Consider the following 144,179-nt stretch of genomic DNA (forward strand, 5'->3'; position numbering starts at 1 on the left):
TAAGATCAGCGTTACAGGCCCCCAGGTGTGTCTCTAACGCCACCCTGTGATTGGAGACAGGCTTCGTTAAAGTGGAGGCCAGAATATGGATAGCCATTCTCAACTACTGGCTACGCCTATCCTTCTCTCCATGTGGTCTTGCCCTAACTATGAGGGACAACTTCCAGTCCGCATGGATTAAAACATCATCAGTAAAGATTGCAATGTTAGGCTTCTCCCAAGGACAATTGCTAAGCATGGGGTGGGAACAAGCCAAGGATCTCATTAAGCAACGGATCCTGGACATAGAGCGCCAATTGGACTTAGTCTGCACCCCAGCCTTTAGTGTTAGTGAAGCTAACAGATACCTCACAAACCTAGAGGTGCCCAAACACCAAATGTCTTTCGCCCTGGCAAGATACTATGCCCTCCTATCAGCTGTATTGGAGGGGAGGTATCAGAAGACTCCCTTCAAGGAGAGATTATGCCCATGTGAGTCCGGACACCCAGAAACAACCGAACATGTGCTCCTTCAATGTATGTTCTACAGAGACATTAGAACTAATTTCATTACTCCATGGCTTTTTAAATACCCAGGGCACACCAGAAAATTTTATACCACCCTTCTGCTCTTGGAGTCTAGCACTACAATAACTTACAGTGTTGCTAGGTTCTGCACTGCAGCACATAAAATTCAACAGACTATGATCGACCCCACAGGGCAACACTCTGAAGGGAGTGCGACTGGAACAACCTGTTGCAGCTCAAGTGTTGTTGGACTTGAAATGTACCCCTCCCTCTCCCTCTAGTGCTCCCCTAGTGTTTTGAACTCTATCAGACTTCCCCCCACTCAGTCCCATAACTGCTTTGTTAACCATGTTTTTAAACAGTACTTAAAAAACTATTTTCTAATCTTTTTTATGACTGCCTCCCTAGGGAACTGTGTTTCCCCATCCCAGAGTGTTTGTGTCCCTCTCTGTGCTGGTCATGGACCATAATAAAGTCTTGATTGGGAGGATGTAAGTTAAAGGAGAAGGAGGGAGAATGAAGTAGGATCAGAGAAGCACGTTATGAGAGGTCAAGTTAAAACAAAGGATGGAACAGGAGGGAAGAGAAAGTGAATAGCTTGAGAATTGTTTGAGAGATCAATATGGCATTTTTCCTATCTCAGAGTATTCCCAGAACACTCCCTGCATTACCAAGGACTTTTCATTTCACTCCCCAGGTCAGTTTAAATTAATCCAGTATTTCCCAAAATGAAATGAATCTCTCCATGGCTGTCTGTGTTATATCTGCCTACTGCCCCAAAACTCAGCAATTGTTTCCAGGACCCAGATTTAGTAGAGATCAAGCATGAGAAAGAGGAATAAAAGAAAACGATCCTCATGCTTAACTAGTGTAACATTGCTAAGGGACTTTAGCCATTTGACTATAACTCCTGAATAATAATTTTAAAAGTGGAAATGGGTGAAAGTCAATTTCTGAAATATGGCTGAAATCTAGATATGACACATAATCAGAGGGAGAGGAGGATAAACACAAAAGACAAGGGGTGAGAGAAACCTGGGCTATTTGAAGAAAAAGTTTGGATGTGAAACTATGAATATGCAAGTGAAATCAAAACAAAAGAACTAAAAATCTCAACATTTCTAGAGAGTTTTTTCCTTTCCAGATAAGTCCTGAAGGGTGCATCCTGAGAAAGCAAGAAAAGGCAATTGAAGAAATTGTGTTACATCGCCACATTAGTGCAAAGAGCTGTTTCTATTGACTATAGCAATTGTAGCTTTGGAAGGGATTCCCTTGACACTTGCACATATTTGTTTAATCAAATAGTCATTGTTGTGCCTTTGTTGTGCTTGTTGTACTTTTTAAAGCCAGTAGAGAAGAGTGAGATGGACTGCTGATATAGGAAATAATGCTCGGCTGCTCACTGGAAGGAAGAATATTAGAGGCAAAGATGAAGTATTTTGGTCACATCATGAGAAGACAGGAAAGCTTGGAAAAGATCATGATGCTGGGGGAAAAGGAAGAGAGGCCGATTAAGGGTAAGATGGATGGACAGTATCTTTGAAGTGATTGGCATGAACTTGAAGGAACTGGGGGTAGCGACAGCCGACAGGGAGCTCTGGTGTGGACTGGTCCATGAGGTCACGAAGAGTTGGAAACGACTGTGTGAATGAAGAAGTAGTAGTATTTTGTGTAAAACTGAACACTTTCAGGCATAATTCAATTCAGCCTGTCCAGACAAAATATGCACCTTAGCCCTGAACATTTTGAAACATTTAATATCCTTCTTAACCTTAAGTAACATATTCGAAAGACTGAATATACAAAATTACATGAATCTGTAAAACAAAGGAAAACAAAAATGAGTTGGGTTCTATTCCACTTCTTTTTCCTCAAGCTCAACCATGCTTCCATGTGGCTTTCAAACTGGCTTCACTTCAACCTAACAGAGGGTGATTATCACGAGGGTCTCTGCCCAGGGTCCAAGCCTGTGCCATGTATGTTCAGCAAACAATCAGCAGAAATGTCAGCAAGTGTTGGGTGGGTGGTGGAGCTGGCTATGCACTTCTAAAATATAGTTCTCGCCACCTGCCTGCCATCTTGCCACCTGTTTCGTAAATAGATGGGGTTTGGAAAATTGGCCCTGGGAAGTGCCCACATCATAATTCAATTCTTCTGCAGTTCCAGGAGAATCTGACAGCAGTGGAGAATATTCCTTCTTTGGGAATCTACCTGCAAAGATGAGAATGAGAGGCTCTGTGGGACCCAAACTGGGAAAAGCCCCTCATCCTGCTCAGGTTAAGCCTAGAAGAGCCTTCAAGGAAAAATCCACATAGAAGAGCCTGGGGAAGGAATCACTGCATTTGGAGGGACAGTGACAGAGCTTCAGGGGGTTCTGCTACAAAGGGGCCGAGGGGCCCCAGAGAGTTTGCAGCCAGCTGCACCTCCTCTGTCGCCAGTGGCTCCAGCCAGAAAGACACAACAAGGCTGAGATGCTGGACCTAGTGATGGTGGTGGAGCAGTTCTTGACCGTCCTTCCTGCAGAGATGGAGCCCTGAGTGAGGGAGTGTGGGGTAGAGAGCAGCTCCCAGGCCATGGCCCTGGCAGAAGGATTCCTCTTCAGCCAAGGAGAGGAATGCAGCCAGAGCAAGGACCAGCAGGATTTATTTGTGGAAGAAATGACCAAGGCAACAAAGTGAGACCAAGGAGATGATGCTTGAGAATAGAAAGGTTTCCTTTTCAACGAGCACACAACCCCGATTTTCAAGTTTATCTCTTCATTATGGTGCAGCTTCAAGTGGGGCGGGATCAGGTGGCCTTTGAAACCCGACAGAACAATAATACAATGCGAGGAGTTAAAAGATATATGTGGACATGGAAATTGGCTACTATGGAAAGGGTTATCTAAAAATAATAAATAAAAAAGGTAACAGAATTGAAAAGTAAAGAAATCCCAGAAACAGATCTCGACAAAATAATAAAATGCAAAGTAGACAAGGAGAAAGGAATCATGGGATTCATATACAAAATAATAACAGGAAAACAATACAATATTAAAAAAATACCTTGACAGAAATCTGGAAGGAGGAATTAAGTTGCAGCGAGAGAGAAATAAACAATTGGATAAATTGGATAACTTCAATTAATAAAATAAAACATTTAAAGATTATGGAAATGCGATGGAAAATCTGGACAAAAATGTATAGAACTCCTGTGCAATTGGCTTACATAACTGGAACTTCCCCAAAACAATGTTAGCACTTCTGTGGGAAAACATTGTGGTGACTACCTCCTCCAAGATTATTTTAGTGAAAGTTACTAAAGGAAGGGCCAAATTAGAAAGACATGGGAGGCAAAATGGAAAAGTTTAATTTCTAGAATAAAGGGGAAAGATATCCGTTGCCTGGCGTGACTCCATTATAAGTTGATGGAGGCTTTTTCAGCTCAAAAAAGGCTGAAAAACTTGGCTTACCTTCAAGTATCTTATAAAGGGGTCAAGCCAGGCAACGGAGTCTGGAGGCCATTGCTTGCAATTTGTATTTCTTTTTTAAAAGTTTGTATTGAGTGATTTACTAACATCTTATAAACATGTTTTTAATATATGCATATTCCACATTCCTTTTCAATTTTGAGGGTGTATTTTCCTTATTACAGTCTAATTCCCACACTTCTTTAAGATGAGCCTGATTCGTGTACTTCTTCTAACAGTAGTTTGTAAATATCACTTGTTATGCCTTTTGTTCTTTCTTTCTCTTCCCTGCTCCACCCTTAGACTAATCTTTTCCAATTTTGTGAGTTCGCTATCTCCCTTATATTTCTTTCTTATTTTCTTTAACCATCTTTCCAACTGTAGAACTTTATACCACCTAATACTCCCTCCTAATAGTTATCCCTTATCTTCCCTGCATTTTTAATCTTTGTTATTTCATTATTCCTTTCTTTAAAATAGCTTTCTAACTCCTTTTTGAGATTTATAGGGAATTGTTTTGTAATTAACACTGGTGTTAATGGAGAGATCTGTGGAATTAGATTTTCTTCATACTTAGTCCAAATTTGCAAAATATTTCAAAAGGGGCTCTCTATTTTGATATACCATTTCTTCTCCAGATTTCTGGTTTTCCATATGAATAAAATATATCCTTATTTCATATCTATGTCTTCACTCTCTTCTAACCATTCTAATATCATCATCATCATCATCATCATCAAATTTATTTATTTATTTATTTCCAGCATTTATACCCCGCCCTTCTCACCCGGGGGACTCAGGGCAGCTTACAACAGTTGGCAACATTTAATGTCAAGAACATAATAAAACAAAAACAATACATATCATCAATTAAAACTATAAAAATATATCATTAAAATACATTATAACATTTAAAACATAAGTAAATTAGATCCATTTGTCTAAAAACCTCATGCTTCAGCCTTAAATCGGACCATGTCGACATTATCTTATTACTCATTAAAAGCTTGTGCACTCAGCCATGTTTTCACGGCCTTTCTGAAACCCAGAAGGGTTGGGGCTTGGCGGATATTTGTGAGGAGGGTGTTCCACAGCCGGGGAGCCACCACCGAGAAGGCCCTGTCCCTCATTCCCACCAGATGTACCTGCGAGGCAGGTGGGACCGAGAGCAGGGCCTCTCCAGATGATCTTAGGGATCTAGCTGGCTCATATGAGGAAATACATTCGAATAAGTAAATTGGGCCAGAACCGTTTAGGGCTTTATAGGTTAAGACCAGCACTTTGAATTGGGCTCGGTAGCATATCGGCAGCCAGTGGAACTGGCTTAGCAAGGGTGTAGTACGCTCCCTGTATGCCGCCCCAGTTATTAATCTGGCTGCTGCCCATTGTACTAGTTGGAGCTTCCGGACCATCTTCAAAGGCAACCCTACGTAGAGAGCATTGCAGTAGTCCAAACAGGATGTAACCAGAGCGTGGACCACTGTGGCCAAGTCAGACTTCCCAAGTTATGGGCGCAGCTGGCGCACAAGTCTTAGTTGTGCAAATGTGTGATGCCTCATGGGCCTTGTAGTCCTGTTCCTAGTGCCATCGAGGCAGATGAAGACGAAAACATGGGGGTTTCGCCGGTTCAACAAGAGCCGGAGTCTTTTCACCTTCAGGATGTTGATGTTTGTCCTCAAGAATTCAGTAAAACAGACCTTGGACATTCCTCGCCTCCGTTCCCTAGGAGAGAATCCTATTGTGCTGACAGAGGAGTCAGGGAACAGAATCGCAGGAGTTTACAGATTGCAGCCAAACAACAGGCTGATTAGACCTGCTTCCCTTGGGAAATTCTAAGGAGTCTTGCATCTGGACAAAGTTGGGTTTCGCTTCCCGTTCTCTAGGGAAAGAGGTTGTTGGCGGGAAAACGAGACCCAATATAGGTGCCTGACGCGGGAGAATCTTTGCGGAGTCAACAGAGCTGCTTCAGGAGTGAGATCGTGTGTGGACTTCGTAACCCCAGTTCCTTGCTTCCCAGATCAAGAATTCAAGTACTGTCTTGCCTTGCTGTTATCCACAGACCTTGTTCCAAGATTCACTGTTTGCCTTGTTTCTAGTCACGGACCTTGTTAAATAACCAAGACTATTTCCAGCCTTGTTGTCAAGCTTCCTTGGACTTCTAAGACTCTGGCATTTCCCCACACTATTGCTTGGCAATAGTGTGTGTTTCGGTATTGGATTAAAACTTTGAACTCTAATATCATTTATTGGACAATACATTTTTGGACTATATTTGACCTCATTTGAAAGGTCTGCTTCTGAACTATATTCTTCACTTGTTTTTATTACTATTATATATTTCCTTAATAAAGATATTAGATAGAGATTGGCCTCCGTGTATGGTTCTTGGTGCCTTGCTGCCTGGGGTCCGACAAAATGCTCCCCTGGCCACCGCTGAAACCTGGGGATCCAGGCTCAGTGATAAGTCCAGGATAACACCCAGACTGCAAACCTGTGTCTTCAGGGGGAGTGCGACCCCGTCCAACACAGGCTGTAACCCTATATCCTGTTCGGCCCTACGACTGACCAGGAGAACCTCTGTCTTGTCTGAATTCAATTTCAATTTGTTCGCCCTCACCCAGTCCGACACAGCAGCCAGACACCGGTTCAGGACCTGATCAGCCTCCTTAGTAGCAGGTGGGAAGGAATGACAGAGCTGGACATCATCTGCGTACAGATAACACCACATGCCGAAACTCCAGATGATCTCTCCCAGCAGCTTCATGTATATTTTAAACAACATGGGGGACAATACAGAGCCCTGCGGGACCCCACAAGACAAAGGTTGTGGGGACGAGAAGGTGTCCCCCAGTGACACCATCTGGGAATGACCCTCCAGGAAGGACCAGAGCCACTGCAGAACAGTACCTCCGAGCCCCATCCAGCAAGACGACCCAGAAGGATACCATGGTCAATGGTATCGAAGGCCACTGAGAGGTCCAGCAGAACCAACAGGGACACACTCCCCCTGTCCAGTTCCCGGAGTAGATCATCGACTAAGGCGACCAAGGCTGTCTCGGTACCATGCCCCAGCGTGAAACCAGACTGCACCGGATCTAGAAAATCAGTGTCTACCAAGAATGCCTGGAGTTGTGTGGCCACCACATGTTCCACGACCTTGCCCAAAAAGGGGAGATTGGAAATAGGCTGATAGCTGTCCATTTGAGTGGGATCCAGTGGTTTGATCACAATTTAAGGCTCGCTGGAACAATGCCTTCCCGAAGAGAGGCGTTCATCACTACCTTCACCCACTCAGCCAATCCCCCTCTGGCTTCTTTCACCAGCCAGGATGGGCAGGGGTCTAGGATGCATGTGGTAGCCCTCACCTCTCCAAGCACCTTGTCCACATCCTCAGGCTGAACCAATTGAAAAGAATCCATCAAAATAGGACAAGCAGGTGCTTGTGCTACATCCTCGGAGACTGCCATTAATATGGTGTCAAAGCTAGAGCGGATCAAAGCGACTTTGTCCACAAAGAACCAAGCAAATGCTTCACAGCGGGCTGCCGAGTTGTCAGGGATCCCATCTTGGGAGAAGGGATATAACAAACCTCTCGGGATATAACAAACCAACTTTGAACAGCTCCGCTGGATGGTACTTTGCGGACACAATATTAGCTGCATAGAAAGAATTATTTGCAGCATCTATTGCCGCAGCATATGCCCTGAGCTAGGAACATAGCTGTGTTCGGTTTGACTCGTTCAGCTTTGAACGCCACACGCTCTCTAGTTCCCTCTTCTTTTGCTTCATTGCTGCCAGCTCCTCAGTAAACCAAGGAGATGGTTCAGCTTGGGCACTCGAGAGGGGATGTTCCGGAGCAATCGTACCTATTGCCCTAGTCACCTCCTTGTTCCAGAGGGTGACCAGAGCATCAACAGGATCACAAGCCGCGGTGGCAGGAAATTCCCCAAGAGCCATCAGGAATCCATCTGGATCCATAAGTCTCCTGGGGCGGACCATTTTAATTGGTTCTCCAGCCCTGCAGAGGGTAGGGGGAGCAGCCAGCCTAAACCTGATCAGGTGATGGTCGGTCCATGGCAATGGAGCGATGGTGAGCTCCTCCACACTGCCACCTTCCTCCCATCCCTGACAGAAAACCAAGTTAAGTGTGTGGGTGGGACCAGATACTAGTTGGGACAGCCCCATGATTGCCATGGTGGCCATGAAGTCCTGAGCTGCCCCGGAGAGAGTGGTCCCAGCATGGACATTGAAGTCTCCCAGCACAATGAGCTGTTGGGACTCCAATGCCAGGCCTGAGACCACACCAGCCAGCTCAGGCAGGGAGACTGTAGTGCAGCAGGGTGGTCGGTACACTAACAGAATCCCTAATCTGTCCCGGTCCCCCACCCTCTGATGGGCACATTCAAACAAGATTGGCTGTGGGACGGGACACCTGGTCAGGGGGATGGACTCCTTATAGACTACTTGCAACCCCTCCTCCCCTTCCTCCAGTTCTTGGCTGGTGCTGCACTGTATAACCTAGCGGACAAAGCTGGGTGAGGTTGGCTCACCCAGCCTCATCCAGCCAGGTCTCCTTTATCCACGCCAGGTCTGCCCGCTTATCGAGGATAAGATCCTGGATGATTGCTGCTTTTCTGTTGACAGACCTGGTGTTCAACAGTACCACCCTCAAACTGGAGGGACAGCCAACCTGGGCACCCAAATTTACTATATCATATATTCATATCCTGCTTTTCTCTCTCACGGGACCCAAAGCGGCTTACAACATAGTAAAATCACATAAACAACAATCAGTCTGGCTTCTCAAGGTACGGGCGCAGCTGGCGCACAAGTTTTAATTGTGCAAAGGCCCTACTGGCTACCACCTACACCTGGCCTCCAGGCTTAGCGATGAATCCAGAAGAACCCCCAGATAGCGAATGTGTTTTCAGGGGGAGTGTGACCCTTTCCAACAAAGGTTGCCACCCTATACCCTGATTGGCCTTATGACTGTCTTGTTTCGATTCAATTTCAATTTCAATTTCAATTGATCCAGTCAATTTCAGCTGCCAGGCACTGGTTTAGAGTCTGAGGGGCTTCCTTGGCTTTCGGTGGAAATGAGTAATAGAGTTGGTGTCATCTGCGTACAGATGGCACCGTATTTCAAAACTCCGGATGATCTCTTCCAGCGGCTTCATTTAGATGTTAAATAACATGGGAGGAAGTACGGAACCCTGCAGGACCCCACAGGTCAATGGCCATGGGGTCAAGCAGGAATCCCCCAATACCACCTTCTGGGTCTGTCCTTGCAGGAAGGACTGGAGCCACTGTAGAACAATGCCTCCAAGGCCCATCCCAGCTAGGCAACCCGGAAGGATACCATGTTGATGGTATCGAAGGCCACTGAGAGGTCCAGGAGAACTAGCAGGGACATACTCCCCCTGTGTAGTTCTCTACATAGATCAACCACCATGGCGACCAAAGCCGTCTCAGTCCCATGACCGGGCCGGAAGCCAGACTGAAATGGATCTAGATAATCAGTTAATTCCAGGAATCCCTGGAGTTGCAAAGCCACTACATGCTCTAGGACCTTGCTCAAGAAGGGGAGGTTGGAGATTGGGCGATAATTATTATTTTTAGATGGATCTAGTAATTATTACTTTAGCAGTGGTCTGACTACTGCTGTTTTTAGGCTATTGGGGAATTTGCCTTGGTTGAGGGAAGCATTAGCTACACTCACCACCCAGTCAACCAATCCTCCTCTGGCTTGTTTGATTAGCCAGGAAGGGCAAGGATTCAAGACACATGTGGTGGGTCTTGCTTCTCCAAGGATCCTGTCAACATCCTCGGACTTTACCAAATGAAATGAATCCATTAAAACTTGACAAGCAGATCCCTAGGTTACATCCATAGAGACTGTATCAATAGAGGTGTCTAGATCGGAAGAGATTTGAGCAACTTTATCTGCAAAGAACCTTGTAAATTCTTCACAATGTGCTGCTGAGTGGCTAGGGATCTCTGCCCGAGAATCAAACTGAAGGACCACCCGGAACGGCTCCGATGGACGGTTCTTTGCAGATGCAATGTTGGTGACCATGAAAGAATTTTCGGCCGCCTTCATTGCTGTGGAGTAGGCTTTCCAACACACTATGCTCTGTGTTCGATCAGATTCGGTTCGAGTTAGGCACCAATGTTGTTCTAGTCTCCTGCACATTTGCTCCATTGCCACTAGCTCTGCGTATTATACCACAGAGCTGATTTGGCTCGCCTCTGTACAAGGGGACGTTTAAGGAGCAATTGTGTCAATGGCCCTGGCAGCCTCAGTGTTCCAGAGGTCTGCCAGGGCTTCAACAGAATCACCTTCCATGGTGGTAGGAAAATTCCCAAGAGCTATCAGTAATCCATTTGGATCCATAAGCCTCCTGGGGCAGACCATTTTAATTGGTCCCCCGCCCCTGCAGAGGTTTAGAGTTACAGTTAGTCTAAACCTGATAAGATAATTGTCGGTCCATGACAATGGAACTATGGATAGTTCCACCACTCCACCACCATCTTCATCCCGTCCTGAGCAGAAGACCAAGTCCAATGTGTGTCCAGCAACATGAGTGGGGCCTGATATCATTTGGGACAGCCCAACAGTTGTCATGGCAGCTATGAAGTCCTGAGCCACTCTTGACAGGCTAGCCTCCGCATGGACATTGAAGTCCACCAGCATAATTAGCCAGTGGGGCTCCAACACCAGATTGGAGACCAGCCCGGCTAGCTCAGGTAGGGGAGACTGTTGAGCAGTGAGGTGGGTGGTACACTAACAGAATCACTATTTTGTCCCGGCTACCCACTTTTAAATAGACACACTTGAACTCGATTGACTGCGGGATGGGGCCTCTGCTCAGGGGGATGGAATTCCAATAGACCACTGTGATGACTCCTCCCCACCCTCCGGGCCTAGCCTGCTGCTGCACAGAGAATCTTGGTGGGTAAAGACGGGAGAGATTAACCCCTCAACCTCATCCAACCAGGTCTCGTTAATACATACCAGGTCAGCTTGTTCCTCCAAGATCAAATCTTGGGTAATAGATGTTTCACCATTGACTGACCTGGAGTTCAGCAGCAGCAGTTTTAGGCCAGAAGGATTGCCACCATAGATACCCAAGTTATAAATCCTTTTGACCTATGATCCCTTCAATAATATACCTTAATTAGTTTGTTATATCGTATAAATTTAAGTTTGATATTCACAGACTTCTTTTCTTTTGTATTTTATACCATTTTCTTTCTTTATTCTAGCTTTTTTTTTTAAATTCCCATTACAGAAGGTGTTTATCATATTCTGCCAATTTGTAATTTCTCCTGAGATTTTAATAGGAAGCATCCTAAACAAAAAACATTTTTTGGGTAATATTTTTATTTTTATTAATGCTATTCTTCCGAACCATGACAATTTGAGCTTGGCAAATTTAGCCAGAGTATCCTTAATGTTTTTCCTTAATATGAATACATTATCTCCTTCAAGACTGCCAATTTCCTTAGCTATTTTGATTTCTAAATATTTTATTGACTTCTTTATTTTTATTCTAAACAATCTCCCTTCTATTAATCTCTCTTCCTCTTCTTCAGTATAATTAAATAATAAGATTTCTGATTTATTGCAATTAATTTGAAGGTTTGTAATTTCCCCAAATTCTTTTAGAACAGTTAAAATGAATAGAGACACACCTATCAGATTTTCAAAGGTTAGTAGTGTGTCATCTGTGAGTAAATGTATCTTATATCTTCCCTCCTTCCCTATTCCTTTTTATATTTATATCCTTTTATATCATATTTACTAACATTTCTATATGATGTATTTCTCTCTCCTCTTCCCCCCTCCTTTTTTTCGTGTCAGGAGTGACTTGAAAACTGATTAACAGTGTGTTTTCCTTTCTTTTCCAGTCAAAAGGGAGGAAAGGAGGGAAAGGAGATATATTTCATTTCCTCCTTGTTTGTATGGCTCTCTTTCAAACCCACCCATTTTCCTGGCTTTTTTTGGTGTACTTAAATGTATTAACTTTATGTATGCATTTTTGTTCACTGGCCTTTGCAAGCCCTATAGATCTATAAATATGTTTCTATATATGCATGTTTCTCCTGAAGTCTTTGCAAACCACACACACACACACATTCATTAATCTTATAAAAGCATTTTCCCCTGAAATATTTGTTAATCTCTCCTACAGATATATAGGCATTTTCCTCTGCAAGCCTTTGCAATCCCTATGTACCTATACATCTGTATCTATCTATATACATTAATTTTATATATGAATTTCTCCTCATATCTTTGCAGGTCTTTGTAAATTCTATATACATATAGATATCTAGAGATTTTCATGTACCTGTATATCTGTATCTATATGTATACATTATTTTTATATATAAATTTCCTTCTCAATGTTTGCAAGTCTCTGCAAATCCTATATAGATATAATTATCTATATATAGAGATGTCTAGATAGATAGATATGAATATAGGTATATAGGGCTTACAAATATTACAGGGGAAATGCGTGCACGCGCGCACACACACACAGATGTCTAGATAGATATAAACATAGATATATAGGGCTTCCCAATACTGCAAGAGGGAAATACACACATAGAGTGAAAGGATTTGCAAACATTTCGGGGAAATGCATGTGTGAAATTAGTATATATAATTATAGATCTATGTTTATCTCTTCATTGTTTATATAGGCATTGAATGTTTGCCTGTTACTATGTTGGAAGCCGGCCTGCGTTCCCATAGGGAGATAGGGCAGGATAGAAATGAAGTTTTACTATGATCATTATTATAAGGTTATTGTTGATAGCATATTGTTTTCTTTGACCCTACTTTTCCACTTACAGAACTAGTATACTGTTTTTCTTTGAAATACGGTAAATATTCAAAAACATTTACCCTACTGATGCCTCAATTAATATAATTTTATTGGGGGTTTTTAAGGCTCAAAAATATTTTTTCTTTTAATTTTTTTGGATTTTTAAAATAATATTTATTAAAATTTTGTTATACATTTTTTTATATAGCAGACCGATAGTATTCACTATTCAGTTTTCAATATTCAATACAATATTCCATATTCAATATTCAATACAATTCTACAATACATTTTTCCATATATATATATATATATATATATATATATATATATATAATCCCATACCATGGTATCTATTTTTATTTTGAAATTTACCAGTAGCTGCTGCATTTCCCACCCTTGGCTTATACTCGAGTCAATAATTTTTCCCAGTTTTTTGTGGTAAACTTAGGTGCCTTGGCTTATATTTGGGTTGGTTTGTACTCAAGTATATGCGGTATGAGGAATTAAACAAGATTATCCTCATGATCGAATAATCATAATAAGTACAACAAAATCTGTAAACTGTTCCTGGGGAGGGAGAAAGAGGGGAAATGATGTAATGGAAAATGTTTTGAATTCTTGTATAATTTTGGGTAGCACTATATGCAATTAATAAAAATATTTTAAAACCTGTAGGAGTGGGTTTTGCACAGCCCCCAAGCTGCACTAAATCCTTAGCCCTCCCCCAGAAACCATCACCCCACACCTAAACATTTCTCCAAATTTGGGATCAGCTTTTGCTCCATAACAATACCTGAGCCTCTCCACCCTCAAATAGAAAAAGGAGGTATACAAAAGCAGCCATGAGTGAAAGAGTGCCAGTTTTGCTTATTCAAAATGGGAGCCATAGTTGTATCACTTGCCATTCTCTCAAAGGAAAAAAAAAGTCAATCCCTGGTCTAAACTGTCAGGGGATGATGGGGTGCAGAGTGGATTCCAAAATTCATCATCCCGGTCTCACCTCCTTCTCCAGACTGTATTCCCATGAGGAGAATCAGCACTGGTCAAGAAATACTCCAGCAGTTGATTAACTTTATTTACATGTCTATTTACAGTTTGCATTTCTCGGCTTCAGAGCATAGCATTCATAGTCCATCTTCAGAGAATGCTCAAGCCGAACACCACAGATAAGATAAACAACACATTCCTCTGTCCAGAGGAAGTTCCGACCCCCAAAGGCCGGAAGTCATGCCTGATAGGTCATAGCAACCACAACAGGCTGTCAGTCAAAACTAGCCTGCTGTTTCATTACTGAAAAAATACACACTCTTGCTCATCAGCAGTAAACACTTGATTTACATTTCATACACATACAACCATACTCCAACATAAACTACAAAATATTGTGTTCCTATCTCTGAACAGAAGTGTCCTTGTTCCACATGTCTGCCACCCTTCCCTAGGATCCTACATTTCATTCTCCTTAACTCTTCCAGTTTTCCTTTTTTTCTACCAGAAACTTAACATGTTTTGGCTACTGAACATGCTTAGTCCTCCTTGAGATAAGTGGCTTAAATAAATACAGCCTGGTGTATGTAAAGAATATTTTCTTATTTTCTCAGTCTCAATAAATAAGGGTACTTGCAAAGTGCAAACATAAATGCATCCCTTGGGGAAAAAGTTGATTTTTCATATTATGGCATGTTTTTTTTCTAGAAAAAATGGCACAAATAACATTTTTTGTGCAAAACCCTGCAGAGAATGCAGAGAAGTAATCCCAGAGTATCTCACAAGCAGAATAATTAGTACAGTAGAGTCTCACTTATCCAACGTAAACGGGCCGGCTAAACGTTGGATAAGCGAATATGTTGGATAATAAGGAGAGATTAAGGAAAAGCCTATTAAACATCAAATTAGGTTATGATTCCACAAATTAAGCACCAAAACATCATGTTATACAACAAATTTGACAGAAAAAGTAGTTCAATACGCAGTAATACTATGTAGTAATTACTGTATTTACGAATTTAGCACCAAAATATCACGATGTATTGAAAACATTGACTACAAAAATGCGTTGGATAATCCAGAATGTTGGATAAGCGAGTGTTGGATAAGTGAGACTCTACTGTATGTGCAAGCAAAAAGCACTGCAGTTATCTATCTCCACTTAACACAGTTCAGTAAATAAAACAGGCTTAATCTTCTTTCTAAAAACATTTGAAACAGGTTTCTTGCTAATGCTAAGGACTATTTAACTTCCCATAGTTTTAATTCTGTAACATAGAGGGAGAAAGAACACATAACAGCAGAGGAGATGAGCATACTAACTAATGCAGGAAGAAAGTGGGCGTATTTAAAGCCTACCAATGGGAAATGAGAGGCTTGGTGCCTAAACTCTTAAAGAGACATGCAGACTAAGAACTACAGGACTGAGTAAAGGTATGCTAAGTTTGCTATCTAACAAAACCTCTCCATCACATGGGCCGAATCCAGCCCGAGACGTCATCTTATATGTCCCACAAGGCTTTCAATGCCAGGACAACATAGTCACATTTATAAAGTCTTACAGTTACAACTGGCCCTTTGAAGGCAGCTATGAGGTTGATTTGGTGAAAATGGTTTTGGCAATCCTGATAATCCTTTTCCTCCTTTTTTCTACAAAAAAGGTTGTCCCATGCAAAAAAAAAATCGTTGCAAACTGTGCAGAAACTCTTCATCTTATCCAGTGGGAAAAAAACCTCCTAAAAATCTTTGTTCTGCTGCAGGAACGCATAATGATACAAACATTTGTACTCCATTTATAAGTACAGTAGAGTCTCACTTATCCAACACTCACTTATCCAAGCCTCTGGATTATCCAACGCATTTTTGTAATCAATGTTTTCAATATATTATGATATTTTGGTGCTAAATTCGTAAATACAGTAATTACTACATTGCATTACTGCGTATTGAACTACTTTTTCTGTCAAATTTGTTGTTAAGCATGATGTTTTGGTGCTTAATTTGTAAAATCATAACCTAATTTGATGTTTAATAGGCTTTTACTCAATCCCTCCTTATTATCCAACATATTCACTTATCCAACATTCTGCCGGCCCGTTTATGTTGGATAAGTGAGACTCTACTGTACAAGGTCAAATGTTCATTCAAACACAGGGTCCCTGTTTTAGTGCCACTGTTGTTGATGGTCACCATCTGAGTTTACTGAAACCGATTAAACAAGGTCAAAATATTTCAGTATCTAGGCTTCACAGGTTTTGTTTTCGTGTCAGAATTGACTTGAGAAACTGCAAGTCACTTCTGGTGTGAGAGAATTGGCTACACAGAGATAGCAGTTTGAGATCACTTAATCGTCATGGTTATATCTTAAGGGATCATGGGATTTGCAGTTTATTGAGGTACAAAGAATTCTCCACTAGAAAGCTCTAGTGCCGTGGTTCTCAACTTTCCTAATGCTGCGTCCCCTTAATATAGTTCTTCATGTTATGGTGACCCCCAACCATAAAATTATTTTCATTGTGATTTCATAACTGTAATTTTGCTACTGTTGTTACTCATATTGTAAATATCTGATATGCAGGATGTATTTTCATTAACTGGACCAAATTTGGCACAAATACCCAATACGCCCCAATTTGAATATTGTTGGGGTTGGGGGGGTTGATTTGTCATTTGGGAGTTATAGTTGCTGGGATTTATAGTTCACCTACAATCAAAGAGCTTTCTGAATGGAACTGAACCAATCTTGGCACACAGAACTGCCATGACCAGCAGTAAATACTGGAAGAGTTTGGTGGGCATTGAAAATACTGAAGGGATTTGGGTTCCTAAGACCACCAGAAATATATGTTTTCTGATGGCCTTTGATGGGCACTCTGAAATCCCCCTCATGACCCCCCCCCCCCCAGTGGTCCGGACCCCAGGTTGAGAAACGCTGCTCTAGTGCTTTTCAATAAAAAGATCTCCACTGCACTGCCAGACTACAAACTCCGTTCCATAAGATGGAGCCAGGGCAGTAAACATGGTATCAAAGTGCTATAATTCTGTAGTGTGGATACATTCTTATTTGTAAGCTGGACACACATCTTGCCATTCTTGTTATTTTAAAAACATTAGAACTATATACTTCCTCAAATTAAGTCCACAAGTCAGCTTGTATGGGAAAGGAAGTCCCATTCAACAGAGGAGAAACCACTGTTCCATAAAATATGATTTTATCACTAAGCTCTGGCTTTTTTTCACTGCTCTGATGGAGAAAATATTGGCTTCTGCTGAAGGGTGGCATTTATGGCTGCCAGGCCCTTGATGGTTATTAGGAGAAGGGAAGATTGTAACTGGACACATCAAGCTCAAATTGTTAGAGGAGAAAGCTGAAGTGTAGTTTGAGGCAGTGGGTTTGGACAATCATGTTGCCAATGGACTAGAGAAAAATAGTTTGCGTAAATCTGCTGATGCTATTTCCCTTAGTAGTCATCCCCTTGTAATATTTAAACATCAAGCTGCCGTTAATGGCAGCGTGTAAGCAGCTGCTGGAAGGAAATATCAAACTGGGAGAATTGGAGTAAAAAGTGTGAGGCTAAATAGAAGATTGTTTTAAAAAAACTATTTTAAAGAACCTTTGATGCACTTAACAAGGCAGTGGAATAACTCCTTTCTGCTGTTAAACCAGTTAATACTTGACCAAAGCTACCAAGGGAATGGTGAAGGTACAGAAGAATATATCAAGGGGAAAGTGGATTTTCAGACATGCTTTCTAATGCTGTCCAGTGTCTACTCAGAAGTAAGCCTCATTGAAATCAGAGTAGAGGGAAATCTGATACCCAGGCCCCATCCACACAGCTGAATAAAATCCAATTCTGCTGGAGCAATACCTATTGATCTACCCACATTTGCATGTTTTCGAACTGCTAGGTTGGCAGAAGCTGGGGCTAATAATAATAATAATAATAATAATAATAATAATAATAATAATAATAATAATACAAATAAATGAAATAATAATAAAGAGCATTTATGCCTCTTCGAATTCAATTCAAGCATTGTCAGACTGCTTTAATTCCACTATGTAGAGGCACCGTAAGGGCCCTTCCACACAGCCCTATATGCCAGAATATCCATGCAGAAAATCCCACATTATCTGAGTGTAGGCTCAGATAACCCAGTTCAAAGCAGATATTGTGGGATTTCCTGCCTTGATATTCCCTAAGTCCCCTCCTACACTGCCATATAAACCAGATTATCAAAGCAGATAATCCACATTATTTGCTTTGAATTGGATTATATGAGTCTATACTGCCAGCTAATGCAGTTCAAAGCAGTGTCTGAAGCAGGAACAAGGTCTGAACTGTAGACTTGCTAAGTGGGGACTTGCTGTACCATAGATTGGCCTCCTCTGGCAATAGATTTGTAGTAACATGAAAAGGCAGCAAATTCTTATTTATTTTGTGGTTATTGTAACTTTACATTCAGCAACGAGAAGACGTGTCTGTGGGATTTTCTTCTTCACATCACATATTAGCTTGGCTAGCTTTGACTCCATTGCCTCTGGACATAGGTGGTCAAGCAACATATTGCTGCCCCATGTCAAGCAGCAAACTGTCTTGGGATGGTCCTTTGTTCAGCTTGCAATAAGAGTTTTTTTGTTCAACACCTGTGCTACCTTCACACTTTGAATGGCCTAAGGCAGGTACGATCAATGCAATCTCTCTGGAGCCTTCAACCTCAGAGTCATTATATACTTAGCAAACCTGTAAGTCAACACAGGGCAGCTGTATGTGAGGAGCAAAAGAGGCCTTGTTAGTGGCCCACATAGAAAATGACAACCAGCCAAATGCTAAGAGTCTTGCTTTCTTTCTAATCTTAGAAAATAATTATTGTCAGAGTGCAGACCTCTTCAGCTAACTTCCTAGAGTCCACCATGTTATTCAGTTAACTCAAGGCTGCTGGATCAATTGGAGCTCCTTCTGCACCCCTACTTTCAGATGCAATTATTTACTTGCCTCAAAACTATAGATGATGTGGAAGACATAGTTGGAGCTGCTTCCTTTGACCCTATTTTCATGTGATGCCAGAGAGGGCCTCCATGGAGCTATGGCTCACACTCACTTGCCTTGATTTCATTGTGTGTGGCTGTATGACTATCTGGGACTTAATTTATTTTTGCCTCTTCAGAAACTATGGGTTGAGTTCTCAAATGAAAGAGGAAGAGATACTACAGCTAATCCTAGGTTTTATATGCTCTCTTGTGATTTCGCCCCAATCAATATATACATTAGGTATGTCGGCTGATAAAGGATTTTTAACAGCTGTGTAAACACTTGTCCTTCACCAATGAATTAGTCAATTTTAACATTTTGTCCAAATCTCTGTGTGATACTGACACAAGTCAGTTACAAATAGCTTATGATTTAATGATCGAAACGCAACCAACTCTTGTTAGCATGAAAAGTCACCAATCCCATTTTTAAAAAGAAAGCATTGCATCACTATAAAAACACTCCCCTAATATAAACAGAAATCTTCAGTCTGTCTTCGGATTACAGGCTGCCAATTAGTTTTTTCTTTCATGGATAGAATTGTCACCCTCTTGCTCAAAATATTAGGCTATAGCTACAGACCTCATCTTCTCTAACTACAGATCCCATCTTCTCAGTTGCAGATAATGCAACTGTAGTCTAGAGCAGTGGTTCTCAACCTTCTTAATGCCACAACCCCTTAATACAGTTCCTCATGTTGTAGTGACCCCAAACCATCTTCGTTGCTACTTCATAACTGTCATTTAGCTACTGTTATGAAACGTAATGTAAATATTGGATATGCAAGATATATTTTCATTGACTAGACCAAATATGGCACAAATACCCAATATGCCAAAAATTGAATATTGGTGGGGTTGGGGGGGGATTGATTTTGTCATTTGGCAGTTATAGTTGCTGGGATTTATAGTTCACCTACAATCAAAGAGCATTTGGAACTCCACCAACGATGGAATTGAACCAATCTTGGCACACAGAACTCCCATGACCAACAGGAAATACTGGAAAGGTTTGGTGGGCATTGACCTTGAGTTTTGGAGTTGTAGTTCACCTACCTCCAGCGAGCACTGTGGACTCAAACAATGATGGATCTGGACCAAACTTGGCACGAATACTCAATATGCCCAAATGTGAACACTGGTGGAGTTTGGGGGGGGGGGGGGGGGAAATAGACCTTGACATTTTGGAGTTGGAGTTGCTGGGATTTATAGTTCACCTAAATCAAATAGCGTCTTGAACCCCACCAACGATAGAATTGGGCCAAACTTCCCACACAGAACCCCCATGACCAACAGAAAATACTGGTTTTTGGAGAACCTTCTGAACCCCTCTCACCACCGCTCCAGGGGTCCCAATCCCCAGATTGAGAAATGCTGGTCTAGAGGGACCTAGGATCCTTCCAGACAGCCATATAACCCAGAATATCAAGGCAAAAAAATCCCACAATAACTGGGTTTTCTGAGTCCACACTGCCATATATTCCAGTTCAAAGCAGAAAATGTGGGATTTTATTCAACTGTGTAGAAGGGGCCCTTGATTTAGGAAGGTTGTTGCTTAGCTTGGAATGTCATAATTATTTCAAACAATCCCTAAGGCATTAATGTTAGGCTCCTTCTACACTGCCATATAAAATCCAGATTATTTGCTTTCAACTGGATTATATGACAGTGTAGATTCATATAATCCAGTTATCTGCTGTGATAATCTGGGTTTTATAACAGTGCAAAAGGGGCCACAGTCATTACTTTGAGGTTAAGTGGGGGAGACTGGTGAGTGATGAAATTAAGTTAACAAATGCATCTAATGCACACTAACCTATAGTAGGAGTGTGCATCACTATAGTGCTATTAGATAGTGGTGCATCACTCTAGAGCTATAGTGATACATTCAGGGCCGGCCCCACTATGGAGGCACCTGACGCCGCCGCCTCGGGCGCAGGCCCGGGGGGGCGCCGTCAGGCTGGGCGGGAGGCGGGGCACCGCCCTGACGGTGCCCCGCCTCCCGCCCAGTGCGCCCTGGCCCGTCTGGCCTTTTCTAGCTGGCCAGAATGCAGCGGAGGTCCCTGCAGGCCACAATCGCGGCCTACAGGGACCTCCGCTGCAGTCTGGCCTGCTAGGAAAGGCCAGACGGGCGAGCGGGAGTAGCGGAGGCGGAGCCAGCTCTGACGCCGCTCCCCCCCCCCGCCCAGCGTGCCTTGGCCCCGCCTCCCACGCAGCGTGGGAGGCGGGGCCAGGGCACGCTGGGCGGGGGGGCGGCGCCAGAGCTGGCCCCGCTTTCACGCTACTCCCGCTCGCCCGTCTGGCCTTTCCTAGCAGGCCAGAAAGCAGCGGAGGTCCCTCCAGGCCGCAATCGCGGCCTGGAGGGACCTCCGCTGCTTTCTGGCCTGCTAGGAAAGGCCAGACGGGCGAGCGGGAGTAGCGGAGGCGGAGCCAGCTCTGACGCCGCTCCCCCCGCCCAGCGTGCCCTGGCCCCGCCTCCCACGCTGCGTGGGAGGCGGGGCCAAGGCACGCTGGGCGGGGGGGGGGAGCGGCGTCAGAGCTGGCTCCGCCTCCGCTACTCCCGCTCGCCCGTCTGGCCTTTCCTAGCAGGCCAGACGGGCAAGCGGGAGTAGCGTGGGAGGCGGGGCCAACTCTGGCCCCGCCCCCCCGCCCAGCGTGCCCTGGCCCCGCCTCCCACGCTGCGTGGGAGGCGGGGCCAGGGCACGCTGGGCGGGGGGGCGGGGCCAACTGTGGCCCCGCCCCCCTCACTAATCGCCCTGGCCCCGCCTCCCACGCAGTGTGGGAGGCGGGGCCAGGGCGCGGGAGGCGGGGCCGGTGGCGGGGGCGCTTTTCAGCACCCCCGCTTCCCATTAAAAAATCTCTCCGGCCGGCCCTGGATACATTACTCTTCTAGTGATTCAGCCTTACAATACAAAATAATATCTGTTCAGACATTGTTGCAGAAACCGTGGTGTGTTTTTCCTCCTGTAGAAATAAACCACAAATGACCTCTTTTCCCACAACAAATCCATAACCAGTTTGAGTGTGGATGTCTCATAGTGCTTTCTTCTGTAAATAAGCCATTACAGGGTGCATTAGTACATGTGGCCAGGTTATCCCTCCCTCATTCAGAAGTAAATCTTTGGCCAAGAAGCCCTAGGCTTCTTCTAATGCTTAGGCAGGGAAGTTGCCTTTTCTAGTATGTTTAAACCCCTCTTAACACCCCCCTCTCCTGATTTTTTTTTCTTGCTATTATATCAACATAACACTATAGAATAAATACCACTGATATTGTATTACAGCTAATTTAAAAAATAGATGAAACAATGAAGTGAAGGGCGGGGTACACAAATAGTAATAATGTCATTAATACAGACAAAAAAAACCCTGTGCAAATGACATTTAAGGATTAGATAGCATCAGCAATCAGCTATCCTCATGAGAGTTGCTGGAACAGATTTCAAACGGAATAGCACAATATAAATGCATGGTGAGATAAGGCCCCTAATTGTTGCATCTATTCAGCATAACATAATACTTCAAAAGAACAATTCCACCAGGTTTGTTCTGACCCTGTGGAGGAAGGTAACATCGTCCATGTGAGTGCAATGCCATGGCTGTTTAGTGGACAGGGAATGACTCAAATAAAGGGCATTCTAGTCTTTCTACAGTCTTGACAGATTCACTCAAATTTAGTGGAGAGTAGAGGTGTGTGAAACAGCAGAAATCTATTCTGTTTTCATTTCAAATTTTGGGTAAGCCCTGTTCTGTTTTTGGAAAATTTCCGGGAGATTAGAAGCGGAGTTGTTCGGATTCGTAATTATGTATCTGGAGTTCTGTTTCTATTTCGGGAAGAATCTTCCCGAAAACAGAACCGGTGGGGGTGGGGACACCTGAAATTCAAAATGAAAAGAATATGGATTTCTGCATTTCACACACTCCTAGTGGAGACAGGGCCGGCCCCACCATGGAGGCCACGTGAGGCCGCCGCCTCGGGCGCAGGTCCCTGATGGTGCCCCGCCTCCCGCCCAGTGTGCCCTGGCCTGGCTGGCCTTGCCTGGCCGGCTGCCGGCTGGGTAAGGCCAGCCAGGGCACAAGGCTTGCCTGGCCAGCTGCCACAAGGCCAGGGCACGCTGGGTGGGAGGCGGGGCACCGTCAGGGCAGTGCCCCGCCTCCCGCCCAGCATGCCCTGGCCCTGCCTCCCACGCAGCATGGGAGGCGGGGTCAGGGCGAATAGCACAGGAGGCGGGGCCAGGATTGGCCCTGCCTCTTGCGCTACTCACCCTCGCCCATCTGGCCTTTTCCAGCTGGCCAGACTGCAGCAGAGGAGGGACCCTCCTCCTGCTGCGTGGGAGGCGGGGCCAGGGCACGCTGGGCGGGAGGCGGCGCCGGCGGGGGGGGGGGCGCTTTTCATCACCCCCATTTAACATTTAAATTTATCTCCAGCCAGCCCTGAGTGGAGAGCAATGTTTTTTCTCATTGTCCAGCTGCACAACTGCACCTGGCCACAACTTGTGTGCTTTGCCCTCCCCTGACCACTTAATCGGAATGCACATTCTTTGAATTTTCTAGAGGCAGTTTGCAGAAGTAGGTAATGGATACCTACCTTGCATCCCTCAATTGGCATTTTTTTTATTAAGTGCTGTCAAGTGAACTTCAACATATGAATGAGAAACCTGCAAGTTACCCTATCATCAACAGTAGCATTATACTGGAATAATCCCAGAAGTATTGTTAAGAGGAACACAGTTCTTTCCTCTGCTCCTTAAAAATCACATATACAGTATAGGTGACCTCTGTAGAAGCTAATAGCATTCCTAGGCCACTTCCACACAGCTGAACAAAACCCTACATTATCTGCTTTGAACTGGAATTTATGGCAGTGTGGACTCAGATGACCCAGTATAAAGTAGATATTGTGGGATTTTCTGCCTTGATATACCCATGTGGAAGGGCCTCTAGAAGCCTTCTGGGAGTGCCAGCAGTATGTTACCAAAGAGCATAGGGCATCTGTGCACTTTGCTTCTGTTGCTTGGGCAATCCATGCTACTTGGCTGTCCAGACATTAGTCAGATTCAAAATCCCATCACCCCAAATCAGGGAAGATGGGAATTGCTGCCTCATAACTTGTGGTCACAGGTTCCAGATCATTTGAGATGTTGATTTCCTGTTGGTCACACACTTTTTGGACATGCATCATTTTGTGAGATAGTAATTCAGTTTTACTAACAAATTGGAGGTTAAACCAACCCTTTAGAAGAGATATGGATATATGCATAAGTTGTAATAATGAAATGTATGGGGTCACAACATACATTACTAACATTTTTATTTATATATTTTTAAATATATGATTTACTGCTGATTTTACATAGATTTGGATGTTTCTCTTTACATTCACATGACATACTTACATACTGTCATGCTTTGCAAAGGCACTGTGCTGTGTATGTAAACTGGAAAATGAAGTGCATGAAGCCGATTGGCTGAGTCTGCAAAGAACTGGAGATTGATTTGATAGTGTTTCTGTTCTGCTGCTGCAGAACCACTTTGGAGAAGTTTTCGGTGCTGACTGAGTACTACTGATAAAGAGAGCAGTACTCAGAGAGGCCTTGATATTTTGAGGCCTGTTTGTTGCTGAGAAAAGACGGAGAAGAACCAGGACTGTATTCTTCTCTCATGAGGATTTGTGGACTGAGAAAGGACCATTTATAACTGTGGACTTCTGTAAGTGATCAGAGGGACCATTGTAAATATTACTTTTTTATCTCTTGGAATCAGTAAAGTTCCTGTATTTTTGTTCTGCAAACCTGAGTGGCATGTTATTGTTCTGTGGGTGACTCTGGATCGCGGGCACACGTAAGAGCTTCCATTTATCATCATCAATCCGTAACACATACAACAAACGAAACAATAGCATGTCGCGACACAGTTTGGAAAGCTCTGACAGAGGAAATGCCAAAAGGCATGACCCTGATCACATGTTTCTATATGGAAAAATATTTTTGCATTTTGTTCAAATCAATAGAACAATCAAATACCAACTCGAACTGATTTCACAGAATCTAGAAATGATTAAGTCTCACTGGATTAGAGCCAGACCATATATCTCATCTCTCAAAAATTATGTTCTTTTAGCATTTCCTGACTAGTTAGGACACTAATGTGTGTCTTCATCTATTAAAATAGCATATCTTCACTCTGTCCCATGTGTGTGATTTATGAATCGATGGATATGCTCAAACATGTGTATATTTGCTTGAAAACCAAGGCATTAAACCTTCCTGATTGCCTGGAGTGAAATACAAACAAGTGGAGGAAGTTTAGGATGTATTTTAAACACTGTTCAAGTTTCTTTCCACCTGCTGCCGTGTCCTATAAATAGATTTATGGCTTTCCATTTATTCTCAAAGCATCTGAAAGACACTTTCTTGTTAAGGCAGAATCTTCTCTCTCGCTCTAATAAGAGCTTTTTGTCTGTTGGATGTTAGTTTTCTGAATAAAAATTATCAATGAAAAAGAGCACCACACAAACATTTTTGAAGGGTGAGTGAATATAATCAGCCCTCTGTATTCACAGATTCAACCATATATTGAAGGAAAAAAAACTCCAAACAACAAATCTTGCTTTTTCCATATTATGTAAGGGACACAATTTTACTATGCCACTGTAGTATATAATAGGACTTGAACATTCATAAATTGTGGTTTCTAAAAGGTTCCTGAAATCAAACCCCAGTTGATACCAAGAGACCACTGAACCTGTATGTGGTCTGAATTTTAGAGGCAGGTATGTGTACTATTATTGTTATTATTTATTTATTTCTGCCCCACTTTTCTCTCAGATTGGGATTCAAAGCAGCAACAACATGTAAACAAAAACATAACATAGCATAAAACATAATGATCAAACCACAACATATCTAAGAAAAAAATATAAAACATGTGACACATGTAATAAATAACTAGCAAATACACAGTTTAAACATTCAAAAGGTTAAACCCCCATCAAATATTCATTCCTTAGGCCATGGTCAAAAATCCATTGCCAGAAGTCAACTACAGTAGAGTCTCACTTATCCAACACTCGCTTATCCAACGTTCTGGATTATCCAATGCATTTTTGTAGTCAAGATATTTTGGTGCTAAATTCGTAAATACAGTAATTACTACATAGCATTATTGTGTATTGAACTACTTTTTCTTTAAAATTTGTTGCATAACATGATGTTTTGGTGCTTAATTTGTAAAATCATAACCTAATTTGATGTTTAATAGGCTTTTCCTTAATCTCTCCTTATTATCCAACATATTCGCTTATCCAACATTCTGCTGGCCCGTTTACGTTGGATAAGTGAGACTCTACTGTATATAATTCTCACATTGCACACATAGATCTGATGTTTGCCATGCTACTATTCTCCTTTAGGGAATGCCCACCTCCACAGGAAGGTTTAACTTGGTTCCTAAATGAAAGCAAGGAGGGAGCCCTTCTAACCTCTTTAGGAAGGACGCTCCAGAGCTGTGGGACAACCACCAAAAAGGCCTTTTCTTTCGTTCCCGCCAATCGCACTTGAGACAATGTTAGGACTGAGAGTAGGGCCTCTCCTGAAGACCTCAGGGCTCATATGGGTTCATAGAAGGAGATGTGTTCAGCTTACTAGGCTGGGCCCAAACTGTTTTGTTTAGGCCTTTATAGGCTAAAGCCATCACGTTGAATTGTGCCCGGAAACAAACTAGTAGCCAGTGCAGTTGTTTTAACAGCTCCTGTAAGCAATCTGGCAGCTGATCTTTGAACCAGTTGAAGTTTCTGAACACTCTTTTGGGGCAGCCTCACATAGAGCACACATAGAGCACATTACCATAGTTTAATCTGGATGTGACCAAGGCATGCACCGTCATGGCCAAATGCACTAGTTACAACAAGAGGTAGTGTGGTATAATAACTGAGAGAAGCCCTCCCCCCCTCTGGCTTTTAAACATTCTGTCTCAAGCCACCCTCTGAAGCATGAGGAAACAACCTACTTTATAAGGCTCTTACAAAGAATGTTTCAGGTTAAAAAAAACCTGGTTTACTCATGAATTTTAACTGGTTAACCAATTTATGAGTAAACCAGTTTTTTTTTAACCTGACACATTTCAGGGGGGTTGAACTTTTAACACCACACTACACCACCCCCCCGGCTACGGCCCTGGGTGTGGGATTATGGACCTCTTCACATGTGCTGCCAGAATTGCTATGGATAGTGGCAAATCTGGAAGTGCCCGTCCAGGGGTGTGGGGAATCCGTCATCACACGCCCTGCATCACCGGACTTACTGGCATCCCCATCCCACTGGGGAAGCATCCACTCCATGCCTTTTCCCCGTTGATCCCAGGCAACACGGGCTGCCCCCCCCCAAACTGATCCAAGGCTGCAGCAGCATACACTGATTTTCTTTTTAAGATAGAACCCCTCCAGAAGTTGCAGTGCATTGTTTAATGGGAGCTGGTGGATTCCATCGTAAAGGAGAAGGCGAACCAGCGTATGCTACAGATTTTTGCCCTCGTTTGATTGAGGAGGTCGTAAATCCAGCAGATGTCCTAACTACCTTGAACTGAGTCCAGAATTGGGTTTGCCATATACCCAATTTTTTTGAGTTTTATACAGATTATATGCTGTGTTTCCCCGAAAATAAGACAGTGTCTTATATTAATTTTTGCTCCCAAAGATGTGCTAGGTTTTATTTTCAAGGGATGTCTTATTTTTCAATGAGGAAGAATTCACATTTGTTGTTGAACAAAAAAAAAGAACATTTATTATATACTGTACAGTAGTTGTCATCACAAACCAGCATAACCAGACAAACTGTGAATCCTCTCAAGAATTTCTTGTTACTGCCATTATTTCCATGTACAACAATCTATGGTACGTACATTTACTGATCCTGCATGCTCAGGTGCAGGGCCGTAGCCAGAAAAAAAATTCGGGAGGGGTTTTGAAAATTTCGGGGGGGGTTTAACCCCTAGCACACACCCCTCCCCGCTATAAACCTGTCAATATCTGCTTGAAATAGTGCCTGGAGGGACTCTTAATATTTTGTGTCTCATAGACTTAGCATGGGGATTTGGTTAACCAGTTAAAATTCATGAGTAAACCAGGTTTTTTTATAACCTGAAAAATTTGGGGGGGGGGGGTTGAACCCCTAACCCCCCCCCCCCTCGCTACAGGCCTGCTCAGGTGTTCTGTTTGGCAGGCATGCTTCCAAACACAAACTTAACTAGGTCTTACTTTCGGGGGAGGCCTTATATTAGGAATTCAGAAAACCCTCTACTAGGTCTTATTTTCAGGGGATGTCTTATTTTCAGGGAAACAGGGTAGGCATGCCACATAGTGCTTGTTTAGACCATGAGAAGCCACAATTAAAAAGAAGTGCAAAAATATGAAGAGAGTATATAGCAAAGTATAAAATGAGGGCAACAGAAAAGCAGGAGAGAAGAGAATATGTGTGATATAAGCAGTACATTTGAAGAAGTAAGGGAGGAATGTATTACAAGGGCATGAGGTGAAGTGAGGAATGGAGAATGAGCAGTGTGAACTTTGGATTGGAAGTTGTATCCTTTGCAAACATACTGGTAGCAAATACAAATGTGTCCCTTGGAATGGCATACCAGCAGACTTTATATCTCCCTCTGAGTTCTCAAGCACAAGAAAAGACTGAAGATAGTGTGGGATTCTTTCAGTCAATTAAGTGGATTTACTGGAACTGTTGAGTCCAATATATCGGGGTTTTTTTTTACTAGCTTATCCTAACCATGAAGGGTGCTTGAAATAATTTCCATGGCTTTTAGCTGTATGTTTTCATATCTGCTCTTTCTTGGACTATTATGCTCAAGCACCAAGCCATGTCTTACTTACTTTCAGTGGTGTAAATTGTGACATGTTAAGAGCTCAGAATGACAGCACTCCTAAACACACAACAAGAATTCAAGAATTTGGGTAGTAAATGTTTTCATATCCAGGAGGTTCATTGTTTATACCTTGGACAATTACTCTCCGAATTTAGCAAATGTAACAAAGCTGTCGTATTGTAGACCGGACCCATTGTTCATATTCCCCATACTTATAACTCTAAGAAACCTGGTCCAAAAGATGATATTATTGGTCATTAGGCATGTCCGATCGATGAAAAAAATGTTTCAATTCTCGTTTCTAAAGTAGGGGGTGCTGGCACTTCGATATAGAAAGTATTTCCAAATTTTTCACCCAAAAATTTCTGATATTTCTGAAAATTCGTAATGATTCTATATGTTTCTAAAATGGCGGACGCGCATACGCAATCACAAAAAAAAAAAAGGACCCTGGGGGGGACTTTTACAGGGCTCTCCTGCCCTCATTTCTTGAGCTATCCTCATCAAATTTGCAATGCCCTTGCAAGTTGTGCAAAGATACTTTGAAAACTAGAAATTCCCTTGCTATATTTGTAAGCAAGAAGGACACTGGAAATCAATGTTGTCTCTGGCTATGTGATCCCACAAGCCTCAACTCAATGCCTTCAATTAGAAATGGACCAGTGACCACCAGGCCAAGCAATGCCCTGGCAAGGAGTGCAAAGATACTTTGAAAACTAGAAATTCCCTTGCTAAGAGAAGGAACCAGCAACAAAACCCTAACCCTCTCTTCAAACCCCTCTGTGGGAACAGCCAGACCGGGCCCCTTCACCCTCTCTCTCCCTCAAGAGGCTTGCTTGCTCTCTGTTTGCAGACCACCACCCTCTCCGCGCAAAGCCCAGCCCAGAATGGCTCGCCCGGGCTACACAACGGCTTTTATGCCAATCTTCCACGTGGATGCAGAGGACCCTAGCCCCCACCTTTGCGTCCATCGTGGAAGCTTCTGATTGGTTGGGGAGCGGCAGCCATGTTAGGCTGCGCTAAGCTCCCATTCAAGATAGGTTGCAGAAACAAAGCAATTTTTAAAAATATATCACAAAAAAAATTGGGGGGGGGGATAACAAAACATTAACAGACAATTAGAGAATGGGCCAACGATGGTTCAAAATACATTGTCGGTTGCGCCGTGAGACAACGTATCGGAATGTGTCTCAAAAAGCGAGAACAATCCGATATCAATCCGATATAAGATTCAAAACGATTTTTTGGACATACCTATTGGTCATCCATGCAAAAAAAAAATCAAAATCTTTGCCCTCTACAGCACTGTCCACATAATAATTTTCTCAAGTAGTAAATATAGGCACCGCATACCTGGTGGCAAAATAAGTTTTGAGAGGGAGTCAGCTGCATGTACCCACAAACAATGGAGAAAGCAATGATTCACTCTCCATAGGTTGAGCAGCTGACAGATGGTCAAGGATTTTAATTTCACTACTGTTATTTGTGCTGCAGCCAGGTTTGGTTTGGAATAACTAATTTACCATGCATCCTCTTATCACGCCTCTCCTCCCATTTCAAAATATTCTTTTTTTAAAGACCAGAAATGAGTTGGTATAATAATGAATGGAATAAATAAGACTTCAAGTAACAAAGCAAGAATTGTTACATGCTTATGAGGATTCTGGAGAGAAAGCTTGGCGAACATGGACCAGTGGAGAGAATTGTAAAAAGAATAGAGGAACTTATCGCAAGCTATTACGAACACTTTGTTCTTTCCCTCGCATTCATGTTCATGGCCAAACTCACAAACTAAGGTGGCTTGTATTGAGTCAAATGATTAGCCCACCTGGCTTAATATTTACACTGACTAATAGTGATTCTGCAAGGTTCCCCATATCGTTGTTCATTGAGCAGCTGGGGACCTTTCCCATGCAACATATTTTACTCTATTGCTGAGTTATGGGTCTTCCTATATATTGCTGCAATTGCCAAACAGGCAGAAATAATGTACATACAGCGTTTCCTGTCAATACAGTGGGACATCCACATTTGCTGGGGTTAAGAATTTCTCTCACTTCCTGTTGTCTCACCCCAGTTCTTAACTATGAGTCATTAGTAAATCAGATTTTTGTAACTCAATGACTGTCTCCCAGAGTTGGAGACCAGACATCCTACAAATGAAAGTCTTACTTAGTGTCAAAGTAAAGGGCTCCGGTACCCTAAAGATGCAAGATCATGTCTGATCTTAAAAACTAAGCAGATTAGCCTGAATTAGTACTTGGATGGGAAATGACAATGTACTATAGCAGTGGTTCTCAACCTGGGGTCCCCAGATGTTTTTGGCCTTCAACTCCTAGAAAATCCTAATAGCTGGTAAACTGGCTGGGATTTCTGGGAGTTATAGGCCAAAAATATCTGGGGACCCCAGGCTGAGAACCACTGTACTATAGGATATATTTCAGAGGAAGGAACTGAGAAATACCTCTGAGTATTCCTTGCTTAAGAAAACCCAATGAAATTCTTGGGTCACCATAAGCTAAGATTGCTAAGCAGGGCATACACACTCATAAGTTTGATGACAAACTGAGTTGGCGTGGCTTGATTTCAGATATCACTGAGCCTAGTCTTGTCTTTTGTTGCTGATGAATCTCCATTGCTTTTCTCTATGTAGAAGCACACCATGGGATGAATCTATGCTTTCATCTGAGCCATGACTCAATATGGTATACGTATCCCTTAAATTTCTATTTGTCTGAATTAACATCTGCAACCATTGTAAAAAAGAAAACTACTACATCAAAGTGTTAGCCATCTTTTAATAAGTTTAGAGCTGAATATGGGGGGAAGCAATTTGGGTGGTTTTCAATTCTCTCCTGGGACTCTCTGAGTGAACTTGGACCAGCCATTGTCTTCCATACTTACCTCACTGGGTTGTTGTGAGAACAAGGTGAGAAGGAGAAATCCTGTACCTTGCTTTGACTTCATTGGAGGAAAGACATAATATATGTAGATAATACGTAAATAATTTCTAAATAAAGCCAGTAAGCATTGCTTCCAGATATGTTGAGTTAAAGTTGCCAGTTCTCAGGATACTACTCTAAGAACCCAACTCCCCGAAATCCTAACAGCTAGTAAACTGATGTAGAGCTTGAAATAAAGACCAGCCTGTGACACGTTGTTGCCTAAAACATAACAACAAACAGTACTCTTTCTTTATCAGATAGTCAAGGCACATATTTTGGCAGTCAAGATATTTGGTACCTAAGGCAGGAACTGCCATAAATGCCTTTCTTTCTTTTGAAAAGTAAATACACAGTTGTAATAAATTAAATAGCTAACAATTTGTTCCCTATCATGCTTTGACAGTTTAGTGATATCTTCCCGTTCACCCTCTGAGATGCATATACAGTAGAGTCACTTATCACTTATCCAAGTTTCTGGATTATCCAAGCCATTTTTGTAGTCAATGTTTTCAATATATCGTAATATTTTGGTGCTAAATTCGTAAATACAGTAATTACAACATAACATTACTGCATATTGAACTACTTTTTCTGTCAAATTTGTTGTATAACATGATGTTTTGGTGCTTAATTTGTAAAATCATAACTTAATTTGATGTTTAATAGGCTTTTCCTTAATCCCTCCTTATTATCCAATATATTCGCTTATCCAAGCTTCTGCCGGCCCGTTTAGCTTGGATAAGTGAGACTCTATTGTACCACCCAAAATCTATCATTTAATCACCTAAGTTGGCTACTTCACTGCACCTAATAGCAGGAATTGCCATTTGTGAAGGGCAAGGGACATTGTTTGAGAAAGGCTCATTTTAACTGGGTTGTGTTTTTGTGTGACTTAAAGTAATTTCCAAGCTATTTCAACCCTAAAGCGAACCTATCATAGGATTTTCTTAGCAAGATTTGCTAAGAAAATCATCTGAGATTGCTATCTGCCCAATGGGTTTCCATGAGTGGAAATTTGAACCATCATCTGCCTGAATCCTATTGCGCCAAAATGCTAATGTGTATGTGTGTGTGTGTAAAAGAAATCCCTTGAAAGAGTCTTGCAAAGAAAGAGCTCTGCAAAAAGGGAGCTGACTTTTTGCAGAGAGAGAAGCTACGCCTAAAACAATGTATCGGTTTGATGGCAGGTGGCTGAGTTTGTCAGTTGGAAATCTGGGCTTCAAGAGAGAGCACAGAAAAAGGCAGTCTCTCTCTAGCTACGATCAAGTAGTAGTTTTGAATATGCTATGCTGTATATATTGATGCTGATTGATTAGTTATTGATCTTATGCAACTACATGGACATTGTACGATTGCAGAACTGTTTTGTATTTCAACTCAACAAGCAAGAGTAAAGTTCCTTTGTTCATTTTCAATTCCTCTGCCTGGTCTGAGTCTTTTGCACATGGTGTTAACTGGATGCTACTGATTTCGCTATACTCTCACCTGGTAACAAATCCTAGTCAAACACTCAAACTATACATGACATTGGCTCTCTAAATCAGAAGGGTGTTGGCCTCTTGCAACCTCTTTCCACTTTCCCATTGAAGTGTCATACAATGCTTCCACTCCAATTGAAGGATGGATGGACACGCCACTCACCACAAGACATCATGAAACTTCCGTTGGAGACCCCTCCTCCAACTGTGTTCTGGCTACTTGGGCAATTCTTCCCTTACGTGGTGGGGGAAGCGCTGCCGTGAGGGAATAGTACATAGAGGTGACAGATTCTCCCCATTGCCCCTCTGTTTGGGGGAGAAGCAGGGCGCTTCACTTGGTTAATGTGATAAGGTCCTTTGATAAGCCATCCATTCAGACCAGAGTTTTATAAGGCTAGCAATGTGACAATGTTCTCTGCCACATTAGTTAGTTTTCCCAATCCTGGGGAATCCACCTGCCACACAAAACTTTCTTCTCTTATATCTCATTGTTTCTCCTCTCACCATCTAATACCTAAAGCAGGTGTCTCTTTTTGACTTATGGTGATATTTATCTTATAGTATGAATACTTCAATCAGGTACAACTTAAATGCCTAGGGAAATTAGCACTGCCATTCTTCACACTTATAAACACAGTGGTGCTCCTGTATGTTTGCTAAACCCCAGGCTTTATGCTATTCTTGCATTTTTAAAATGTATATGCTGAAGAGAGATTTGTCCCAGATTTCTGTATAGTAATCTATATGCATGGTTAGATCTTTAGAAATAATTACCAACATATAAATAGAAATATATTACATTCTACTATGGCGATGAAGGGTGGGACGAAGTAAGGAATGTGTGCCTTTTTCAGTCTTCACTCTCTGGGAGTTAAATGTTGGTAATTAAATCCAAGACTCAGGTTCAGTCTGGATGACCCCTGAAATCTGAAACTGTCTGTAGCTGGCGGTGAGCTGGTTTGCCCACTTACTTTGAGTAAAGTCCATTGTATCTATTTGTATATCCTTCTGAGTCGATATGCTTAGGATTGAAAGGAAGGATCAGGATCATGCTATGATTGTAATGTATTTGTTTTCTGCCAAACATTTGGAACTCAATCTTCAACTATTAAAATGCCTGCTGGGAGACAGACAAGCTGCCTTTGGCTCTGTGGGTAGCTTTTGAGCGTCTCTAATTATTAATTTCCTTTCCGATTGAAAAACACACGGCAAGTGACCACACTTTTTTCCATCAAGGGACAGCAACATATTGCTATTAGGTCCATTAATGATTGGCAATTGTGTCAGGTTACATAGAAGAAGACTTGCTGTGCCCTTCAAATTGTTCACTTCCAGTAAGGATACTTGTCAATGATTGCTATATGAGATTAATGTATCTAGAATGAAAACACATTGGGGTGTTTTTTAAGAGGAAGAGGGTAGATATTAAGATGGGTATGTCCCAATAGTCTTTAATCCAATTGTACAGATCTATATATATAAAAGGGTAATGGCGTTTTGGCCTAGGACAAAACAACAAAACTACACATCCCAGAAACACTAAACCTGGCAGCATAACCCCTCATCCATGCCTCTACATTCATACATCAAAAAGCTCCAGCTACTCCAGAAAATGGCCAGGCTTTGAGGCTGCAAGGCTATTCACTGCTATTCCACCTGGCCAACAAAGGATTCCCATAAGCCACGGCAACGCATGGCCGGGCAAAGCTAGTTCTTTCTAGTATTGAAACAAAATGTGGAGCAGGTTTGATATCCCAGCCATAACCATGGTGGTGTACAATCTGGAATTTGTATCTTGAAAAACCCAAAAGTTTGTATTTAACTCAAGTTTGTTTAAATCACATTTACAACTCTTATGGAAAACCTGAACTATGGTCAGTGTCTAGCTAAACACCAGAAACTGGGGTCCCTTCCACATAGCTGAATAAAATTCCACATTTTCTGCTTTGAAATGAAATACATAACAGTGTGGACGCAGATAACCCAGTTCAAAGTAGATATTGTGGGATTTTTTACCTTGATATTCTGGGTTATATGGCTGTATGGAAAGGCCCTTGGTGAATGTATTGTGTGAGATTTTTAGCTGGCTAGGGACAGAAGATTAGACTTTCTGGTTCTGTCAGTCATTTACAGAAGTTGTACACATAATGCACATTGATTGAATCTGCTCAATGTAGTGTTGTTGTTATTTTTGAAATGTATATTTTTAATTCATAATGTATTTTAATAGTTTTGACTGTTTTATGTGCTGTTTTTTTATTAGTTTGTATGGGCATCTAATTGTTGTTGCCACTGTTGTAAGCCACCCTGAGTCCCTTCGGGTGAGAAGGGCGGGATATAAATGTGAGAAATAAATAAATAATAAATAAATATTCATTTGTTCAGTTGCTTCCGACTGTGACCTCATGAACCAGCCCATGCCAGAGCTCCCTATCGGCCATCTCCATCCCCAACTCCTTCAAGGACAAGCCAGTCACTTCAAGGATAGCATCCATCTTGCCCTTGGTTGGCCCCTCTTCCTTTTTCCTTCCATTTTCTCCAACATCATTATCTTCTCCAAGCTTTCCTGTCTTCTCTTTATGTGGCCAAAGTACTTCATCTTTGCCTCTAATATCCTTCCTTCCAGTGAGCAGTCAGGCATTATTTCTTGGACTGGTTAGATCTTCTTGCGGTCCAAGGCACTCTCAGAATTTTCCTCCAACACTACTGTTCAAAAGCATCTATCTTTGAAAGCATCTATCAGCCTTCCTTATGGTACAGCTCTCGTATCCATAGGTTACTATGGGGAATACTATTGCCTTAACTATGTGGATCTTTGTTGCCAGCGTGATGTCTCTACTCTTCACTTTTTCATTGATGTAGTAGGTCCCCCATAACCACAGGGGATACATTCCTGGACTTACTATGGAAATGCAAAACTAAAGATCCTAGCAAACCCTATTGAAATGAATCATATCTAGTGGAAGCATACCATAGAATCACACTGGATGACCTAGAAAATGCCTAAAGAATATCTCTTTAGTATTTCTAGGTCCTCCATCGTATCTGTAAGGTCAAGTTCTGGTGGAATCATACCATAAAATCACACTGGAAGACCTAATGAATGAGAAAACATGTTTTCAGACATGGGGAAGTGTAACCATGGATATTGGGCCCATGAATACAGACCATTCTTTTTTAAAAAAAAAAAATGAGAAAGCACAATTAAGCATTGTATTGAAGTAAGATTTACCATGGAAGAAAATTGCAGAGGAGTGAGATTCCTTTCAGAGTACATAATTTTCACTTTAACTGCTTTTTTGTGGAGCGGGGTCACCTAGTGCCTACCAAACTACAAAGCCCAGAATCCTATAGGATAATGCCATGGCAGATAAAATGGAATCAAAGTGCTATGTTTGTACAGTGCCAAACTGGGGCAGCTGTTCAATATTCGCTAGTAAAAACAACTGTCTTGTGAAGTGAGGAGAATTGTGTTCTAGTCCATGAGAGATTAAGTCTAATGAAATGTTATCCAGATCAACAAGATTCTTTGTTGTTGTTTTTCAGCTGAGAGATTATGATGATCATGAGGTTTGACAAGAACCCCAACTGGGAAAAGCCAACTATGTTTGAGGAACTGTGATCATTCAGCAGTTGCCCTTGATGAAACAGAGTTGCCTATAGAATGCCAAATAAATGTGATAGTAATGAAAGATACTATCATCACAGGAGTCTGTTGTGTTTTTACCTTCAGGAATTAAATCTTATCAAACCACCAGAAAACCGGAGGAAAAAAAACTCCCAACAGACTCTTTAAAAAGTGTTAGTAGGACAAGAATGCTGTGAGAAGCATAGAGAAGCAAAACAAAAGAAGCCTAGAGGCAAATGATATAATTAAATATCACAATTTATGCAATATACAATGCAAACCCTGTATCCAAGACCTCATTTATCCACATCCAACAAAATATGAGCTCTGCAGGCATTTTCTACATCCTCTATGGTATTCTTGGACCGGACATCTATCATTTCAATAGGGTTCATTATTCTCCTTTTAATATACACATGAGGTTTGGAAACATATTGCCCAAGGGTACAGGGATCGTGCTGCACAAACAAATAATGATATTGACAATGTGTGGCTCTTGTAAAAATATATGCAGCTAGATAGCAATCATAAAAGAAGAGCAGCTTCAGCACTGATAAGAAGTCCTAAAACCAAGAATGTATATGAAAGTTTGTTGTCGAAGGCTTTCATGGCCGGGATCACAGGGTTGTTGTATGTCTTTTGGGCTGTGTAGCCATGTTCCAGAAGTATTCTCTCCTGACGTTTCGCCCACATCTGTGGCAGGCATCCTCAGAGGTTGTAAGGCATGGAGAAACTAGGCAAGGAAAAGAATATATATATATATATATATATATATATATATATATATATATATATGAAAGTTGATAATTATCCAAGTCTCTTCAAACATCTATGTGAATAGGGCAAATGGATAAAATATAGTCCAAGAACTATATTCCACTGAAAAGTTGAAATGAAGAGTTAAAATACAACTGCTGCCAAGAGTGTGGAGCCATTTCAATGAGTTTTCATCACTGACTTGGAAATTAAGTTTTCCATAACAGCCCCATTGATAACAGACAATATACTGGACTCCAAGAATACACCTCACAAACTAAGCATCAAAGTCAACCCATGATTAACACGGGTCTTTCCTTGCTTGCTGTTGTTTGAATTAAATTTGTATATCAATTTTACACCTGTTTTAACTATCATGGCTTATCCCTCTCAAAAGCCTGCTGATTTATGAGTATTTAAAATCCTGCTGTGAACAGTGGTGTAGTGGAACAGGAATGTGAAGAAATGTGTCCTGCTTTGGGGTTTTTTTTCACAGCAGAAACAAACACATCAGCTGCCATAGTGGATATTTGCCAGAACTTTGAAAGGCAGGTCTGGCTGGTTATAGGATCCCCTATATTAGGTAGGCTAAGCTCAAACAGTGACTGGTCCAAGAACACCAAGTAAACATTGAACTTCTCGTATTATCAAGGCAGTGATGAGCAACACTGGCACCTTTATTCAAGTTGATGCATTCATGTGTTTTGGATGACAACTTCTAGAATTCTTCAGCCAGGATAGACACAGGTAGGAGTTTGCTCTGTAGCTATTTCCAAGCTCTTCTTTCATAAATTGATCATTTTGAAATGCCAAAGGTGGATGAAGGTGCAGTGAAGAAGAGATGAGATTGTCCAATTTTTTGGCAAAAGGATCAATAAAACTGTAAGACCGCTGTTGTAAGAGAGGTCCTCACAACAGGGTGAATTGAAGAAATGGTGGAAAAGGATGGCAACAAACACAATGTCGACAGAATGAAGTAGAAAAGTAAGAGCCTTAATTCTTAATTTTTGTCAACTTTACACGCATTCTGTGCTGTTGTTAAAAGCAGGAGACTAACAATCTCATCAGACAGACTTAAAATCAGCTGATACAGAGGTTCCTCTTCATTTGCTCCACGGAGCCACTGACTTCCATGCCATGATATAGAGCTACTTCCAACTTCCCGTGTTGCACAGGGATCAACAAGCGGCAGACGCTTCTCCCCGTGAGATGGGGTTTGAAGTAAGTCAGGCGTTGCGGGATATGGGGTGATGCCTCCCACTGGGCACTGATGGATTTGCCACAATATGTGAAAATTCTGGCTGCCAATGTGATAATGCCATGAGTGTGTACCCTCCAACTGTCCTGCATTGACAGAGATGTGCCAACTAATCCTCTGTCATCCCACTTTTTAAGTTTTGTTGTAGAATTTTCCAGCTTCTCTCTGCCCCTCTCCTCTGATGCTCCCCTGTTGTCCTCAGATTTCTTTAATTGTTGCAAACGGAGCACTACCCTGTTTTCCCCAAAATAAGACAGGGTCTTATAGTAATTTTTGCTTCAAGATGCTTGAGATGGAGGTGGGACTGAGAGCAGGGCGTCTCCTGAAGATCTCAGGGCTTAAGCAGGTTTGTACAAGGGGATGTAATCAGCCAAATAGCCTGGATCTGAACCATCTAAGGCTTTAAAGGTCATAATTAGCACTTTGAATTGTGCTTGGTAACAGACTAGCAGCCAGTGGAGCTGCTGCAACTTGGGGGTTGTCCGCTCCCTCTAACTAGCCCCGATGAGCAGCCTGGCTTCAGCTCTTTAGACCAGTTGGAGTTTTTGAACACTCTTCAGAGGCAGCCCCACGTAGAGCGCATTACAGTAATCTAGACAGGAGTAACTAAGGTGTGTATCTCCATGGCCAAATCTGACTTTTCAAGGAACAGGCACAGTTGGAACACAAGTTTTAATTGTACAAAGGCTCTTCTGGCCACTGCCGATACCTGGGTCTCCAGGTTCAGTTCTGCGTCTAGGATGACCCCCAAACTGTGGACCTGTGTCTTCAGGGGGAATGTAACCCCATCCAGCATAGGCTGGATCCCTGTTCCTTGGTCTGCCTTACAAATGACCAGGAGTATCTTTGTCTTGTCTGGATTCAGTTTCAATTTGTTTGCCTCATCCAGTCCATTACTGATGACAGACACTGGTTTAAGGTCAGGAAAACTTCCTTGGCTTTAGGTGGAAAGGAGTAGTAGAGTTGGGTGTCATCTGCATATAGGTGGCACTGAACTCCAAAACTCTGGATAACCTCTCCCAGCAGTTTCATGTATATGTTAAACAGCATGGAGGACAGCACAGAAGCATAAGGAACCCCACAGGTCAACGGCCAGGTATTCGAACAGGAATCCCCAGCACCACCTTCTGGGTATGACCCTCCAGGAAGGACTGGAGACACTGTAAAACAGTGCCTCCCAGTCCCATCTCAGTGAGACAATCCAGGAGGATATCATGGTCAATTGTATCAAAAGCCATGGAGAGGTCCAGGAGAACCAACAGGGACACACACTCCCTGTCTAGCTCTCTGCTTGGGTCATCCACCAAGGCGACCAAAGCTGTCTCTGTTCCATAGCCAGGCCTGAAACCAAATTGAATTGGATCTTAGCTCAGCAGAAGGAAGGGAAAAGGAGGAAGCAAAAGCAATCTCCTAACTTGTCTGTTCTCCATTAATAATTTTGCCATCTTGACCACATTCTGGTGTTGCCTGGCTGTACATGTGTCCTAGTTTGTATTTGTGAAATGTTTGAGGTGTGTTAGCAGTGTAGCAGAGCTAAAGCTCACAGGGTCAGAGTGCTGGTGTGTTTTTTTTAATCTGCAGAGATAATGACATCATTTGACACCTTACCCTGGGTATCCCTGTTTTGTTTTTTCCCCTGAGTCTACAGAGTTGCCAAAGGAACAAAAAATTGCTGTGAAATGTCACTGGTGGAATGTCAAGGGTTTTTTTAAGGTTGCTTGGTTTTAAAATATAATTAATCCCCATTCATTTTACAAAAGTCTTCATCCTGGTCAAAACTATAGCAGCTAGAAGGGGTTTGCTGAAATGGATCAACACATCTGGCTTTTTGGACTCTCCTTTGCCACTTGCCACTACACCACTGAGAGTTATGATATTACAAGCTATATTTAAGGAGGGAGCAGAGAACAGTGAGAAGAAAAGGCATGCAATCAAAAGACTGTTGCATCCCATATGAATTTTCTAAGTCAAGATTGAGATGATTGACTATGAACACTGAGGTAAAGTGTAGAAAAGAACATGAACATAACATTTGGTGCTAGGATCCAAATTGGCTGGTGGATGCCATGAAGAACAGCCAGCCTTGGGCTTATTTGAAAATCTGTTGTCCAATAATATTCTCAAGCAGGATCGCAACATGCGTTTCCATGAGAAAATCTGCAATTAAAATTGAACAAAATTGGACAACATTTCTCAGTGAATGACTCCATTGATTGCACCTTGAATCCCCTTGAACAAAAGAAAATCTCTTTCCACATCAAATTGCTGAGCCTGGATGAAAGATATGTTTGAGAAGAACTGGGAAAGCTAGGATACGTTTCAGAAGGAAAGGAAATATTATCTCTTGGCTATGAATCTGAAGACTGCTCATTGTTTTCCAGAGATTCCCTGTGGAAGATGAGGAGGTTAATAGGGGTGCAGAAAGTAGCTAAATGGATCCTTGAACAATACTTCCACCTTGTGGCTGATACCGGGAAAGATGCTATTTATTTATTATTAATTTGCTAAATTTTGCTCAAGCTTGAGATTTAAGTGTTTTAGGGGTATAGATTAAAAAAATTTGTAAAGCTGGCATTCCCATCTTAAGGATTGTGGTATGCTGTTAGTGGCCTTAGAAACCAAGTGGGAAAAGATATAAATATAATATTTAGCTATGACACCAACATGTATGTACTCAATGAGCTAAAAACCTTGTACCTCAGAAGAAGAGCTTTACTTTCAACAGAGAATATGCCAATTCTAATGAAGGTGGCTTATTGCAACATTCACACTTGCCTCAAACAAACAAGAGTTCTTTCTCCCACTCTGGACATTCCACAGATATATAAACCTCACTTGCCTAGTTTCCAACAGACCTCACAACCTCTGGGGATGCCGGCCATAGATGTGAGTGAAATGTTAGGAGAGAATGCTTCTGGAACATGGCCATACAGCCCGGAAACCTCACAGCAACCCACTTGTTACATGTGTAGTAGTATGAGGGATTTTGGACTTATTTATCAATTGCCTTTCAGAGCTGGGCAAACTATGAGGATCCAGGTGACATTGTCTTCTGATAATCCCCATCCTAACCCTGAAAAAAATATTTCATCCCTCAAATTTTAATATCCTTATATATTCTTTATTTTCCTGCGTTTTTCTTGAGGTTTTTTGTTTGTTTGTCTTAAAATGGTAGTACAGTACTATTTTTGAAAAACATGAGGATGTTTCAAAAATGTATAACCACCTTCTGGGTAATATGTTAAAGCGATTCTGTTAACTGGGGATCTTCTATTGATGAATCTGTAACCAGACCCCAAACTTCTCATAGTTTTATGGAGTCCAGAAGTGTTACCTTTAGAACTATAATTCTTAGGATCTCTCTGGGAGTTCAAAAATTCTGGGTCAGCTCTGGTTTGTGAAACAGCAAGACAACATTACATAGTAGGCTTGTGCGTAGATACGTTTTAGCCATTTACTTTGGCCAATCCAGCTTGTTTGGCTGAATGGCCATAATGGCAAGGTCCCAGCCATCACGTTTTCTCATCTGTAATGGAACCATGCGGCAGCCGATCATGGGCTCCTCCCCCCCCCCTTTGGCATCACAGTTGCGTCCTCTCTTCCGTGTATTTTTTGGCTTGGCTTCTGGCTTACCCTCTCTCTTGGATCATTTTGATTTTCCTTTTTTATTCTTTTTTATTTAGTGCGATTGACTGGAAGTTGGGAACTTGCGAGATGGGTGGGTGGGGTGCTCACGTGTTTGGGGCATTGGGAAGTCACCATTTTAGCTTCTTTTTTCCCCCTCCCCTCCTCTCCTCAAGAAAATATTTCTAAAAGATAATAATTATTAATAATAGTAATCCCAGCAAATAAAAAGAAAAGCCTAATTCTCAGAAAACTACTACCGCCTAGTTACCTCTCCTCTAGAATAGAAAGTAGAAACAGCTTTAAGGAAGCATTAAACCCACAGCAGAAAGGCGTAAGGGGGGGGGGAGAGACACCACTCCAGGCAGGGTCTGCAGTGCAAATTAAAAGAAAAGAGAGGACCTTTTAAAGGAAGACCAGGGTAGGATAGCTCTAGGTCATCACTCTTTCTTCCCTGGGAATTGGGAAGCCTCCTTAAAATGTCTTGGAAAACTGCATGCAGGGAAAGGAGAGAGTGTGTGTGCCTAAGGCACCTGTAGCACCTAGAAACAGCTTTAACAAAGCATTAAACCCAGGTCTTCTCCACAGAGCAAAGGAAAAGGATTGCAGAAAGAGTGGTATCTTAAGCCCTTTCTTTAAACCCAGGTGTCCTCTACAGACCGAAGGGAAAAGGGTTACTGAAAGAGTGGTATCTTAACTCTGATGTTTTTCAATCCAGGTCTTAATGAAGGATATAAGGACAAATGATGATTGCCTAAAATCATCATTTTAGCTGAAACCCCCACTGCCGCCAATGGGCCAGATCTAGATGTGTTTTCCAGCTGCGGTACAAAAACGACTATCCAGCTACCCACCCATTTTCTGGAAGCACACGAAAATGGGTATTTTTTTTTGGGGGGGGGGGTCTACCGGTATCCAGCCAGCAGAAATGAATCGAGGTTCAGCCGAAATGCACAAGCCTACTATATAGCATGGTGTGTCAGTATCATAGGTTAAAGAAAAACTGACCTTGTAAAATCTAACTTTATGTGGCCAAAGAATGGAAAAATGCCTCCTAGTGATGCAAGGGAACACCTTTGGTAGGCAGGCTAAAGTGCAGTGGTCAAACTAGCTAAATGAGCAGAGGAAAAATTCTTCACTTACTTTTCTCAGAAACAGGATGATTTGGAAACAATTGCCTGAAAAATTGGTGGGGTCTCCTTTATCTGGACAGTTTCAGAAAGAGAATGGGCACCTACCTGTTGAGAATGATTTAGCTGGAGATCCTGCATTGATCGAAGGACTGGATTTGATGGCCCTTGAAAGTATGTGATGATTGCCCGAACTTTGGTAGCTATTAAATTAACTTACAAGGGAATCTTGGAAATTTCTTTAATGCTAGGTTACTACTATATAGCAAAGTTATGAATGAAGAAAACATGGGCAACTTCTCAATTTCAATCCCCCAAACCCCACCCCCTCAACTCCCAAAAGTCCCTCCATTCAGCCCCCAGGCCTTCCAGTCTGAGCCAGTTCATATAATCTGGCTCCTTCCTGCTCAGGGCTTCTGGATGTTTTTCTTCCTTTACCTTGGCTATGAAACTCATGGCATTGAGGTGTTCTGGTGTCTTAAACACACCAGATATGTATCCATGACATTACAATTTTGTATGATTCTAGGATTTGTGTCGTAATTCTATACAAGTTGTATTGCTTTAATAAGTAACACCAAACTCTGAATTCCTGGACTTACTGAATGCAGAGAAATAGTCACATTAGGATGTTTTGGTACTAAATAGTAAATACAGTAATTACTACATAATGTTACCATATATTGAACTGCTTTTACTGTCAATTTCTTGTAAAACATGTTTTGATGCTTAATTTGTAAAACAATAACATAATTTGACATTTAATAGGCTTTTCCTTAATCCTTATTATCCAACATTTTTGCTTATCCAACATTCTGCCGGCCCATTTATGTTGGATAAGCGAGACTCTGCTGTACTTGGAAGAGAATCTACAAGGGAATATCAAGTATGCAAATGAAGTAAATTGTTTTTTTTAGACCATTCAAAGATTTGGAGCAGAGTATCACTAGGATGCTGTCCATTTAGGCTTATTGAGCTATGGCAGATAGTAGAAATATTGAATTTTCTGAGATCAGTAATAGTGTGGATGAGAACCAAAAATATGAAAATCCAGATGTAATAGTATGTTTGATGGAAGATGAGTTGCAATTCCCTGAAGGATCAGATTCATGGTTGTGGAAAGATCCAGGTTTGTCACTGGAGACCTGAGTAGCATAGAGTGTCTTCTACCAACAATGTCTGGTGGATCACCTATATTAGTGGTTCTCAACCTGTGGGTCCCCAAATGTTTTGGCCTTCAACTCCCAGAATTCTTAATAACTGCTAAACTGGCTGGGATTTCTGGAAGTTGTAGGCCAAAACACCTGGGGATACACAGGTTGAGAACCACTGACCTTTAACATCTTGTGGCTATTAATAGCCTGTCTCAGAAAGCGTCCAGATTAAATTACAGCCACAATGTGTTGTTGCTGCATTCCAGAACTGCTCAGAAACTGGAGTTCAAAATAAAGCCGATAGACTTCTATTAGTATCTGTCTGATGGGAACTACCTCACTTATTCTTAATCACCTTCACTGGTTCCTAGGCAATTTCCAATCACAATTTAAAGTTCTGTTGCTTCTCTTTGAAGCCCTACATGCTTTGTGACCTGAAGGCTCACTCCACCAATGTGAATCTGACCCAAGCTTGTCAAAGTTTTTTTTCCAGCTGTAACTCCCAGAATCACCCAACCTAAGAATTGTAAATAGATATTCTTGCAATTGTTTCTAAACTCTGATATGGCTATACATTGCAACAGTCTTTGAGATGTAATTCCTACATAACATTACCATGTATTGAACTGCTTTTTCTATTGATTTGTTGTAAAACATGATGTTTTGGTGCTTAATTTTTAAAATCATAATGTAATTTGATGTTTTATAGGCTTTTCCTTTATACTTCCTTATTATCCAACATTTTCGCTTATCCAACGCTTTTATTTTTCAGTGATTGGTTTGGGGGGGGGGGCGCCAAAATTCTGTTCGCCTACACTTGAAAAATACCTAGGGCCGGCTCTGGCGGGCATAGACCTTATTTACACAATTTTACAATCCTGACTGAGCTGATTTTACTTTTCTGCTCTGGTTTTTATTATGTTTTTTTTAAAGCTCTGTTTTATTTGATTTGTTTACTGCCCTAGGAGGAGTAACATGAAAGCTGAGATACTTATTTTTAAATTAAGCAAATACAAATTCTACCATCCTATGTGCACATACTTTTGTGTGCATCTGACTTGGGTTTATGAACTAAAATGCACAGGCAATTGTGGATCATGAAGTTCATTTATGGTTATTGACCCTCTGATTGAAAATGTGTTCTATTAGCAATAACCATTTATTTTAAAGCAAGTAAACTAAATTCAACCATGCTGAATATAGTGTTTCATGAAATAAAATGTTCTGCTTTGAGCAAGAGTAAAGCCCGCTTAAATATCTTTAAATTATATATCATTTATTGAAATATAAAGATCTCAATTTACATGTTTTTTAAAAGACAAAAATAAGAATGGGGGCATTTGCATTACATTTTGTACCTATGGCAACTCATTCTAGCTTGTTCTCATATATTTCACAATATCGTCAACCTTGGTCTCTCTTACTCGCTTTTCTCATTCTAAAATATAAATTTTGGACATTTAAAAGTGCAACAGCGTGCCTGTGGAGTATATCACAGTTTAAAAAAAATTACAATGGCAGTGATACAGCTTGTTATAAATGTTCGGCAGTACTTCTCAAAATTGATATAAAAATACATATATACATATTGATGTATAACATCACCTCATCTTATGTCCCTCATTATATCATAGGACTGTTTTATACATTTGCAGACCACATTTATAGGATTAAAGTTGACCATTCAAAATGGGAAAGTCATATTTCACAGGCAAAATTCGATTGTCATCATATGAATGTGGAACAGACGAGTTGGGTGGTCCCCTCAAAACTGAGTCACAACACAGAAAATAGTAGGAAGATTAACATCAAATAGTCACTAAAGTAATAAAATCCAGGATTGTTGTGGTTTTCCAGATTAGTATTGAACAACTAAGTGTGCAGTCCTATACACCCACTGAAGAGAAAGTGGATGTGGGATGCAGACTTAGTTCAAGAGGTACCTCCTGCATTGATTTCTTGTCTTTGTGAAGTTTTTCAAAGTGCAGTCCATTGCAGTATTGCAAGAAATGTAATTCCCTTAAGACAAGAAATCTAAGAATTATTTTGGTCCATACCTACAGTTTGGTCCCAATCCACAATAGTTACATTCCAAAAGATGTTGGGCCTGAGTGGCATGAGAGAGCAGATAGTGATACACAATTCTTTCCCTACTGGGATGCAGACACGAAAGACATGTGTATTCATTTGATGGCATATAGAACGAAGAGATGGGTATTGTAAAGTTGGCAGTGTGATCTATGCATACAGAAAGCAAGTTCTGGATTAGCACAAGCACAGGATGAAGACAATAACATGAAGAACAATGCAAGAATATCATAGCTAGCTTAGTGGCCTGTAAAATATCAATGTCGATTAAACAATCTAAACCATGTGCAGGAAGGCATGAGAAACTACTTGATAAATACAAATGCAAGGAAGGTTTTTATATGTCCTTTCGAGCCACTGCAGTAACACATTTGCAGTGAATGGGACTTGGTTTAGTAGAGATACTGCCAGTGCTAGGTATATAGAAGGGATGGACATGGCAGCCCTTGCAAATAGCCTCATGTGCAGAAATCAGATGTACAGATGTACATTTAAATCCCATTGATTTCAGTGGAATATGATTAAACACCTCTCTAAATATCTTCCCCTAAAATTAGATAGACTTTCAGAACTTAAGGCTAGCAGGATCATGCCTGATACTTCCATGAACACACCAAAGCATCACTTCATAGGTTCAGGTTAACTTGTAATTGATTATTCGCTAATTCAACACTGGCCCAGTCCAAACTATTGTTTTCAACTGCATTATTTAGTCCTCTCAGGGGCTCTATCACATGCTATATTGATATGTTAGTCCTTAACCATCATGTTAGTAAATTATTGAGTCACAACTACAATAATTGGTGAGTGAGTTTGTTACATAAAACATCATATTCTTCCAAGTGGTTGCTCACCCTGGCCAACTGATCACATATGCTATACGAAAGGAATAACTAGGAACCACAGATCTCACAGGAAATCCAGCAGACCTATACACAGAGCCAGATTTAGGCAAGATTAAGTGAATGCAAGGCTTTATATTTGTCACAGGATTTCAGTAACTGGTTTGCATCTTGTGTATAGTGCTACGAAAAACATGCCTCTGAGAATGAGCCAGGTTTCTCTATAGTGATGCAACTACACATTTAAAAATAAGGAATATGGTTGGGTGGTAATGAGACAGCTCCTAAGCAGGCTTGCACTCTGACACGCTTTTGTAATAATTAAGTAATGAGCTTATGTTAAACAACATACATTCTGCTATCTCTTTTTGAGAATCATACTGTCCAGGTCTTCCTTTTTTCACAATCTGGTTCAAAAACTCTGTAATGAAATCACAGCCTGTGGTTGCAATGGGAATAAAACAATTGGAAATAAGTCCCATTCACCTAGATGAAACTTCTGAGTAAACATGACCAGTATTGTACAAGAAAGCATAAACAACTTTGTCAAAGTTACACTATCATACATAATGCTGGTTAAGCGAAGGCAGCTAACAAATTCTTGCTTGAAAATGGATAAAAAGATTGAAATTAGTTCAAATGGTGCGAAGGACCATTCTCCATATTACAGTGAGAGATTTTTGCCACATACAGGAGATAGATGCAGTTAATCCTATGGCTTAATTGTGTATATAGTCCTCCCCGCGCCAAAGCGTAATGTGTGGGGAGGCCTTTAGAATTGCTTTACTCCTGAGTCAATGCCCAATGCAGCCGCTGAAAAGACTTCTCCCTTTGGACAGTTAGGGGAACTTGACAAAGACCGCAGGATCCAGTTACATTTCTGTTGAAACTCAATGCTAAAACTAGAGCTTTTGTATGTGCAAGCACACATACACACCAAATAGCTACATACATAATGAGAAATCACAGGCTCAGAAAGAAGCGTTTTCAGAAAGACTATTTGGTGTATCAAATCCATTTGCCACATGTAAACCCAAAACAAACTTTCAGATGTGCAGTGTATTTCTTAAATGCTTCAAGCAGCCTTGCTACTGATTGATTAGCCACACGCATGTATTATACAATAACTTGAAAAACCTGGTTGCAAATGAAAGTCTAAAAATAAACTTTAGATTTCTAAGAGTTCTGCTGAATCCAAGGAGGAATCACTAGCATATCAATCCATTGTATTCAGAAAGCCATTCCACTAAAGGACAGAAAACTACATCTGGATTCCTTAGAATGAGTTAGTTTTTCCTATTTCCTAATCTACTTTTAATTTACCAAAACCATTAACAGTCAAATAGAAGAGTTCTGTTTTGTAAATCCTTAAATCAAAAATACTTTAGTTTGTTAGTAAAGTTTTTATGTACTGTGTTTTTAATGTATGACAATGAGTAGTTATAAACTATACTTAGTGATACTGAGAACAGTAGTAACAGGTAACAGTTATTCCTCTATGGTTACGAAGAATCTCACTTCATTTACTAAGCTATTGTATTAAGTTTTGTAAATTCCTCTTATTTCCCTTGTTTGCATTAGCTGTGAAAGGTAAAATATTGTATAGTACCGATCCCTTTGAGTTTCAAAAGTGGTTTCTTTTTTAACAGGTACTTCATCTCATGTGATAGTTCAACAGCAGCTTATAATGAGACTGAAGAAAGCAAAAATCAAAGACGTCTTGAGTGGTCTTTTAAAAAACGCATATTCCACAAAATATCCAGATAAAAATGGAGTATTTACATTGTTTCATTGGTGGTGTTTCTCCATAGTAGAAATAATATCCTTTGTGAATGCCCCTGAAACACAAACGGGATTGTCTGTGGCCTTTTCCTTTATCCACCTATCTATTGAAACTACTGAGATGCTACTGACATACTTCAAGAGCAATTTCCAAATTCTTGGTCTTGTTCCACAAACCAGCGAGACCTCTGTGTCCCCAGCGAGGCCACCTGGTATTTATTTTAAAGTGGTTTTCCTTACGGAGTCAATTGTCCATGAGTCGCTGAGCTTTCGTTTCCCACTTCACGTAGCTCAAAGGATGTCCACTCCTTCCTTCAGGATTACAGGAAGCTGTCCTCAACCAATTCGGAGGAATCCATGCCAATGTCGTCAATAATGTCGATGTCATCAATGGTTTCATCCTCTCGCTTGACAAAGGTCGAACTGCTGGATCCGGTTTCAATGGCACTTTCTTCAGAGGTCTGGGAACTGTAAAAGAAGACCATCAAGGAAATTAGGATGCTAAAAGTACACTCCAATATATCCAACAGGATTTGGTTTCAGGCCCCTCTTTGATATCAAAATCCATGGATGCTCATGCCATTAAATCATAGACTTCTAAAGTTGGAAGAAACCACCAGGGCATTCAGTCAAACCCCCTGCCATGCAGGAACACATAATCAAAGTACTCCTGACAGATGGCCATTCAGTTTCTGCTTAAAAACCTCCAGATATACAGTGATATATGATATATGATATACAGTGGCACAGTAAAATGGCATCTCTTACATAAAATGCCAAACAATTCACACAAGTACCAGAGAGAGCTTCAAGATCTGTAAAATTGCAAGATATATCAGATTACTTCTATACAGCTGAACATGGCAAAATATAGCTTTGATTTTCTTTAGATGTTTTATCCAAATATTCTTTGAGCCATGGATGCAGAACCCATGGATATGATGGTCAATTGTGTTACGGGTTTGTGGAAAAACAAACTGTGTGCAGTCCTGTCCAGACTTACCCAGCCCTTTTGTGCATCCACAATGAGCAAATACAAGCCAAGAAAATGGAAAAATCAAAGTTTACTCTTAAGTAGCAGAGTCAAGGAGAAAATTAAGCAGCTCCAAAAACACAAAACCTCCAGCTTCAAAATAACTCAGTACATCTGGAGTAACAAACTCACATAAAGTTCTTTGCATTAAATTCATGCATTTTCCTTGGAGATTTCTTCTTCAATGGTGCAAGGAGACAAGCATAGTAGGCTATCAGCCAGGAACTTACTCCGAATAAGGTCTGAAGCAAGTGATTCAGTAAGTCCCAAAAAGCATTACAAATATTCCCCAAGTTATACCCCATTCAGGGAGTGGTTCAAGCTTGTTATCCTTGATTGTTCTAATTACCCAACTTTGAATTGTGATTGACCAGGTGTTTTTCCCTTAACACACATACACACAAGTGGCAGTCCCACAAAAACTTAGCCAAATACATGCACATGCAGCAATAAATTGCATTCAACTGTAGAGTCAACAGAACCCCATCTTAAGAGTTCGTTAAAAAATATATTTGGATAATCTGTGCAAAAAGAGCTTACTGAAATGCCAGGCTGCAGCACACCTGGTTAATCGCCAGCTGCAATAGATCACTGCCGACTGAAGATTGGAAAGGACAAAGCCCGAGTCAGATTGAGCTCCCAACTGTTAGCCTAGCTTACTGCCCATCTAAGCAGTTCAGAAACAGCTGAGCTGCGAGTAGAGAAATTAGCCACGCTTATAACGCGGAGGTATTTTACAAATCATAAAAATTCCAGTGATCAAAGAACAAAGGAGTGAAAATTCTGCAGTCAAAAAGGGCTCGTCGTCATAGTGTCACAGCGGATAGAGCGACAGCACTCCCCTGTGGCCGAAATCGAGCATAACCTCCAGGTGCAGATGTGGAAAAATGCCTAAATACCTCTATTTGTCTGTTCTGTCTTGTATGTCTAAAAAAACTCAGCATTGAATGTTTGCCATGTTTGTGTGCATTGCAATCCTCCCTGGGTCCCCTTCGGGGCAAGAAGGACAGAATATAAATACTGTAAATCAATAAATACATACATAAACATCCCTCACTACTAGCCAGATGGAATTGTAATTCCCGTTATACGTAAAGGGCCACAAGTTACATTGCAGACTTTCTCACACACTCCTTAATCTACTTCCTAGCAAGCTAGCAATGAATCCCTTGCTATTTGCCAGGTAACTTGTGTATATCACAGAAAATTCTTGTGCAGTGGTGGATTATTCCAAGGCTCTATTCTAAGCTGCATGATCATTTCATGCAGGGCACAGCCCAGGACTAACAGGAATTCTAACACACTTCTAGTCTTAATAAGAAATCAAGGAAACCATGGGGTGAACAAAGCACACACATATAAGAAATCCAGGAAGTGGCAAATCTTGAAAAGGCCCTCATCACTTGCTGAATATTATAGATGACCAGTTGGTTCTATGCATATTGTGCATATAATTATAAATGACAACAATAAACACTTTCCAATATTTAACATTGATCAAGAATTAGTGACTGAACTCCATTAAAATGCCTATTCCAGATCTGCTTCTTTGTGTGAATTATGACATCAAAATTAAAATTGAAGTGATGTTCTTTTCAGTGTTTACCTATGCCTGTTCCTTTTGCCAAGTTCATCTTCTGAGACAGGGTCAATATCCGGCAGAGGAATGATGTATCCACTGTCAGCACTTAGTCTTTGTTCATCAAAGCCGCTCTCCCTATCTTTCAGTTTGTCTTCATTTTTGTAAGTAACACCAATGTAAGTGTTGTCACAGTCTGCTCGCATGCGTGTGACAGCAGGATGGTCACTCTTCAGGAAGTCCAAGTGAATTCTCTCATAGCTCTGAAAAAACATATATTTTGTAAAATTGGTCATACACCATCCCATTAACCTATATCTCTGTTCTTTATAAAACTTAAAAATATAAAGTATAAAGTTTGTTTGAGGTGTAGAAAATGTGACTAACGACCTCATCACATGAGGCTTTTGTCCTTTCCTATGATGCTTCCAGGATGGAGCCAGGTCAGAGCCTGCCAGAGCTCATTGTATGACGCAGGGCTACTTCCGGTGGGGCTCAGTCCTGTCTCCGTCCTGGAAGCATTATAGGACAGAGTCCTGAGAACACAGGTAGCTTCCTCTCTTCTAAGTACCTAAGATGGGGACAAGTATGGGGGAAGCTAGGCAGCGACAGGATTATTTTCCCCACTGCCCGATTGATTTTCCCTGTTGCATGATGGATTCTCCCACTGTCCCCTAGCTTAAAGACCTCCATGTGATGAGGTCCTTAAACTTAATATCTTGTTACTATCACCTGTAAGGAAGGAAGTGGCCAAGTGTTGAGTAAAAAGAAGAAGAGAGTGAGTAATTAATTTCAGTTTTGGTTCTATAATAATTTACACAACCCCATATATATCTGCCTAGCTGGAACAGAGAAAGAGGATTTATCTCTTCAAAATCCTGCATTTTCAGCTATGGTATTTCTGATTTCTACATAAACTTCCAGGTGGTGCTAGAAATTACTTACCTGAGAAAGAGATTGTGGGAAAGAGGAGAAATTTCATCACCTTGTCTACATGGTTCTCACTCTTTATTTCACATCCAGGCTAGGAAATGTACAACCTATGGATCACATGAGATCCTCCAACCCAAATTTGATATTTTGACACCCCTAAATACCCCTAGAAGCACCCAAAATGGGGTATGCCTTTTAATACTCACAACAACCAGACTGGAAAAATGCCTCCAAGTCAGCTGAATTTTCAGCCAATTTTTGGTCAATTGTCAGACACAATCATGAAGACTGCAAAAACTACGGGTAGAAGTTGCTCATACCTGTCTAATGTGACTATGGGATTTCCATTTTGAACCGTTGTCATATCTAATTTGGCCCTCAGCAATGTCCTTTTTTGTTACACATAGTTTGGTAGCTGAAGTCCCTACAGATTTCTCACGCACTGATTCTTCAGTTGTGGACTAGTCTGTATTAATCTATAATGAGCATCTCACATGGATTGGTAGACTTCCATCATATTGTACCTTTCTATGGACATTCTCACTCCCTACCAATGCTCTTCTACAAGTTGCAGGGTTGCCATCATATCAAATGAAACTGATGTAATATCAATATTGTGTCCAATTTTCAGCAGAAAAAGTATTTTTTTTTCAATTCAGCAGAATGCCCCTCCAAAATGCCAATTAGGGCATTTGGAGATGCATATTTTCTCTGTAATATTGAACAATTTAAAATGTTAGGGGCCTTTGTAAGTCTCTTAGCAGGTTTCTGGATCTGCAAAACAAGGGTCTACGAATTGTATGTGGTACACAGGCTGTACTTTCCCCACCCCTGTTTTAAAACAACTTTAATTTGCCAATTGGTTGTTGACGTGTGTTTTCAAGTTGTTTCTGACTTAAAACAACCTTTGCCTTCCTTTGAAGCTGAGAAAATGTGATAAGATCACATGGATTTCTGGATAAGGGGGGATTAAACCCTACTCTCCAGAGTTGTAGTCCAACACGCAAACTATGCTGGCTCCTTCAGTCCTATTTAGGGCCCATGAATCATAACTATAAATGAGTAAACTCTTCTGAGATTTTAAAAAGCTTAATTGCTTTGGACAAACCTTCTTGTATTCTCCAGGCAAAAGATTCTCAACTATTTCACTCAAGTGGTAAAAAGAGGGTCTCTTCTCAGGTTCGCTGTTCCAGCATTTTACCATGATGTCATACCTGTGAACAATATGGAAGAAAATAATTTAATCGTCTGGGAATTTCAAAGATGAACTAACAACATAATACTGGCTGAAAAGATAGAAGCAAATGACAAGTTCACCTTTGCAATTCCAAAAACCAAATTCCATTGAACTGAACACTGACTCTTCTATTCCATATGGTCTAAATATAACACCCACCCTTTTTAAGTCTCAGAAGAGCTATATGAATTTGTTCATTTGTCATCTTACTCCTTTGTTTAAAAGCATTTTTTCTTAAAGTGAAAAACTGAAATGTTTGTGATGGGAAGTCAATCACATCATCCACAGCTGAGTTCTGGGAACCCGCCCCACCCCCAAAAAAAACCTTCCGTTCTGGAGAAGTTGAGATAAGATATGCTTCAAATGGTTTTAGATGGGATTGGCTGAGTCCAATGTTCCAAATATATTATGTCCCATCTTTCTTTGAAACAATGACAGTACTGTACAAGGAATAGGCAAGAATAACACATACACTTCACTGGTAGCATGGTCAGGTTTTGTCATTCGATATCCACTCTTGATTTTGTTATAGAATGTAGAATCAACCATCATGCCAGGATATGGGGTGCCACCTGAAAGCCAAGCAAAATAAAATGTTATTAAATATTCAAGAAGCCATGACAAAACTTTATTTTATACATTGTGAAGTTTGTCTTTTTTACACTGTCAATAGTTCTGTCAATTGATTTTTAAAAATAAAATATAATTGTATAAATATATATTTTATATAAATATAAATATATAAAATATATACAGTATATTTAAAAATAAAACATAATTGTTTACAAAACAAATCACTAGAACAATGGGCTTATACCTTGCCACATACCTCAAGTTCCAAAGGGCTAGAGACTTGCTTTCTTTTCTTTTTTTAAAAAAAAGCCAAGATAATTTCAGAATTATGTTTTATTGGGGGAAAGAAGAGCACATGTTCTTTTCTGGACTCTACAATACAGTAGAGTCTCGCTTATCCGACATAAACAGGCCGGCAAAACGTCAGATAAATGAAAATGTCAGATAATACAGAGGGATTAAGAAAAGCCTATTAAGCGTCCAGTTATGATTTTACAAATTAAACACCTAAACATCATGTTTACAACAAATCGACAGAAAAAGCAGTTCAATACACGGTAACATTATGTAGTAATTATTTACAAATTCAGCACCAAAACATTGCAATGTATTGAAAATGTATAGAAGTTGTATTTAAGTTAACATTAAAAATTGACTACAAATAAATATAGAATTGCATACAGTAACTTACAGTAACAACACTGTCAAAAGTTAAGTCTGTAAAAATACATGAGTTATAGGCTACACATGTGTGCTTGCTGGACCTGTTATAATCATTTTTTGTGTTGTGGTGCCTCACCGTTAGGAGCAACAAAAATTAGTACAGTCATGCTCCCAAGCAAGCAGCAGACTTTTATCATCACCGATTTATGCGTGTTTTTTGTTTTTGTTTTGGGGCACTAGACAAAACAGAATGTTGGATAAGTGAAGGTTGGTTAATCGAGACTCTACTGTATAAGCTATCATCTCTTAATAGGTTAAGGTAAAGGTAAAGGTTTTCCCCTGACATTATGACCGACTCTGGGGGTTGGTGCTCATCTCCATTTCTAAGCCGAAGAGCCGGCGTTGTCTGTAGACACCTCCAAGGTCATGTGGCCGGCATGACTGCATGGAGCCTTGAACAAAAACATAAACCTTACCTAAGTAAGATCTTGATATTGGTATAGTTTTATGGCAAAAGACTTGTTTGTTATGGTCTCCAAGTTTTCTTTACTGTAATAAATTCATTTCTTAATAGGGGAATTTATTACAGTAAAGAAAACTTGGAGACCATAACAAACAAGTCTTTTGTCATAAAACAATACCAATATCAATATCTTACGTAGGTGAGGTTTATGTTATTGTTCAAGGAGAGTTGCATATTTAGTTTTGGAAAATTTACTAAAGTAGCATTATTGCATCAGAGCAAACAGCATCCTTTGAACTGTCTTCTTGTCTCTCCTCTAAATCAGTGCAGAGAGTCCTAAAATCTGATACCTAGAACATCAGGGTGAATAGTCTTAACAAACACTCTAAATCTCTTGCTGGATGTGAATCTCTGTTCATTACAGTAAGAACATAAATTTAGGATTTCAGGTGAGAACAGGTTGGTTTGGCTCCCAGCACCCATGGCCCCAGCCAAAATGACTACTTCTCTGAGACAATGGAAACTGGAGTCCAATGACAACTGGAAGCCCATACAACTCTCCATCCCGGGTCAAGATTCCTATCTACATAGCCACATAGTTTCCTGTTTATTCAGGAACAGGAAACTGTTTTTCTTTTGACTCAATATGAGTAAAAATAATCGAGTACCTACCAAGAGAAAATATTTCCCAGAGCAGAATGCCATAAGACCAAACATCACTTAATGTTGTATATAGGTTGTCAAAAATGCTCTCAGGTGCCATCCACTTCACTGGAAGGAAGGTCTGAAAGAATTCCAAAAGATAGTAAGAAGTGATTAAATGCAATTAAAACGCAGATTATCACCATCAAACTATTTAAAAATAAGTATTTATAGGAGGAGGAGGAAACAAAAAATAGCCAGAGATATTAAATCTCCATCCACATACCCAAAGACAACTGAAGATTTCAAAGGCGCACAGCAGATCAATAGTATCAGGAGCAATGGCACGCCCTTTCTAGTTTGCTCAGGTAATTTGCCAGCATGTATTTTGCACTGAGATTGTTGCATGGTTATAAGGTTTGAATATTGTTTTGTCACATGGAAACCAATGGAAATGTAGTAATTGTTCCCCATTGAAAGATATTCAAACATTATCTACACTAAAATTCATTTATCAACCAGATGTTTATGAATCAACACAAAAGCAAATTCAGAAAAATCTGATTGATAAATGAATGTACAACAACTTTAAAAAATCATACAGAGGCTTTGAAAAAAAAAGCTTGGACAAACAATTGAATCAAAATCAGTTTTTACATTCTAGTATATCAGAAGAAATGTTCTTAGATTGTTAAAACCTGCAGCAATCTTGTTCACTGTTAATTGCAACCTGAGAAATGTCATATATTAGCAGAATCTTCTAAAGCCGAGATAGGATAGCCTCACAAAGAAAAATAAAACTTCACTATAATGTGTGAAGTGAGTGTTTTATGCCAGTTGGAGTGGTTGGGAAGAAAGTACTTGGAATTGATATGGTGATCAGAAAACTCTTGTTAAATACATACATATATATATTATCCAGTGTTCCATTTATTTCATCCAAAATTCCTCAGTAAAAATAAATACACAATCCTTGCACCAACAGATTTGTATCTGTATGCTACAAAATATCTGTGCTGTAACACTATAAAAGGTAAAGATTTCCCCTGATGTTAAATCTAGTCGTGTCTGACTCTGAGGGTTGGTGTTCATCTCCATTTCTAAGCCAAAGAGCCAGCGTTGTCCATAGACACCTCCTAGGTCATGTGGCCGGCATGACTGCATGGAGCGCCATTACCTTCCTGCCAAAGCAGTACCTCTTGATCTACTCACATTTGGATGTTTTCAAACTACTAGGTTGGCAGAAATGGAGACTAGCAACAGGAGCTCACGCCGTCTCATGGATTTGAACTGCCACCCTTCCTGTCAGTAAGTTCTGCAGCTTAGTGGTTTAACCCGCTGTACCACTGCAGCCCCTTATAACACAATGGTACATGGGAAAATATCCCAAGCTATAGAGTTTTTTGGATAGCTATTCCTGAGAATGGGGATACTGGATGTTAAAAGTCTAAAATTTAAGACAGGAGAAATGAGAAAGAGGCTACAGATGTACAAGATGCAGAGCTTCCCCACTACCCTGTCATATCTGTGGAATAGATTTGAGATACACCAGTTCTGGGGTTTTGTTCCTTATTTCCCCACCTTTTCACTTTGGAAACTGACTTGCTTCCTTTTAACAAGTTCTCAAAACAATGCTAACAGTGCTGGCAAAGGAACACAGCTACCGCTCCCTTTGGTTTTACAAGGGGAAAGATGCTTTGCCTCTGATTTTTCCTTTTCTGCCCCTTCTAGCAAAGAAAAGAAGAAGAAAAAATACATACGCTGCCTTTGGAGACATAGTTTGAATCATGCATAATATCTCTAGCCAGACCAAAGTCACAGATCTTCACAATTTTTCCTTGAGCCAGGAGGACATTCCTTGCTGCCAAATCACGGTGTACACACTGCAGAACAAATTGACTACATTAATAGGAGTTACAGTAATGAAATGTTTACAATGTTTATGTCCTTTAACAGTTTAATAAGCAAACAAGAATGATCTTTATATAAAGGGTTTGCAGTCATAATTTGAAAATAGAAAAATCATCCAAAAAAGGGGGAAGGACATTTCTAGATATTTTCAGTATGGAATATTCACTTCAGCTGGAGATTCATTTCATCTTGAAGATATGCTTCTGAGAAAACACATCACATTCTTGCAGGCATATTGTCCAAACTTTGCTTTTCTAACTCTATTGAGCTATGGAGTTGTCCGGAAGTGGTCCCTATACAACAGTGGTTCTCAACCTGTGGGCTGCAACCCAGCAGTGGGCCACGAGATCAAAAATCATGTCTGTGAACCTCCTTCCTCTTAATTAATTTATTTTATTTTATTTATTTTATTTCCACCTCTTTCCGCAGAGCTGACCATTGCATTGGATAGACCACATCAGGTCTAAATTATTAAATATGGTTTTCTGTGGGCGAGCAGATGGTGACTACTGGATGACATATGTTCTGTTTCAGAAACTAGACCTGATGTTGTCTATGCAGTTTTCAGAATCAGCACCCCAAATAACCAAACCAAATCTAAAGTTGACCAAAAACTGACTCGTAACCCTTTTGGTACTAATGTTGGAGAGTGGGCACTGGTCTAAGTGGGGCATGGTCAAATAAAGGTTGGGAACCACTGCCATACAGCATGGCATGCTATGGTGGATAAAGTGGCATGTGCTGCATCTTCTGATCTATATCTTGGCCATCTGATCCATTCAGATAGGAGCTGCTATTTACTAGTGTTTGGGAGTGAATGGAGGAATATTTTTCCATTCTGCATTCTTTCCCCTACACCAAAATTATGGATTTTTTCAAAGACTGATATAAAAATGTATTAACTGATATTTCAAAAAAGAATTTCACCCATATAATAGAAATGCACTGAATGTCTGTGTTTTGCTTTCCTAAGAACTATTAGTGAGATGTGTAGTACTTTTCATCTTGTCAAGGCTTTGAATAAGAACATATGTGATTTTTATTTCATTTGCGTTTTGCAAAGTTGAAATGCACCTAGCATTACATGCAGGGCCGTAGCCAGAAAAAAATTTCGGGAGGGGTTTTGAAAATTTCGGGGGGGGGGGGTTTGAACCCCTAGCACATACCCCTCCTCGCTACAAACCTGTCAATATCTGCTTGAGATAGTGCCTGGTGGGACTCTTAATGTTTTGCATCTCATAGACTTAGCATGGGGATTTGGTTAACCAGTTAAAATTCATGAGTAAGCGAGAGAAAAATTTCGGGGGGGGGGTTGAACCCCTAAACCCCCCCACTCACTACAGGCCTGATTACATGATATAAAAAGAGGCAATTGCAACATTTTTAGTAACATGAATTGATTGTATCTCATGGGCAACTGATTGCCCAACAGCTTGTCCAATTGCTTTGCAGAACTGCCTGTGCAAAGATATAATCCAATGTAACTGCACTAGTGGAGATTTTCACTTCTCTAGTGTGAAATTGGATTTAGACCAACGTCAAGACAAAAAGCAGGGTACATTATTATTTGTCCATGAAATAAGCAGATGTAAAAAAATGCATGTTAAAATAACTTGTACATTTGGTACATTAAGACTGTTGGAGAATGACCCTGAAATGTTGCCTGTTCCAACCTTGTGTTCTCCATCCAACCAACCAACCACTTTATTTATATGCTGCCTTTTTCCTAAGAATGTGACTCAATGCAGCTTTTGGAACACACAGAATACAGCTAAACCACATAATGAAAATTTTAAAAACCACCTGCTTTCCAAATGTGTTGTGGTGTCCATAGCACATGTGGTAAATTAAGAGAGTAGTGATTTGGAGGGCACTAGTTTGAAGAGACAGCTGAAATGTATTTTTTCCTATGTATAAATTACATTGTATATTATTACATTGTACTTGGTTTTATTGGCTATTTGCTTTATTGGGAATTTGTATTTGCTTTATATTTCATTCTGATTGGCTTGGATACCAATTTGGAAATGCAGACTGCAAAACCAATGAAGGAAATCAATTGAAGAAATAACTAATTTTTTTTCACATTGTATGTTTGGCTACCAGTATGGCTCTTTCTATTATCACTCATATTTAAGTTCTACAAATAAACATAGTTCAATATTAGGCAATTGCTTCATTAAGGTGCAGTCTGCTCTCCACTTACTTACCTGGAAGCAAGTCTGAACTCAACTAGACCAAGCTATTAGTAGACAAATACAAAGGTTTGAAAGTTAGTAGCTATTAGTAGACAAATACAAAGTTAAATACTCACATTTTTCGATGCTAAGAACTCCATTCCCCGGGCAACTTGGTAGGTAAAGCTCAATAGGTCCAGCAAACTGAGGCCTTCTGAATTATCATCTGAAAGAAGATTCAGAACATCTTGTTCTATTGAGGAGAGGGGAAATAAAATAAAATAGTTGTCATACGTATGAAGATAATCCATTAGTTTGTTCCAGCCTTGGAACAGGTGCACTTATCAACATCTGGTGGGTTTGGGGCCATAAGTATTGAGAAGGTGAGCCAGTCTAATGGTCTAACTTAACTGCAAAGGCCACTTCCCTTGAGGAAGAGTTCATTTCAAAGCACATTCAGACTGAACGGATACTGTCTCTGCCTATACAGCTGGTGTTGTTGTTTTTCAACAGCAGCTCAAAGGTCATTCATTCCGCTCTGCTTTCCATGGCGCTGGGTTTGCAGTTTTACAACATGTCCCTCCAAAACATTTCTGCAAAACAAGGGACCCCTTTGTGCATTTGCATCAATCTGTGTCTTTTAAAACAAATCCATATACTAAATATAGCTTTGATTTTTCCTTTGATTATATGCTTTTTCCAAGAAATTGTAGGATTAAAGAAGCACCACCTACACATTATGCAGCTTGCTTGTACTTATTCCACTTGTGGTTTAAACCCAAAGCAATCATTTGGAGATGGCATCGTGTCATCCCACTTTTTTAATTCATTTTTGTCCCCTTTAGCTTGGCTGAGCACAGTCATGTTCTTTAGTAACTATTCATTGGAGGGTCATCCTGTGCCATCAAAGAACCAGTGATTCCATGGCAGTGGCTCTTATTTTGTTCTGGAAACTGGCAGCAGGAGATAGACTAAAACCTTGTTATTTGATTACCCCTTTGGCTCAGTGAAACCCTACAGTGTACTAGTCTTTGCCAAGGAAGTCTGAGTCTAGAAAAAAGTCTGGTTCTGAGACCAATGAACTATGGTGGTCAAACCTGTTTTGGAAGACATGGATTGGGTTTCTCTGTAAAGGGACAGGGAAAAGGCTGAGTTAGCCATGTGGCCCATCACTAACCCTCAATTTAGTACTCTACAAATCACTTGGGAAGGTTCTTTTTGAGGGCTGATAACTGCTAGGAATGAATCTTAAGTGGGGAAGGCATCCCGCAGTCAAATGGCTACAGTCCTACTAAATCTATAAAGGTAAGAAAACTGCTTGTGCCACGTAGGAAAGTGGCTCTAACTAGGACAAGTAGTGGCTGGTATCATATTATTAACAAACTCTGTTCTCCCCATAAATTCTGTCATTATCAAGTGCTGTGTGGCAGAGAAGGAGGAAGGAAATACAGTATTTATTTATTTATTTATTTACAGCATTTATATTCCGCCCTTCTCACCCCGAAGGGGACTCAGGGCGGATCACATTACACATATAGGCAAACATTCAATGCCTTTTAACATAGAACAAAGACAAGACAAACATAGGCTCCGAGTGGGCCTCGAACTCATGACCTCCTGGTTAGAGTGATTCATTGCAGCTGGTTACAGCTGGCTTGCTCTCCAGCCTGCGCCAGTCTTGCTTATCCAACCTTCACTTATCCAACGTTCTGTATCATCCAACACAGTCTGCCTTTGAGTAGTCAATGTTTTTGTAGTCAATGTTTTCAATACATTGCGATGTTTTGGTGCTAAATACATAATACTGTAATTACTACATAAAATTACCGTGTATTGAACTGCTTTTTCTGTCGATTTGTTGTACAACATAATGTTTTGGTGCTTAATTTGTAAAACCATAACCTAATTTGATGTTTAATAGGCTTTTCTTTAATCCCTCATTATTATCCAACGTTCTGCTGGCCAGTTTAAGTTGGATAAGCGAGACTCTACTGCATATTCTTTCACTAATATAAACACCTGCATCATTTCAATCTATAAAAATATATCCTTTCAGCAGAGATACAAGAAAAATTCTGCATTTACTGCACCTTGACATACAAAAATGTACTATAGTTAAACCGAATAATAATTCTTGAACACGTTTTGTTGACATATGAATGTATGGATATTCTATGTGATGGAGAAAATAATTGATCAGATCTTCTACCACATTATCAAAGCTCAAAGGCCACAGGAAACAGATGAGCTAGACTCAGAACAGGGTAGTTGATACTTATTTTTCCTGCAAAGTTTTATGGATTTTAATGGGGGAATGACCAATTATTTCAATCTAGAACATGGTACAGAGGAAAGAGCCACATTTTAAAAAGAGTCATCAGGAAATTTCTCTCAAGAAATCTAATAGTTTGATTCTGCTAAAACATATTCAAAATGAATTGGGATTCATGCCCATGAACTTACCAGACAGATATTTTTTCTTATATGAAGCAGGTCTATCATACAGAGATCTCTGGATGTCAGAATATTTTGACCTGTCTCTCCTTTCTAGCATCGGCACATACTGTGTGGTCTCTGCTTGCTTCATATCCATGTATTCACCATTATTTTCAAATGACAGGATGACATAGCTGGAATAAAACCACAATAACATTATTTTATTTATTTATTTACCACATTTGTAGCCTGCCTTTGTCAACCCCAAAGGGGACTCAAGGCAGCTTACACAGGCACTTGTCCAGTACATATAAAACACATATCCAACATATTAAAAAAATTACAAAATTAAAATTAAACAATAACATTAAAACCTAACAGTTGATAAAAATCACACCATCCGAGAGACATAGTCTAAGCCATTCCATGATCATTGCACAAATATATATGTATTATTGCACTACTCTCTTAATCAAATTACACATAAATTGGTGCAGGGTGAAATTATGACAGTCTCATGTCATTCTCATCTATATTTGTTGATCACAGAATTGAATATATGAGGGCAATTTCACAATGTTTGAACAAGCTGTTGTAGTCAGAGTAGAGGCCTTTTAAAAGGCTGTAAATTGTAAGATTGGGGGGGGGGGGCATTTCCAAAGTTTTGTTATTTCAAAAAAATAATAATTTAAAAATGGGAAATCAGTGCACATAAGGTAATAGAAGCCTTTGAGGTCCAAACAGGTGGAAATGTATATTCTCCTACCTGGCAGGGACAGTCCCAATTAATACCCAGTCATTCCACATTTTCAGCTGCTTTTAGAATATCCCAGTTTCTCTCTCCTCCACCCCTTTGTCTTCAGCTTACTTGCATGACTGTAAACTGAGTTCAAAGTACAAGAGTATTTTACAATTACTGGTAGTTAATTCGACAAGTGGGGAAGAGGGGGCAGAATCTTGGCCTTCCCTGCAGACTCGGTCAAAGCAAACTGCTATAGTTTCTTCTAGTCTTTGTTTTCTTACTATTATGTTCCACATTAACAACTTCTGCTATCTTGGCCACATATGTCCCAGTTTTCATCTATAAAATGCTTAAGGATACAAAAATGTGGCAAGCCAATCCACAAGTACAGTGCTGCAGTTTCAAAACATAATTGAACTACAGGACACAGGATGATGGAGCCTTCCATGACTTTTTATTGACAAAAGATCACACATGTTCCTTTGGAGTTGACCTTCAGTGGTCTTTCTGAATGAGCTCCTCCACCTTCACCTGTAATAACATAGGTACAAAATGCTACAACATTGTGGCTGTTCACTGTAGGATCTGGCTCATTCACCCAATAGGAAATTCATGTTACTTCACGTCTAGTTCAACAGACTTATTTCCATTTCAATAAGAGTACACAGAAGTTTTAAATAGAGTAGAGTCTCGCTTATCCAACATAAATGGCTGGCAGAACATTGGATAAACAAAAATGTTGGATAATAAGGAGGGATTAAGGAAAAACCTATTAAATGTCAAGTTACGTTATGATTTTACAAATCAAGCACCAAAACATCATGTTTTGCAACAAGTCTGCCATTTGTTTGGGAGCGTGGCTGCACTTGTGTTGTTGTTGGGTCATTGGCCCGCTGCTCGTTGCTGCCTAGAGAAATAGCTGTGGATCCGGGCAAGAGGCAGACTGCATTTGATAATACAGAACGCTGGATAAATGAAGGTTGGATAAGCAAGACTCTAATATATATTAGAAGTAAATTCTACCTCCTAGTGCTTTCATCAGCCGAGTTCATCCCAAAGATGTCCAAATCTTTCTTTGTCTTTTCAGGGTTTCGGTTCAGAAAGTTGTCCCTGTTTTTATGCAGATAGTTCACCAAGTCTCCATAAAAGCAGTATTCTGTTATGATGTAAATTGGACCTAGTGGTATCAAGAAAGGAAAAGGCAAGATAATACATAGGTTTTTACCAGGGTCATATTTGGAGAATGGGTGAACCCAAGCTTAGGACCACCAAGATAGTACTAATACTCTACTTGTGTATGAATACCTATGAATGGGTTGAACAAAACGTAGACCACAACATATTACTATACCTACTACTTAGATCTCAGTAACATTGTTGAACCAACTCCCAGAAGCCAGGTAATCTGGGGCGTCTGTAAGTATATACTTAAGTAACTAAATAAAACCTTTGCCTAGCTCAGGTTCTGCTATTGGATATCTGGGTGATTTTTGATAAATCAGAAAGGATTGATTTCTGATAATTTAACACTAACAATAGTAAGTATGTTTTTTCAATATCTACTAAAATTTAAAAACAAAATAGGAAGACAGGGACCACATAACAATCTTTCTGGGTTTTGTGTTGTTCGAAGGCTTTGTTTGGCCTATTGAGTCATAAATTTTGTAAGAATGGGAAACTAGGTGTTTTTGCTTGTTTGCTTGATACAGATAAATAACTCTTTAATACATATAATGTGGTGTATATCTGGAGCCATCAAACAGCTACTTTTGACATGGTAAATTATAGTTGAAGCAAGTAGGACATTGATGAACCCTTCATTCTAATGGCTCAACAAACCTACCTGATTTTGTACATGCTCCTAACAGGTTGACTATGTTCAAGTGGGGTCCAAGATGGGTCATTATCTTTAATTCAGACATGAGAGCCTGCTTTTCACTGGTTCGTGCAGTGGCTGTAGGGAAAATAAGTGGGATAGCTAATTAGAATTATATGGATTTTCAAAAATACTCATAATCCTGAATAGAAATAGGGATTTTGTTATGATTGCCTTGACATATATGCCCCTTACTTCCTTTGGATAATGTGCTGGAGTGAAAGCCCTTTAAGTAAGCTAAACATCTGGAGAAAAGATCTTTATAATCACTATTTTCTCGAAAGGGAGACATGTCTGGTATAACAAACAATGGTGCATTTGTATGGTGAGGACTCATTTTAAATTCTAAATGGGTCAAATGTCTGGATGAGATTTTGTTAACTTCAGACTAATATTTAAATAGACAGCTAGGGACTGAGCTACCTTGGTTTCGTTGGCACACTCTTCTATGCATTTATTTCCAATTTATAATAGTTATAGATTTTCTCAGTTCTGCTATTAAATGATATATTTCCCATTTCTTTCTTTGGGGATGACAAGGACAAAACCATAACATGACATCAAAAATTAATTTTATTTCCATTTCTGTTGAAGCTTCCACCGATTCCTCAGTCCTCTATAAATTTGCACACATCGACAAATAGAATTCACTGACAGAATATGTTGGTGGCCACAGGATAACAATACAGTGCATTGATTTTTGGATTCAAAATGTTTTTGGGTTCAAAATCAAGGTAAGATATTTTAGTCCGTATCATTACTTTCAGAATGAAGTTCTCTGTGAGAACCTGCTGTTTTCACTGGTCAGGATCAATTAGGATGGTTCCATTGTGGAATTGTTTCTGACAGTCAAACTGGAAGGGAAACAATATTCTCTTTCCCAGCTATACTGAATCCCCCTGGAAACCTCCAAAACTATTTCTGTGGAGATGGGAAACTTCTCAATAATGGTTTGGGACAACATGGAGAGCTATGAGGAAGAAAAGGGAAGAAGGTTTGACAATATTAGTGTGGTTGTAGAGAAGGAGTGGCAATTGTGTGTCCTTTAACCTGCCATACTGCATTTTCAGGGATCCCATGAGGTCTGTGGGTCTCTTTGAACTTCCAAATCAAAGCGATTGGTCCCAAGTCCACACTTTTCAATTCCCCACTGATTCGCCATGGGTGAATCGCCCCGTGGGACCTCATCCATCTGATGAGGTCTGTTGTCCATTTGGTCCACATTCCATAATCAAAGGACATTTTAGCATATTTCTCACATGATTATTGGTCACCTGTAGAAACCTCTAAACCAGTGGTTCTCAATGTGTGGGTTCCCAGGTGCTTTGGCCTACAACCCCCAGCAATCCTAGCCAGTTTACCAGCTGTTAGGATTTCTGGGAGTTGAAGGCCAAAACATCGGGGGACCCACAGGTTGAGACCCACTGCTCTAAATAATACCAACTCACCTTTCCTTAATGGGATCATTTCATTATTTTGTTTTACTGAGGAATGTTAAGCCCCCAAAATGATATGATTGTGAATTTCAGACAGGATTCTGTATTTCCAGACTAATGTGTGGATTGGAACAGAATAATCTTTGTATTTCTTACTTCTCTGAATATAACAATGTGGTTCCCAGCTTTAAAAAAATGTACCAAAATCCATTTAAAATGTATTGAATTATTTCATTTTATTTAATACATTTATGTATCATTTCTCAGCCCACCAGAGGCCCCAACAATATACAATGCACGAGGAAAAAAAATAAGACATTAAAAATAGATAAAACAGAAAACAAGTATTTTAAAACAGACCAGATAACAATTTTAACAAATGGTTTTAAAACTATACAGAATTAAAATAGTCAGAGCAGCTGCTCCTGGTTATAAGGACCAAAGGACACAGAAAACAATACAGTCTTAGCTACCCACTGAAAGCTCAAGAAGGATGAAGATATACTGACATTCCCTTGGAGAGCTTTACATTTGAGATGCCACTGGAGAAAGGGCCTTGTCACATGGACTCCCCTCTAGTATTGAGACATGAAACAAGGTCACTGCTAGACATGCTATGATGTTTAAAATTAGTATTTTAGGATAACATACATCTATATCTGAGTACATTCATGAAATTGTATTTGTGAAGGTATTTTGATCAGAAAAGCCTTCAGAAGTCTGTGTACTGATATACGGTTTTTAATGTGGATTATTAAGATGCACATTAATGTGAAATGGAATGGAAAAGAATGCTGTATGGATACATATACATTGACATGGGCCATGAACCAGACATTGGTTTTTACAAGATCCAGAAACTGGGACACTCTTTTGGCACACAGAGGCACCCAAGAGAAGGCTACTGCAATCTGTTCCCAACATCACCATCCTTTACTGGTAAACCTTTCCTCCTATTCCAGTTCTATTGCTTTGCACCTTGTAGCAGCAACATTTTCATGAGATTAGAAAGCAAAATGTTTAGAAAATTGAGAATAAAAAAAGAAAATAGGGATTTCAATCCAGAACAGAATAGAAGAGATATGGATTTCATAGATGTATCAGTGAAAACAAATGATTACACGATGTAACACAGTATTTGTTCTTGGGTTATAAATATCATTTCCTAATTGGGTCTATCTTAAAAACATGGGAAAAGTTTATAAAATTACAAAAACTTTGTTTTTGCAGGACATCCTGCAGCACATTTTGCTATAGTTTTTCGATGAATATCTCATAGTCTCAACCAATTCAACATAGTTTGTGGAAGCCACAAAAACAAAGTTTTTGGAATATAACAAGTACTTTCCAAGTAAGTACCACACAATTAAACAGGAAATAACACTTTCAAACCAGGAACAGATTTTTTTCCCAAATGTTGCTACATAGTGTTATGGTGTGGTTTCAGATGCCTCCATATGTCAAACAAAAATTATTCAATTCATCATGGTTAAGTATCAGTGTACTGTTCTCTTCTCAGACATAGGAAGTAACCAGCAACTGAATGAGCAATAGCTACAAATAACCAAAGGTATTATCCTGAAAGCACCAGGTGGATATTATAGATAGGGTAGAGACTGAATAAGTACAAAAGGATTAGTAATTTCTTTCATCCCTGATAAGAAATATTGCTTTGACATCTCAACTGTAGTGAGATTTTCCACCCCTCTATATGAAAGCAAAACAGATGAAGGGTGGATTTTTATAGGGGGCGGGGAGGGATGTGTATCAAAATCTCAATATTTCACATAAAAAGAGTATCTGGACAAAATGACTCTCCTTTTCTCTTTATTAAGTAAAGCAGACACACATACACACAGGAAACACAAAAAGAGAGGATTATTGGTGTAAAATATGTGACCAACCCTTTCAGTGCTTCCACTTAAAAAAAATCTATGCTACAAGGCATTAGCAGTAGAAACTTGCACACATTCAGAAATTATCCCAGCTTATGTGAGAATTATTTCAAACAAAAAGATGAAGATTTACATCATAGAATTAGAGTTGGAAAAGACCTCATGGGCCATCCAGTCCAACCCACTGCCAAGAAGCAGGAAGATCGCATTCAAATGACCCCTGACAGATAGCCATCCAGTCTCTGTTTAAAAGCCTCCAAAGAAGGAGCCTCTACCACACTCTGAGGGAGGGTCCCACTGCTGAACAGCCCTGTGGAACACTTTCTAAAAGCCACCCTAGTTTGAGGAGGAAACAACCCTAACCCTAACCCTAACCCTTAGGACCTTCTTCAGCAGGTCCACTGGAAAATCAATAACAATAATTGCTTGCTTCATCTGCAAAACGTATTTTTGGGAAAACAGGCAGAAAGGCTTTAGATTTGTTTGATTCTGAGATATATGGTGAAGTCAAATATTCCTTCTACACTAGGGGCAAATATATGTTTTCACTTTGGATCTTCAATGGATAATTCTGTTATCTCACTGAACTGATGAAAGATGTGAACAAATTGAGGAGAAAGAAGAGCCAGTGAGAGGATAATACAAGAGGAAGAGGTGAAGAAAGAGGAATAGTAATGTGGTCCCTGCAAGCCTAGAAGCAATGAAAGTAACTCACTGATAAATGCCAAATAATGCTAAGCGAAAGAGAGAATGAGAGCGAGAGAGGGGTGACCGATGTGTCCATTCTTATTTGTCGTAGTATCTAGTCATGTGGTTTCATTTGTCTGCCTCTGACAAAATACACCTTCTGGTCATTTTCTGTGGCAACTCTATGGTGTGCATCTGCCAGAAGTTGACTAGAGAGGCTCACTAGAGGACCTAATCCTCTCTAGGACTTTCCAAAAGCCCTCCAGAGCAATTCAATAGAGTTCAATAGAGTTTGCTATTACCCACAATTTTACACATCAGTGTGATGTCCTGTAATGTGCTTCCCACAGATATTGAGGTCATGCTGTACTTTCTATTGAAACTTATTAAATCCATTACCAAACAAAGGTGCTCACAACAGAAATAACAGGTTTGTTTATAAACAATGAATATACTGATTAAATTATTAACAGAATATAGAGAATATATAGAAACATTTAACACCCTGTTTTTTGTGACAGCACTTTCATTTTACATCTTGATGGGTTCAAAAATAAAAGAGCAACCCCCTGATGCCATGACAAATATCACACTAATTAATTTTGCTTTCAAGTTCTAATTCAGTCATTTTAATATTTGGCATTAATGAGAGTGATGACGTGGATTATCTGTAACCCGAGAAACACTTACGCTTCAGCATTTTCACAGCCACCTTCATGACAGGCTGTGACCGACTTAATCCATATGCGGTTCCTTCAACTACTTTTCCAAAAGCTCCGGAGCCAAGAATTCGGCCTGTAGACAACAGAGAATGTTTTTAATTGGCAAAATAATCTCATATCTTATCTCATTGCTTCTAGTACTCCTTATGTCATGTGGTTAGTATGCATCTGAGAGTGAACTGTATGAGTTCATTTGTTCTTCTAATCAAAATAAAACATCCCCTTGCAAGCTAATTTCTCCCATGAAGTAATGAGGGATTCCTTATGGGAAATCTGGGCATATTTCTGAGCTCCCTTCCATCATTTGATTGGATTTCTCTGTATTCTACAATCTACAATCATGGGACATTCCCACTGATGCTATAGGGAACAATGTCAAAGAATCTGCTGCAGGTCAAATTTGTCCCAATAATATAAATGTTTTACTGGGCTGCCATTTTTGTTTATTTATTATTATTATTTATTTACAGCATTTATATTCCGCCCTTCTCACCCTGAAGGGGACTCAGGGCGGATCACATTACACATATAGGCAAACATTCAATGCCTTTTAACATAGAACAAAGACAAACAAACATAGGCTCCAAGCAGGGCTCGAACTCATGACCTCCTGGTCAGAGTGATTCATTGCAGTTAATTGCACTGGCTTGCTCTCCCGCCTGCGCCACATGGCTGCAACTTATGGTGAGAAATTACAGCATAGGTCTAGAAGGAACCCTGTCTTTTTAGCAAAAATGGCAGAATTAGGAGATTACTAATTCATGTCTACTAAAATTATGATATGCTGATCTGGAATGAAGTGCATGTTTAAAAGTAGAGGGGACATTCCAAAGACTGAACTGACACTGCTGCTTTGTCTTCAAGAAGTCTCTAATTGTTGGGTTATCTAAGCAATCATGCATGCATTTTCAATGTGGAATGGTTTGTGTAGTTAGTTATGTCTGTTGCTTAGTAACCTGAGCCAAGCTGCATTCCAGAGTTGATGACACCATTTAGGGGGTTTTGCATATGAAATGGGAAATGGGAGTATCCTTTCTGGGGACACACAGGAAGTGATGTACAGATGCCCCTTCCTGTCTCTTCTTCTTCGCTCCTGACCATGCCATGCTGATGTTCCTGTCTGTTAAGAGATATGTAGTTTCCTGAACTGTTTTACTTTGGAACTAAGTTGTTTTTGCCTGTATGACCATCATCATACAAGATTGTGAGTAAACATATTTTTGCTATTTTATTTGATGTCTCTGATGCTTATTTTATGCGCATGACTTTTTAAAGGGAAAGGGAGGCTGGATATTTTGTCTTATTGTTTAATTTCTTTTTACCTCTGCTCACATAAACCCCTAATCTTCTGCGTTTTTACTGCTCTGCACTAATATTTAACCATATTGGGATCATAATCTTAACAGGTTATGAAAATATATTCCTATTACTAATTGACCAAAGGGGAATGCACAAAGTTGCAAACTATTTTGGGGAAAATAAATACCCCTGTTTTATTTATGTACCTTGAACTAAAATCTGATAACAAGAAGCCAGTAAATGATACAGACCTAAACTTGATGGGACAGAACTAAGCATTATTACCTGCCAGTTGCTGCAAATCAACTTAAAAGCAAGGTATTAGGAAGGGGGGACCACTTCAAAGTCTAGCAATTGTAGAGTTATTGAAATCTCCAGTTTGTGTGCAACCTGCTTATCCCAGAATTATGGTTGCAGAAAGTAAGGGCAAATGCAAGTTATACACTTGCATTGGTTTCCTCTTCTTCTGCCAACCAGGTTTTATTCTAAATAAAAGATAGATACATTCATTTCCTACTTTGGGGCAAAATCAAGGGCCACAAAACCTATTCTGAGATTTCAATACAGGCCCAGAATATGCAGGACAATTTAGTTGCTCCATGGAAAAACATGGAACACTAAAATGTCTCCCAATACTTCTCATTGTCTTTAATACAACCTTCAGGGCCAATGCAACAATTCAATTAACTTGGGCTACATATCCCTCCATTAAAGTGTTTCATTGCTTTTAAATGAAAATACAGTTAGGTGCCTTATTTAAAAACCCTCTAGGAAGTTCTCACAGTTTGTCTGCTGAATGAAACTTTGATCTGGTTTCCAGTGTCACAACCAAGATGATATTTCAGCCCACCCCGCCATATTAAACTCAAACACTAAAGGGTTTTTGTGGCAGGAGGTCTGTGAACCACATGGCAGGATGCAGCCCCTAAAAATATGTGCTGCCATGGATTGATCCAGTCATCATCCAGCCCCCATTCTATTCAATGACGTGGCTGTATGTGTTCAGCATGAGGAATACTTCCTATTCTGCCCACACCGCTGCTAAATATGTGCAGAGAAGGGTGGGCGAACTTCCTCAGTATTGCCGCTTTATCATCAGACCATCTGTTCATCCGTGTAATATGGATTCCTTTGAATAAAATACTTGCTACCAGGTGTTGACAACATGAACACCCAATATCAGTTGAAACTTGACAGCTTATTTCTGCGGGCTGTGGCTAATTAGAACACAATGACTTCTGCAACTTCTGGAATTTGGCCCCATGCTCTGAAGGAAGCTACTAGGGCTGGGTCCTTTTCAGGTCCAACTGTATTTTGGCCATGCTTCTTTGGCCCCATCTACTCTGCCATATAATACAATTCAGAATGCTGTTGAACTACATTGAACTGCATTATATAGCACTGTAGACTCATATAATCCAGTACAATGCAGTTAAACTGCATTCTGAAACTTATTATATGACACTGTAGATGGGGCCTTTGGAAATGGAAAAGGGGTGGATGATGTAGATCTCAGTTTTTCCTGTCCTTTTAATAGGAGTTGGCCTTTTATTAGCACTTAATTTTTAAGTGTTGTCCTAAATGCTTATTTGTCAAGAAGTAATTTTAGCTACGTGATGTCTAATTTGGTGTAATATCTCACTATTATTTTATGTTCTTGTTTAATATGTTTTATTTGATTTATGTCATTGGTTTTTGGTTGCACTTTATGATATTGAACAGTTGCACTATTTGTTGTGAACTGCCCTGAGGCCCCAAGGGGAGATAGGTAAAGGTAAAGGTTTCCCCTTGACTTTAAGTCTAGTCATGTCCAATTCTGACGGGTGCTGCTCATCTACATTTCTAAATCAAAGTAGGTCATGTGGCCGGCATGACTGCATGGAGCGCTGTTACCTTCCTATTGATCCACTCACATTTGCATGTTTTTGAACTGCTGGTTGGCAGAAACTGGGGCTAACAGCAGGAGCTCACCTTGCCCCATGGATTCGAACTGCCAACTTTCCAGTCAGTAAGTTCAGCAGCTCAGTGGTTTAACCTGCTGCCCCATAGGGGAAATAGAGCAGGATATTAATAAAGATTATTGTTGTTGTTGTTGTTGTTGTTGTTATTGTTATTCATGAAAATTTTGGTGTAATCTGAAATCTGCAACACTTTCCATTGACTAATTTATTCAGCCTGCAACCTCTATATATATAACACTTTCTGTGTAACATCAGGAGATGCAGGAGATGCAATTGCGATCCTTACCCAGCACTAATCCATCTCTAGGAAATTCCCATCTTGAATCGTAAGGCAGCTGCATGGGATCCACATATATATATTCATGGCCATCTGGGCTGATAGACTCGATGACTCTCCATCTAATTTCGTATCTTGGCTTCTGCAATGTGCAAGAGATGAAATGCAGCATGTTAGCCTCACCCCTATCAAGTGAAGTGAATGATAAATCTACCAGAAGAGTGTTTTTCTAAATTACCTGTTTCCATATGATAACCAGGACAATCAGCGAAATTATTACAAACACTAGCAACACTAGGATTGCGGCAGCCAGAGTCAATTCTGATCTTAAAGCTGAAGGGAAAAGAAAAGGACACAATGATTTACTTTTAGCAGATGGATGGGTCAAGATGTTGCTTCAGAGGATATTTACATTACGATTTATAACAATAGCAAAATGACAGTTATAAAGTAGCAACTAAAATAATTTTATGGTTAGGGGTCACCACAACATGACGAACTTTATTAAGGGGACGTGGCATTAGGAATGGTGAGAACCACTGATATAGAAAATAAAATTACATTAAATTACATTATATGTAGAATCTTTTCAAATAATATTTCAAAATGTTATTAAAACTTCAGGCACTCTTGTGACTTTTGGCCCACCAGATATATATACATACTCATGGTTATGGGGGTCTCACTGTATATGTCTGCCTCACAAGCAGATCTGATTGAACTCCGCAGGACTTTCTTGTGGTTAGAAATACATCCCATTGTGCTATATTTTCTCCTATTTAAATCAGAAGGATATAGAAGTGTTCAACTGACTGAATCATGCCCTTCCCTAATTATTTAAATGCAGCTGTCTTTTAATTACTAGTTGCTGTTTCCTGTCTTTTCTAAGATGAAAGACTCATCTTATACTAATCAATATGTCCTCTGTTTTAAAAAAAACAACAACCATGTGGGGTCAAATAGTGAGGCATAGATATGGGGCAGGAAGAAGGAGCTCTCACTTTCAAAAGGGCATCTTTGTTAGTCTGCTACACCAAAAACAGTGAAGAGACATGTGGCACTTTAAAGGCTAAGTAATACAGTAGATACTATACAATGTAATCTTCCTTGGGAAAGGAATGGAATTATTCTGGGATCTTAGGTATAGCAACATAAGTAACAAATATCTGATTATATATTAGTTGTAATATATACAAGATATCAAGATATATACATATTTACAATATGCATAATATTTATCAAACTATTTTGGCTTTCTAAAAAAAATAATAATGTTATACTGCACTCTTGGAAAGCTGGTATATACTTTCCAAATGGGGATGGACAAAGTATGCAGCCCTTGAGCTTCAACTTTGTAGCCCATGAAGGATTCCCAGAAGCCCTCCAAACTTTTAATTTTAAAAATATCTTGGGGATTTTGGGGTAATCTCTTCAAATCTGTCTAAATCAACTGAATGGTGTCTGAAAATGTAGTCATTTTCCTCTCCTCCCACTGGAGCCCCCCCCCCCCCACAACTTTAGGTATCCTGCTCCTAATTGGCAAATAATCTCTCCAATTGAAAGCTAGAAGTATGTGTATATGTCATTAAGTGTCTTCACATTGCCTATTAACTCATGGCGACTCCATGAAGTTCAAATAATACTTAGAGGTCATTTTGCCTTCCTCTGAAATATAGACTGCAACACTTGCTGTTCATTGGTGGTCTCCCATTCAAGAAATATCTGTTTTGCTTCTATGATCAGACAAGATCTGGTGCCTTTAGGATACTTAGACCCTATAGCTAGAAGTGACATTATATCACTATTGATACACAAAAATGCATGGATTTCTATTCCCTTCACAGTTGTACTCATGTTCTAAATAAACAATGCTCTTATTACATTCCTATAAAAGTCACGTTTCTGTTACCATTTACAAAATTATGTATTTTTTAAATGTTAAATATTAGATTCTCTTTACATGCACATTTACCTCTAAGGAGGTTTTGGCAACACTATCTGAACCGAGGCTACACAAAGTTAACTCACTTGGAGCCACAAGCTTCAGTTCCCGTGCTACGGTTCCAAGGTCATTCCTTGCCAGGCATCGAACAGCCAACGTTTCTTGCACCTTCTGAAAAGTCACCTGGCTCTCTACCATGTTCCTCTCATCCAGATGAGTCTCCATAGTAATATCAGAGATATTGTTAGTCAGGGGAGTCCACGAAGTATCATTGCTGCACCTAGAGAGAAAAATATGTCAATGTAATGAGGGTGATTGAGCCATACATTTGGCTTTTATTGAAGACTGTTCCGTGTTCAAAGAAAAATAGGTCCAAAGGATAAATTTTCTAAGATACTTCACACCCACCCTTCAAGGCTTCACAAACTTTTCTTCCTTAGCACAGCTACCACTTTGGAAACTTTGGTGATAGCACCCAGAGGTCCAAGTTGTATTTCTGTTATAACAGGCAAACATAGCTCTAGACCAGTGGTTATCAACCTGTGGGTCCCCAGATATTTTGGCCTTCAACTCACAGAAATCTAAGAGCTAACAGCTAGTAAACTGGCTGGGATTTCTGGGAGTTGTAGGCCAAAACACCTGAGGACCCACAGGTTGAGAACTACTATTTAATATCTTTTCTCCATTCATTCCAAACACTGTCTTTGCCTCAGTTGTATCCGCCTGCCCTTAGGTGAGCTATTCAGTTTACAAAATACTGAATGCCTCCTGATGGAGCAAATATGTTGGGATTTTAGTATTTATTGCAGTAGTTCAGAGATATTAAAACTATTCTGTTGGCCTGGGTTGCTATTGTCTTAGGTTATTTTCTCATGATTCCTGAAGCCAGCCATAATATTTTATTTCCACCATTTAGTAAATTTGTTTTTAATTCTGGAACATACAGGAATGTATTCTTCTCTTCTTCTTCCCTCCTCTCTTGTTCTTTAAAATATTTTTTTAAAATTTAAATTTTTAAAAATTTAAAAATCTTAACAATTCATGCCCTAGTTTGTATGTTTTTTTATGGAAGATCCTGGGGTACAAAATTACTATGAACAGCTCCCAAAAAATCAGATGATTTGATGCAAAGTATAGTAGAGTCTCACTTATCCAAGCTAAACAGGCCGGCAGAACCTTGGATAAGTGAATATCGTGGATAATGAGGGATTAAGGAAAAGCCTATTAAACATCAAATTAGGTTATGATTTTACAAATTAAGCACCAAAACATCATGTTATACAACAAATTTGACAGAAAAAGTAGTTCAATATGCAGTAATGTTATGTTGTAATTACTGTATTTACGAATTTAGCACCAAAATATCATGATATATTGAAAACATTGACTAGAAAAATGCCTTGGATAATTCAGAACCTTGGATAAGTGAGTTTTGGATAACTGAGACTCTACTGTACTGCAAAATGAAGGAGCTATATCTGGAGAACTCTTTCATTAGAACAATTTAAAAGAGTCCACTGTCAAGAAGATAACTCTTATAGATCCAGATCATTAGGAAACCATTATAATTGTTTTGTTGTTAGCCTTAAAGTCATTTCCATCTTATGGTGACCCTAAGACAACGTTTTCATGCGGTTTTCTTAGCAAAATTTGTTCAAAGGAGATTTGACTTCCTCTGAGACAGAGAGATCATAGAATTATAGAATCATAGAGTTGGAAAAGATGTTATGGGCCACCCAGTTCAACCCCCTGCCAAGAAGCAGGAAAATCTCATTCAAAGATGATGGTTCACCCAAGATCACCCATTAGGTTTTCATGGGTGATGAGGTCTCCAGAGTCCTATTCCAACTCTCAAACCATTAAACCACCTTGGATCTAGTGATTCATAAATACACTAGGCTGGTAGTGTACTTTCTGGAGGAAAGAGCTGCTTGATGGGAGAAGAACTGAAATTTGGTGAAAAGGTATTAACTGTATCCCTTTAACATGCCATAATTCAATCTTGATTAGGCAACCCTATGACTTTTTGAATATACAAAATAAATAAATGTATTCACAAACTTAACATTGACCTTAGCCTAACTGAAATAAAAAATAATAATTGTATTAAGTCAGTAGTTCTGAACCTGTGGGTCCCCAGATGTTTTGGCCTTCAACTCCCAAAAATCTTAACAGCTGGTAAACTGGCAGGGATTTCTGGGAGTTGTGGGCCAAAACATCTGGGGACCCACAGGTTGAAAACCAATGTATTAAGTGAAACATATCCCTGTGAGTACACATATATCCACTGTCTCCTAACATTTAAACCTACATATATTATACAAACATTGATAAGGTTATAAATTTAAAACCATACTGTCAAATCAATACTATTCAAAGACAGTCAGAACCATTTATTGGTACCTTTTTATATCCTTGCAAATCAACCATTCCACATCAGGGAGAGGTGTCCCTTCAGCCAAGCATTTCACAGTTTGCCCAGCAGAGCCATGGTGATTATCTACTAGGTCTCGAATTAAAGCTGGCACTGAAAAAATAATAAATTGGGAAGATCTATCAGGCCCACTGCATACTAATAAATGATGAAGAAGATAAACATATCTTAAAACCTCATATCTACCTGGTAGACTCATTCCTACAGGACATTCAAATCCAGAGCACCTGGACCTCTTTGTTTTTCCTAACATTTGATCATTTATTGCACTGCTTTTCAGGCGGAACCAAAAAAAATGCCCTTGTATTCCAGCAACCAGTACTATACTCGTGTCCATGGATTACAATTATTACCAGGAACTGACAGCAGATGCCTCATAGACCAGTACTGGTTCAATGACCACAACTTTAGAGCATAATTATGCAAATTTCTTAAGCTGTAGCTTTATATTTTTATCCTTTTGAAAAAAAATGCATTTAATTTGGTGGTTCTCTTTTTTTTCACTAAACACACATAGGATTGGACTGCTAGCTACAATTCACTTTAAGAACTATGTCTAGGCACCTTAAAATAAAAGTTTGCCAACATTTTTAGAGTTCAACAGAAAGCATTTAAGATCTTACAAAACCCACACAACTGAATGTTGGATAATACAAAACTCTCATGAGGAAAAACAGTTTATATTACAAAAATGCAGCAGAATAAGCAAGCAACAATATTGGCGGGCAAGGAATGAGAAGATATCAATATGGACACTTCCAGATTCTTCTATAAAAACACTATACAACAGTGGTCACCAAGATAAGCTTGTGCTTTCTTGTCCCTTTAATGTACCCCTTCCTTTCTTCAAATTAAATTCATGTGAAAGGGACAATTTTCTGACATTCAGCCAGGCAAAGCAGATGTTTAAATGTGTCAACATCTGGGACTAAAATAATTTCTGAAGTATCATCCACAGATATCGGCAGGCATGCAAGTTTGTATCTAGGTACCTAATCTGCCATGTTATTGACTCTGATTTTCAGAAATATGATTTATGCCATATGGTGTTTCTTGACAGAATGCAAATGCTAAATATGCTATGACAGATACATTTACTTTCTGGGGTCAGACTTAATGTACAGATTGTTATTTATTCTAAAGGCTTATAATAAGGCTAAAAACCATGGAATAAGTGAGTGATTTAGAGTACACATGACTGAAGTTTGGTCTATTATATAAAGAGTAGCGGAGGTGTTAAAATTGTTCTTGGGTGCATATTTTCAAATTACATAGCTGAATGCTTCTCTGGGGTATAGAAAACATTTCCTACACATAAAATATAAAAAAAGTCAAGAAAGCTATTCCAGCTTAACCATATCCCTGATATAATTTTATCCTATGTGTACTAATTGTTCATCATGTCAACATGTTGGTTGCATTTAATTGGGGGAGGCTTTGCTTCAAAGGCCAGTAAAGAAATAATTCTAAACAAATGCATTTAAATAATTTTTATTTACAAACTATAATCCTAACGGAGCAGTGTGGAAAGAAGTTTAATTCTTTGCCTGTGATTATGGGGATTAGGATTGAGACCAGGGTGGGCAGCTGTGGCCATCCAAATTTCCTTGCACTGGATTTTTTTATAAGTCCTAACTATGAACTCTACTGTCAAGGGCTGATAGGTGTTATCGCTCAAATACATCATTGACTAAGAGCCCTTTCCCACTAAACAGTTATAGTGTTGTGATTCCACTTTAACTGTCATAGATGCATCCGGTTAAGTCCTGAGCTTTGTAGTAAGGTGAGCTCTCTGTTGAAAATTGTAATTATGTCTTCCTAAACTACCAATAACAGGATTCCAGAACATATCACCATGGCAGTTAAAGTGAAATCACAGTGCTATAACTGTGTAGTGTGACAGGCTACCTGATGCTAACTCGCACAGAGATCAGTACTGTAGCTAAATCAGGGAGACTAGTTTCTGCATGCATAATCTTTAATATCTACATGGTTATTCCCAATTTCAGTTTTAAACCAATATTGTAAGATCAGTAGTTACAATTTGCTCAAAGTTACTTGGTGTCCTTCACAGCTAAACAAGGATTTGAGCCCAGTCGCCCAGGTCTAAATCTAAAAAAATAGATTTTCTGCATGCAGTCCCAATTCAAATTTACTTATTAGCCCATGGATCCCCCATACATGAAACTGATTTCCATCTTTTCTACTTCTGTTTCAATATTATACTTTAATATAGACATTGTAGATGTTTACCTTGTATAAGCAGAGAGAAAGTATATCTTTGAATTTCATCTTCATTCTGTGCTACAAGAGTGTAGTACCCACTGTCTTCTTCCTTGGCACGAATTAATTTTAACACACTCTGGTACCTATAGAAAATAGACAGAACATGGCCATTTTTGCAAAACAATACACCTACATGCTTTTAAGGAAATAGAACAGATAAACTGAAGACCAATTATATGAGAAAAAGACATTTCCTATAAGGAAATGCTACATTTTTAAACAAACTTTATTTTTCCTGTTCTTGAACATATTGATAAGGAAAGAGGTTGTCTTTCAACAGGGCTCTGTGAGCAGAAGTCCAATTTTCTGCTCATATAGTTCAGACTGTAACTTCCTGGTTTGACCAAAGGTTTGGGAAATGGTGGATGAGAGAACCAGGGAAGGCCCAGAAGCAAATCTAGGTAATGACCTTGGTAATACTTCACATGACTTGGAGGTGAAGACTTTGCATGCCGTATTGAAAAGAATTGACAGTCACATCATTTCACAATTCAGTAATCCCAGGGCCTCATCAAATGGGCCACCAGAATCACCACACATTGTGGTGCATCTGGTGGTGTCCAGCAGTGGGGTACCTGTCGCCCCACATCCTGCATCACATCCTGCATCACCCCACATGGCTTCCCCCCACCTTATCCCATGGGGGGGGAGTGTCCACTGCCCAGCTTACTGGGAAGTTTCCCATGCAACACGGGAAGCCTCCCGTGTTGCCGCCATGTCGGCATGCACCATTTCATCTATAGTTTTACGACGGAGCCCCAACGAAAGTAGTTTTACATTGTGGGATGACAGCAGGTGGGCTCCGTTGTAAAATTATAGAGGAACCAGCACATGCAGCCAAAAAGTACCCCATCTAATGAGGTCACCAGAATAGTAAAGATAAAGATTTTCCCCTGACTTTAGTTTAGTCATGTCTGACTCTGGGAGTTGGTGCTCATCTCCATTTCTAAGCCAAAGAGCCGGCGTTGTCTGTAGGCACCTCCAAGGTCATATGGCCAACATGACTGCATGGAGCACTGTTACCTTCCCGCCAGAGCAGTACCTATTGACATTTGCATATTTTCAAACTGCTAGTTTGGCAGAAGCTGCAGCGAACAGCAGGAGCTCACCCCACTCCCAAGATTCGAACCACCGACCTTTCGGTCAGCAAGTTCAGCAACTCAGCGGTTTAATCCATTGTGCCACCGGGGGCTCCGTATTGAAATATACTGCATATGAGTGTATTTCAGTCTAACTGGAATCAACAAAAATTGAACATTTAAATTTCAATGTTTTCTGTTTAAATGAGTGTATCTTTATCCGAATTATGCATTACAGAAGAAAAGAGGAAATGCTTTAATTTGCTTAATGATGTACCTGTTTCTTTGGATCACATATTGTTTCTCAAATAGGCCAATCTTAATTAAGAGATTATACCCTTAATTTGCTTTACTGTATCTACATGAGTGTAATTCCCCAATCAGATGCAATTTTGGAACAAATATGTAAGGGAACACTCCTATGTGGGGTTAAAAGTAAGCCCTACTGAATCACTGGAATTTTCTTTGGAGGCCCCTTCTACACTGCTCTGTATCCCAGGATCTGATCTCAGATTATCTGATTTAAATTGGATTATATGAGTCTCCACTGCCAGATAATCTGGGATAAACAGATAATCTAAGATCAAATCCTGGGATATAGGGCAGTGTGGAAGGGGCCTGAATAACCTATTTAGTATCATGTTGCACTATTTGCAATACATTTGATGTTCAAGCAATCAGGAGTGTCTTTTAAAGGTGGTGATGGTTTCAAAAAAATGGATACTATGTTTTGTTTAGGTCTGTAATTTGGAAATACAGAAAAAAAATTGCTTATGATCAACCATAAGGAAGAAACAAAGCTGAGGTACAGGAAATTTCAATATCCCTTCAATCCCTGGTTGCAGCATAAGTGGGCAAATGTAAATAGGAGATTCAGAACTGGACGTTTGACCATTATAGTAGGAAAAAATACCTGGAACCTATGGAAAAGAAAGAGGGAAGACATTCTAGATTGGAAAGCCTAAATTGTAAATAGGCTGCATGGGAAACTGGGATGTTTTCAATACCTTTTACAATTAGGAAAGGGGGATATATAGTAGGGAGGAAAAAACCCGCACCCTTCAGACATCTACTATAGAAGAGTGGTACCAATGGCCTAAATCCCGTTATTAGTCCCAAAGTAGATCCTACAGATGCAGAGAGAGAATGAATGAGCCCTGTGGCTTCATTAAGGACCAAAGAAGATATATGTTTGTGAATGGTATCAGACACATGGCAATAATAAATATATCAACTGTTCAAAAATAACAGGATGGGAGGAATGGGAACAATGTGAAATTGGTTGGAGTCTCTCCGAAGGATACTTTCCAAGGCAATCATTTGGTTTGCAATATGGAGAGCTAATGGACTTGCTAAGACATCAACAGATAATCTTGGCACATATTTTATTCACCTCGTCTCCTGGATCTGCTTGAAACTAGTGACAATCTCGGTGAGATTCTCCATCAGAGTGATATTGTCCTTTAGCCAAAAGATTCTTGGCTCTGGATATGCATGCACACCAACTACAAATTTTTTAACTTCATGCAGATTGACTGTTTCCATGGGATTAAAATGGGGCTCCAGACGAATGAACCCTTTATCTGTGGGAGGACAAAGATTTCCATGAGTAGCTCCTCAGGACAAGTTGTTGGCATGTTCAGTTAAAAACAGTATGGTAACTAGAAACAGACTCTACCATGAACTGTAATGATGGTTCTTTTTGTTTTCTTTAACTCTTTGGTGACATGATGAGCTGCACATTCGTAATCTCCACTGTCGCTTACTGAAGCATCATGAATGGTTAAGTTATAAATCAGTTTCTGGGCTGGCACTTTGATGTCTTCGAGTGAGATGATACCTCTGTTCCTCTGCATGTGGGAATGGACAAAAATGTTCATTAAATAGGTTAGCTGAGAAAATAATGCGGCATCCTTATGATCTATTATCATTCTCCATGCACACAAAGATCTTCATAGGAAGCCCTGCACCAGGACCCACCCTGATCCAAGGCCAAGTAGGTGAGATGAAGGATTTTGTAACTTGTTTGGAATTCACTCCCCTCAGAGAAACATTAAATCAGTTCCCTGTTTAACCTCTGGAGACTAGCAAAGACTTTTCTTTATCTCAACAAATGTTAAGAAGATAGGATAGATATTAACGTCACTACATTGTGGTAAATGAGAAAAATATATTATTTAGGCAGGACTGAATAATATTTGAGATCATTTTTACTAAAAACAAACAAAACAATTATAAAAGAATCCCCTAATTCTCCCTCTCCAATACTTTTCCCCATCACTATATCCCTTTCTTTAAAAAAGAAAGATAAAAAATGACAAAAACACAACTCACTTCTCCCCCACTTAAGCCAAAACAGCTATTAAAATGTTATCATATACTTCTGATAAATAAAGACAAATATACAATATTTAGAATTAAGACATACTAATGAGTAATGTTAATAGAAAACATTTGAAGATTTTGACAAAAATTCACTTCTTGTAATTTAATCTGCCATACATCATCTCAATATCCCCCCACAGAATTTCTCCATTTAATCTAAATTGAATGTATTGTTGTTCTCTCTATCTCTCTATCTCTCTCCCTCTCTCCCTCTCTCCCTCTCTCCCTCTCTCTCTCCCTCGAATTTTTTTATTTTAGGACATACACATACACAACATTTACAATTCCCACCACCACCATGAAGATTATTTTCTTTTACATATTAATCCTGTTTGAGACAATCCTTCTAGATTTACATACTGTATAACATTTGTATCCTATTTCTTATGGCCTGATCTCTAGACTTATTCATAATATACTTCTTGACCCGGTTCCATCTTTCTTCAACTTCTTGTATTCTATTTTCATTACCTTTTGAATCATTTAATTTTACATCCATAATTTTGAATTCCATGTTATCCACCATATACTGATGCCATTTATTTACTCTCTACTTTGATTTGTCTTTCCATCCCAATACTGTAACCACTTGTGGGCACCCAATTATTGCTTCCTTTGTTTCCCTGTAACTTCCCATTTCCTGTCTTTGTACTAAGACCAACATTTCTGTTGTTATAACCCAATCAGTTCTTAATATTTGGTTTGACACATTTTGTCTATTCTGCCAGAAGTATTGTACCTGTTCGCATTACCACATCATGTGCATAAAGCGAACTTCCTGTTGACATCCATGCCAGCATTGACTGCTCTCCTTTTTATAACAATATGCAAATTGACAGGGTGTACGATACCACTTATGTAATATTTTCCTCCCCGTTCTCTTAATTTTGTATTTCTTGTCGTCCCTATTGTCTCTACCACTTGTCTCATATCTTGTTCTGTAATTTGTAACTCCATTTCCCACAAACTTTTCAAATCCCGTATTGTAGTTCAACATTTTTTCTATATGATATCTTATTGCATTCCTATAACATTCACAATGTTCTAATTTCACCAATCCAGAACCCTACATAAAAAGTCTTTAAATTTTCAAGAATTTTCAGTTCATTTATCCCAGTCCATTCTCAATGTTTTCTTGTCCAGCAGGACACCTCTCAAACAGTATATTATCTGTATTGAGGGAGGGATAACCTAGCCGCATGTACAACAACATTATATGATAAAGTATAGGCAAAAGAGAGCTAGTGAATTACTATGATGGTATAAGAACATAATAATGCCTTAGGATCCAACCCATTGTGATGGATTATTGCAGGCTAAAAAGGGCATAGGAGTGCACCTTTTTAAGCTTCAATTTTACCTCACAGGCATCACCCATTGCAATTATCACAATGGGCTGGATCAAAACCCATTGGGATTTGCAACTAAATAAGGAACTAAACTAAGATCTTTTTGGCTCTATGCATTTTAAATTACTGTATTGCACTGAGCAAAATGCTACACTCTTTAGATTATGACAATGTCATACTTTCTCATCAACATAAGTGTAACATGTGTGCAACACTATAAACACTTATTTTTTCTTCTATTATGTTTTCCAGGTTCAAGGGACTGTTTTTATTTTATAACCATAGACCCATTTCCTGTCATCCCCATATGTTATCCATCTCCTCATAGCATCTTGTAGAGCTCTACATACTAACTTTATTGTTAGTAAAGTGTTGATTCGTAATACTGGCCTAATGGAACAAGAAATTGGGCTCATCTGTTTTTGTTCCATATATTTAAAAGAACTAAAACTCCACCTACAATATTCTGTGGCCATTTATGCAACAACAAAGGGAGTATTTACCACTTTCCCTGGATATTTCCACTCCAAGTTCACAACTTCATTATCCAAGACCACACAAGTTACAACAATCGTTTCTCCTGTTTTATACACAGTCTTAAGGGATCCAACCTCAACTTGAAGATGTGAAGTTGCTGCAAGCAGAAAAATAAATAAAATTAATACAATTAAGAAATGCAGACACTACAGAGTGTTTTAAATAACTGCTGGTTGTTACCAAGCATTTCATGCTATGTGGGCTACCCTACCTATTAGAGCACTACCTTATTGACCATCCTGAATTTGCCAAGCCCGTCTTCCTCTAATATCCTTTAAGTCCCTGTACTTCAAAGCATTCTAGCACAGCTGTGACTTTACCAAATATATGATTCCACTGTCCTGATGTGGTAGAGCTACATCAAAGGATCCAGAAGGATATATAGGTTTACTTTATTTTTGGTTAACATATTCATTGAAGAATACCACATTAAAGTACTCATAGAAACACTTTTCTTAAAATGTGATGCCATGCTGATCTTACCCTACAATATCACAAACATACCCTTCAGATGCTAATAGGGAACACAAATTCATTATTTGTGATGGAGAAAACGGGTACCTTTGTAAACGTAGACAAAAAATTCACCAGACAGGAACTCCACGGCCTTCACAGTGGTCCTGCATGTATAGGAGCCTGCAGAGAAGTTTCCAATGAAGCCTTGCCTGTTGTCATAAAAGGTGTACACGACTTTCCCTTCGCTGTTTGTTAAAGTTACTTGAGCATGAGGATCACTCGTGCGGCAAGGAATGGTGGAGGTCTCATCTTCTTCAGTAATAACAATGATTGAATCTTCAGGAGATGTAGGGACAAAGGGGACAGCTGGATCTGTGCGGATAGAGATATTGAGATTCATCAACAGTGACAGGGAAATAAGTACTAGTTACTTTCACCTCTTCAGCTTCCATCCAGCACCTTCTCTACTTAGGAAGGTGTGGAAACAGCCTCCTAGACTTGATAGTTTTCCCAGGTGAGCTTCTGACATCCTGGATACAGTTATGCAAGTGGGAGAGAGCAGAATTAGTATCTCCATCCTCTAAAATGAGCTGCATAGAACCCAGACCAGGCAAGTTGGACTGGATGGTCCTTCTCTTCTCTTCCAACATTATAATTCTATATTATTTTTTTACCTCCAGAGAAATGCCATGTGTCTGTTCCCATTCTTACAACAAAAATATTATGTTTAGAAAGGTGGTTCTCAACCTAGAGTCCCCAGATGTTTTTGGCCTACAACTCCCAGAAATTCCAGCCAGTTTACCAGCTGACAATATCAATCATAGCTGATGAGCTCCCCTGAATGAAAATTTGCCCACCACTACTATCAATCTTCCTCCAAGATGTACAGGCACAAAGTGGGATTGGGCAATCTGTAGGGTTACTCTCAGAGTGATCACATGCTCCAGGAGATGCAGGGAAGTTGGAACTGACTATTGTTTAGAATCCTCTGCAAGAACACATTGAAAATGCATAAGACAAACCAAAACCAAAAAAAAAATCCTTGGTTTGCAATAACATTCCAGGTCCTTCTGCACAGCCATATAACCCAGAATAACAAGGTAGATAATCCACAATATCTGCTTTGAACTGGAATATCTGAGTCCACGCTGCCATATAATCCAGTTCAATGTGAATTTTATACAGCTGTGTGGAAGGGGCCCTCCATCATCTCGCCATCCAAAAGCCCTCGTTGATAGCCTCCAGTAGAGATGGTGAAACAAATCAACTCACCTGGCACAAAGATATAGATATCCTTTCCCTCAACCTCCCCTTCTTCTTCTTGGGAATGATTGTAGTAGCAAGTATACAGTCCAGTATGGGAAGCAGATGCGTTTTTGACTTCCAGCACAGTGACAAAAAGGCCGCTATTGTTTTCTTCATTTCTGATGTCTATAGTATCATTGTCTTCAGGTATTGGGTGCTGCCAGTTTACTTCACTGTCTCCGGAACATTTCAAGGTGAAGGGGGAATTCAGATGCACCTCCATTTCATCTTTGTTTGGAAAAATAGTAGGAAACAAAGTCTGGCAGGAGGCTAACCATGGACCTATGAAAACAGATGTATAAATGTTAGCAGGAAGGTTTTTGTAACCTCAACATTTGAGAGGAGATGCTCATTTGAAATCTCAGCCCTTTTTGTGTATAGGCTAGAGATTTGCCCATGGTGGAAGACCTTAAAAATATACTTTTAAGTGAAAAGCCCAAATCTCTGAATAGGTAGGACTAGACAATTGAGCTGAGGACCATGAGAATAGGTTTAGAGGCTTTTTTAAGGCCCAATGATCACCATTTTAATATTACTTGTTCTGCATGATTCAGGCATACACTTTTGATCCTACATATTCATGGATCGTGTATCCACAAATTCAACCATCCTCAGCTTGAAAATATCTCCCCTACTCAAGCAAATCTTGATTTTGCCATTTCATATAAAGGAAAAATTGGGGGGAGGGGGGATTCCTGGAATCAAACTCCAATGATATATCACGGGCACACTCTATTGTCTATATAAATATGGGAGAGGGTTGGTTTGTTTGTTTTTGAGATACTCACATTGTATTATTGGACAAATGAGATGCCACTAGGTGAAAATATGTTTGCATTAGTGACATGAAAAAGTGAATGGGAGTTTGTTGGAAAGATTTGGAAGTGGGGGAGTGCCATTAACTTCCTTTGAGGCTGAGAGAGTTTAACTTGCCAAGGGGCTTCCTCACATGCAATTTTTCCACACAAACACACACACACATTTTTAACATTTCTAAAACAGTTTCCTGATGAAGCAACACTGAGCCCATCAAACAACAGAAACAGAGCTCCATCTGTTGTCCTTGAAGAGATGTCTGCCTTAAGAATGATGCCTTCAGTCTCTTGAGATCAAGGAGATTTGGAGGGAAAGGAGAAGAACCCAAAATAGGGGTGTCTGACTTAAGAATGATGTCTTCTGTCTTTAAGCAGACAGTTAAGCTGGGATGAGGTGATCCTATATGATGACGGTATGTAAATTCTCTGTCTTCTTTAAAAACGAAATCCCATGCAAAGAAGAAGACAATTCTTCCTGCTTTCCCGAGGTCCATCTGATGAAACCCATGGTTACCCAGTTTCCATAGCTGAATGGAGATTTAGACCATGGTGTCCCAAAGGTCTCCAACACTCAAACCATTACACAATACTGGCCCCATGTATTATATTAAGGAAGACCAGAATCTCCAAAGCCATTTGGAAGCGTGACCCTTTTTGGAGATCAATTGGCATTCACACTATTTGAAATAATTATGACCTTTTATAAAGTATGATCTTCCTGAAAAGAGTTAAAAATTCACTTGAGTCAAGCTTCTCAAATATCCACTAGTATTCATGCAAGGCAATTTAGGTTTCTCAATTGTTAGACTGATATCCCTAGTTTTCTCTTTGAACTGTTAGGAAAAAAGATACGCCAATACGTAAACTATATAGCAGATCTTCAGAAGTGTTATTTCAGTTGCCAAAAAAAATCTACTCTCCCATAAAATATATTGCTTTCAAATCATGCTCTCAAGAGACCAAAAAATAAGTGGTCTTCGTTAAAAGCTAGCATAGTTGATTTACTTACAAAACTTAATGTATTCAGCATATAGGTACATTGGTTATTTGTTCAAAGTTTAAACAGTCAGTTCTTTAAGCTATCAGTTTCAGTCTCTTCTCTGTTGCATATAGACTAAGGGCCCTTCCATACAGCCCTATATCCCAGAATATCAAGACAAAAAATCCCACAATATCTGAGTGTGGACTCAGATAACCCAGTTCAAAGCAGATACTGTTGAATTTTCTGCCTTGATATTCTGGGATATAAGGCTGTGTAGAAGGGCCCTAACACTCGCTTCTGATGCATACTGTACTCAACCAGCATCTAATGTATACTGGCTGACTTCTGCAGCATACTAAACTCAACTATACTGACTGACTGATGCATACTGACTATTATACTATATTCAACTGCACTGACTTCTAAAATGGAGTCTCAGTCTGAATAGTCCCAGATCTGGTCACATGGTCTGTTGTAGTCCCTCCCACAACCTAAAACAACATAGAGTTAAGAAAAAAACTGCATACCAATATATACACTATAGGTGGGGTACAACAATGGCTTAAAAAAGACTCTGAGGTCCCCGAAAGTAACTCTCCTACACTCTAATAAACATGTATCAGATCACAACTTATTTCTCAGTAGAGCCAGATAGTACTGACCCACAAATTTTCTAAGGTGTACCCAAGCTTACCCATTGCCTTTGTCTTTGCTGCCCCCACTCACTGGGAAATGAAAATTGCTGTCTTAATTCAAAGCCATTTTCTCCCTCTTTGTGTTCTGTTTTTCTCCTTGCATTATTCTTCCTCAATGAACCAATCCTTAACCTCCATGACACTCCCCTGCTGGCTTCCCTCTCATTTTTGTGCTTCACACTTAATTTTTTCCTCCATTCCCATACCACACCCATCTTCTACTAACATTTATTTCTTGTCTTGGAGTGTATGCATTTTATTGGGCTCGGGTAAGCTAGCTCTGCTCCAGTCTTTCTGGGGGAGAGACTGAATTGCAAAAACAGAAGGAAAACTAAGCAGAGCATGGAGATGAAGAAATAGCCCCTAGTACTGAAAATAGTTTGCTGCACCCCATATTATAGCATTGCTGTCTTGGTTGTTTCTACATCAGACTTTTCCCATCAACCCCAACATATTCAGAATTTATCTTTGAACAAACTGTTGGCTTCTTCCTTCCAGGGCAACATTCAGCACTTGACAAGCAAATTAGTGAAACCAAGAAAAGAAGTTAAATGTCTGGTCTGGGCTTCATGCTTTCAAGAACCCTCTGCTCAAGGAGCAGAATTTAGAAATAACGGGTTACAAAGCTAATCTGGAAAGGCATAAATTGGAGACATAATGACACCACCTATAGTAACAGCTAGTAACTGAATTTTCTGTGTAACAAGTAATATTCCCACATTCCTTTTTCTTGTTATTTTTAGGTGGGGTAATTCTTTTTCAGGGGAAATTTGAAGTCCCCTCCCCTTCACCCCTTAAGCCAATATCTTGTCATTTTAAAGACTTACACAATGGGTTACTTTCCCATAGTTGGGAAAATGGCAAGACCTCTTCCAGCTCCATAGCAACCTTTTATCAGTATGCACAATCTACAACTTGAAGTTCTAAACAAGGCATCGGAGCAAGATTCAGAGCAGGACACCTATGGAAGGTTTGAGGTTTTCATTAGTTCCCCAGAAGACCTTGGAGGGATGCACACACCCCTGAATCCACCAGGAAGGGGAAGAGGTACCCTCAAATACCCTATAGGGGTCATTGGGTACATCTGCACCCTTTTTAGGGCATTCCTAGTTGATTCTAAGTCCAGAGAATTTTTTTTACAAAAGTCAGGAAAAATGATATAATTTGACGTAGCTCAGATATTCAACCCTACTCTGATATCTTTCTTTCTTGAATGAGTGAATGAATGAATGAGGGTGGCCCTAAGTCTCATTAGATCAGTGCTTTACAACCTTTTTTCAAGGGCCCACTTGACCAGGGACCACTTTGACCAGACCCACTTGACTAGGGCCCACTTTGACAAGGGACCACTTTGATCAAGGACCACTCTCCAACATTGTTACCAAAAGAGTTATGAATCAGTTTTTGATCAATTTGGTTTGGTTATTTGGGTTGCTGATTCAGAAAAATGCTTTGGATAGACCACATCAGCCTTAGTTTCTGATACAGAACATCCAGTAGTCACCATCTGCTCGCCCACAGAAAACCATATTTAATAATCTAGAGCTGATGTGGTCTATCCAATGTATGGGTCAGCTCTGTGGAAAGGAGCAGAAATAAAATTAATGAAATAAAGAAATAAGAAAGTGGTTTGTGGACCACATTTTTGTTCGAGCGGCCCACTGCTGATCCGCAGCCCACAGGTTGGGAACCACTGCATTAGATCATGTGAAACATTCTTGATTATTTCCTTTATCTCTTCTCTCAGAAAAGAAAAATTACAGAGCTGGAAATGAAAACTCAAAACTTTGCGAGCACATACTTGCCTTGAAATCAGATTGCGACAACATGGGAACTGTCAAATGAATAAATTGATTTGTACAGGTCTTCTTTTCGAGTTTAAAAACAAACTATTCTAGGAAGAGTGTATCGTATGTTTATCAGAGTGGATATTTCTTCTATCATTTTGACTCAACCATGTTCAAGATAAAAAAACCTACTGTCTGATGAAGAAGATTGAACTTGATGAACATTTACAAAGGGATGCCTTACCTGTCAAGAAGCAGCCCAGGATCAGGTATGTCCTTTGAGAAGGACCCATCATGTTGGTGAACTGAAACCAGATCAGGAAATAAATACATAATGAGTTGAAGCATAATTACAAAATGACAACATTCCATCATTTGAACTTTGGATATACACCCAGAAAGCACTCATGAATCAAAAATATTTGCTCATCCCAACTGTAGATAATTGAATCAATACATAGGTAAACCCCATGGATTAAATCTCAGGAGCTAAAGTAGCCCTGAGCAGCAGGATCCAAATCATTTTTGTGGTTTCTGTACAGAATGACAATAACAAGAAATGCCTTTATTTGTAATCATGTCAGTTCCATTTCCTTGACTCAAGTCTAAGCAGAAAATGGAACTTTAACATCAGCATAGCCAGAAGAAATAAGCTACCAGAAAAGTAAACAAACGACAATATATTTTTGCACAAAATGTTCATACATTAATTGATATGCAGAGAGCAAATTTAGAAAAACCTGATGTAAATTAAGAACATCATCTCCCCATAGCTGGAAGGATTGTGAAATGACCTGCCTGCCTGCTCAGGGTATTCTCTAAGTGCTAACTGGATGGACCATGTCCAAATCACTTCTGTTACTTCAGATCATTCTTGATATTAAAGTGGACTTAGACTAGACATCCCTTATGTAAAGTAGGGCACCTACTTTAAGAACATGCCCTTGAATCTGGCTACAAATCTTGCCCTCTACATCTTGTTCCACTAGAAACGTCCTCCAACATTCCCAGCTCTGAAATGCAAAGTCTTTTGCAATATCATGACAGCTTCCTGCAGAATGATAGCTTTCTAAATATAATATTTGAACCAAGATTCTGAGATTCTGAGAATGGCTACCTGTGGTTCCAGGAGGCATCAATATTGCGGAGAAGAAATAAGGCAGAAAATGAAACTTTAATCTCAATTAGTCTGCTCCACACCCAGGACTCAGTTAGCTGCAATCTTTTTCAAAATACCTTCATTAGCACTAAGAATGTTAGCCTCAAGCTGCAGGAATTTCTTCGAAAAACAGACCAAAATAAATCAAGACCTTGCTTTGACCCAACTCTTCTCCATAATGGATAAATATCTAAAGGGAAGGGAAATGAGTTTGTCCTAAGGAAAGTTGTAACCCTGTGCTTGCACTTCAGAATAACCACTTGTGAACATAGGGAGTCCACATATTACCAAAAGAATCAAGATGCATAATGTAAAGCTGACAATGAGAGCAGGGGAACTGTTGTTTCTTTTGCATATCACAACTTACTGCAAATTTTATGCATATTATATATTAGAATTTAGAATGTCATTTGTCATCTATGCATTTTTTTTCCTTGCTAGAGAGGAACCAGAATACAATATTGAATTCATGTGCATATCTTGTTTCATTTCCTTATCAATAAGCAAGTAACATCTTCTCACCATTGTTGCTTCCTCTCATAAGTTTATCAGAGTGAATTTTAATAAATCAGTAGACACTCTCTTAAGGAGTACAACCAATATCCTTTTCCTTATGTGCTGGGTATAATTTATTGTCTAGGACGGTCTTCTCCTATCTCCCTGTTATTGTTGACAACCATTCTGAGCATTTCCAGCCTGCATGGCTAATTATTATCCAACCCGGAGAAAGTGCAGCTGAGCTCCCTCTGTCAGCTCCAGCTCCAAGCAGGGACATGAGAGAAGCCTCCCACAAGAATGGTAAAACATCTAACATCTGGGCGTCCCCTGGACAATGTCCTTGTAGACAGCCAATTCTCTCACACCAGAAGTGACTTGCAGTTTCTCAAGTCATTCCTGACACGAAAAAATGGCTAATTGTTGACAATCTCACAACTTCTGGAAACCAAAAGCTGAGGAAAGTTAACCTTTGGCTCTCTCCAAACTTCGTACTCCAACTGTCTGCTCCTGACCTGAAATGCAAACATTGAAAAGTATTTTCAAGCCACATTTCTTTTGAGTTCTGGTTGAATGACTTGCAGAATGCTAAAAAGAGAACATTTCCAAATTGTGCGCCTACTAAACCATGAACGTTCTGGGCTCCTGAACAGGTTTACTGAAATCTATGGCAACATTTCACACAAGATGTGCCAGAGTTCAATTGACTGCAGTTGAAATTCAGTCCTGTGGAGCACCTTTGCAGAGATGTGCTTGAACCTCAGCCGCTTCCACTCCATGCCATACAGTGAAACATCCCACTAAATATGCCTAAATACTCAGGTGCACTAAAATAGGTCTTTGAATGCTGGCTGTGGCTTAGATAGCAGACTAAGTTCTCAAAAACTGGAGAAAGCTTTGGACTACAGGTCCTAATACCTACCAGCTATTGTCCAAAGACTACAGCTGTGCAGAAAATCCAATTAAAAAGTGACTCTGAAACAATGCAGCAAGACCTCACAAAGCCAAGAAACATGTTTTATTAATGCTAGAGTTGTAAGTTCTCTTGTAACATATACAGTAACAAATACTGCTATATAACATCCTCCTCTTATCAGCACTTGAGAAATTTACATTACTGCATCATGCTAGGTACAGGATTCAGACAGCTACAATTCCAAATAAGTATTTCCATCTAAAGTTTCTTATAGGATTCCCAAACAACAACTCATAGCTGCTCCCCAATAACTGCCCATAGGATCGTTACCCATTTTCTTATGCCTACTTACTAAAAACTTTACCACATGAGGCTGACAAAGTGCAATTATGGCAAGACAAAAGCACCTTTGGATAGGGTTTACTGCATGGTGTCACGTCTTTCCCATAGTTGCATAATGTTTGAATTGTGCTTGAATCATCTCTTTTCCCCGGTGGCTCAGCGGGTCCGGGGAGTGGGGTGAGCTCCCGCAATTAACTCTAGCTTTTGCAAACCCAGCAGTTTGAAAACATGCAAATGTGAGTAGATCAATAGGTACCACTCTGGCAGGAAGATAACTGTGCTCCATGCAGTCATACCAGCCACATGACCTTGGAGGCATCTACGGACAATGCCAGCTCTTCAGCTTAGACATGGAGATGAGCACCAACCCGCAGAGTCGGACACGACTGGACTTAATGCCAGGGAAAACCTTTACCTAACCATCTCTTTTCATTGACAGGAAAATCCATCAATGAGTACTGGCTATTGTTCCAGCACTTTTTGTTGTGTAATAATGATATGTTTCCATTTGCTTAAACAATGTGATTGCCAAGAGAGAACCAACAGGTGTTACAAAGTCCTACACGATTGCCATCTATGGAGAATAGTTTTCAGTTTAGAGCACTTTTTTTTCATGTCAGGAGTGACTTGAGAAACTGTAAGTCACTTCTGGTGTGAGAGAATTGGCTGTCTGCAAGGATATTGCTCAAGGGATGCCAGAATGTTTGATGTTTTACCATCCTTGTGGGAGGCTTCTCTCATGTCCCTGCACGGGGAGCTGGAGTTGACGGAGGCAGCTCACCCGCTCTCCCTGGATTCGAACTGCCAACCTGTCACTCAGCAGTCCTACTGGCACAAGGGCTCAATTTAAAGCTGATCAGAAATAACTCTAAGGAGAGGTGCAGTATTCCTGTCAGGGGTTGAGCAAGTTATGTAGGAAAACCTGAAAGGATGATTTACTGTCCACTGAGAATGTTCAGCCTGAACAGGGCATATAAAGCAGAAAGAGGCACAAATTAGTGATACATTCCACTCTCAAGACTGGCAAACAGCCAGCAAAACAGGCATGGGGTCCTGGCCACGTCAGAAATGCAGCAGATGGCATTCCTGCTGAAACAAGTCATTCACCTTGGTTTTTCAATTAGCAATAATGGCCATGTGTTTATATAAGTGCCTCCCACTGATAACAGGCTCTTGCACATCAAAGTTGTCTTCTTTTCCAGCTTCCTCCTCCCTGCCCCCCTCCAACAGCTCCTTTTTTCAATCACAGTTCTGTCCTGTATTTTTTCAAGATAAAGAAATCTGCAGCACAATATACATCTTGGAAGAATTCCCACTCCTTCTGTCATTTGTTAGACTTCTAAGCAGCTTCTGCCATCTATACTTGCAGGCTGGTTCAGAAGGCAAACCCATGGAGCTCACTGAAAATGACTCTAGGCAAGCATCTTTAGAAGCTCAAACTTTTACAACTACATTATTGCTGTTGTTGTTGATACAGATTGTGTATCCTTTATCCAAAATGCTACAGATCAGAAATGTTTTGGATTTTGCAGTACCATATATGTACCTGGGAGCCCATGATGGTGCAGCAGAGTAAATCACTGAACTGCTGAACTCACTGACTGAAAGGTCAGCTGTTTGAATCCATGGAGTGGGGTGAGCTCTGCCAACCTACCAGTTCGAAAACATGCAAATGTGAGTAGATCAATAGGTACCGCTTAGGTGGAAAGGTAACTGTGTTCCATGCAGTTTTCAGCTTAGAAATTGAGATGACCACCACCCCCAGAGTTGGAAACGACTAGACTTAATGTCAAGCGGAAACCTTTACCTTTACTTATATATGTACAGTAGAGTCTCACTTATCCAACATTTACTTGTCCAACATTCTGGATTATCCAACACATTTTTGTAGTCGATGTTTTCATCGTGATATTTTGGTGCTAAATTCGTAAATACAGTAATTACTACGTAGCATTACTGCATATTGAACTACTTTTTCTGCCAAATTTGTTGTATAACATGATGTTTTGTGCTTAATTTGTAAAATCATAACCTAATTTGACGTTTAATAGGCTTCTCCTTAATCTCTCCTTGTTATCCAACATATTCGCTTATCCAACGTTCTGCCAGCCCATTTATGTTGGATAAGTGAGACTCTACTGTACTTAATAAAATACATTGGAGATGGGACCTGTCTAAACACAAAATTAATTTCTGTTTCTTATACATCTTATACACATAACCCAAAGTTTATACTTGTAATTTTGGGTACGAAACAAAGTTTGCATACACTGAGGCATCAAAAAGCAAAAGTATCGCTATCTCAGCCACCCATGTGGACATTTTTGGATTTTAGAGTATTTCAGATTTTGTCATTTCAGAAAAGGGATGTTCAACTTATATTGTTATTATTGGTAGTAGTAGTAGCACACCATCATGGCTCTATACAAGTAAACAATAACAAAAAAACAGCCGGCCCTGTCAAAGACAAATGCAATATAAAACATATACTTGTGCACATATGGGAATGATGAAGTATAGAATTATAAAACAGATTATCAAGATATAATAGAAAAAGCAATTCCATATAAATAAAAGTTAAAGGTTTTTCCCTGACATTAAGTCTAGTCGTGCCTGATTCTGGGGGTTGGTGCTCATCTCCATTTCTAAACTGATCTCCAAGGTCATGTGGCCGACATGACTGCATGGAGCACTGTTATCTTCCCGCCAGAGTGGTACCGAAACTGCTAGGTTGGCAGAAGCTAGGGCTAACAGCAGAAGCTCATCCTGCTCACCGAATCTGAACAAGTTCAGCAGCTCAGTGGTTTAACCACTGCACCACCAAGAGCTCCATATAAATAATGTAAAGGGACAAATACATATCCTTGTGCAAACTCAAAAATGTTAATCTAAAACTCCAAAAGCCTCTACTAAGATGCCAAAATTTTGGAAAACAAAAAAGCTTAACAATAAAAGTGAAGTGAGTTTGAATGTAATCAGGACAAAGTAGGTGAAGATTTTTAAACTTGTACTGGTTCACCTGCCCTGGTACTGCCAACTGTGTCTATCAGCAGTTTCTGTCCAAAGTTTCAGACAGAATTCATCCTTAGGAGATCCCTGATATTCACTGTATAAGTACATGCCAAGATCAGCTTAATTTCCAAATTTGCACAAGATCTGGTGCTCTCTGGGTGGTATGGTAAATATCCAAGTACATAACGTCAGGGGGAATCCCGAAACAGATCCATCATGCATATTGCCCAGGGAATACTGACTGTCAGTTCAAGTGTGCGGGAGCAGTAAAGAGCCCCAGGGAAACAAAGAGCATGGCTAAAATCTGCAACAAGGACTTTTTCATGCTGCAGCATTTCATTTCTGGTCTTCCCATTGCAATGTGTACCCCACCTTAGGATTCAGAGCTTGGAAACACAATTTTCTTGGACTTCAACTCTAAGAATCACCCAGCCATCATGGCTAATAAGCTTGCCAGCTGTGGGATTCCCAAAACTATGGTCCAAAAATAAACTTTTCTAGGCTCACGTTTAGACTAAAAGACACAAGAATCCCTTTTCCTGTTCTATATTTAGGATGAAGGTAAAGAGACCACAAATGCCTTTCTGATGATTGACAGACTGGAAAACTGTCTTTTAAACTCTGCATCGGAAAATTACATGGGGGGATAAAAATATCACAATGATTTTGTAATATGCAGCCCAATTCTATAAATATTTACTTTAAAGTAACTGCTACTGGACCGGAATCCCGGATACATGTGCATGGATTTGCAACTCCAAGATTAGCATGATTAAAATCATTCACTTATTTCTAAACTCGCTGATCGATTTATTGCCCTTATGGGTAAAAATTATGCTTCCCTTTATTCATTTTTAGAACCCTAAGTAACAAAAAATATCCAAATACTGCATCAGCACCAAAGTGTTTTCTTCTATTTCCTTTCCAAAACCTCTTATAATGTATAAGGTTTATGACCTGATTTGCTGGTTCCGTTTACTGCAGAGTGTACAGTGAATGGAAATGCAATCTGCCATCTGCAACTTCTATCAGATTGTAAGCTTTGTTAGAAAACTTCAGATCAGAAACAGCAGTTCACTAACATAAACTAAATTTCAGACCCGCCATGCTTCAGTTGCTCAAAAGTCAATTGAATTAACAGCCGAAACTCATATATATCTGATGTCATTTTATGACTTGAAGTCAGTGCTGACTTATGGCCACTTTATCATTAGCTAGATGTCTCTAGAGAAGGATTACTATTGCATTCCTCTGTGGCTGAGAGAGTGTGACTTGCTTAAGGTCACCCAGTGGGATTTCAAGTCTCAGCAGGGATTCAAATGTTGGTCCCAGAGTCCTAGTCCAACACCCAAAACACACTGCATATTTGCTTCCAGTTACTATGTTGTCTGTTTTCCTCGTGTAAATGATCATAGGATGGATTCCTTGAGCTAGAATATTATACATGTTTACGGGAAATTATTCTTCTCCAAGTAAATATGCCTTAAGTTTGGGCTGCACAAAATTTAGACCACAAAATGTCTTTTGGCCTCTGAAGGACTAACAAGATTTATTTGACATAGGTTGCAGCCCACTTGTTGTGTAGCAGATTGTGAAATGGGTGAAATTGACAAAAAGTCTTGGACTAAATAAAACTCATTAGGCTTTCAAGGGTCACAATATGCTGGATTTTCCCCTCCTCCCTACAACAGACGAGTGTGGTTATTAACACCTCAATATTTTTTACAAAAATGTGGGAGTTTTTCTGCTTCTAATTTGTTCCCATCTCTTTGTTGATATGTAACCTGAACAAAACACTGTTTCTTTTGACATCATTTCCCAATTAGAGATATATCTAATAGATACAATTTTTCCTTGCTGCCTAGATGCAAAAAAGAGCTCTTTTGACCACAATGTTTAATTGGATAGCAATAGTTTGACAATAGTACTCTTTTTATATAAATGTTTAATTATAAATGGACATTACATGTTCATTGTATTCCTTTGCTAGGGGCCATGGTAGCACAGCAGGTTGAGCCGCTAGCTGCAGGCAAATCTGTTGTCCAGAGAGTTGGCAGTTCAAAGCCGCGAATCGGGGTGAGCTCCTGACTGTCAGCCCCAGTTTACTCCCAACCTAGCATTTTGAAAGCATGCAATGCAAGTAGATCAATAGGTACCACTTCAGCGGGAAGGTAAAAAGGTGCCCCATGCAGATATGCAAAACATGCCAGCAACAGATCAGAGAATCTACAGATAACAGGCATCTAGGCATGGGGAAATGAAACGAGAGCACCTCCCCATGGACGGAAGTTGAGCATCGCCTCCAGACACTGGATATAAAAAAGGACCTTTACCTCTGTCTGTGAATGTCGTTGTGTAAAATGCATTGAATGTTTGCTTCATATGTGTTCTGTAATCCACTCTGAGTCCCTCCAGGGAGAGAGAGCAGAATATAAATAAAATGTATTATTATTATATTGCTAGAAATATATTCCTTTGCTAGAAATGTAAGAGCTGCTCAGCAGTGGAACTCTCTGCCTCGGAGTGTGGTAGAAGCTCCTTCCTTGGTTGCTTTTAAACAGAGACTGAATGACCATCTGTCAAGGATGCTTTGATTGTGCTTGTCTTGCATGGCAGGGAGTTGAACTAGATGAGCATATGGTCTCTTCCAGCTCTGTTATTCTATGAAATATACAGTTAGCCTTCCATATAAACTGGACTGCGAGGCATAAGATCCCCACAAAAGTGGGAAATCCCTGAATTTAAATAGTGTATTTTATTTTCCGTGACAGATCACCTTTCTGGGACTCTCTGTGTCCTCTAGCATGACTCTGTGGGCAACTTCCACCAGAAACTGACTATAGAATTGCACTGGAGTATCTGGCAATGCTGGAAGAGAACATTTTAATCACATCCATGAAAATTCACAAAGTTAAAGATGCAAATCTGGAAGGCTAGTTGTATATTAAAAATAGATAAAGCTGCCATAAATCTTATTCACTAGCTCCCTAAATCATAGACTTTCTTAATGTAATCAGAGCTCTGTCCTCTCATCCTCTAACTTGAACTTATGCTGAAGTCTGTTGGACAAGCAGAAATTGAAGGATCTCCTGTCTAATAATAATAATAATAATAATAATTTTATTTATATCCCACCACCTTCTCCCAGAGGAACTCGGGGCGGTTCACAAAACACTCAAGGTGGAACATGTAAAACACAACAAGTGCAAAACAAAGCACAGACAATAAACAGTTAATATAACATCATAAATTTACGGTACGCCCTGGTAAAACAATAAAATACAGCAATTTCTGTAGGTAAAACAGTAGTATTTGATCTCAGAATTGTAAAGTGCTTAATAAAGAATCTAAGGGTCCTCATATTTATTATTAAAGAATCTAAACATGGTTGCAGGCTTGTTGTAAAAGCCATGTCTTTAGTTGTGTGAGAGTGGGGGGGGGGGGGGGGGAGAGAATAAGATAGTCAGACAAAATGGGTGGAAGCATGAAGAATGCAAAAGGAATTACATTGTTGACTTTCTCTCTTTTTTAAAACATGCCTGTCCAGCTTTCTAATTCATAATTTTCTGCAGGCAGTTGCATAGAAGTTCCTTGCCTGGTATCATGTAATTTGCCTGTATTTACACAAATAGGCCAGAGGGTGGAAGTGTTGATCCACATGAATGAAGTCCAATATTTTTGACTAAGGAAAAACTTTTGAGGTGGTGATTTGATTTTGGCCTGGATCCAGATTACCTAAACAACATCTGCTGGAGTACTGTAACTTTAAAATGGAATCCATTTGTACCTCTGTTCTGATTTTGCAAAAATATCATGGTCCCACAGGACCAAGAAACTGCTCCAGCCCAATTAGAATCAGGCAAAAAGACCTTTTTGCTTTGGGTGACATAATGGTAAGATGATCTGACATTTGCAAGGGCTCTTTGATCCTAACTGGGGGTTGATGCGAGCTCACAAGGAGAGATGAATGTTTTTGCCAAGAAGGCTTCAAGAAATCCCAATAAAAACGGAAGAATCGCGTTGAAAAAAAGCAATATATTTTGCAAGTTTCATTTAAACATGTGCACAGGGCCACCTGCAATGTTTCACAGGCCTTGGCCCTTTTTTTTCCCAACCAAAACCAGAAAATCCCTGTCCAGGGAAAAGTGGGAGATTGTCCAGCTTTCAGTACCTTCCCTGGAGAGAGAAACAAGCCATAAAATACTTGGCTTTCCAGCTGCATTTCCAACGGCATCAACCTATTGGCATAAAGCCCAAGTGAGCTACTAGGACTATATTCTCTGTCCAAGGGATTGTCTAATCCTTGATGTTGACTCCTCTTTGATTTGATGCAAACTGATGTAAACTTTCCTATTTGACTTTCACTTACTCTACACACACTGCAAGGGCTGCACTTCCTGGAGTGTATTTGTGCCAAGGAAAAGCTGCCAGGACAGCTGAGAGGAAAGGCTTCAAAAGAAAGCAGACCTGGCACACCTATATGTCAGTTCCATATACAGAAACAAACTGGACGCAGGTAGTTGGATATTAATCGAACATCCTGCAACATTTCACAGATGAAAACTGGGATATTTGTGTGGCCAAGCAACATCAGCATGTGGTTAAGATGGGGAAAGTTATGAATGAATGGGGAATGGGGGAAAACACATAAGCTAGGAGAGGCTGCAGCAATTTGCTTTTGCCTGAGGCAACCGGGAAGGGCATGATTCTGCCCTCTCCTGCTATGTCCGCTGCTAAGTTAAAGGAGTAAGAACTATTTTCTCACCAGGAACTTGGTTTCCAACAGTTGGATTAAGCCATGTTGAGGGGAGAGAAACCAGGACAGCTGAAAAAACGAAACAGAAGAGTGGCCTATCCCAGTCAGCTGGAACCTTTGGAGAGTATGCCCTGGCAAGATAACATTGTCCTGCTGGCATACCAAACAGAAATAAATGGTCAGAGGGTTTCAAATGAATGGGTAGGGGCTGCTGATATTGCAGTGAATATTGCAGTTTTAGCTTGAACCTTTAAGTTTCAGTGCCCAACTTGTTGAACCCTAATCCCAAACTTCTGTTCAACGTCTGATTGCTTCTTTGAAATTCAGGCTAGAATCCCTGCCCGTTAGCACAGCAGGTTAATCACCAAGCTGCAACAAATCTTGCCAACTGGAAGGTTGAGAGTACGAAGCCTGGGTCAGGGTGAGCTCCTGACCTTTGGTCCAGCTTCTACCTACCTAGCAGTTTGAAAACAAATGTGAATGGATAAATAGGAATCACATTAAAGCGGGGAGGTATTTAGGCTAGGCATTTTGATCTGAAAAAAGGAGGGAGTTTACGAACAAAGAAAACTCTACAGCAGGGAGATGAAGTGATAGCACCCCCCAGTGGCCAGAACCAAGCACAGCCTTCAAAGATGCCAAAAGATAGGAAAGCCTATATATACCTCTATCTGTTGTCTCTCTTGTCATTGTTATAATCAGCATTGAATGTTTGCCGTATATGTGTTCTGTGATCCACACTGAATCCCCTTTGGAGTGAGGATGGAATATAAATACTGTGAATAAATACCACCTGAGGCAATTGCCTCACCCTACCCAATGGTAGCGCCTGGCTGGTGCCTGTTTACAGCACCGCTCCAGGGCAAGGAACACTGTCCACCCATAAACTTGCCTGGAAAGTATGGGCTTGGTTGCCGTGGCCAGCCAGGGCTATTTAAGTGATGTATCTAATTGCCAGTCATGCTGCCAACCATGTTCAGATGGCAAGGAATACAGCTCGTCATTTGTTTTCCTTGGCTTTCTCTTGAGTTCCTTGTTTTTAACAGGACTGTTGATGGCTTTCACTGCAATTTGTTTTTGCTTTGCCATGATGTGGGCGTATGTCTATACCATTACTGTTCTTGGCTTACTGCTAAGTATGGTATGTATTGATGCTGTCTGTATATCATAAAGAAAAGATTGTATTCTGTACCCACCATAAGTATACAAATCCACCACAAACCAAGCTGCTCTGCTCTCTTTTAAAAACAACCAAAGGGAACATACATTCCTCTGGCTGTGTTGTCGAAGGTGTTCATGTCCGGAATCACTGCATTGCTGTAAGTTTTCCGGACTGGATGACTATGTTTCAGAAGCATTCTCTTCTGATGTTTCACCCACATCTATGGCAGGCATCCTCAGAGGTTGTGAGGTCTGTTGTAAATCCCACTTGCCTAGTTTCCAACAGACTTCACGACCTCTGACGATGCCTGTCATAGATGTGGGCAAAACATCAGGAGAGAATGCTTCTGGAACATGGCCATACAGCCCGGAAAACTCACAGCAACCCATTCTTCTGGATGTTATTGGACTACAACTCTCAGCATTCCAACAACATCTGACTGATCATATGATTCCCACTCATTTTAAAATATGAAATGTCTTGGAACATGCAAACTTTTTTCTTGATGGTAGCATCATATCATCACAACAAAGGCTAGGAAAAGTAATATTGGGATTACATTGGGATTCTGTATAACATTGGGATTCAGGAAACTATGTCCCCAAAAGGTTACTTTTCAACACTCTGCTAATGAAAATTGAATTGTTTACTACTCTTGTCACTTTGTTATGCCATTAAAATATCACTTGGCCATAACAGAAATGCAGCTTTTGCCTGTTATCTGGTTGAAATCCCAGAACCAAATGCCTGCCTTTCTAACAAATTGCAAGAATACTAATTCAAACAGTAAGACATTTAACAAATTGTCCCCAAGCTGTTGAACATTTGTATTTTCTGAATGTAATCTCTGAGATACAAAAACACAGAATGTATAGCTCACTAATATCAACCAAGCCATGGTTATCCTAATTAACATGGTATTGCTATTTAAGTAATAATGAAACAGACCAGGAGATATTATAGACTTTCTTGCAAGTAGAGAACTGGACTCTTGAGAAATCCTCCTGGTCCCACCAGGAAACCTATGCATAGTTCCCCAAAGGTAAACCCCGCAGAACTGATGGGGATTCATCTGCAGTGAACTTGTATAGCATTAATCCTATCAGCCTATATGAACACTTTCAGAGAAAGATACATGGTAGAAGTGCATCTTGCTGAACTTGGAATATCTTTAATAAAGCAGCCCAAAATTAGTAGCCTATTCCCTTACTTTCCTCTAAGAACAATAAACTCTTTAAAATGACAACAAAAGGATATCTGACTCCACTTATATGCAAACATATACACTAACGTGTGTTTTTACCTGACTTGTAAAGCTAATCCATCTCATTTCCTATGGAGCTCCCAGTGGCGCAATGGGTTAAATCTTTGTGCCGGCAGGAGGACTGCTGAAGTGAAGGTTGGGTTGCTGACCTGAAGATTGCTGGCTTGAATTCAAGAAGAGTGAGTGAGCTCCCTCTGTCTGCTCCAGCTCCCCATGAAGGGACATGAGAGAAGCCTCCCACAAGGATAGTAAAACATAAAACATCTGGGTGTCCCCTGGGCAACATCCTTGCAGATGGCCAATTCTCTCACACCAGCAGAGACTCGCAAGTCACTACTGACACAAGCAAAAATCTCATTTACTAGCCATGTTCAACCAAAATTGTTGCCATAAGGAATATCTCATAAAAAGAGAAAAGATAACACTTGAAATTTGTTCTTTCTATCCATGGCATTTCACTGTTTAGGCAGCAGCTTAGCATCTTTTGTACATCATTCGCTGATGATCTACAATGTGTGAAAATTTTTAATTACTGTCAACTGAAAGTCACAAATACAAACACTTCCCTTCATATGGGCCACAAGAGATCTAAAACTACAGATAAAAATTTAAGACAAAGCATCATATAATGCTTTTCAATTGAGTTAAATCATTTTTCTATCCAAGACTGCATTTCCTTCAAGATAAAACCTAGCAGGATAGTCAGCATTGTGAAGAGTTTTGAATATGGGATTATGACTGCAGAGAACAGAGTTCAAATTCCCATTCAACTGGGTGACATTGAACAAATCACATTCTCTCATCTTCAGAGGAAGGCAATGGAAGGCAAGGGCAATCCCCCTCTGAACAAATCTAATCAAGAAAACTTTGTGATAGGTTTGTGATAGGTCTTAGGGTCATCACAAATCAGAAATGACTTGAAAGTACACAACAACAAATAACCTACATACTGACAGTCAGTGTTTGGCTTTCTTTCGGTCACTTCTCTGCCACTTTCTCCTTTTCTCTCCCTAACCAGGAGCTTCCAGAAAAGAAAGACAAATGCTTGACATCATAGCTTGCAATATACATTTCAGATTAGTAAGAGAATCACATGTATTTTGATGTAGAGCTGCAGATTGACACCCCTATTGTACAGGAGCATCCAACATACCCTGAAAAAATATTTACCTAAAATTTAAGCACCAATTGGTGATAATGGGGCTGGAGAGAATGTTAAATGCACAGGACAAGATAGATGGTCCAAAGGTCTGTTCATACTCAACATGTGAAAATGGTTGCGCAAATACTGATGAATAAGTGTTTGTGTTGTTCAATGATCCACAGTGAGAAGACATCACAACTTCATGCTCAGACTGATGCATCAACAGTATGTGCCTTTGTCTAAGTCCCAAGTCTAACACTGCGCATCCACATGCTACCAAAATTGATGGTGGAAAGAGTTATCTGAATCTACCCTTCTGCTATATTTATCTCACTTCTTTTCCATGTTATATGAAAATATACCACCCATATTCACTTCTTGAGAAGCAAAATGTTTCTTAACCAAAATAGGTGGAGTCTATAAATGGAAAAAATATGGAATGTTTTTAGGAGTAGGATATTCTCCCAGTTCTTAAGGAGCCGGAAATGAAAGGAGAAGCCTTTGCTTTTGTTTGTTTTTGTGTATGTGTGTCTCATTATACTGTAACAAGGCATTGAATGTTTGCCTGTATCTGTTTATATATACTGTAATTTGCTCAAAGTCTCCACAGGGAGAAGGGCAGAATATAAATAAAGTAGTGTTGTTGTTGTTGTTATTATTATTATTATTATTATTATTATTAAGAGTTAAGGCAGTAAGTCTCAAGGCACATCTACACTGACCACTTAATGCAGCTTGACAACATCTTGACAGCATGGTTTTTAAATAACATGCACTAGGAATGCTCTCAGCAGTGCACATTAAGAGCTTTACACGAAGAAAGTTGGAGGGTTCTCTGAAACAGAGCTTGTAAGGTGCATCTGTTTGACTAAATGTAAACAACATCATATGGCAAAACCAATTAAGTGATAGGCATTCCAGAAATGTGCACATGTGCAACAGGGAGGTGAAAGAAAACCTGATTACTGTACTTCATGGCTGTGAAGCTACGGATCCGGATCCTGGAACAGGTTTGAGGCCAGCCTCTGTGATACATATAAGGATCATCAAGGTGCATATCAACACCTTGGCATGTTTTCAGGACGTCACATGTAATCATCCACACAGTCAAATCACTTCTTTCTCTGCCAGTTTCACACCAACCTAAGTGGTAAACGTAGCTGCCTTCAAAGGTCTCTCATTCATAGGGTCGCCATAAGTTGAAATCAGCTTGAAGGTACCTAACAACAACAACGAAGTGTAGGGTCATAGAATCACAGAGTTGGAAGAGACCACAAGGGCCATCAACCTGCTGCCAAGCAGGAAAAACACAATCAAAACACTTCAACATATAGCCATCAAGCCTTTGCTTAACAACCTCCAGAGAAGGAGCACCACAAATTGAGGCAGCATATTCCTTTTCTGGACAGTACTTCCTAAAATTTGGGTGGAATCTTATTTCCCGCAATTTGAATCCACTACTGTTCCTGGTTTATAAATGTCATTTCCTAATCGCTTCAATCAACAAAACATGGAAAAAGCTTATTAAACTGCAAAAACTTTGTTTTCACAGGACATCCTGCAGCATATTTTGCTAGAGTTTTTGAATGAAAATCTCATTGAGTCTCAACCAATTCAACATAGTTTGTGGCAATGACAAAAAAACCCCAAAGTATCTGGAGTATGACAACTTCTTTCAAAGTAAGTACCGCACAATTAAACAGGAAATAACACTTTCAAACCAGGAACAGAAAAGTTTTCAAATTTTGTTACATAGTGTTATTCCATGTCCTAGCCTCCAACAGAAAACAAGCTTGGGCCCTCCTCAATGTGACATCCTTTTAAATATTTACTCTAGGCTTTCTTTTCTCCAAGCTCAACATATCCAGCTCCCTTTCCATTTCCTCCAACATGTGCCAGTGGGGAGAGAAAAGCGGTGAGGGATGAAAGGACTGAAAAGGACTGTAGAGCAGGCATGGGCAAACTTGGGCCCTCCAGGTGTTTTGGACTTCAACTCCCACAATTCCTAACAGCCTACCGGCTGTTAGGAATTGTGGGAGTTGAAGTCCAAAACACCTGGAGGGTCCAAGTTTGCCCATGCCTGCTCTAGACACAACATATTATTTGAGAACACAGAAATGCTGGACCACTCTAACAATCACACAGAGAAGCCATTGAAATCCACAAGCATGTGGACAATGTCAACAGAAAGGAGGAAACCATGAAAATGAACAAAATCTGGCTACCAGTTTTTTTTTATAAAACTCTAAAATCAAGACAGTAAATAAAGAACAACACTCAGAAGACAGGAAACAACCAGGGAGTTAAAACCTCCCAAAAAAGGATTCCCCCAGGAATGAAGCAGCCAGGCTTTGAAGGTGCAAGGCCATCCATTGCTAATCAATGTGGCCAATTGAAACATTCATACTTTCCTCAGACAAGAGTTCTTTCTTCCACCCTGAATATTCCACCATATATAAATCCCACTTGCCTAGTTTCCAATAGACCTCACATCTCTGAGGACGCCTGCCATAGATGAGGGTGAAACGTCAGGAGAAAATGCTTCTGGAACGTAGACATACAGCCAGAAAAATTCACAGCAACCCAATGAGTCTGACAGTTGCCTATTCATGCAACCCAGATCCAGTATACACGAAGGGGGCAGCAGATTGAGTCCCATCATTATTTTAACAATGAAAGTCCTCTGGGTGATCCTGGGCCAGCCACAGTCGCTTATTCATGCTATTGCTCTTCATAGAAAACGCCACTAGGGGGCAGTAGAGTACTGCAAACCTCAATCAACTGGCAGTTCTCCCGCAGGATCAACAACCCACAGACGCTGTAGAGACCGAGGCGACCCAACGGCGGCGATTTCGCGCTGCTTATTTCCCTGGAGAAAGCAGCATCCAGCCGAGCCGAGCCGCCCCGCCACATCACATAGTGGCCACCGAAGAAATCGGCCACCGCTTGGCTCCTCCCTTGGCCAGCCCTCCTGGCCTGACTCCTTTCCTATTTCCGAAACTTGGAGGAGCCTAGTTGCAACTCTAATCCCCTACGAAGGAGCGCAGGGAGCCTTCCTTCTGGAGAGGTTTAAGAAAAAGAGGGTGGAAGGCAAGAAAACTGCCGAGTCAACCCTTTCCAAGGGGAAAAAAGGAAGGATCCGGGAGCTCAGCAAACCACATCCAACCCCATCCTTCGTCAGCGGTTTCAAAATGCGATTTTTCACTCCCATTTAGACTGGAATCTTGGCTGGAGGGAGCAAAACAAAAGGAAACGGGCAAAACTCCTCTCCCAGTCAATGCATTTTGCTTATGCCAGATTATCTGGCAATGTGAACTCATATAATCCAGTTCGAAGCAGATAATATGGGATCAGATCCTGGGATATAGATCAGTGTAGACCCAGCCCCAAATAGTAGCTGGAAAGTTATTTTGGGGCTACAATTCCCAGAGCTGAAGGGGGAAAGTAAGCTCTTCTGCACTTTGAACGCCCACAAACACACTCCCAAGTCTGACAACTACCATGTGAGACTACACAGAGAAGCCATTAAAGTCCACAAGCATGTGGACAATTACAACAGAGAGGAAACAATGAAAATGAACAAAATCTGGCTATCAGTATTAAAAAAAACTTTAAAATCAGAACAGTAAATAAGGAACACCACTCAGAAAACAGAGGCATGAATCAATCAGGGGCAGCTAACACTTCCCAACAAAGGATTCCCCCAGGCAGTAAGCAGCCAGACCTCGAAGCTGAAAGGCTATTCCATACTAATTAAGGTGGCCAATTGAAACATTCACACTTCCAACAGAAAAGAGTTCCTTCTCCCGCCCTGGACCTTCCCCACAGGTATATAAACCCCACTCGCCTGGTTTCCAACAGACCTAAAAATCTCTGAGGATACTTGTCATAGATGCACGTGAAAGGTCAGGAGAAAATGCTTCTGGAACATGGCCATACAGTGCGGAAAAACTCACAGCAACACACTCCAAGTCTCTCTTTGGAGGATTTTTCCTCCCAAAACTCAACCCAGGCAACTTTGTGAAGTTTATAAAGAGTTTATAAAGAGTCACATTTCCGAAGATTTTCTCTCCTTTTTCTAAAACTTTTATCCTTTTTCTATGTCCTTCATTGTATCCTGGGGGCCCTTCCACACAGCCCTATATCCCAGAATATCAAGGCAGAAAATCCCACATTATCTGAGTGTAGATTCAGATAACCCAATTCAAAGCAGATACTGTGAGATTTTCTGCCTTGATATTCTGGGATATAGGGCTGTGTGGAAAGGCCCCTGGAGTTAGAAGGAGCCATCTAGTCTTTGGCTAGGATGGATGCCCATCCAACCTGTCTTTGTGATGCTGGACTACAAGGCCCATCATCCTCTGCCACCCAGGAAAATGGTCAGGGGTGATCGCTGTGATAGTCCCAAAACACTGGACGCCTTCCACATAGATATATAACCCGGAATATCAAGGCAGAATAACCTACCTTTGAACTGAGCTATCTGAGCACACTGCCACATATCCCAGTTCAAAGCAGATCGTGTGGGATTTTATTCAGCTGTGTAGAAGGGTCACAACGTCAGATTTACAGAGGTATTTTGATGCCACCTTAACTGCCCTGGAACTTGAAGATGTGGTTTAGGAAAGGAAGAGAGCCTTATTTTATCAAAACACAAACGGCAGGATTCCATACAATGGCGCTGCAGGTAGTTAAGTGAAATCACAGCGCTGTAATTGTGCAGTGTGAAAGAGAGCCTCACCTGGGAGATCTAGTGTGTTTTTTTTCCATTATAAACAATCTAGTAGCTTAAATTCCGTCCCGCGTGACACAAGCGGACAAGGCTGAATGCTATGGGATCCTGGGAGCTGTACTTAGGCATCAAGCACTCTTTGGCACAAGTTTAGACCCTTGTGCCACTTGGACTGCTGACCTTGGAGGTTGTGTTGCTGATCTGAAGGTTGCCGGTTCGAATCCGCTAGATGGAGTGAGCTCCCGCCTGTCAGCTCTAGCTTTCCATGCGGGGACATGAAAGAAGCCTCCCAGCAGGAAGGTAACACATCCAGGCGTCCCCTACATCTCTGTAGACGGCCAATTGTCTCACACCAGAAGCGACTTGCAGAATGTTCTTAAGTCGCTTCTAACAGGATTAAAAAAAAACCTGGCAGCAAAGGCTGAAGAACTGATTTTTAAAAAACCCTCCCATCTCCCAGGAGCGCATAACATTGAGCCATGGCAGTTCAAGTGGTACCAAATTATATTACTCTGTCATACTCTGCCTTCGATTCAGCATTTTTAAATTATAGACCTGAATTCGAAGAGTTGAAGAGAATCCAGACTTCCAGCCCTGTAGAAGACAACAAGATTCTCAGTGGGAAGAAACTCTCGCAAACTCTGCGTGTATCACAACATTTCCTCCGATCTCGCCACTTCTTCATGCTGCTATTATTACACTGAGCGACACATATTTTGGTGCCTCTAACGTTAGTCCTGTGTCAGGAGCGACTTGACAAACTGCAAGTCGCTTCTGGTGTGAAAGAATCGGCCGTCTGCAAGGAAGTTGCCCAGGGAACGCCCCGATGTTTGATGCTTTACCATCCTGTGGGAGGCTTCTCTCATATCCTTGCATGGGGAGCTAGAGTTGACAGACGGGAGCTCACCCCACTCCCCGGATTGCCAGAACAAGGGTTTAACTTTAACCCATTACCCACCGGGGGCTCCTAGCCCTGTTTCACAGGATTGAGCCATAGCCATTAACGTTCTGATTTATTCATTTGTTATTATTTTATTATTTATTTTATCTATTATTTTATTTACAGCACTTCTACCCCGCCTTTCTCACCTGATGGGACTCAAGGCGGCTTACAAGACTGGCAAAAATCACGTTATTATTGTTGTTGTTGTCCACTGGCTAACACACATTTTGGTGCCTCAAATATTAGACCTGTTTCTGGGTATGTTTGATCTTCTGATTCCAGAAATGGCACTAGTTTCTCCCATCAGCTCTACTTTTTGAGATACAGAACATACACGCATTATACAAGTCTTCTGGCTCATAGAAAAACACCATAGCAAGTACTTTATCTAAGAAACTGCAGCTGATGCAGTCTATTCAATGCCATTTTCTAAATCATAGAAAGAGTTGGAAGAGACCTCGTGGCCCATCCAGTCCAACCCCCTGCCAGGAAGCAGGAAAATCGCATTCAAAGCACCCCGACAGATGGCCATCCAGCCTCTGCTTAAAAGCCTCCAAAGAAGGAGCCTTCACCACACTCTGGGGCAGAGAGTTCCACTGCTGAACAGCTCTCACAGTTAGAAATCAGTGCCTTAAAGAACTCCAGGAACAGGCCTAAAAACCAAGACACCAAGAAAAACAGTAGTAGTAGTAGTATCCCACTTCCCTCTCTTAAAGGAGACCAATTTCCTGGGTAAATCCCCCAGCGATGACCTATAAAGCCCCCTAAGTATTTGGCAAGACCGATGAATCCTGAGCCTTGGGTCAGAAGGCGCAACCAAGGCTCAGATGGCAAAGGATGCGGCTCAGAGCTAACCCAAGCTTTTCCAAATGAATCGTGGAGCAGAAAGAACAACAAAACAACAGCACCCACCCAACGCTCTTCAGTGTTTTCTTTCTGGGACTGTTAGACCTCAATCCCAGGGCTGAGTTTGGGGTGAAGGAGAGAAAAAAGGATTCTCTTCTTGGATATTATCCAGTTGATAGTGGTATTATTCCTCCAAAATATGAGAAGCTGGGATCCAATCAGCTGGAGAACGTCTCTCTCCCAATTTCCACAACACAAGAGAGCCGAGGGACTTCCGATCCTGGGTCTGTTTGCCAAGCGAGTCTCCCAACAATCAAGAGGTATCTTCTTCGTCGCCCTCAAAAAGCGAAATTAAAAATCGGGGAAGGAAAAACATTAAATCCTTATGACACACTCCAGCAGGTTTGAGACGAAAAGCACTTCCTTTGCCCCAAACTTCCCGAAGCGAAGGAACATCAGGGAAGGAAATCTTCCAGTGATGATGGTGATAAGAAGAATAAGGTTTAAAAAAAGCATCACGCAGCAGAGACGATCCAAGAGATTCCCAGTCCAACGCCGTGGGGAATAGGGTCTGTAAAAAGTGGGGAGTTTCTGTATTTCGGGGAAGGGGGTGAAGGGGATTGTGTTGCTCCTTTCCTTCTCCGACTCCTGACTGGCTGCAGCTTCAGAAAAACTCCCGATTTCTCCAAACAGGGGGTAATATATCCCGGAACAAAATATCACGTCGGGGGTGGGGTAAGAGAGAAGTGGGAGGGGCTCCGAGGGGGCGGGGCGAGATTCAGGATCGACGGCGGAGACAAAGAGGAGCCCAAAACAGCGGCGTCCTAAACTAGGCAGTGGATTTAGTCAACGTTGCGCAATGGAGAGTAGACCGGGAGAGAGATTTTTCCGGACACTCTGCCCAATAGAGAGTTTCCTCCCCCCCCCCCCCAGCAGTGTTGGCAGTGCCAGGCGCCCGCCTGTTTCCGTGGGCCGCCTTTTGCCCAAGTCTTCAAACCTCCTCCCACGCTTTCCCGCCTCGGAGCCAGAATCTCGTCCCTGAAGGAAACACCCGCCTCCCTTCTCCCCTTTCCTCCGACCCTGAAGTTCATATTGACCAAATTGGATGTGGAAGGAGAGGGGGGGGCGGTTTCATCCTGGCTCCGGGACCCCCTCGGTGTTGAAATGGACGGGAGGAGAGAGAGAAGTGGGAGGAGAAAGGTATAGCAAGGAAGTGAGAGAAAGAAAGGAGGGAAGGAAGAATGAGGGACGGGAGAAGGGCAAGGAAGGGAGAAGGAAAGGGAAGGGGGAAGGGAAGGAAAGAGGAAGGAAAAGAAAGGAAAGGGAAGGAAGGGGAATGAAAAGGAAAGGGAAGGGACGGGACGGGGAAGGAAAGGAAAGGAAAGGGGAAGAAAAGGAAGGGAAGGAAAAGGAAGGGAAGGCGAAGAAAAGTGGAAGGGAAGACGAAGGGAAGTAAAAGGGGAGGGGAGGGGAGGGAAAGGAAGGAAAGGGGGAAGGAAAGGGTCTATTTTGACTATTTGATAATGTTCGAGCTGGGGCGGCCTGACAACAAACTGCCACCGAAGTGCTGGAAAGAAAGCCCTTAACGCGCATCAGTGCTCTGTGATTTGTGCAATAATAAGCACCACCGGGGCTTCCAACGGGTCCCAGGGTTTCCTATGGAATCATCTGCATAGTTTCTTCAAGACTGCATCAGTGCAGAAAGCCTCCAAGAGTCAATGCGGGCAGTTGCCCCCCACCGCCGCGCCCCCTTCCTCGCTTCGCCTCCGGATCGGGGACTGATGGGGTGTCTTCACCTTTCCCCCTCCCCACAAAGTTAGGGGAGTCCCCCCCCTCCCCAGTTCTCCTTCTCTGGCAGTTTGGGCAGGAATGCTCCTCCGCCACCGCTGAAGGATCTGGTTGTCATTAGCGCGGCTCCAGGAGCCCAGGCTTGGCGTTGCCTCCTTCAGAGGAGCGAGAGGAAACGCCGAGACATGGAACGGGAGAGAGGGATAAATAAAGCCTAAATCCAGACCTCCATCCCCTTGTAAACCTCGCACCTCTCCCCAATGAGAGGCTGGAGCTGGGAGCAGGAGGATCCTAAATCTCCCTCTGAAAACTTTTTCCAAAATCCCAGTTTCCTAGTTTAGTTGGGTGCGGGGAAGTTGCCTCCGAAGCGAGCTCTTGCCTTACCTTTTCGGCCTTAAGAGGAGAGCGGGTTTATGCTCCTCCGGCCCCGTCTCCCTCTGCTTCTCCCCCTCCTCCTCCTCCTCCTCCTCCTCAGAAGCGGAGCCCCGTAATTGATTCAAGGCGAGCGCCCATCCTGCCCCGACGGAGCCTGGGCTTCGAGGGAAGAAAAGCGCTGTCAGGAAATGAAGCGCGCTCCCTCTCCTTCGCCCGTCGCCCGCTCCGCCTTCCTGCCAGAATAAGAGCCTCCCCGTTTGCCTTTCGGGGCTCCGGGCGCCTCGGGAGGGCTTTTACGCCGCAGGCGAGGGACCGGGACGCGTGTGGGTTAACCCCCAGGGTTTATCTAGTTGGGGATGAGCGATGGGGAAGGGGAGAGCGGGACCAGATGGCCGCAAGGGGGGGAAAAGGGGGGGGGGGTCTTTTGCATCCCCCTCCTTCTCCTTCCCAAATGGTCCCAATTTCGTGAATGAGCACACGTCCCCCCCCCCCCCCCCATTGCGGAACACATTCTCCTAAGAAGGATGGTGGGTGGAAGCGGAGATGGAGGAAGAGGAGAAGGAAAGATGCCCTAGGATGGAGGTTGCTGCGGGTGCGCCTCTTGAAAGCGCTTACTGAAACCGAATTATTCCCCAATCAAAGGACTGGAGAAGTGGGCTTTTGGAAGTCGTTCTATCCTTTTGTTACAGGACACAATTTCCCCCATGGATTGAAGGCGGTCCTGTCCCGAACAGAGAAGGAAAGGCTTCAGAAGACAGAGCATATCCAAGGAGTGAGTCCAGGAGGAAATAATGGACAATGGATAATCAATAATTGGGCCACACCGTTCGCAGAAAACCCACACACACGGATACCTACATACGAACTCCAACCAACACCCAAGTAAAAAAAGAAAAAGAAGCAAAATTACAGCCCTGGCAGACCCTGCAAAAATAATCTGCGGACGCCACTTCCTACAAGGGAACTGAAGCATCTAAACTGGGCTCTCCAGGCCAATGGATTCTCCATCACAGACATCAAAAGAGCGGCAAGGCCAAGAACAAGCCAAGAGAGTAAAGACAAAGATCCACCCAGAGGAAAAGTGTTCTTACCATACATCCAGGGAACCACTGACAGCATGGGGAAGCTGATGAAGAAACACGACCTACAAACTATCTACAGACCCACCAAGAAAATCCAACAAATGCTACCTTCAGCAAAGGATAAGAGGGATCCTCTCACCTCTGCAGGAGTCTACCATATACCTTGCAGCTTTGGACAAGTCTACAGAGGGACCACCAAACGAGCATTAGCCAAAAACGAATCAAGGAACATGAAAGGCACTGCAGACTAACTCAACCAGAGAAGTCAGCCATAGCAGGGCCCTTGATGAACCAGCTGGACACAGAATAATATTTGAGAACACAGAAATGCTGTGCAACCACCATATCAGGCGACACAGAGAAGCCACTGAAATCCACAAGCATGTGAACAATTCAATAGAAAGGAGGAGACCGTGGAAATGAACAAATTCTGGCTACTAGTATTTAAAAAACTAAAATCAGGACAGTAAATAAAGAACAGAGGAATTCCAGACATGAATAAATTAGGGCCAGCTAACACCTCCTAACAAAGGATTACACCAGGCAGGAAGCAGCCAGGCCTTGAAGCTGCAAGGCTTTTCAATACTAATCAAGGTGATTAATTGCGATATTCACACTTGCCTCCAACAGACAATAATTCTTTCTCCCACCCTGGACCTTCCACAGATATATAAACCCCACTTGCCTAGTTTCCAACAGACCTCACAACCTCTGAGGATGCTTGCCATAGATGTGGGCGAATCGTCAGGAGAGAATGTTTCTGGAACACAGTCATACGGCCCGGAAAACTCACAGCAACCCAGTGATTCCGGCCATAAAAGCCTTCAATAACCCAATGGACAAGAAGGTCCATGGCTGTCCCTGAAAGCTTCCCTGCTTTTTCTCATTAGAAAGAAGTCTCTCGACTGGCGAGAGAGGCTCTCCCAAAGGCCTGTACTGTGTTGTGGGTGTACTGGTTTTGGGGACAGGGATGTTGGAGAGACTTCGGGGTGTGAGCTAGAAGAGGCTGCGGTTTATTTTCCACCTCGAGCGCTCCGGATCTCGGCATTTCTCCGGTGCTGTTCCGCATTAGAGGCCAAGGGGGCGCCCCGAGTCCAGGAAAGGAACGAGAGGCGCCGAGGAGGAGGAGGAGGAGGAGGAGGAGGAGGAGGAGGAGGAGAACGCTTGCCAGATCCATTTCGAGGCGCACGCCGGGATTAGAAAACAGAAACAGCTACGATTCCAGAAAAAAGGAGGGGGAAGGGACATAAAGGTCCAGGCGTTTGCCCCCCCCCCTCCCCTTTGATTCGGTTCTGACCATTTCTTCCCTCCAGTGTGAATGACAGGTCTATGGAGATTTAGGGATGTGTCCCATTGGGTAGCAGCTCTGGGGAAGGAACTTAGAGAGAAAAGGAGCATCTGTCCTTTTCTCAAGGATGGCGCTGTGTTTGGTTCGGATTCTCTCAGGGAGCCCAAGAAAACAGGGAAAGAGATTTCATCTTCCTTTCTGCACTCTCCAGATGTGGCATGCCTCTTTGGGACAGCTGGCTAACTCCCAAAACATCTGGAAATCTGAAGCGAGAAAGGCTTTTCGTGGTTTGTATTTGTTTGTAGCCCTCCCGTCGCCCACTCAGTCCTCGGCTCGCCCTCTCTTTCGGGGTTCCCGTGCCTTCCTCCAAGCCCCTTCGCTGCCTCCAGCCCCCTTCATTGCCTCCATCCAGCCCCCTTGGTTGCCTCCAGCCCCCTTCGCGGGGTCTCCTTTCCCCTCCCGCATCTCGGGCTCGGCTGAACGCGCAGCCCGGACTATTGCTTCCACATGTTCCTTCAGGAAACCTTTGGAGGGGGGGGGGGAACTCCTCTGAACAGCGGCCCCCTTGTTCGGAATGCTAACAGGATACCGTATTGCTTGGAAAGGACTCGCAGGCGGCCACGGAGGAGGCGAACATGCTCTTTCGCGGAGTTTTACTATCGCTTTAAAAGGTTATCCAGGAAATGCACGTTTATGTTACGGAGAAGATGGGAGAGAGGGCGAGGAGGAGCTCACGGAACCGACTCCTCGCCACCCGAGAGCCGAGGGGTCCCTGGCTCCCAAGTTTCTCTTCTTGTTTTTCAATGACTCAGAATGTGAGTGTTGTGGAATTAGTACCTTGTGGATGGCAGGCAGCCTTAATAAGGGAAAGCTCAGTGGGGAACACACAGGCAGGGAATCCGCCTTCTGAAAAGACCAACCAGGTGCCCACAAGCCATGTCATGATCCTTTTGCGCCTCTTATTGCTGTTGTGTGCCTCTAAGTCACTTAGGTGTTATGGCGAGCCTATTACTGGGTTTTCCTTGGCAAGATTCGTTCACAGGAGGGTTACTTTTGCCTTCCTTTACGCCTGAGAGAATGTGCCTGGCCCAAGATCACCCAGAGGACTTCAGTGGCCTTAAATACCTCATCATTGAGTCTGCCCTGGATAGTGCTGCCCTAAAGCAACGCACTGCCGATCCCCTCCAAGACAGCAATATTGTTTGTTATCAGCCCTTTCGCAAGAAAGGGGAAAGTTGGGCTGCTATGAGTTTTCCGGGCTGTATGGCCATGTTCCAGAAGCATTTCTCCTGACGTTTCTCCCACATCTATGGCAGTCATCCTCAGAAGTTGTGAGGTATACTGGAAACTAGGGAAGGGAGGTTTATCTATCTGCGGAGGGTCCAAGGTGGGAGAAAGAACTCTTGTCTGTTGGAGGCAAGGGTGAATGTTGCAATTAATCACCTTGATTAGCATTGAAAAGCCTTGCAGCTTCAAGGTCTGGCTGCTTCCTGCCTGGAGGAATCCTTTGTTGGGTGTTACTTGACCCTGATTGTTTCTTGTCTGGAATTTCCCTGTTTTCTGAGTGTTGTTCTTTATTTACTGTTCTGATTTTAGAGTTTTTTAAATACTGATAACCAGATTTTGTTCATTATCATGGTTTCCTCCTTTCTGTTGACATTGTCCACATGCTTGTGAATTTCAATGGCTTCTCTGTGTAGCCTGACATGGTAGTTATTAGAGTGGTTCAACATTTCCGTGTTCTCAAATAATATGCTGTGTCCCAGGTAGTAAGCAGCCAGACCTTGAAGCTGGAAGGCTATTCAATGCTAATCAAGGTGGCCAATTGCAACATTGACACCTGCCTCAAATAGACAATAGCTCTTTTCCCCACTCTGGGCGTTCCACAGATATATAAACCCACTTGCCTAGTTTGCAACAGACCTCACAACCTTGGAGAATACCGGCCATAGATGCGGGCGAAACGTCAGGAAATAATGCTTCTGGAGCATGGCCATACAGCCCAAAAAACTCACAGCAACCCAGTGATTCGGCCATGAAAGCCTTCCATAACACATTATACTGTATCTTTTCCTTCTCCTTGGAATCTGAAGGGTGGGATGGAGGAAGTGGGGGCTGCAGTTTATTCAGGCAGATAAAGTCTAGAAGAAGCTGATCAAGGGGACTTTTGTTGCCGAAGGGTCCAGCCCAGATTGGAGAAAGAAGACAGAAGAAGACAACGAAGAAGAAAGGGAAAAAAGAGACAGAGGGAGGAAGAGCAGAGAGTGGGAAGGAGAAAGGGGGGTGGGGGAGAGAGAAGAGAGGAACTGTTTCTTCTGGTTGTCATTAGTAGCCTGATTTGAATAATGCCTTTGTTATGATGGTGGAAGGACTTGGGATTGGATGGAGGACATGAAATATCCCTTCAGATGCAGATGGATAAGACAGGGGATCCAGGGGCAGACGTGCAGTGAGCGTGAGGTCCTCCGACCCATCAAAGAGAAAAGAAGGCCGGATGTATCACTTCCAGAGTTCGGAAAACGTTTGAGGATACAGCTCCCAGAACTATAAACTGCTCAGCTGCCATCCAAAAAAGGAGAGCAAAGTTCTGAATCAGAAAGCTGTGCAGATCAGGTCAAGTAGCAGATGCCTCTGAAAGGATGCAGCAGCAAGACCTCAGAAAGCCAAGAAACACTGCCTTATAAAGGACAGATAGACCCCATATCTTTCCAACACATGCAAAAGATTTACGTCATGACCCCTGAGTATTGTTTACTAGGAGGCATGTTGGCTGGGGAAACGCAGTCCAAACAGTAATTTTCCAGGGTCTGGGTAGATAGGTGGCTAAATGTATCAGAGGGCCCTTCCACACAGCTGTATAACCCAGAATATCAAGGCAGAAAATCACACAATAGCTGCTTTGATATACCTGAGTCCACACTGCCATATTTTCCAATTCAAAGCAGATATTGTGGAATTTTTTGCCTTGATATTCTGGGTTATATGGCTGTGTGGAAGAGCCCTGACTTGCTCAATGTGAGGTCTAGTTAGTTACCCAACTGCAATAAGAGAGGAGAAGGAAAGACTGGGGCCCTTTCCACACAGCGGAAGTGGATTATACGCATCTACACTGCCATATAATCCAGTCCAAAGCAGATAATCTGGATTTTACATAGCAGTGTAGAAGGGGCTTTGGGGGTAATTTTTCAAGTTCCTAAAATATAGTCTATAGCACCTGGTATTGATTGGTAGTCTCCCATTCAAGTACTAACCAGAGATGACCCTGCTAAGCTTTCATTGCCAGATGGAATCTGGTATCTTTTGGGTATGATCTCAAACAACTAACATCTCAAACAGGATCTACACTGCCATATAATCCAGATTATCAAATCAGATAATGCACATTATCTGCTTTGAACTGGATTATATTACGCCCCTTCTACGCAGCTGAATAAAATCCCACATTATCCGCGTTGAACTGGAATATATGGCAGTGTGGACTCAGATAACCCAATTCAAAGCAGATATTGTGGGATGTTCTGCCTTGATATTCTGGGTTATATAGCTGTGTGGAAGGGGCCTGAGTATCCCTCCAGCCCCTTTTCTTCATCATTGCAGGCAGACAGGCTTTGAACTCTTGTTGTTGTTGTTGTTGGAGTAAGATCTGACCAGGCGGCTAGAAGGAGAAGAGCCCGAATGCCCCCTCTGTGTGGTCCTTGCTGGGAAGACGGCGAGAAAAATCTCCACCCTTCCTCCCTCCTTCCCCGCATCCCTTCTTACAAGGCTGTGTTTAGTCCTCCTCTTTCCCCCTCCTTATCTAGGTAGCGGGGAGTTGACAGAAAGCAGGGAATATTGACACCATATGTGCCCTTGTTGGAAAGCCCTTGCCCTGGCTCCTCTGTCTCTCTCACACAAACAGACGGGTCGCTTGGCCATTTGCTGGGAGGGGCGCCCCACTGAGTTGGAGTCAAGCGCCACGACCCCCGCCCTCGCCCCCTTTCCCATCCCATTGTGCTCACTGCTCAGGAGCCAGCCAGCTCTGCTCACAACGACGGATCTGTGATCAATGAACTGTGGCTTCGGGCCCCAAAGGGAAAGTGCCACTGGTTGTGAGAGTTGGAAGGCGCCTTCGAGGGCAATCCACATCCAGGAAACCCCCGCAACGAGCAACTAGGGCAACCCCAGTTTAGCGGGTAGTGGGATGGGGGCTGGAGACACGTTTTCCATGCAGTCCGGCATTTATTTGGGTGCTCTTGTTAAAACAAGACTGGGGAGGCATTTGATGTTTTGAATTGATGGGCCCTTCTACACTGCCATATAAAATCCAGATTATCTGCTTTGAACTGGATTATATAGCAGTGTAAATTTATATAATCCAGTTCAAAACACATCATTTGGATTTTCTGCTTTGATAATCTGGATTAAATGGCAGTGTAGATCCAAATTTGGATGAATGTGGCTGTTTTACACCAGTATTTTCCAGAATTTAAGTTAGGATCAGATCCTTCCAGAGAACCACAGTATCTATACATATCAGTGCTCAGCGATTTCATGGACTTCTGTGTGACTAGGTAACACACTCAGATCCCCTCTATACTGTCATATAATCCAAATTAATAAATAAGATAATCCACATTATCTCCTTTGAACTGGATTATATGAGTCTACACCTCCATATAATCCAGTTCAAAGCAGATAATCTGGATTTTATACTATGACAGTGTGGAAGGGGGCTCAGTTTTTGTTAATCCCGTATGAGGGTCTCAATCCAGACCAAGTAAATCAACTGGAAAGCCATGTCCTCAAGTGTACATGAGCAGAATTGCAGAAGGATAATAATTATACGTCTGGAGTCTCTTTTACCTATTCCTCTTCATCAGGCAACTTCATTTCATTTCATTTCCTAATGACTCTGGACTGAATATGAGGATTTAATCCATTGAAAAATGACTAATTTGTGAATGATATGAATTCAGAGCTGCAATCCTTCCTACACCCATCAGGAGATAAACATCCATCCTGTCGACTTGGTATAGAACTTCCTACACTAAAATTAGAAATAGCAACCTTTTCTCAATATTTGGTCTCGTTCTATCCCGCTGCTACTCGGTCTTTTTGATTTGTGAATTAATCAATTATTTCCCAAACCTAACCTTGAATATATATATATTCATCAAACTTGTATCGATAGAAAATGAATAAGAAGACTAATATGTACCTTCACCTTGTGGTGTGTAATGTAAAGTTTTTTTTTTGTTCACACAACTATATTTTCCCGTATGTAAAGAAACCATTTTATTTACGGAAATAGTTCATGGTCGGAATCACTGGATTGCTGTGAGTTTTCTGGGCTGTTTGGCCATGTTCCAGAAGCATTATCTCCTGACGTTTCACCCGCATCTGTGGCAGGCATCCTTAGAGGTTGTGAGATCTATTGGAAACTAGGCAAATGGGGTTTATATATCATGGAATGTCCAGGGTGGGAGAAAGAACTCTTGTCTGTTTGAGGCAAGTGTGAATGTTCCAGTTGACCACCTTGATTAGCATTGAATAGCCTTGCAGCTTCAAAATCTGGCTGCTTCCTGCAACATTCACACCTGCCTCAAGCAGACAAGAGTTCTTTCTCCCACTTTGGACTTTCCACAGATATATAAATCCCACTTGCCTAGTTTCCAAGAGACCTCACAACCTCTGAGGATGCCTGCCATAGATGTGGGCGAAACGTCAGGAGAGAATGCTTCTGGAACATGGCCATAGAGCCCATAAAACTCACAGTTAAACAGTTACCTTGTTTATAAAACGTTCCAAATCCATCTGAACACGTTTCTACAGGGATCGGTAAAAAGGCATTGAGGATATGCATTCATTTGCTATAAAATGCAATTTCCCAAGTCGTATACCAAAGTGATTTGATCTGTTTTGATCTGCACATAATATTCTACTAGTAGCCAACAATCTATAACTCGTTTTTTATTTTAAAAAATGGGATTCTGTACCTGTTGGAAACACATTCCACTTATAGAAACACTGCAGCGTTTCTCCTAATTGCTTCAATTGCTGCATAAGACTATAAAGAGATACTAATGAAGTCAATAATCCAACATGGTGTAGGGATTTGAGCGTTGGGATATGACTCTGGAGACCAGGGTTGGAAGCTTGGGCAAGTCACACTCTCTCAGCCTCAGAGGAAGGCAAAACCAAATCTCCTTTGAACAAACATTTCCAAGAAAACGCTGTGATAAATGGGTGGTCTTGGGCAAGTCGCATTTTCTAAGTCTCAGAGGAAGACAAAAGCAAATCCCTTCTGAACAAATCCTGCCTAGAAAACCTCCTAATATGTTCTCCTTAGAGTCGTCACAATTCAGTAACTAAAGGCACACAACAGCAGTGAACTCAATAGGGTTTTCCTCTTAGCACATAGGAATATGCTGTTAAACTACTAAAAAACAAGGTGATAGACTAGCACTTCACCCTCCATACAAGGAAGGGAAGTTACTTTGAAATTTTGGAATGGAAATTGCTTCGCGCTTTCGTCCTAATGAAGGCACTTGGGGCCGCAGTTGAAATCTACTCCATCGCTCCAAGTGCCTAATTCATAATCTATCCCAAAAGTGTCTTCTTTAAGGCAAAATTCGTTTACCTCTTCTTTATTTTGATACTTTAGGATGCACTTTTAGTAATACACCCTGGGCTTCAATCGACTGAACTCGTGCATGTCTAAAACGTTTTTGGGATTATGACCCCAGCATCTGAAGTTATGGAAACATGTTTAAGAGCATCTTTCTTTATATATGTTTTTTTTTTAAATCTCAAATGATCAATACTATCTCCAGTCCGGGGTTGGGGGTTCAGAAATAAAACCGAGATAGCTCTTAGATCAGGTGCAAATAGATCTGAAATGGTAATGGATGGAAGATCACAGTGGATTATAGGTTCAAAGAGTAAGGTTTCTACAAAGTGTTACTGTCGTTTGGAACTACTAAGACGTTCAATATATTTGACAGTTAGGAAACTTACATTTCATTCATATACTCTGAAAGGTGTGGCAATAAAGGCAGACCACACTTCTAATCTTCTGTTATCATCCTGATTATCTGAATTCTCATTTCTTTGAGCTGCTGACTACAGTTAGGAGGCTGTGGAGTACTTCAAAGCAGGGAAGACATTAGGTCTGCACAAATTTCAGGCAGGTTCTTATCATTTAAGATGGGATCTCCTCGTTTTTCCAGACATCTTCGTGGTATCTCTGTTTTTGCCTTGGCTACATTTCAAAGGAAAGACATAGCAAACCACCTCTTGCCTATGGGAGTCGTAGGGTTGCTATAAAACACACCCAACACAAACACGTGCATTGCTTTATAGCTTTATTGCAACCATGGCTTAATGTGTTGTCGAAGGCTTTTGTGGCTGGAATCACTGGGTTGTTGTGAGTTTTCCGGGCTGTATAGCCCTGTTCCAGAAGCGTTCCCTCCTGACGTTTCGCCCACACCTATGGCAGGCATCCTCAGAGGTGAGGTTTGTTGGAAACGAAGCAAGGGAAGTTTATATATCTGTGGAAGGTCCAGCGTGGGAGAAACAACTATTGCCTGTTTGAGGCAAATGTGATTGTTTCAATTGGCCACCTTGATTAGTACTGAATATCCTGGCAGCTTCAAAGCCTGTTTCCTACCTGGGGAAATCCTTTGTTGGGGGGTGTTAACTGGCCCTGATTGTTTCTTGTCTGAATTTTCCTTGTCTTCTGAGCGTTGTTCTTTATTTACTGTCCTGATTTGGGATTTTTTAAAATACAGGTAGTCAGATTTTGTTCATTGTCATGGTTTCCTCCTTTCTGTTGAAATTGTCCACATGCTTGTGGATTCCAATGGCTTCTTTGTGTAGTGTGACATGGTGGTTGTTAGAGTTCATCAAACGCAGCATTGACCAAACACGAAGCAAGGAACATGAAAGGCACTGCAGATTAACTCTATCAGAAAAGTCAGCCATAGCAGAGCACTTGATGGACCTACCTGGACATAGCAGATTATTTGAAAACACAGAAATGCTGAACCACTCTTACAACCAGAGGCAGTTAACACCTCCCAACAAAGGATTCCCTCAGCCAAGCTTTGAAGCTGCAAGGCCATTAAATGCTAATCAAGCTGACCATTGGCAACATTCACACTTGCCCCAAACAGACAACAGTTCTTTCTCCAATCCCGGACGTTCCACAGATATATAAACCTCCCTTGCCTAGTTTCCAATATATATCACAATCTCTGAGGATGCCTGCCAAAAGTGCGAGCGAAACGTCAGGAGAGAATGCTTCTGGGACATGGAGCCCGGAAAACGTACAGCAACCCAACCATGGCTTAGCTTCTTCTTGTGACAGCCTGTGCAACGTGGGTTGCATCTACACTAGAATTAATGCAGCTTGACACCACACACACACACACACACACACACACACAAATATTGTTCTACTTTTAAAACAAGGCGCAGCTCCTTTGCTCCCAAACCCTCAAAGTCAAACTCATAGGGTGCTTCCACACAGCTCTATCTCCCAGAATATCAAGGCAGAAAATCCCACATTATCTGAGTGCAGTTCAAAGCAGATATTGTGGGATTTTCTGCCTTGATCTTCTAGGATATAGGGCTGTGTGGAAGGGCCCTTAGGCACTAACAGGGGGCTTCCATTTTGACACAAGCCTGAGGGCTGCAATTCTCTCAGACTCTCAGAGCAGCTCCAAAAATGTATATTATTCAGTAAACAATGACTCAATAAATAAACATCTGAGCTGGGGAAAAATTCAGGGGTTGTGAAAAGTGGAGGAAGGTACATTTTGGTGTGGAAAAATTGCTTTTTTGTTGTCCTTGTAGGGACACAATGAAGAGGATTCTCTAATTTTCCACCTCAGGAACTCCTTCGCTGCACTTCCCGCCTTTTTGGCGTCGCGCGTGAAGGTGGAGGGAACTCTCCAAAAAACTGAGCCCTCTCAGGCCAATTCGAGGAATTGCATATCCTTTAAATAAAGAGCCCTTTCATCTTATAGGAAGGGGGATAAGAATGAAAATGTTATTGCCCTCCCGAACTGCGGCTGAGGGTGGTGTCGAACTGCATTACTTCTACAGTGTAGACCAGGCATGGGCAAACTTGGGTCCTCCAGGTGTTTTGGACTTCGACTCCCACCATTCCTCACAGCCTCGGGCCCCTTCCTTTTCCCCCTCAGCCGCTTAAGCGGCTGAGGGGGAAAAGGAAAGGGCCTGAGGCTGTGAGGAATGGTGGGAGTCGAAGTCCAAAACACCTGGAGGACCCAAGTTTGCCCATACCTAGTGTACTATATATCCACTCTTGAGTTTGCTTCCCAACTTTCAGCTTTAAAGTATGCTGTATACATTATTTATACAGCATACTTTGAAGGCAAACAGCCGTTTCCTTTTGGCGGCTGCTCCTGTGACATTTGGCGGGGATGGAAAGCCTCATCCCTGGCTTCCTCTTCTCCTATCCTGCCCTCGCCTCACACACTTCAACCCTTGTCTCCCTTCTAGCCCCAAGACATCTGGGCCGGCCTCTAAAAAGAAGAGCTGGCTAATTTGCTTCCTTTTGTTTTGACTGTAACAAAGAAGGCGTTGCTGCTGCTGCTGCTGGCCAGAAGTTATCCGTGTGTGTTGTGTGTGTGACTTCGGTCCAGGCTCCAGAACTTTTTCCCGCCCTCTGGTTCCCAATTTCTCTGACATGAGGGATTCGTTTGCAACATTATTAGCATTATTATTATTATTATCCAGCTGCTTACATTATAAACGGGGAGGGATTGCGAATAGGGAAGAAAGGGAGGGAAAAGGAGGAGGAGAAAAAAACCTCCCCCTCTACAGACGAGTCCCTGAGGCGGGCTCTAGCCTTTTGTTTTGCTCCGTGGAAAGTCTGGCTTCAATTATGGTGGGTCCTGTTTATGCCTTCTCCCACCCCCAACGAACAAGTCTCCATTCGCTGGTTTGGTCTGAAACCCTTCTTATTGCCAGTCTGCTCTGCCTTCTGGGCTCTTTTTTTGGAGCCCATGTGAGAGTCTGAAGCTTGGTTTCATCTCCACCCAAATGGGCTTCTCCTCTTCCGCCCTCTTCCAGAGACCATTTTTGTTTCCTCTATAAAGAATGGCTTACAGTAATTCTCCCAACACCTCTTTTCTAAAACTACCATCCATTTCTGGTATTCCATAGTACAAGATGCTTTAAAAACGATCACTTTGCATGCTGAATTTTTCATCATGGAAAGGTGTTATAATTACAGATAGTGGTTTTGTGTGTGTGTGTGTGTGTCAGGAGCAGAGCCGGCCCTAGGTATTTTTCAATTGTAGGCAAACAGAATTTTGCCCCCCCCCCCCCCCAAACCAATCACTGAAAAATAAAAGCGTTGGATAAGCGAAAATGTTTGATAATAAGGAGGGATTAAGGAAAAGCCTATTAAACATCAAATTACATTAAGATTTTACAAATTAAGCACTAAAACATCATGTTTTACAACAAATCAACAGAAAAAGCAGTTCAATACCTTGCGGAGGCAGGCTGCAGGAGACAGGAGTTGCCTCGATGGTGCCCCCACAAGATGGCGCCACAAGCAACTGCCTAGTTGGCCTGGTAGTTGAACCGCCTCTGCTCAGGAGCTACTTGAGAAACTGCAAGTTGCTTCTGATGTGAGAGAATTGACGTCTGCAAGGATGCCCAGGGGATCCCTGGATGTTTTGATGTTTTTACCATCCTTGTGGGAGGCTTCTCTCATGTCCCTGCATGGAGCTGGAGCTGATAGAGGGAGCTCATCCACACTCTTCCTGGGTTGGATTCCAACCCAACTTTCAGGTCAGCAACGCAACCTTCAAGTATAATTTCTGCCAGCACAAGGGTTTAACTCACTGCACTACCAGGGGTTCCACAAATGGTAGTACTGTTCATTAATGCAGGCAGGAGACCAAAGGGGGCCTAGACAGAGCAGGAGAGTAAATTTTAAGAATTGGGTTGAAGAAGTAAAACATTTTTCTCCTGTTTTCTTGTTATTCTTCCCACCCATTTTTTGTCACTTCTGGTGTGAGAGAATTGGCCATCTGCCTTGTGTTTTGATATTTTTTACCATCCTTGTGGGAAGCTTCTCTCATGCCCCCACATGGAGCTGGAGCTGATAGAGCAGTGGTTCCCAACCTGTGGGCTGTGGCCCAGCAGTGGACCACCAGAATGAAAATCTAATCTGGAACTTCCTTCCTTTTTCTTTATTTTATTTCTGCTCCTTTCTGCAGAGCTTCATTTTTAGGCCTATTCCTGGGGTTGCTTGGGTAGCTGATTCAGAAAATTGCATTAGATAGAACACATAAGGGTTATTAAATATGTTTTTTTTGTGGGCGAGCAGATGGTGACTACTAGATGGCATATGTTTTGGATCAGAAACTGGACCTGATGTGATCTACCCAGTGCAATTTTCTGAATCAGCACCTCAAATAACCAAACCAAATTTAAGTTGACCAATAACTGATTAATCACCCTTTTGGTACTAATGTTGGAGAGTGCTCCCTGGTCAAAGTGGTCCCTGTTCAAATGATCCCTGATATTAAAAAAGGTTGGGAACCACTGTGATAGAGGGAGCTCATCCCGTTCTCCCCTGTTGAATTCTAACTGAGGTGGGCAACCCAACCTTCAAGTCATCAGTCCATTAGATTGAACACTAACATATAGGAAACACTGCATGAACACCAAGCACAAAGTAGCTGCACGCAACAACATCCTGAAGAAACTTACTGGCAGCACATGGGGTGCAGACCCATAAGTAATAAGAACATCAGCCCTGGCCTTGTCTTTCTCAACTGCTGAGTACGCCTGTCCTGTCTGGCACAAGTGTGCCCATCCGAAGCAGGTGGACATAGCACTGAACGAAACATGCAGAATCATCACAGGATGCCTTAAACCTACACCTGTTGATAAATTCTACAAGTTAGCTGGCATTGCCCCTCCTGACGTGCACGGGAAGTTGCTGCTAACGGTGAGAGAAATAAGGTCGAACATTGTGAGAGCCACCCATTGCATGACTATCAGCCTCCTCCCACCAGACTCAAATCAAGGAAGGGCTTCATGAGAACCACCACTCCTCTTGATGTTTCTCCAGCAACAGCAAGAGTGTCCCTCTGGGCAGCTAAACCAGGCAATCCCACCTGGATGGCCCCCCATGAGAGTCTTCCTCCAGGGGCAAACCAAGAATGGGCAACTTGGAAGTCCCTGAACAGACTCAGAAGCGGAGTGAGCAGATCAAAGACAACCTGGCAAGATGGCACTACCTGGAGGAATCCTTCACATTGTGTGACTGTGGAGCTGAACAAACAACTCTGCATATGTATGCTTGCCCCCAATGCCCTGCCTCATGTATGGAGGAGGAGTTGTTTAAAGATATGGACAATGTGGTCGCTGTTGCCCGCTTTTGGTCTAAAACTATTTAGCTGTTTGTGATTCCTTTATTTTATCACTTTTGAACTTGTTTGATTTGTGCAATGTTTTTGACATGAAATAAATAAATCAGTCCAGCAGGCACAAGGGTTTAGCACAAGGGTTTAACCCACTGTGCCGTGAAGGCTCCTATCCACCCATGTTGCTGTCCTGGTTTATGAAATGGGAAGGGGGGGAGGGGGAATAACCAGAGAAAAGAGGAAAATGGTATTCCTTCTTCAACTGCCCCCCCCCCCCCAATGGATGGTACTGTTTCATTATCCAGGAGGAGACCAAAAGGGGTCCTAGACAGAGAAGGATAGCCCAATTTAGGGGGGAGGAGGCTGAAAAGGTAATACCATTTCCTGTTATTCCCCCCATCCATGCTGCTGTCCTGGAAGCAACCCTCTTTATGAAATTGGAAGTGGGGAGGGGGAATAACTAGCTGAGGAAATGGTTTTCCTCCTTCACTGACTTACTGTTCATTATCCAAGGGAGGCCACAAAGGGGGAATGATAGTCCATTTTACTGGGGGAAGGGGTTGAATTTATTTTTTATTTACAGTATTTATACCTCACTCTTTTCACCCCAAGGTACCCCATTATACATTTAACAAGGACAGACAAACACAAACACAGGCAAAGGCAGTTGTTCCCATCTTATTTCTGGCATCTTGGAGGCTGTGCTCTGCTCTGGCCATGGGGGTGCTGTTGCTCCATTTTCCATGCCTGGAGCTTCCTCTATCAATCAATGTCCTTAAGAGTGCCTTTATTACCTCCCCTCTAAACGTAGTACCTATTTATCTACTCACATTTCTGCTCTTGACCTGTCAGGTGGACAGGTGAGCAGGGGCTAATGGCGAATGATCACCTCCACTGGGGATTGAACTGCTGACCTTTTAATCGGCAGGATTTTTCTAGAGCACAGCGGTTTAGCCTGCTGTGCTAAGCCATTCCCCATTTTCCACCTGTTTCTGTGTTATTTTCCCCACCCATGTTGCCATGTCCTTGAAGTTTATGATATTGGGGGGGGGGGAATAATGATTTTTCTCCTTCAATTCCCCCCTCCAACAAAATGAACTATGCTTCTCTATCTAGGCCCCCTTTTGGAGTCAACTCTGATAATGGAACAGTACCCTTAAAAATGAGGAATATTTCATTAGGCCTTATTTCATTAGGTTGCCTCACTCTTTTAAGTATGGGTAATTCGTGGTTGAAGAGATACAGTGATTTGAAATCAGGTTCATCCTTTTGAAACACCCTACATTTTACAGGGCAGGGAGGGGAGAATAGGAGGAAGCATTATACTGCTGAGTTCCCCCCCCCCCCCCCAGGTACTAAAGCCCCCATCTACATCTACACTGCCATATAAAATCCAGATTTTCTGCTTTGAACTGGATTATGAAGATCCAGCCTAAGGTGTTGATAGCCAATGTAGTGTATGGTTTGATCGTTGGACTACAATGATGAAGATCAGGATTCAAATCTTCACTGGCCCATCAAAACCCACTGGGTGATCTTGGGTAAATCACACACACTCAGCCTCAGAGCAAGGCAAAGGCAAGGCATACTCTGAACAAGTTTTGCCAAGACACCCCAGTGATGGGTTTGCCACCTCCAAAGTGACATGAAGACATAAAACAACAACCTAAGAAGCACCACTCCTTCCTTGAACAAATGGTCCTGCTTCACATTCTGCTAACATCAGAGAGAGAGAGAGAGAGAGAGAGAGGAGAGAGAGAGGAGAGAGAGAGAGAGGAGGAGGAGGAGGAGGAGAGGGTAGTCACAGTGAATTCACTTAGCATCTTTTCCTTAACAGCAGGAAATGACTTAGAGATTTCTTTTGTGGTGGTTGTTATGTGGTTTGGAGTCATTTCCAATCTATAGTGACCCTAAGGTGACCCCTATCACAGGGGGGTCTTGGTAAGATTTGCTCAGAAGAAGCTTGCCATTGCCTTCCTCTGAGGCTAAGAGCTTCTGACTTGCCCAAAGTCACCCAATGGATTTCATGGCCAAGCCGGGATTCAAACCCTGATCTCTAGAGTCTTAACACAAAGTTCAAACCAAGACATTACACTGGCTGCTAGATATCTCTCATCCAGAAGCAAAATCCCCCAATTTTTCCTAAATAAAGGAGCATGTTTGAAAAAGCTAATCTCATTTTATAGGCTTATCCAAGCAACAGCTTCATTGATGGCCATAACACTAATATTGTTTCTTCAAATGCACATGCAGATCTGAGCATTGTCCATAGTGTTAGTAATATTGGGGAAAGCTCCCTGTCATGCTGTTTTTATAATTATTTCTGTGTGATGAGGCCCAATATTACAGGAATATTTCAAGAATCTTGTTTATTCAAAAAAGTGTGCATGCTCTTTCACCTACTTCACTTGGCCTGTTAAAAAGCAGCTCCTGTGCATCTCTCATTCCATGCAGCCAGCAAGAATGGCCACAGCTCTTTTTCCCATTGCACATCTATGCATGGAGAAGGAGCACAGAAGATTAAAGAGCTTTTTATTTCAGGCTGCATTGGTTTTAATTGTGTCCATTAGATTGTTGCTAAAGTCACAGACATGGCCCCAATCATGACACAGTAATAACACTGTACCATGACACTGTGACTCACTAGAAAAGACAATGATGCTTGGCAAAGTTGAATGCAGTAGAATAGGAAGACTACTGGTATATCACAAGTTATACATTAAGTCAAGGAAGCCGCATCCCTGAATCTGCAAGACCCAAGCAAGGCTGCTGAGGACAAAGGTGACTTAAGAGTTCTCTCATTCATAGGGTCACCACAAATCAAAGTTAATTTGATAGCGGGTATCAACAACAGCTATGGAACTTATCTACGCAGTATTGCTGCTTTTGTAATTTCATGGCACAAAAAAACGCAAGAAAACAGATCACTGACTTGAGCAGCTTATCATCTAAAGTTGGTAAAGGCAACAGAGGTAGAAGAAGATGAAGAACATGGCAGTAAATTTAACATCTTTCCATTTCATGTAACTAGGGTAAAGTTTGTTGTTTGTTGGCTGTGCTGAGCAACATGTTTACATAAATGAAACAAGATTCAGTCAGTGACATGACCAAGAAAAACTGTTCCTCTGAATCTAACTCATTGTATACTTTAATGCATAACCTACCAGTATTAGGTACTTTCATACATATAATACCCAAGAGAGGAAGGAACCACATCAAGTTTTGAGCCCTTGTCACCCCATTTCATACATCCATACATCTAGAAGAGATTAATCTAATAGAAGGTGTTGAATTGATTCCAGATGATGTTGAATTGCATCTAGTATACATTCCCAGATTTTTTTCTTTTCTATTAATCTTTACTATAACAGTGCAAAAATATTAGCAGCTTGTAAATAACACTGTCTTGAATGTGTGAGCAGATGATTGGGGATAGCTCAGTAGTTTATGTGGGGTGTACAATTTAAATTTCTTCTAATTTTCAGTTCTGTCTAGAAGAGATTCTACAAGTTGATTTGAATTGAACAAAAGCTCATATAGAATGCAGACAGCCAATTACTCCTTTTCCTCCATGGCTCATTCACTGATGGTCTTCTGTCTATCTCCCCATAAAGAAAAGAATTGGATATAAAACATAAAAACCAGTATTATAGAATTTATGAAAATCTTCTTCATATAAAGGTATATATTTATTCTGGAGTTTATAATGATCATAGAATCATAGAATCATAGAAAAGTAGAGTTGGAAGAGACCACATGGGCCATCTAGTCCAACCCCCTGCTAAGAAGCAGGAAATCGCATTCAAAGCACCCCCGACAGATGGCCATCCAGCCTCTGCTTAAAAGCCTCCAAGGAAGGAGCCTCCACCACGGCCCCGGGGAGAGAGTTCCACTGTCGAAGAGCTCTCACAGTGAGGAAGTTCTTCCTGATGTTCAGGTGGAATCTCCTTTCCTGTAGTTTGAAGCCATTGTTCCGTGTCCTAGTCTGCAGGGCAGCAGAAAACAAGCTTGCTCCCTCTTCCCTATGACTTCCCTTCACATATTTGTACATGGCTATCATGTCTCCTCTCAGCCTTCTCTTCTGCAGGCTAAACATGCCCAGCTCTTTAAGCCGCTCCTCATAGGGCTTGTTCTCCAGACCCTTAATCATTTTAGTCGCCCTCCTCTGGACGCTTTCCAGCTTGTCAACATCTCCCTTCAACTGTGGTGCCCAAAATTGGACACAGTATTCCAGGTGTGGTCTGACCAAGGCAGAATAGAGGGGGAGCATAACTTCCCTGGACCTAGACGCTATTCCCCTATTGATGCAGGCCAGAATCCCATTGGCTTTTTTAGCAGCCGCATCACATTGTTGGCTCATGTTTAACTTGTTGTCCACGAGGACTCCAAGGTCTTTTTCGCACACACTGCTGTCAAGCCAGGCGTCCCCCATTCTGTATCTTTGATTTCCATTTTTTCTGCCGAAGTGAAGTATCTTGCATTTGTCCCTGTTGAACTTCATTTTGTTAGTTTTGGCCCATCTCTCTAGTCTGTCAAGATCGTTTTGAATTCTGCTCCTGTCTTCTGGAGTGTTAGCTATCCCTCCCAGTTTTGTGTCGTCTGCAAACTTGATGATCGTGCCTTCTAACCCTTCATCTAAGTCGTTAATAAAGATGTTGAACAGAACCGGGCCCAGGACGGAGCCCTGCGGCACTCCACTTGTCACTTCTTTCCATGATGAAGACGACGCATTGGTGAGCACCCTTTGGGTTCGTTCGCTTAGCCAATTACAGATCCACCTAACCGTAGTTTTGTCTAGCCCACATTTTACTAGTTTGTTTGCCAGAAGGTCGTGGGGGACTTTGTCGAAGGCCTTACTGAAATCCAGGTACGCTACATCCACAGCATTCCCTGTATCGACCCAACTCGTAACTCTATCGAAAAAAGAGATCAGATTAGTCTGGCATGACTTGTTTTTGGTAAATCCGTGTTGACTATTAGCAATGACCGCATTTGTTTCTAAGTGTTCGCAGACCACTTCCTTAATGATCTTTTCCAGAATTTTGCCTGGTATTGATGTGAGGCTGACCGGACGGTAATTGTTTGGGTCGTTCTTTTTTCCCTTCTTGAAGATAGGGACCACATTCGCCCTCCTCCAATCTGCTGGGACTTCTCCCGTTCTCCAAGAACTCTCGAAGATAATTGCCAGTGGTTCTGAAATAACTTCCGCTAGTTCCTTCAGTACTCTTGGGTGTAGCTGATCTGGCCCTGGGGACTTGAATTCGTTTAGAGAGGCCAAGTGTTCCTGGACAACTTGTTTCCCTATTTGGGGTTGGATTTCCCCCAATCCTTCGTCCATTCCGTGTTGCTGAGGTTGAAGATGGCTTTCTTTTTCTGAGAAGACCGAGGCAAAGAAGGCATTAAGTAGTTCTGCCTTTTCCCTGTCCCCTGTCGCCATCACCCCATCTTCTCCTTGCAATGGCCCTATCGCCTCCTTTTTCTTCCTTTTTCTACCAACGTAAGCAAAAAAGCCTTTTTTGTTGTTTTTTATGTCCCTGGCAAGCCTGAGCTCATTTTGCGCTTTAGCCTTGCGAACCTTTTCCCTACAGGTGTTGGCTATACGTTTGAATTCTTCTTTGGTGATTTCTCCCCTTTTCCATTTCTTGTGCATGTCACTTTTGAGCTTTAGCTCAGTTAGAAGTTCTTTGGACATCCATTCTGGCTTCTTTGCACTTGTCTTATTTTTCTTCTTTGTTGGCACTGTTTGCATTTGCGCCTTGAGTATTTCACTTTTGAAAAACTCCCATCCATCCTTAACTCCCTTGTTTTTTAATATCGGCGTCCATGGAATGCCGCTCAGTAATTCCTTCATTTTTTGGAAGTCAGCTCTCTTAAAGTCCAGAATGCGTGTTTGACTTGTCTTAGTTTCAGCATTCCTTTGTATTGCAAACTGCAGGAGCACATGGTCACTTGCCCCTAAGGATCCAACCACTTCAACTGTATTGATCAGGTCTTCCACATTTGTTAAGATTAGATCAAGAGTTGCTGATCCCCTTGTTGCCTCTTCTACCTTCTGGACTATAAAATTATCTGCAAGGCAAGTGAGGAATTTGTTGGACTTTGTACTCTTGGCTGAGTTTGTTTTCCAGCAGATATCGGGATAATTGAAATCGCCCATGACTACTATATCTCTTCTTTGTGCCTGTTTGGTCAGCTGTTGACAGAAGGCTTCATCAAGTCCTTCATCCTGACTCGGAGGTCTGTAGTAGACACCCATGACAAGATCTTTTTGAGTCCCGGTTCCCTTGATTCTTATCCAGATGCTTTCAAGCTGGTTTCCCGGATTACAGTCTTGCATTTCTTCTGCAACGTAACTGTTTTTGACATATAAAGCTACTCCCCCTCCTCTCCCCTTTGTTCTATTTCTGTGAAAGAGGTTATAGCCCTCAATGGTTAAATTCCAGTGATGGGAGTCATCCCACCAGGTTTCAGTGATGCCTATGACATCGTATGTGTGGTGCTGTGCTAGGAGTTGGAGTTCGTCTTGCTTATTTCCCATGCTCTGAGCATTAGTGTAAAGACATGTAAGCCCCTGTGACCTCCCCTCGAACTGTTTATTTGGGATTATTGTGCTCTCTGTACTTGGTCCTTGCTGTGTTTGTGCAGCCCTCCGTTTAGCCTTTCGGCGGTTCCCTGTGGTCGTGGGTAATATAGTGTTCGCCAGGCTGTTGTTCCCCTCCCCCAGTGGATCTAGTTTAAAGTGCGCCTGATGAGGTTTGTGAGTCTGTGTGCAAAAAGATGTTTTCCTACTTGTGTGAGATGCACCCCATCGCTTGCCAGTAGTCCATCCTCTTGGAAGAGTAGACCATGGTCAAGGAAGCCAAAATGCTCCTCTTGACACCATTTTCTGAGCCAGTTATTGACCTGTACTATTTTTCCAGCCCTTGTAGAGCCGTGTCCTACAACAGGGAGGAGGGATGAAAAGATCACATGTACATTATACAGTTTTAGCTTTGTTCCCAGAACTCGAAAATCATTTGAGATCTTTTGAATGATAGTCTCTTATTTGTAATTGTCATTCAATCAAGTTATGTTGAGTGAAGAAAATGAAAGCTTTTGACTGGAGAAAATAATCACCCCGGATCAGTTTCTTGACCATAAAGTATATCATGTAATGGTGTATTAAGCTTATTTTTGGAATGTTGGAGCATATCAATATTTGGTCCTTACTCAGTTTTGTGGCTCAGCTCTGCATCAGACTTCCACAGATAAGGAAACTGGTAACTTGTTGATAATTTCAACATTAGTTTCAAAAAGAGGTGAAGACTACAAATGGTTTAATGGGAAAAGGTGAATTTGGAGGAAGACTAGGTTTGCTCTGAAATATGAGGTATGGCATATCTCTTTGGTATGACTCATTGAGGCAGAGGGCAGAACAGAAAGACAGCCACCCCCCCCCCCCCCCACACACACACACAAAGATGTGAAAGAACCAAATTTAAGTTTCAAAGTATGAAAAAATGTTTACTCACAGCTTGTGCATAATCACACACAGGTTCCAGTTCTTAAGGAAAGATGAAAGAAAAACAGAGTACTATCAGGAAGGGAGAAGTATCTCATCCAAGGAAGCTTGTTCGCCATGTGCTTAATGGCAAGGATCTGGAGGAAAAAACGGTAAGTGGGCAAACCCATGCATCCTCAGCGAACACTGGAGGGGTGTGTGTATGTGACTCAGGAAGAGAGAATGTGAACAAACAAACAGGAAGCAAACCATCAACAAGCTTCTGTAAATTCCTATAGGCTATAACCGTTAGTGAGTTCAGCATGTAAAGGTTGCTATCTCCAACATACCCTGCAGAGTGTCATTCCACCTGTAGTTTTGGATATCCCGCCCCTTTTTGCTAATGTTTTTGAAATGGTAGACACTCCTTTTTTGTTTGTTTGTTTGTATGTATGTATGTGTGTATGTTTGTTTATATCACACCTTTCCCCCAATATGGGACCCAAGGCACCTCACTCTTTATCAGATAATTGCAGCACAATTATTTATTTTCTTCTGAAGTAATGGCTGTGCAATTAGTGACAACAATTGTGAAGAAAGAGGAAGGGAAGGGAAGAATGTGTTGGATTTGTAAAAGATGTTAGAGACAACCCTACAGAAGATGGCGAAGTAAGCCTCATCTTGAGCTACAGAGAATGGTGGAATTAAACCTCAGCTATAGCAGTGATAAAGAAGGGACTCTCGCTTATTTATGTCTTAAAAGTTTACTGTCCCTTTATTGAGCTTTTGTGCATAATGCACTGTTAATGTATATCTGAGTATCAAACTAAAAATGCTGAAGAAATCTACCTCAAAGAGCACTATGAGGGAATGGGAAGCAGATGCTTTGGCATTTGAATGATGCTGCAAGATTTTTCCTACAATTGTACTGTGCTTATGTTCGGTTTTTGAGAGCAAAACAGTGCGGGTTGGCATTGTAGGGAGGAGGCTTGCTTATTAATAGCAACTCTAGCTAAAGATGTGTCACTGTCACTTCCCTACTTTAACTGGACCAGTTCTCATCATAAAATTGGAAACAAATGAACATTGCTTAACTGTCTGGATTATTTGTAACTACTTTGGTCCCTCTGAACAAAGCAATTTTATCAGTTGCAGCATAAACCACAACAGAGGAGAAAAAATACCGTAATAGCTTTGTTTGATAAAACACAATGTATATCACATTTATTTTGATTTACACAGTTCGCATGCTATAGAGTACCTAGGAGCCCCAGGCACAGGCTTGGTAGGGTAAGAGACAGACCTTAATGCCTTATTTTTCTTTTAGCGCCATATTTTGGCACAATAGATATAGGGATGTTTGTTCTAACAGAATAAACAATGGGAAGAGCATGTAAGTGAAGCTCTCAATCTTGCTCTTCCCAGAGACACTAAAAACTCTCTCCATTGTGGAGACAAAAGAACAGAGAAGACAGAACAACACCAAATCTCAACCATCATCTGCACTAAGCCTGACTGGGTTAGGCAGTTCTTTTGGAGACGTGCTCACATGGATGGTTTCTTTGGCTTCTTGTTTTTCTTCCACAGCACCAGCCTACTCATTCTGTTTGCTCAACATAATTTGGCTTTGAATAGCATGGCTCCAGCGAGGGGAGGGAGGTGAGAGAGAACTGAGCTAGAGACAAAAGAAGTTAAGGGCTAGTTGTTTCCACCCCTTCCCTCCCCTTCATTTTGTGTTACTCACAACATAGCTGTTTAACTTAGGGTAATTGATTATGTTCTCTGCTAGTTTGACTGTGGCCACTTCTGCAGCCTCAAGATACTTTCTTCCACATTGTTGTCATTGTCAGCATTATTGTTGTTTTCATGGCTTTTTAATGTTCAAAGTGAGTTCCTTCCTTTCCTCCCCCAAACTAGCTTCGAGAAAGTTAAATGTGTGGTAATTTGTTTTCCTGGAAACAAGTTTAGTTTTCTTCTGCAGCCTTGAGGTTTCATTCATTTAGCAGCCAGTTGCTTCCAGACCTTAAGAAGACCTAGCAATTCTACTTTGAATTGCAGTCATGGAACCAAAAGCTTGTGTGTGCACATATATACATACATGTGTGAATTCACATGCAGCCCAAGGATCTCAGGGTGCATCTACACTGCCCACATCATCACTTGAAATCATGAAAAGAGAAAATGACAAAAAAGAGAAATGTCAAAAAACAAGATATTGTCAATACTTGAAACAGAGGATCATCAATAATTTCACCAAGTGGACAACCACAAAGTATCTTTGTAGCTAGTCATAAATTGGACTGCTGCATCTAGGGACAGAAAATGTACATAAAATACAGTTTGAGAACATGAAAATAATCTTAGAGTATATTACATTACATTCAGTTTTGTGATGACCTATGTACACATAAAATGAAACACTATTATTTAAGTATAGTGTTCTGAGAAGTCTTCACTTTTTAAGAAGTTCCCACTAAGATAACTGCAAGACACCTGCCTTGTTTCAGTACATTCATAGTTCAAACCATGTAGCAAAACCAGGGTATTTATCTTACCTTTGCTAAGGTGCCATTCATGACTTGCTTTTACTTGACAGAAGTGTAACAAGTTTTGAGCATGCCTTCAAAATTATTAAGACTATGACATGATTGCTCTTACGGTATATGGCAACTCATTCTAAGAGTGTTCAAATGTTTCACTATTTAACACATCGAATCTAGGCCGAAAAACATAAAAGTTGGAATGGAACAGCGTGCTTCAGTTCAGCTTTTGGCTGATATGTAGAAATCTCTAGATCATTGGTTCACAATCTTCAGTCTTCAAGATATTTGGACATCAGCTCTTAGAATCTGTAAACACTGGTCAAATTGACTGGAGCCTCTGAGAGCTGAAGCTAAAAACACATGGAAGAAAAAAATCTGATAACCAGTGACCTAGACTCTATTTCTTTACCTATCCCTACATGTTTTTACATGAACAAAAGTCTCTCCTGCACAGCTTTGATTGGCTGAGCTATGAAGATTTGCTGTTGTCTGCCTTCAAATCATTTCCAAGTTATGGTGACTGTAAGGAAAAGCCATTATGGTGTTTTCTTATTGAAAGTTGTTCAGAGAGAGTTTGCCTCTGGCTACCCCTGAGGCTGGGAGAGTGACTTATCCAAACTCACTCAATGGATTTCCATGGCTGAGCATGGATTTCAACCCTGGTTTCCAGTGTCATAGTCCAATATTTAAACCACTGCACCATACTGGTTATCTCAGCTCTGCAATTAGTGCTATAAATTACATTTATAAATGTAGTAGAATATTACCAGTGCTCCGGGTGGTGCAGTGGGTTAAACTGCTGAGCTGCTGAACTTGCTTACTGAAAAGTCTGTGGTTCGAATCTAGGGAGTGGAGTGAGCTCCTGCTGTTAGCCCCAGATTATGCCAACTTAGCAGTTTGAAAATATGCAAATGTAAGTAGGTCAATAGGTACCGCTCTGGCGAGAAGCTGCATGACCTTGAAGGTGTCTATGGACAATGCCGGCTCTTCAGCTTAGAAATGGAGATGAGCACCAAGCCCCAGAGTTGGACATGACTAAACTTAATGTCAAGGGGAAACCTTTACTTTTTACCTTTATGAAGATAGGGGCCACAGTGGCATGATGCGCTAAACCCTTGTGCTGCTGAACTGCTGACCTGAAGGTTGGCAGTTCAAATTCATGGGACGAGGTAAGCTCTTTCTGTTAGCCCTAGCTTCTGCCAACCTAGCAGTTCAAAAACATGCAAATGTGAGTAGATCAATAGGTACCGCTTTGGCAGAAAAGGCAAAAAGACGTTCCAAGCAATCATGCCTGCCACACCACCTGAAGATATCTAGGGATGGAGGCTTCTTGGCTTGGAAATAGAGAAAGAACACTTCCCCCAGAGCCAGAAATAAAAGTAGAAGTCTTTGCCTTTGTCTGTGTAATTGTGTCTCATTGTATGTCATGTAACAAGGCATTAAATGTTTGCCTGTGTCTGTTTATATATTCTGTAATCCACTCTTGAGTCCCTTTGGGGAGAAGGGTGGAATATAAATAAAGTGTTGTTGTTGTTGTTATTGTTGATATGTGAAGTGCCAAAAAAATCAGCCATGGCAACAAAAGCACCAGAGCTTTGTCCCCATTGATAGCCATGCCTTTGTGTTTTAGCTGCTAGAAAATCAGACAGAAAGAACTTTGAAGGCACTGATTCTATCTTGATAATCAGAACTTAAGTCTGTGATAGGTGGAAAGAGATGTGTGTATGTGTAGATGCACACACATGTATGTGTGTGTGTTTGTGTTATCACTGAGTTGATATGCTATTGCTGAGTAACCTGGGAAGCACAGAGTGGCCTAAATATAATTGACAGTCAGTATGTGTGTGTGTTTGTGTGTGTGTTATCACTGAGTTGATATGCTATTGCTGAATAACCTGGGAAGCACAGAGTGGCCTAAATATAATTGACAGTCAGTATGTGTGTGTGTTTGTGTGTGTGTTATCACTGAGTTGATATGCTATTGCTGAATAACCTGGGAAGCACAGAGTGGCCTAAATATAATTGACAGTGTTAATGAGGCACATCCATTGAAACAACTGTTGGTTTGCTGTAATTGAGACCAAGAACTAGACTTAGGCCAGTGCTAGGTGTAGTACCTGATCTTTTTTACAATAATAATAAAGTAAAATACAGTTCATTAGTGCATTGAAGAACAAGTGGACTAATTTGTATTTGGTTGATTGGTTCCTAATGTTACCCCCTATCTCATGCAAGGTATGTTAACTCTGGATGCCAATTTGCACGAACACTTTGTGGAGCTCTGCTATACTAATTTCATGCCATGCTTACCAGAGCATTTTTATTGCCCCCATCTAATCCCTACATTGGCTATAACTCTTACTGCGAGCTTGCAAGTGACATTTAAGACTTGGTCAGGCTCTGACAGGCGCCCTGTGGCAGAAGTGGAGACCAAGCCAAGGAACTGAATGTTTTGTAAACCAAGATCTAAGGCTGTGTGCTGCACATGTGAACGAAGAGAAGCCAAATAGTGTCCTTAAGGTAAATAGAGAGGCACTGGATACAAAAGCCCTCCAGGTGGTTTTGAGTATAGGGGCATTAAATCCTAATGATCTAAGATAGATTGTTAGTCAGCTAAAGGATTATTAATATCCTTTGTGCTGTGAGAGTTTCCAAATGTCACAGCACAAACATCTGTTAAACGATGAAGGCTGGGGGGAGGGAGGAGAGACTTCCTCTGCAGACTGTGCTGTTGGCTATATAACATTGCACAATGCAGATTGGGTTTAGTTGTTGTTGAAATAGTTTGGTTTGCTGTGGCGCTGTTTGTGAGTAATTTAGAAGAGGCCAGTCTGCAGTTTCATTAAAAACATTCCCAGGCAAATACCACCCCACCACACAGCATGCAAAAGGCAATAACGAATTAAAATGCAGAGAAGTTTAGACAATCACAGTATGCATGCACGCGTGTATGTGTTCATGTGTGTGCCTTTTTCACAGGAGGCCTTTAGTTGTGCCACTAGGGGGCACTCACGTCCAGGCGAGCAAAACAAAATTAGTTCAAGGCAGCTTGGCAGGAGTCCAAGCAAAATCAGTTGAATTGCAGGCAAGGTATTCAAATTTCACCTCTGTACAAAACACTGCACCCCTCTTCAGGCAAATGGAGCATTTGTGCGTGCTCTGCTTCTGTTAACTTTAGACAATAAAAAATATGACCCCCAGTTAAACACACACACTCAAAAGTCTCTTCAATGGCAAATGCCTCTCATCTCTAGCCAATTCAATCTTATTAACTTTTTTCCTATTTACCGTCCCAAAGAGCACTGTTGATTTTAGCTAACCTCTGTAATGTACGTATAGTGAATGGGAGAATGTCTCTGGGGAGAGTCAGACACAATTACTTCCAAATGTGGCTCAGCCTTTCACAAGGACTCTAACCTACAAGACTCATTATATAGCCTAGCGTGCTTTCTAATTTCTAATAAGAATACCCTGTAAAAAGGCTAATGGCAAGGACCTGGTAGCATATATGTAACTAAAAAACTGAGGTTGCATAATTTTTGTTGTTATTGTTGTGTGCCTTCAAGTCATTCCAACTTATGAAAATCGTGGTGTTTTCTTGGCAAGGTTTGTTCAGCAGGGTTTGCTGTTGCCTTCTTCTGGGAGTGAAAGTACGTGCCTTGACTGACATCAGTCTGTGGGTTTCAATGGCTGAGTGGGGATTTGAAGTCCCAGTCTCTTGAAATCCTGGCTCAAGACACAAACCACTACACCACACAGCCTGCCTTATACACATTCTATTAAGGGTTTAATACACTTTCTGATTTTGTTCCTTCTCTCAAATATGGGAAGATGGAGAAGGGGAGAGGAGAGGAGGGAAATAGTCAAGCACTAAGAACCTCTGATTCATTATTGGCATTTGCTTTGGCACAGTACATGCTGTAAAGCACACAAAAAGCAACAAATAATGACTCAATGTGATGACATCCTGAAAGTTGCAGTTTAGTGAGAAACCAGTACTATTTGGCAAAAAAGGTAAAAAATCTTATAAAACTACTACTACACATTCTATTCTATTGCATTGAATTAAGGCAGTTAAAGTAGTGTTAAACTGTATTAATTCTACAGTGTAAATGTCCAATGCTCAAACTAATACATCACACTGGTTGTCTCAGCAGATTATTGGGAGTAGGTTATTTAAGAACATGAACATCTTTTTCAGTATGCTTATACTGTTCCTGAGATTCTCTGACTAGTCCTTATCTTTGCCAAGAGTGGTTTTCTCCTCCTCTCTCCATCCAACCAGCCATATTCAGCTTTTTGTGAGGTACCAGTTGTAGATAACAGATTCTGAAATCTACTAGTATTTTGAGGGGAGTGAAAAACAGTTAGCACATAGGAAGATAGAGAATATTAGCAAGTGTCTGTTCCACAGCTGGAATCACTCAGAGAAGTTAACTTCCAAAAATACTTCTAATCATCCAATGTACTAAATCTGGAACTGTCATCATATGCACC

The 144,179-nt window shown here is 41.1% G+C and overlaps 1 protein-coding gene across 2 annotated transcripts; it reads right to left on the minus strand.

Moving 5' to 3' along the window:
- Positions 1 to 45,912: 45,912 nt before the first annotated feature.
- pdgfra (platelet derived growth factor receptor alpha) lies at positions 45,913 to 115,094 on the minus strand. Of its 2 annotated transcripts, none has more exons than XM_008111676.3 (23): positions 114,907 to 115,094; positions 92,208 to 92,268; positions 87,652 to 87,966; positions 86,485 to 86,751; positions 85,890 to 86,020; positions 83,331 to 83,502; positions 83,046 to 83,235; positions 80,541 to 80,656; positions 78,257 to 78,380; positions 75,940 to 76,133; positions 74,150 to 74,244; positions 73,921 to 74,053; positions 70,343 to 70,447; positions 65,602 to 65,712; positions 64,782 to 64,935; positions 63,044 to 63,210; positions 60,718 to 60,833; positions 58,253 to 58,375; positions 56,523 to 56,634; positions 54,624 to 54,723; positions 54,023 to 54,128; positions 52,009 to 52,244; positions 45,913 to 49,837 (listed from the first exon to the last, which is right to left on the minus strand). In XM_008111676.3, exons 2-23 carry the CDS (start codon positions 92,257 to 92,259, stop codon positions 49,690 to 49,692), a joined length of 3,267 nt encoding a protein of 1,088 aa, XP_008109883.1. In that variant the 5' UTR covers positions 92,260 to 92,268; positions 114,907 to 115,094; the 3' UTR covers positions 45,913 to 49,689. The 2 variants fall into 2 exon arrangements, with proteins under 2 accessions (XP_008109883.1, XP_003221608.1); XM_003221560.4 differs by lacking the exon at positions 114,907 to 115,094 and adding an exon at positions 112,801 to 113,403.
- Positions 115,095 to 144,179: the final 29,085 nt, after the last annotated feature.

The sequence above is a fragment of the Anolis carolinensis genome, chromosome 5 (genome assembly GCF_035594765.1).
Source record: "Anolis carolinensis isolate JA03-04 chromosome 5, rAnoCar3.1.pri, whole genome shotgun sequence".
Taxonomy (NCBI): domain Eukaryota; kingdom Metazoa; phylum Chordata; class Lepidosauria; order Squamata; family Dactyloidae; genus Anolis; species Anolis carolinensis.

Bases quoted from the DNA above. Each gene is read 5' to 3' on its own strand.
- pdgfra (XM_008111676.3), bottom strand. From the start codon at position 92,259: ATGATGGGTCCTTCTCAAAGGACATACCTGATCCTGGGCTGCTTCTTG. The intron at 83,503-85,889 runs GTAAATACTCCC...TCCCACATGCAG, and splicing joins GGAAATATCCAGGGAAAGTG to AGGAACAGAGGTATCATCTC. The intron at 60,834-63,043 runs GTAAGTTCATGG...TCTCCTCAATAG, and splicing joins TAAGAAAAAATATCTGTCTG to AACAAGATGTTCTGAATCTT.